This window comes from Astatotilapia calliptera, chromosome 6 (genome assembly GCF_964374335.1).
Source record: "Astatotilapia calliptera chromosome 6, fAstCal68.1, whole genome shotgun sequence".
Taxonomy (NCBI): Eukaryota; Metazoa; Chordata; class Actinopteri; order Cichliformes; family Cichlidae; genus Astatotilapia; species Astatotilapia calliptera.
In genome coordinates, this window is record NC_137427.1 from 21501827 (window position 1) to 21617311 (window position 115485).

The 115485-nt window shown below is 41.0% G+C and overlaps 2 protein-coding genes and 1 long non-coding RNA gene across 5 annotated transcripts; 2 read left to right on the top strand and 1 right to left on the bottom strand.

Annotated features, from left to right (window-relative positions):
- Window positions 1–2139: 2139 nt before the first annotated feature.
- dlc1 (DLC1 Rho GTPase activating protein) lies at window positions 2140–87154 on the bottom strand. 3 transcript variants are annotated; one of them, XM_080302956.1, is made up of 18 exons: window positions 87021–87154; window positions 84173–86090; window positions 79779–79913; window positions 79530–79661; window positions 62893–62926; window positions 18211–18282; window positions 16800–16881; window positions 15655–15718; window positions 12060–13705; window positions 10650–10829; window positions 9004–9163; window positions 7967–8174; window positions 7254–7470; window positions 6739–6853; window positions 5376–5591; window positions 4204–4421; window positions 3914–4087; window positions 2140–3823 (listed from the first exon to the last, which is right to left on the bottom strand). In XM_080302956.1, the coding sequence occupies exons 2-18, from the start codon at window positions 86024–86026 to the stop codon at window positions 3724–3726; spliced, it is 5607 nt and encodes a 1868-aa protein (XP_080159082.1). In that variant the 5' UTR covers window positions 86027–86090; window positions 87021–87154; the 3' UTR covers window positions 2140–3723. The 3 variants fall into 3 exon arrangements, with proteins under 3 accessions (XP_080159082.1, XP_026026842.2, XP_026026843.2); XM_026171057.2 differs by lacking the exons at window positions 62893–62926; window positions 79530–79661; window positions 79779–79913; window positions 84173–86090; window positions 87021–87154 and adding an exon at window positions 52379–53085; XM_026171058.2 differs by lacking the exons at window positions 62893–62926; window positions 79530–79661; window positions 79779–79913; window positions 84173–86090; window positions 87021–87154 and adding an exon at window positions 24766–25133.
- On the top strand, window positions 62131–63092 carry LOC145429458 (uncharacterized). The gene is made up of 2 exons (XR_013909692.1): window positions 62131–62815; window positions 62911–63092. It is a non-coding gene; the product is annotated as an uncharacterized LOC145429458 (long non-coding RNA).
- A 9636-nt stretch (window positions 87155–96790) lies between the features above and the next one.
- On the top strand, window positions 96791–108637 carry slc44a1a (solute carrier family 44 member 1a). The gene is made up of 16 exons (XM_026171073.2): window positions 96791–97048; window positions 97304–97390; window positions 98149–98291; window positions 100243–100379; window positions 100500–100596; window positions 100798–100967; window positions 102525–102614; window positions 102721–102863; window positions 104646–104832; window positions 106030–106198; window positions 106300–106456; window positions 106568–106651; window positions 106740–106877; window positions 107054–107290; window positions 107984–108058; window positions 108191–108637. Exons 1-16 carry the CDS (start codon window positions 97025–97027, stop codon window positions 108209–108211), a joined length of 1959 nt encoding a protein of 652 aa, XP_026026858.2. The 5' UTR covers window positions 96791–97024; the 3' UTR covers window positions 108212–108637.
- Window positions 108638–115485: the final 6848 nt, after the last annotated feature.

Genomic DNA, 115485 nt, shown 5'->3' on the forward strand with positions numbered 1-115485 from the left:
AACTTCTTCCTTCTTCCCCTCTTAATTAATAACTTTGTGTGATTCTCAGGATCAAAAGCTTTAAAAGCATAAAACACATAAAGAGTGATGAGTTTCTCACTTTATAATTATTTACAGTCTCCCTTAAAGAATAATTACACAAACCAGAGTCACATTTACAGACACACTGGTTCTCAGTAGTTCATAAAACTATTTAATCTATCCAGCAGAATTCTTACAGTTACCAAGACTGCTGACTTTAACATGAAGCGTCCTGAGATATTGGGAACTGGCTTTTAGAAAAACATTGTATAAAATGAACGCAGGTCTGCAGACTCAGGCCTGCTTACCCGTGTGTTTATTGTACGTTGCATCATGTTCGTACACTGATGCATACGGTGTACTCGAGTGGTTCGCAGGCTTTGAATTTCTGAAATATAAAGATAATCAAAGGAACTACAGAAACACTGTGTGACTAAACCCTCGTTCTTTTCCCTGTTGACTCTTCAAATACAGTCTTATCACGATGACATACCATTTCTGTTGACAAAACAGTGCTACAGTTGATTTGTCAGAACATTCCAGTCCACGCGGAGATATGTGACACACACTTCCTCTCAGTTTGATATGTCTGTGGGACTGATAACGCTGGGAGAAAAAATAAAAAAAGTCCGGTGTGTAACATGTGCATCATAATGTGATGCTTAAACTGTAATAAGCAGGCAGCTTGCATGGTGTCGATCGTTTGACTTGTAAAGTAAAATGGAGAAAATGTGGTCACATAACGAGCCTCGACATATTTCTATCATTCAATCTGAAGCACAAAGGTTGTCTGTGCTGGTGTTATCTGTTTCAGAGTGGAATAAAATTGCATTATTCACTTAAGGAATAAAAAGAAAAAGACTGTGCAGAGCAACAAAATGCACACTGTTCTGAGCGTAGACGTCTTGAGAAATCTGGAGGAAGAATGCACACGCTCGTATTCATTTATCAATGTGGGAAACCTTCTGTGCCTGATTCTCAAACAGCTGTGCAGGAATGCAGCCCTGGTGGTGACTCTTGGTCAGCCTTATCTGGCCCTGCGTAATCTCCCAGAGGTGTTTGGGTTCTCAGGAGAAACACGTACTCAAGAACATGCAAAAAACACAGCAGCATTTCGAGTGTGCAAGCAAATGCACGTACACACACACACACACTAGAACTAGAGGGAGGAAGAGGTCACCTGGAGGTTTATGTTATTTGAAAGATTCTGTTAAACATTATGCGACAAATTCAAAGCCAAGCACGTGTGCGCACGTCTCCGGCTACGTGTATGATCTTGTTGGAGTCTCTGGTTTGTCTCCAGTTCTGTGTTGCACTCGAGTGTAAGAAGAAGTGTTCTTGATCCAACAGGGGAAAAAAAATGCGAGTGAGGATGCCAGCGTGAAATGTAAATGCCCCGTCTTAACTGTGGGCTTTCGCAGTCAAGTTAACACTTGTTTATGCTGTCGCTCTGTACGTATATGGAAAGTACTGAGACTTGAGCCATGAGAATACACGGTTCACGGTTAAGGATCATAACAATTCTTCTGTTTGGTTTACACCAGATCCTGAACAAAACATGTACAGCACGTGCGAAGGATGTTTTCCTGCCGCACATGGACACTTCTCACTTGGCCAAGTGGATAAAAACATAGATGGGTATGTTAGCTCCCCCCTGCTCTCAGCTCTAAACCCTGGAGCCCACCCCACCCTCCCTGCTTTGCCACATGACTGCTCTCCTCATTGTAGGGTCTGCTGTGTCCAAGCCAGGACAGCTGTGGTACAACAGGCCCCATTGTCTTCTGCTATATGACACTATTATGTAACAAACAGGACAGCGGGTGAGATCACCAAGATCTACCAAGCCTCTCTGGTCCCATCATGCGTTCACTGGTGTGGAGTAAACACAGAGAGCGGGCGATGAGGGGAAGCAAAAATGGAAGTCCAGTATCAGTCTGGAGCTGAGAAGGTGTAATTACTTGGAACAAACTGTTGTGCAAACAGGCGACCGAGCAGATTATGGGGGATCTGAAGAGCAAAGCCAGAACAAAGCCACAATACTTTGGCGTGAAAGTTGGCCGTGCTGTGGCCCTCCCTGTTTCTTTACAACTACATAACTCACAGGACACACACACGCGGTTATTATTTTAATACATTTAATAGTGCACTTTGATTAACCTGTACAGAAATAATATTATTAAAAAAGATAAAACATTTTCATTTACGTAACACAAAGCTTAACATGTACAATAAAACAGTATGATACAAAACAAACATATCTGAGGTATAAATATATTGGCTTTAAATTAACTGTCATTGTCATGCATTATTATTTGGCAGAGACACAGTTAAAACACTTGCGATGCGAACAATGGCTTAGTGGATTAATCGGACACGTCAGCGCGAACAACGCACAACCTCAGATTTAAGCACGAGTGTTACGAGTGAAGGTCAGCTGATACAATGTCTTTATTTTTTGAACACAGACGAGACAGCACAGCGAAAGAAGCTCACGCAAAGATATTTTCCTTCCTTCAAATTCACACATTCAGTCTGCCCTCCTCTTTACAGTAAAACCTGTAAAATCACCACCTTTATAAAAGGACCCCTCTTTTTTTTCCCCCTCTACTTTTCCCGTCGGACTACCTTTCTGTTCTCGTCTACATCAAAGCGACTGCGAAAGCATTATATGTTTTTAAAAACTTTGATAGCATACAAGCCTAAAATCTCAAAAACTGTGCTGTGTTTTAAACAAATCTAACACTTGTGACGGTGAGGAAAAGCTCACTGTGGGGAATCTACTGTTTTCATCTTGGGTTTTTAAAAAGAATTGGTCCATTAAATCAGTTTGGTCTTGCGTTTCGGTTCGTGACATCCATAAAGTGTGCCTATGCATCTCCGACAACGCAAACAATGGCATCACACGCTCGAGAGACATTTGCCGCTTACTCAATTTGAATTCTTCTTGATGGAATTTAAGACATCTATCTGTATGTTAGTAAATGAGGCCCTTCCTTTGATCGCTCCTCTCAGTTTGGTGAGCCAGCCACCAGTACTCGTCTGTCTCTACCCTAAAACACTAAAACCCTTTGTGCTACCGGCCACCTGTCGTCTCACAACATCCTATCTATTGTCTCCGCTCAGTCTGCGCATTACCGTCTTTCTTCGCCCGTGGATTTATCAATCGGCTGACCATAATAATGTCTGCTGTGCTTTGCTGTAACAGAAAAAAAGGGGACAGAGGTAACGCAGGACATACGCCGACCTTTACTTTGAACAGACTACTTTATGTACACATTTTTCTGCTACTGGAAACCAGTATGACGAATCTGTGTTAACTGACGTATTCGCATACACGCTCTCACGCATACATTAAATCCCTCTTTTGCTTCTCAGAAGCAATAGCACCCTTTGGACAAACCATACATCCTGTATCAACATCGCCTCCTCTGGCCCAGATAAATGTTTGTCTGACATAAGTCCTCTTGGCAGCACGCTGGGAGGCCCCAAAAGAACAGTTTAAAAACATAACATCAATCTTGTTTGGACATAGGGGGGGAAAAAAAATCACAAAAAAAAGTCCTTCAATCCAGGATCCAGAGTTTGTCCTGATGTGAGGATGGAGGCTTGGACTTTGACCTCCCTGGTGGGATGGAGGTCAAAGTCCCACCCCCCCAAAAAAATTCCCCAAAACTGCCGCCGTCCAAATTGCACAGCGCTTTCTCATTTGTCCATGGGTGCAGTGAATGAGTCTCGTATCCGTGCCACCTCGGCAGCGCACAAGTGTCCATACAGTTTATTGTACCACTCTGGGAAACGACCCCTGATTAGACAAAGAAAGAGAGGAGGCTGTTAGCCTACTGCGTTGCTCTAAAACTTGATTTGTTTGTGGCTCTGGAAGTAATCCACTCACCTGCAGTCGGTTCGGGAAATGTGCGTGAGTCGGGATTTGCTCGCTCCACAGGGCTCTATGAAGTAGCGTGAAGTAAGAACATTGGCTCGGACGCCCACCGCAGACGCCCCTTCGTGGTCTACAGAGGTACACACCAGTGCGCATGCTCCCTTTGGCAGGTCCGTTACCCATGTTCTGTTAGAAACCAATAAAGACACTTTAGATTAGAAACAGCATTAAATTAGATGTAAGATGAAAGATAAAGACAAAAGCAAAATAAACACAAAGAAGAGAAAAAGACAGCGATCTACCTGAGCACGACATGGTCTCTGGTAGGATGAGGCGCCATGGAGTTCCTGACATACTGGTAGACCTCTGTCCTGTCATCGAGGGTCTCCACTACACGGCTCTCGAGCAGGTCCTCATCCCAGTGTCCCTGCTCTCGCAGCACCCGGGTCAAAACCTCTTCGGGAGTTGCGGGAACCTCCACCGTTACTTTCCACAACCGCAGTGGATACCCATCATGGACCTAGAGAAACAGATGGCGAGACCCAGTTACTTTACTTGCAGTCCATTGATTTAAAGCACTTTATGTCATTAAAATCACAGAACAAAGACAGGAAATTACAGCAGACAGGAAATGTCATGCACACAGGTTCCTGCAGTTAGTTTTAAGGGCTTGAAAAGAAGGTGACTGGACTTGTTTAAGTATTTTCAAGACATTTCACCTCTCACCCAAGAGGCTTCGTCAGTTCAGTTTCACTCACAACCTCTGGTGGTAATATCTGACACCTTTTTCACAGTCGTGTAATAATGCACACGATTAATAATCAGTCAACGAGTGAGATGTCCTCAGCAAACTTAAAGAACACCAGTTGCCTTAATCTTATGCACAACAGCTAGGCTGTGTTTCAACATATTTCACTGCGCTCTGGCCAGGTCAGCTGCTTCTTTCTGCCATCATATGATAAAAAGCACACACTCTGTGCCTTGTGACTTTAAACTGGAGAAAAAGATAACCTCATCCAGGGCCTCGCAAACTGGACACAGGAAATGTAAGCCTGGGATAATGCAGAGGCTCTGTACGGGTTTGTGTTTGTGTGTGTGTGTCTCTATGTCAAGCTGATGTCATTCTGGGATGGAGTCCAGTACTGGGATGGGAATGAGATGCCAAGGGGCCAGGCCACTTTCGCACGGATTTGTTTTTACACAGGAAACCCTAACTGCAGGTTTTCCACTCGATATTTAGAGTTAAAAGAGAGGCAGGGCAAGGACTGAGAGGAAAAGAGAGGAGAGGAAACAGAGATGGTGTGCATGTTTCAGGAGTGACAGCTTGTTTACACTCTATAGAAAGATAATAAATCTTTCCTGTGAGCTGTCTGACAATTTTATCAATGTTTCCAGGCTGAAAGTAGCCGCACAGGCTGAACAGATGACATTTAAGAGGACCTAGAGATAGATTTTTAAAAAAAGAAAGACCTACCTTCCTATATGCCAGGTCAGCATGCTCTGGCGTGGAGCAGCTGTCATATCCTTTGAACTTGTCTTTAGCCTCTTTGAGGAGAGTGTCCAGGCTATCTTGTAGGTACGCCCTGTAGCCTCCATGCGCAGCTTCTTCACCTGCAAGCTCCTCCAAGCGCTGCGGCAGCAAAGCCTGCTCCATATACGAGTTTCTGCAGCGATTCATTTCTTCTGGGATCTGTGAGAGAAGAGGAGATGGATGGTTAGAACAATTATTCATCTGCTTAGTCTGTTAGAGTTTAGGATAAAGAAATATCTTTTGGTTTGACAGACTTCTACAATTCCTACTGATGTTAGAGAAAACAAAGCACAGAAAACTTCAGAGAAAAAACTAAAAAATTAATTAAGACCCCCTTCACTAAAAATGATTGGCAGTGTGAGCTTACTGTGGGGAAAAACTATTATGTAAAACAGGTCTGATTTTAAAGATCTCAAAGCATTTCTGAATACGTGATTAACACTGAAGTCATGGTTTTTCTGGCTTTGTCATTATTACATTAATCCCATTAAACAAACTGGAAACACATCCTGTGTTTGCCTAGTGTATCCTCAATATAGTCTCCTTCATATCTTCCATTGTTAATTGCATCCTGACAGTGTTATCGTCAATCTTCCCTTTAAAAAAACCTCCATAAGCAAATGCAAATGTAATTAAAGAAATCATTTAAGGAGGTTAATTCGGTTTACTTGTGCAATGTGACCATGACAGGAAAGCAGGAAGCCTTTCCACAGCCTAATAGAATTTTAAACGACCTTAATGACCCACAGTGTGCAGCCTTTTAACATTTACTCTACCATGTCCAGAGAAGATGGCACAAGGCAAAGCACATTTCTGGCTTAATGTCAGTTTTAATTGGATCTGTAATGCTGTAGTTTTGCTGATTATTTCCTGTTGTGCTATCCATGTGGAGATGCCAAATCTCACTGACATGAATTTATGGATTTCTGACCCCTGTGATACTATGCTAGAGTTTGGGGGGCGTTTACTTGAACAGAGCTCTGGACAACATAGGTATTCAGCCCCCCGTAGCATGTTCACTTTCCATAATCCAAACTCCTCTTGAACGAATAACTGCATGAATTGGATCAATACCTTACATAACTGGGACTCTGTTTGTTGACAGGACAAACGCAGGGACACGAGGTATGCGGCAGGAAACCGGAGGTGACATTTATTCTGTCAGCAAACATACCCTCGTTACCTTAAATGGCAGTTTACTGTGAAGGTAGTAGCCAGTAACTCATTCTGCTTTTATTTTTTAAGCTAACTTTAAAAGTGAAGAGTTTGCTGCACAGGTTCTGCTACACGATTTTTAATCACTGACCCTAAAGAGTTTCCTGCACTCCTGGATCATGTGCGCCAGGCCGTGAGTGGCAGCAAGGTTTTCATTCAGGTCCCTCTGGTCTGGCTTTCCGAGTGTCTGCTTCCGGTTCATCACCCTTTGGGAAAGAAGGAAAAAGAAGAAGACATAATGAGGCTAATCAGAGCAATCACCACAAAAGAAAAGTAAAAAAAAAACTGGAGGAAACGGTTTAGCTGTATAAAGCTGATAAACCCTCACCTAGAAGTGCCAAATGTGGAACAATGCATGTGTTTTTTTATTTAGGTCTGGACGTTTATGTAACCTTTCTATTTCCTCTGTCTCTCCCCCTTCCTCTTCTCACCGGCTTTGCTCTCTTCCACACTATTCTGCCCTCGTGCTAGTTTGGAGTGACCCTTTCCTGTTTTCCAAAACTGCACAGGCATATTGTGCCCTTATGCAAGATGCTGCAACAAAAACTATTTTGATTAAAGGCATGAAACTGAACCGATTACAACGGCGCGCACTCAGACACACACCTCGGCGAGGAGCTCTCCTTCCGTCGAAGCGTGTTGAGGTGGAAAACGGATGGGGCCAGACAAACTGCTAGGTTGGTGGGAGTCATCTGATTCTCAGCCACGCTGGCCGTCACATCGCTGAGCAGACACAGCAGCGTCCGGAGTGCCTCTCGGTTCTCATCCGGCAGGAGCAGCACAGCAGCGCGAGCTGCCTGAAGGCGGAGCTCTTTAGGCATGTCTGGAGAAGAACATGGACTCCATCATCATTCCTTTTCAGTTCAATTTAGCACAAATTTATTTAGCTCCACAATAAGATTATCATATATAAAATTAAAAGCTCAAGGAGAGTCAGTCAGTACTAATATCTGTTGTCATACTACATCCTGTCATCGTTCTTTCCAGCTGTTGTTTAATTCAGGAAGTAGACCGTATCGGGCCTCCAATTACCTGCCAAAAACGAGTTATGATGGGATCTGTGTTGACCTGTTACATAAGCTATGTTACATAAGCTTATATGTATGGGTCCACTATATGCTTGACCTCTCATACATCACCTTACGCAAACGGTGTAGCGTCCACAGATGTGTGCTCATCTGTCTCATGTGTTTTTACAGCTCTATGGCTACAACATCTAAAACAAAGTATGTCAGCTGTGCAGTTGCATACGTCAAGCTGCGCGAGGAATGACGTAGACGAGCCTGGAAGAACATTTTCTGTGTTTTGTGTCTTCTTACACTGATAGATCTGCAGGAAGGTCTCTGAAAGTTTGCTGGTAAGCAAGGGCTCTGGTAAATCTCTGAAGTACTGCTTCAGCATGTCGGCAACGTCATAAGCTGACTGGCCCTCGTAGTTGACTCCTCCCCCGTCGGCGCCGCTCGCTTCATTCATCTGACGGAGGGCTTGGATACGAGATTTTACGCCCGATTTCCTGAAAAGACCCACCTGGGCGGGGAAACAAAGAAGAAAAGGGTTACGTCTCACATACCATGCAGAAACCTTTGAACTATAAAGTACCCGATCAAAGAGTATCAAAAATGACTCTCACAAACACACACACGTCTTTTATTGCGTTAGGCTGTTGCATTAGGAAAATAACATTCTTGACTTATCCACAAATCCTCAGCTTACAGTCAATATGGTTACATCACAACAGATCCTGTTGACTGTATTTACAAGGAGCTCCAACAACAGCCAGTAGGCATTCTTGTAGTGAATGCTGTGTAGGACCTCATCAATGGCCTTTTAAGGCTGTGTGAAATGGCAATGTTGGGGAGGAGAAAAGAAGAAGACTGCTGGCTTGTTCACTGAATATTTTCCATGAGCTTTCACACTTCCAAACAGAGGCACTTTGTCTGTCCTTGAAAAGAGAGCCATCATTCTCTTTTGCATGATGCCATATTAAAAGCCATTTTTCAATTTGACTGCACCTTTCCTTCCTTTATAAATGCACAGACTGTGACAGACTGGGTATAGATTAAAGCGACACAGGTGACTGAGCACACTGACTCTCCCCTGGCACACAGAAAGTGTTTACACACTGAGTGGGCATCAGACTTTTTCCAATTCCCTGCCTCATGTTATGTAACACCAAGAGAAATATGCACATGTATTTAAATTGATATTTTATGCCGTTTGAGTAGCTTAAAGAAAACAAGTTAGCTAAAATAGTACTTAAAGCTAAAGCTGAGGTGGCCATTACATGTAAACTTGCAATTCCAGTGTATAAAAAGGTTTTGCACACATCTGTGCATATTTCTGTACTATATGTTACCTGGTCGAGGCACTGATTTCGTAAGTAGCGCATGGCCTGCTGGATTCCTTGAGGCAGGGGCTGTCCCGTCCGCTGGACGATGACTTGTAGTGGCACACCAAACACATTCCTGTCTTTGTAGTCGCGCACCTTGATGCGCTTCATAAACTTCGGCACAGCCCTGCAGCATACACACAAATTTGGATCTTTAAAATGGGTCAACATTATAATGACATACCTTCATTCTCTCTTTACTAACTGAGAGCCTAGACTGTAATCAACAAAAACACATCACAGTAATCAGGGCTAACACAGACATTCCACAAACACCTATTCATACACAGAAAATTGAATCACCGCCGCGTCAGAAATGCGTCAAATGGTTTATTTTTAGTTCAGATGCAATGTAAAACTCAAACAAATCCAATTAGGCCTTTTATCACACAGCGCTTGAGCCTTTTATGTGTGTGCAAGGCGAGTGTGAAAGTGAGCGAGTGCAGAGGTCCATCTGCAGGGTTACGGGGGGCGTGGGTAAAAAGGTAAGGGAAAAATGGGGATCGTGGAAAGGAGATGTACAAACCCGCTACTTTGTACATCTCCAGTCGACGTCCGTCTCCAGATTTGTCACTCTGGGCGAGCTTGTGTGCAAGGATTTGGTTCCTAGTGAACAGCAAGTCTCCATCCACAAACCCAGAGTTGAAACATGCAACCCTGACCGTTTCACAAGAATGTGCCCGCAGATTTATGGCTGAGTATCTGTCTGCATGGGTGTGAGTGTGTTTTGCACAGAGATGTTATGCGTGACTCAGGACAAGTGCGTCTTTGTAAGTGCTGGGGTTCACAAGACTCGGAGTGCTTCTTAGAAGCACGGTTTAGAAAAAAAAAACAAGAAGAAGAAAAAAAAAGAGCATGTTATGATCCCGGGCAGAATTCTGACTATGTTGTGGGCCTCCAGTGGCCAACAATTGGACACTGTCTTTCAGTGAGCCTCGACCTGTCATAAGACTGTCATAATGCCTTCTATTCCCGTTTAAAAGAAAGCCTCGAGCAGAAAAATAACACAGAATTAATGTGATTTTTCCACTTCTAGTCATCTTTTTTCCTTAACTTTAGCTTCTTCAAAACAGCCAATTCTAGGTAGCACTTTGGCTTATAGCAATTTAGCACAATGACACTTCAGTCTACTGTAATGTGAAGAATGTTCAGTGACATTCAGCTGCTTTCATTTCAGGGAATTACATTAGCCCAGACCTTAAGCTTAGAAGTGGTACAGAAGATAGCTTGGAAGGACAGTTATTGCGTGCAGCTCTTTTCAGCCTCGAGCTCAACACCTCGCGTGTGAACTGCCATGATTGCCCCGTTGAGAAAAAGACTATGTACGCCCCTTCCCAGCAATTATGGGCCTGGGAAAAGAATGTGAAACCCAACCTCTGTGGACAGCCATCCCCACACTATACAACAACCTGCAGATGGAGAGGATTTGGAGATGGGTAGGATTGAGAGGGTTAATAGCTGGCTGAATGGGTATATTAAAGGGCATTACTTAGAGGAACAATATGGCAGTGGCAGAAGCCATTTCACATGAAGCTTTAAAAAGAAAGAAAAACACTTCTTAATGCTTTCACCCTCCATTTCCCGTCCACAAGCCTTCCCTACAGTCCACTCACCAACTGAAGCCATGTTTGTTTGTAGGAGTGTGTTTCTCCAGTAGAGCAGTGAGCTGCAGAAGGGAGAGTTTCTGCAGCAGATTCATCTGTAGCACAGACTGGCAGCTAATCTGAAGCTGGGCGGAGGCCAAGCTGGGCCGATGGGAGTTCTGGAAGCTGGGCCAGCGGAGTTTCTGTGGTCTGGAGTACATCGGAGAAGAGCAGAGCACAAATTGAGATGTGAGAAGAATACTGACGATTGAGAAAGAACAAGTTTAACCCTCGGGATCTGCCTCATGCTTTTGTTCATGCATAAACGTTGACAATAAAACCCACGGCCACACACAGTATTTGTAGTTGTTATGTGCCAAGTGATCAGTTTGGGGATTACAAGGACTTATGTACACATCAATCAAGAGATTGTCTTTGAGACTAAAAGCCCGCCGAACGTAAGTCTGCCTGTGAATTCCTGAAAGCACAGGAACGGTCCCCATGGAAACCAAGCAGCATTCCAGAGCGCTCGGTAGCATTACATAAGGAGAGAAGTCTCAGCGTGTCCCCCTGTTTATCCTATGCTGTCACTTTTTATGTAAAACTCTTTTTGTTGGTACCTCAGTGCTGCATTCAGGTTTGCTTTGTCCTTTTACAGAAGAAAGACTGGCAGCATGAGACTTTCCACTTAGTATTAAAACTAAAAGTAGCACATAAAATTTTTCTTATATAAAAATATGCATGAAATTGTATTTTTGAGAATGGCTAACAGTGTGGTCTGGGAATTATTTAGAGTCAAAGTTGCTGTTTAATCTAGAGCAGGAGTATGAAATGGACCTGAGGGCCAGAACTGGCCTGGCAAAGACTTCAATCTGGCTCACTCCATATCTTAAGAAAAAAAAAATGACAAAGGATGAACTGAAGCTCTGCCATCACGTAATGTCGCATACTGCTGTTTCTGATGTCATTTAAGAAAAAAAAAAAAAAAAGAAAATATGTGGAGGAGAGCATAAATTTTAGACTTTTAACTGTAGTTTTGGCTCCAAATAAAGATTCCCCCCACAGTTATTTATACAGCATTTCTTTATCATGTAGAAAAAGAGACATTGTGTTGAAACTGCACTTCTTTTTCTTACATCTCAGGTATTAAAAGTGTAGTTAAACTTCTTTACATTGATAAAAAAAGAGGGGTTTTACTGCTCGACCCACTTAAAATCAAAGTGGGCTGTATGTGCCCCATAGTGTAAAATGAATTAGACATCCCTGATTTAGGGACTATAGATATAAATGACCACATGTACTCTAACCTGGCATGTTTGCACCTTACTATAAAATGTAAGGATTTCAAACCTCTGATTTTTTTATTAAAATCTGGATGAACCGACCCTTCATTGATGATCTGCATTTGTAAAAAGATGGTTTTGAATTTTCTTCCCTCACCTGCTGGTTCGGGTTAGAGATGCTCCGACACCAGAGTCTCTTCTCTCCCTCATTCCTTCCTCCCCCTCGCCCAAGGGGTTTCCTGTGCTGTCTTGGTCGCTTCCGTTCTCGGCCTCCTCCAGGCGGTTCTGCAGAGGAGAGGATGGGCACGGGGAGGCCGAGTCCAGTGCTGAATCCGAGTCGCCTTCTTCCTCCTCATCTTCCTCCTCCTCCTCTTCACCAGCCGCATCCTCAGACCAGGCATTAACGAAACGCTGCAGGCCGCTGACGTGTTGAAGCACTTCCTCTAATTTGTGCTCATCCCCCTCTTCCTCCTCTCCCTCCACTCTCTCCGTGTAAGGGACGTTGTCATAAAAACTCAGACGGCTGTCGACCGAGCCCGATGAGCCACGGCGTTGACGTCTGCTGTGCCGTCCCCTGAGGATCACAGAGTTTCCATTATCATTAGTGCGTGAACTCCCATCCTGGAGGGCCTTGGGAAAGGTTCCAGGCTTATGGCCTTCTGGTAAATAGAAAAAGATCATGCCCTCCTCTTCCTCTTCTTCTTCCACTTGTCTGCTGCTGTCTTGCACGCTGTAGTTGTTCTTGCGGTTCTGCTCATCAACTGTCATCCCATTACTAGCGTGGCAGGGGATGGGTGGGGCAGATTTGGGAGCTTGCTGCTGATCTGAAGCTTGCTGGAGGAGGCTGAAAGGATCAAAACCTTCCAAATACATGCCCCCTCGCTTACTGGAGGTCGCTGCCGCACTGTGGCTGCGAGCTCGAGTCACTGGGCTCGGCGTGCTCACCGCACTCCCGCTGCTAGCTTCCGACTGGCTGCTCCCAGTACTTCCAGTACTTCCGTTGCTGGTCTGAGTGGAGTAGGATACAGAGCGATTGCGGTTAAGTGTCATAGTCTGGGTATCATTGCGATGGTGATTAAGATTCTGGTTGAGGTTGAGACTGGAGATGTCCACGCAGTTGAGCCTCCGCAGTTTGTCATCATCGAGACCCTCTTTGACGACAGGGCCGCTGATTTCTATTTTGCCTCCGCCGGTGCCCCCCTTCTTCTTTCTCTTAGAGGAGCTGCCACTGCGGAGCCGCAGACTCTCCATCCTCTTGAGAAAGCTCTTAGCTCTCGAACGTGTGCTTTTGCTGCTGCCGGATCCTCGGTCCAGACTTCCCCCTCGTCCGGCGACCCCCGTCTTTACATCAAAGGTAAACTGCCTGAGAGTCTCTAGGGGCGATGGAGGCAACCCGTCAGACAGAGAGTCCTCATTAGCACATCCTGACCCACCCGTGCCTGACGATGAACACATGCTAGCTATTGAGCTGGCACGGGTGGCATTAGGGGGCACAGCTTCGTTTACCAGAGCAGCACCGTGGGTCTTCTCTTCTCCTCTCCCTCCACTCCCACTGCTGTGGATGGAGCCGACTTCGGGCTGTTCACTGAGGTCGGTCAGCACACTCTCCGAGCTGTTGCCTTCTCGGAGGGTGAGCTTGCCCTTCTGGGATGCTTGGTCATTGGGAAAAGGGGGCTGGCAGGCATCTGTGGGCAGCGCGGAGAAAACCTCCAGCTCATCCATCCGAGACCAGCGCTTGCTGTCCCTCTGGAAGGTCCAGCGTCCACTGATGGCACAAGGCTCATCCTCATCTGAGTCCTCACTCTGAATGAATAAGGGGGCCAAGGAAGGGAGAGGGGAGAGAAAGGAATAGCAAGAAGAGACGGGGAAAAAAGAGAGGGAGGGAGAGAAACAGTTGGTGACATTATTCACTGCCACATTTTCCACTTCTTTTCCAGTATTCCTCACCTTGATCCAGGAAACTTTCTGTAGTTATGGAACTTATTTTAGAATGGATCTAATTTTAACCTACATGAAATATAATTATATACAATGGCTGTCAAAAGCTTCCATAACACAAGGCCTTTTATAAGAAGACATGTATAAATTTCAGCATGAAGCATGAGGTAATTATATTCATGGTCAGTCAGAAAACCTCAGAAAAATAAGTAGAATAAATTGGCCATTGCTGAGTCACATTTAATGTATATGAACCATTACAAAAATGCACACACCTCCCCCAGTTTGGTTAATCTGTCTCAGACCCCGAAGGGCGTTGAGGAAATTCCATTTTGACCCCATAGCTCTCAATGTAGCCGGCCAGACTGGGGTCACCCCCCGCCTACACCCACCTACACAGTCGTTATCTGATTGTGCACAGGCACTCATGGTTGGAGAGTAAAACAAGCGCCGTCACTGATATATTTTAAAATTTCTTATACAACCCACCTACAAAACTGGCGTCTATAGTATACAATCAAAGTCAAACACAGGCCTCAAATCTAAAATCTGAACTCATTAGAACACCAAAAACTTATAAATGAAGTTCCTATATAAAGGATCCTGGAGATAAGCACTTTGATTGAAAAAGGAAAAAAAAATCATCATTTTCAGAGTTCACAAAGGGCTTTATTATAGGCTTCGTTTCAAATAAAAGTGAATAAAGATTGTGATCTATCCTGGTACAAAGAGGATTCACCTAAAAAGAACAATTTAGTAATTTTGGCGACACTGCTCTATACGACCGTAGCCTGTTTCTCCAGTTACTCCGGTTGTAATGAGAGGTAACCAGCACTCACTGGTGATCATAGCTGGAACGATTTTTTACTGTCCACCCAGCAAATCATACTGATTGATACGCTGATTGCCACATCAATGAGGTCGCAGAATGAAAGCTATTCTTATAATCATCGGACAGTACGAGCAAACCACGAAGAACGGGAGACGAGGAGATGGAGATTTAAGAGAGGGAATGTAAAGACGTGACGAGATCAATGCATTCCTAAGCTGTCTGGGCGTGGGGGTGGGAGGCTGTTGTCCCGCAAGAGCGGAGGAGTCGAGGAGGCAAATAACCTCTTTGACTCCTCTGCTCTTCTCTGTTGACTCCTGAAATGAAAGGTGACACAGAAAGGGTCATCCTAATGAATACCACCACGCATAGAACAAGGATCTTCCTATGTAGCCCTTAAGGGCATTAGATTTGGTTGATTTGTAGAAAACAGAGAAATTCTTGTCACAAAGTGACAGTGTCTGTCAGTCTAGACTTTCTGCTTTAATTGAAACATGAGTGGTCTAAAAGTGGGATTTTTACATAATTATCCTAAGGAGGAAAAACACTTTCCACTAGGACGGCTTCCTTAAAAGAGACATTTAAGAGCTGGTGTTGGTGGGGGTTTAATTGGTGCGAAAAACTGCTTGAAAACATGCCTTTATAATACCTCTGAAATCATTGAAAGATGTATAAATACGAGGAAGTATTTTAGAAGAGAGAAGGTGAGCATACTTTAAATGAATGGGGGAGTTTTGGTCAAAGAAACCCCTTCATTTAGACATTAAAGCTCTCCTCCCTTCCCCTACTATCCCACAACCCATTTGGTATAGAAATGAACTCAACAGGTGCCTTCTCATTAAACGAGATGAGAGAAAATGCAGCTTTGCCCTGTGGCCAAGTGCGAACTGTGGGTTGAGGTGAGGCGGTGCAACTGTGGATAAGGAGATGTGCAAAGTGGCTTTTCACAAAGGAGGGTAGTTCAAGTGCTTGCATGTAGACTTACTCTTTTTCTTTGTGGCGAAATCTCCAGTCTCATTAAAGCGCACTTATTGAGGGTGTTCAGTCTCCTGCAAACACAAACACACGCACAACTGGTTAGATTTGAATTGCGTGGGCTTTAAATATTAAACCTCACCAACTTTCACTAGAACACAAGGATGTGTAAAGGAAGGAAAGATGAAACAAGGCAAAAAGGAACTGCGGTGCATCCAGTCTGGCTAATGAGATGCGGAGGGATAATCCCTACGTGGACAGGAAGAGAAGGAGAGAGTGCAAAGAGAATGAAATCTGCTGGAGTGCCGACGCAACCTCGGGGAGGGGACAGAAAGATTATCCCTTTAGCCACCTGGAGAAGGGGGTCCAACCTCTGAAGAGCTCTTAGAGCAGATCATGTAACAATGGAGAGATGAAGTGATGGGAACTCAAGGATAGCTGCGGATGTGGGGAAGGGATGAATGCTGCCAAAAGAGGAGACACTGAGATGATAGCTTCCAGATGTATGGAGGAACACCTGCTGTGGTTTATTACTTAAGGATCGAGTTCTGATGAAGAGGCTGAGTCCATTAAAGAACCATTAGTTCCCTCCTCATATGCTAAAAAGGACGGCAGGGGGACAAATTGAATGCAAACCCAGTCGTCTTCAATGATAATTGCAACCATTTGGATCACTTCACATATAAAATGAAGGCTCACAAAGCTCAGAGCCTTTTAAATGTTTATGTTTTAGGGAACAATTGCAGTCTAATTTTTTTTGTCCCCTACAACATAAAAAGAAAGATGCAGTGATGTAAGGAGAAAGATATGTGCCTGGGAGGATGGTACAAAAGACTCTAACGGCTAAGATAAACCCTATCAGTCCCAGATAAAGAAGAAAATAAAGGCGGAAGAAGGTAAGAACATAGTGAAACCAAACAGGGAGGGGAAGTGCACGGTTGCTTATCGTGCGATTCTTTTATCTCATCGGCAACTTTCCAAAGCATGGCTCTTTTTGAAGTCGTGTCCTCATGGTTTCATCAGAGGGAAAAGTAGTGATAGTACAAAAAAGAGAGAGAGAGAGAGAAGATGATGAGGAACAAGAAGAAAGGAACATACCATCAAAAGAAAGATAAAAGGCGTATGAAGGGTTTTAAGCATGACTTGTAATCTCACCTGCAGAGAGCCTCAATAGCATCCCGATCGAGGAAGTCGTGGTCTTTGGTGACTGAAGAAATGTCAATGGGAAACTGGGCGTCTAAAGAGAGAGAAGTGAGTCAGGTTACGTGAGGGCATCTCCCTGCCACTGATTGGATCAGTATGTTCAGATAAAACTAAAAGATACCACCCTCAGCTCCAAAGACACCCACCTACTCAAACACCCACCTTCCCCCTCTCACTCCCACCCACCCATACAGCCCTGATTAAAAGCTAAAAGAGGAAGTAGCGTCTTAGTCGACCAAACAAACACAGCTGCAGCTTTCAGACCCAGCAGGCAGGGGGGATATGCAGCACAGGGGGAGAGAACAGGGGACTGATTGAAGAATGACAATAGGTACTCCAATGTGGCTCAGAGGTCCCGCTTCCTTTTCTGCTTCTCACTCTTTCTCTCTGGTCTACCTGAATAACAAGGTCACTTGTTCGCCCAGTTGCTGGGCTGGTAAAAGCAGAGTGAGTATGCCTTGAAATTCTGTCTTGAATGCCAAGAATGACCAACTGGATATTACAAGGTTTTCTGGAATGTCGGACCAACCCAAAATGGGACTGTTGCATCCAAACCCTCAGGGGTCATGTTGATAAGAAAATGCTATCATGGGGCCAGCACCTTTAACCTGTACTGTACTGGAGCAGGCCTATCAGTCTGCCTATCTTTAGTGGGGCAATAGTCTCGACGGCACAGACAATAAAGAATCTCTTATGGAAATAAGGAAGGGAAATGTGTGTCACATATCAACAGAGTAATTCCTACTACTACTACAAATGAGTCAAGCGCAGTTTTCAGCACTTTTGTATTGCTTTTTTTTTTTTGTCTGAAAGGTCTCAACACCTGTACAGAAACTCAAATAGGAAACCTTTCACAGTTAAGTGGAAATAAGCAGTGACCTGCTGACAATGGCAGCTCGGTACTGCTGTCATCATTCTGTAATTACATAAAGGGAACTGGTATGCCCCTGGCATGCAGTAGTATAGAAGACCTACAAGGAGTGAAGAATGTTTTATGTACTTTGGTGCTTATTTATATTTCAAGGGTCATGCAAAGTACTCTTTTTCAAGCAGTTGTCATTGCAGGTGTAGCTTTAGATGGAGCAGAAAGCTATAATTATATAGGTTACACTGTATTCAAAGCATAGGCAATGTTTGCAATACAGTACAGCTCGCTGGGGCTTACATGGATTTCTTTTCGGATGTAGAGCAAAAAAAAAAAAACCCCACACACATCTCATTTGCTCTTCTGTAATGTTAGGCTGTGTGTTTAAATTTTGAAAACTAAATATAAAAATTATTCTTATTGCAAAGTGATAAAACCCAAACCCATCAGTCATGTACCAGTTTTGAGCAGGCTGCGGTGTCTCCTAGTGTTCCTTACCTTCATAAAGTTGGGCGTATTGCGGGAACCCTGCAGCTCGGAGCCACGTGCAGGCCTCTTTGGCTTCGATCTCTATGGAGAAGAACAAGTGAAACACACGTTAAGGGTTACAGAAGAACAGCATCATGTCAAAAAGCGTGTAGTAACATGAAAAGACATGAGCGTGGCTTTGGTAATAACATCACGAGTGTAAATGAAACATCATTTAATAAAGTTATCAAGTTTAAACACCAATCCAAGAAAACACTCTGGAACCCTCCAGCATGTTAGCAGCTTATCCAATGTGAACTGATTGACCTTATTAGCTATCTAACACTCCGTCACGCACGCCTCTCACATGTTTCTAGAGCTAAGAGCAACATACGTGCAAACTTCACACCATCACACTCTCAAGTGTCTTCCACTTAAGCTTCTTAGCTAGGTAATGCAGTGGAGTCACATATCTCTGACAGTAAACGTTGCCTAACCTTTTCCTCACGTGACACGAACAATGGTTGCCGTGGATCTGCATCCATGGAAAACATTTATTCTTTAAAGTATTAACATGTTACATTTTCTTTGCTTGTTGTCTAAGAGCATCTGTTTCCTCCTGTTACCATCACAAGTAAACTCTGAAGATTAGCGTGAGTATAGGAAAGGGAGTTTAACATTCAGATGTGTCATTCTGAGAGCTCGTACAGATTCTCCATAAAAGCCATTATTCCATACTTCTTAAAGGCTGACAAACAAATTCTCCCATAACTCCCTTAGAACACAAGCTGAGGTCTATAGTGTGTCACCGGTGCCACGAGGATGTCTCCCAGCTATCTGTGAAAGCTTTTTAGATGACATGTGCCAAATGGCTGCTCCAATCGCCATAAATGCTTCATTATCCCTGCAGCTACCTGTTTTTAGACAGGAGACCAAAAGAAGAGTTTTACAGTGTCCTAGTTCCTAGAATGATAGCAAGTACACACGCAGATCAACCTTGAGAGAAACAAAGCCTGAGTGACAAAATTGGTAAATGGCCTGTATTTGTATAGCGCTTTACATAGTCCCTAAGGACCCCAAAGCGCTTTACACTACATTCAGTCATTCACACACTGGTGATGGCAGCTACATTGTAGCCACAGCTGTCCTGGGGCGCACTGACAGAGGCGAGGCTGCCAGACACTGGCGCCACCGGGCCCTCTGACCACCAGTAGTGAAGTGTCTTGCCCAAGGACACAACGACGAGACTGTCGGAGCCGGGGCTCAAACCGGCAACCTTCCGATTACAAGACAAACTGCCAACGTTTGAGCCACGATCGCCCCCGAGGCACAAAGCAAGTAAAAGACTTGGAGGACAGTCAAAAGTTCTTGCTTTTACAAACTGCTACACTGGCAAGTTTAATTGGGTTACTGTGTCTGGCTGAGTGTAATTAGCTAATCATAACCACCCGTAAAGAAACTGGATTTAGTGCATTATATCTTTGGTTCGCGCATTAAGCAGTTACACCCCATTTCAAAGCTAAATCGCTCCACACGTTATATATATCTTCCCACAAGAACACAAAAAGAGAACAACCTGAAAGGCAAGAAAAGTAACGAGAAACAGAGAGGTCAAGGAAGACTACAGCTGCAAAGGGTCTGGACTAAGCGATATGCCGACATTTACATACCAACAACAAGCCTAGACGGCAGACAAACCCACTAACAACAAGGTGTGACACGACCAAGACAAGAGTCTCCCCACTGCCACTGCAGAGGCTCCAACTTCCTTTAAACAACTACCATGACACCAGCGCGCACCGCAGTGTCAAATGGCACATTAACAACTACACTCCGGCGTTATTTGTCAAACGTGCGCTATTTTTCCTTGTGGATGTGAAGCTGTATGCCTGAGAAAAAGTGTGTGTGTGTGTGTGTGTGTGTGTGTGTGTGTGTGTGTGTGTGTGTGTGTGTGTGTGTGTGTGTGTGTGTGTGTGTGTGTGTGTGTGTGTTTGTTTCAGCTGAGTATTTTTGGAGCGTAGTGAACCCAGAGGAAAGTACAAACCAAGCAATAATTATACCAGCATTCTTGAAAGCAAGCAGTGCACAGGGCCAGAGATTCCTGTGCTCGCTCGTGTTTAAATGTGTGTGCACAAGTAAGTCTGTCTGTGTGTGTTTGCATTGACTAACCTCATGTTTAAAGACAAACCACTCAAAAGACAGTAAAGCTATTGAAATGCAAATTAGACATGCAAACACATGGTTGGCCTTCCAACCCCACGCCCCCCTCCAGTCCCCAGAAAAGGAGCTACGCGAGCCAATAAGTGCCTTTTGCTGGGATGCTATGCAGTGACACACCCTACTGGGCTAGAATGTGTGTCAAATCTATTTTACAGTGAGATAATGTGAACTTAGTGTGCCGAGGAAATAAAATAAAGACAGCAGCATTCACCCCGCAGATGGATCCGACTGAATAATATTTGTCACTGAGCTACATTGTGTCCATTCATTCACAGAGTAAAAGCAAGAATATTTTTGTCTTTTGTTTGGCCACAGGAAGTGGACAGGGGCATGGGGCATCTGGCACAAACATTCTTAACAATAGAGCAGCACCCACTTGCACTAACATGCATCTGGAAGAATCAAAAGCCGGATCAACAAAGCAACAAAAGGAATTTACAAGAATATCCCAGGAACTCAGGCCATAAAAACATCATCTTTAACCAGACCTCCTAGCCATTAACATTTATGTTAGCTTCGATAGAAAAAGATTTGAGGGTGTATTTCAAATTTTTTCTTCACTCACTGTCCACCCTGGTTCCCTAGCCCTGATCAGGGAACTACCTCACTTCCCCTTCCTGCTTCCCTCACAGGAAGAAAGCTTAGCAGCGTGCAATGGCCACCGACCACTTGGCTGTGCAGCCCTGCCTTCATTTGTTCCAGACCAGATAATAGACGGGGAGGCAGCCAAGACAAACACGGGCCCCGGCGATTGTGTGTACTTACCAAACGTCCTCGTGGTTAAAGATGGCTACAAAGCCACTCTAAACAAATATTTTGCGGCACCCACTTAGAGCCTCAACATTGCAGTGAGAAAGCAGAAAAGAGAGTTTTATCACCCTGATAATGACCGCGTTATTCAGCACGCGTGTGCCAAGTCGGCTCAAGAAGGGATAACACATACAGAGTGAGTCAAAGGTTCAAAGCCAGTGGCACCACTCAAAATGCTACATGTCCTGGCAAGCTCTTTACATCCAGCTCACTTCACTTCTCATCATGTTCAGTCTAATTCCTGGAGGATTTATCTTCTTGCTTTTGAAGGAAACTTATTGTACACCACTCTATGAGAACTTTGTCACTTCGTGCCATTAATTCGGGGTGTGAATAATGATGCGATTCTCAACTGGAAAAATAATTATGCCAAACGTCTCCCATGTTTGGCTGCTTCTTTTTTTTTAAGCCAGTTGCCACATGGTAGGTTTGGCACACTGTGGCCACTACAAGTGGGACCACTGATGATTAGTGGGAAAAAATAGGCCTGAAGCCAAGTATGATTTTTGTTTGAAAACTAAACAGGACTTTGCTGCTATAATACTTTGCTCCGTTTTGAATTTCAGTGTAGGGTGTGTTGTTTTTTCAGCTTCTAAGAACAAGTCTGAGAACCACTGGCGAGGTGACGGGCGCAGAACTTGGATAATCACAAGTTCAGAACAGACAAGAACGTCTGAAAGGAATGAGGCTTTGAGGTGACTTCGTCTAGACTTTCCAACAAATAATAAATATTCTGACATAATTAGCCACATTGATTTCTGAATCTTATAACCAAAAAATGAAGACAAGTCAGCTCCACACTAATCCTGACTGATATGAACAAGCAAAAACAACTCAGTGGGACACACTCCCTCTTGCTTGGAAAGATGAAGATGATTACAGAAGAACAGCAGATAACACAACTAATAAGATCCAAGCTGATGCTAATAGAGATTTCATATGGATCACGAGAATCTTTTCTCCTGCACATTGCCCAAAGCTAATCTGGTGAGCACCCAGTCAAGCTTTACCCACTTTCCCGAAGTATCAACTTCTAAAATTATCCACCACAGCTTTTCTTTGCTTTCCTTTTCCCTGCTCTCACCTTCATCTCCTGCGCTGTCTCTACTTATTTCAACTCTGCTCGCCACTTCTCTTCTCTCCCTTCCGGTAACAGGAAATTCTCACAATTGCCGACCACAGTCCCACCCCACCTCCCACCCCCAGTGCAGGAGGCAACGGGGTCTGGCTGGCTGAGTCTGAATGCTCAGCTCCAGTGGGAGTTTGTCAGCAGCAAGCAAACAAAGGATGCTGCTCCCCCACCTATAGCAAACTGGAGGTCAAGAGTCTCTATACAGTTAACAGTGATGCTGGGGCTTTGAAGCTGGCAGACTGAGAATAATGCTTGACTAACCACTGTTGTGAATTGAGGTGGCTTATCTTGAGTCATCTGATCACTGCTGAGTTTCCAAGTGCCCACTGCATAACAACCCAAAAAGCAGTCGTCAGATCCTAATGAAGTTCATTTCAGAGTGGGCCGTTCCAAAGGGACCGCAAAGTTGGTTTATATAGGTGATGTGATAAACCAGGCCAGACTGTGTGGCTGGCTCAGATGTAATAAGCAGAGCACCAGAGCCTGAATGCTGCCTTGCTTTTGTCCTTCACATAAGCACCGACAAGGATAAGCCTGTAAAAGACTTGAAAAAAAATTGAAATCACAACACACACATGTGAGAAAACCCAAGAACAACTGGACGTTGCAGATTTTTTAGCGTGACCAATGTAAAATCCCTCCTGTGCTCCACTAGTGGAATGTAAGGATGGACATTTTTTTTTCTTTCCTGATGGGTATCATGTTTTGTGATTCCACTGTGGAGACAGCTGGTGCTCACAGAGAAGGCCTGGCTGTTGGCTAAGTGATACGGTGCCAGGAATATTACCATCTGGCTGTTCTCAAACTATATCCCACTGACACAAACAAAAAAATAATCAAGTTACTAACATGCTCCATTCCAGTTATCAACCACCAGCTGGCGCAGGCATGCAGGCACGGATCCACGAGCACATCCACACGCAAACACACGGCTGTCCCAGATGGGTCATCGCAGCGCTAACCCCAAAGACCCCCTGACGACAGATTTATGCTCACATGGAGGGCCCTAGCCCTGGATCAGGTGACCAGGCATATTCAAAGCTTCTGAGAAGCTTTCAGCAACCAGATGACAGTCTACCTGCCTGCACCCCTCCCCTCCCTCCCTCCCTCCCCTGATAGCAATCCATTAACATACAGATCCCAGGACAGCCCAGTACCTTCAGCCAAAGGAAGGTGAGAGCAACAGCGAACATATGACTTTTCTCACAGGACATGAAGAAAACAGCTGGATGTAAATCTTCCAGATAAGGTCACAGCTTCTTCCTGTTTCACAAAGAATCCAGATGAAGCATGTTTCCTTCATTTAGAACAACCCCAGTCTAAGGTGGTTTACCTCATCCCACATAGGCTTGAAAAAAGAAAAGAAAATGTGGTCTCTTTTACACTTTTGACTGGATAGTCCTTCTATTCCTAGTTTGCATAGTAGAATGATATCAGCATTATACTATTCCTGGATTAGTGGTTACTGTAGATAAAGTTCATTCATCTTGCATCATAATGGCTGGAAATGAGTATATACTGTGTGTGCGTGCGCGCCTTTGAGCACGTTCTTAATGCCTTTATGGCTCAACTGAACCTCAGCGCTCATATCTGTTCCAAACCTCAGGCAGCTGATAAGAAGCCATGTGTTGGAACAAACGTTGAAAACGGCTGGGACAAAGGAGAAGCAAACAAATCAAGCTAAGCCTGACAAAACTAAACTGAAAACAGGACTTAAACAGCCACAAAGCACCCCCTCAATATCCCCCCTCCCCTGCTTTTCGCAAAAGGTCGGCCGTCAGGCAAAAGGCAGTTAAGCAAACTGGAGGCGATAGGATGGCACTACTGTCGCGGGCTGGTACTATACCCAGGATAATCTCAAAACCAATTCAATATCAATAAGGCTACTTGAAATAGGCACATTTTGGAGAAGGTTTCATCACCACTATCGATTCTAACAGTGAAGTGTGCGCTGCTCTGCTAGAAACTTCTCTTGGCTGAGCGCGTAAAAGGGTCAGTCTTACAGTAGGTTTTTGGTTATGTGAGAAAATAGTCCCCATTTAGTATTGTGGAGGTCACCGATAAACAAACATACGAACAAAAACAAGCAAACAATCAAAGAAACAACAACAAAAACCGGACATATTCAGAGAATTGTGAACAGAGGTCGGGACTCCGTACGCGTCAGGCTGTGAGAATTTCTGACAGTCCGCAGCGCTGCGCCCCAAAGACGGTTTATCCAAAACCTCCACTCAAAACTAAACCTGCAGTAAAAGTTTTAAATCTTAAATTCCGAAAATAACCTTTAAAAAGTGCACTTTTGGGAACTCTTCACTCCCCGACGAACAGGAAACCGCTTCACTGGACGGACACGTTATTCATACAAACTGAAAACCATCACTTATCTAAACGCAGTTCGGTGGATAAGAATGAAATGAACTTACGTGTCAGTATCATTTTTAAGGTCTCAATTCCACCATAAAACCAAACTCCCGGCTGCACTCTGGCAGGGTAGACAGTTCAGTCAGATCTACTCCACCGTTAGGACGAAGTCCGCATGATAAATCCACTGTAGATAAAACGCAAACTAGAGAATCGGGTGCAAATGTTCTCCGACCGTTGGGCAAAGCGGTAACTCCATAGTCCTAACTAATCTTGCTGCGGGAAACAGAATTCCACAATATTCAAATCGTCCCAACACCACACCGGACCTTGAATGAAGCGGTTCCCAGCAGGAATGTGAATGGAGAGAGTAAAGTGTGATTCAAGCTTTAGGAATGGGCAGCTCTGCCGTGGCTCCACCCCGCCCCCCACCCCTCACTCTGCTGCTCCACACCTGATAAGGAGCTGGAGACATGCAGATGCACTCAGAACAACCTCTGCAGTTCATAATGTGCAGGGACTGGAGTTTGTTTGACGATCAGAGACACAACTTTGTGTCCAAACGCACTAACAGTTACAAACTGAGTTCCCCGCTACAAATGGCGACTTCATTCGATGATATCCGTTTCTAATTCATTTGCAAATGTATTTGCTCAGACGCAAATATATTTTACAAATGTTACATGTAGATAAACTAAAGTTATTAACCGAGTTATATATTTTTAAAGACTTGCGTACTCTTTTCAGCTGCAGGATCTCTCCCGCTTCTACCACTCCCATAAGAAGTATTTGACTTGTAGGTTGGCACCCAGTTTGCATATCATTAGAAACTAATGGAGACAACTGTGAGACTCTCTTTTGTGACGCGGGATTTAGTCTGAAAAGCGCAAGTGGTGCCTTGAAAAGAAGTGTTGCAGGTATGGTAATGGCTGTGTCCATGACGCGCCAGGCGCACGTACACCATGCTCAGGCTGACTGCAGTGACAACACATTTAAATTCCTGACCGCAGGGCACATAGGACGAGATACTGAGATAATAAGACTTACAGTTCACTCGTTTATGTTTGGTATACTTAGAAACAGCCAGTTGAGTGTTGCAGATTCTGCCACATGCTCCCATGTGTGGACTTCTCATCTTTTCCTAGATCTCGTCAACTCTGTTATTGCCATGGTAACTCACAGCGCTGAAGCGGTGCAAATAAAAAAAAAGGGAGGCGAGTCAGTGGCACGGAAATATGTCTAATCCAGAGTTCGGACTGCCAGAAGGGGGAAAGGATGATGCAGAAAATCCTGGCTCTGTGCGCAGTCTGTCGCTGGCATTTATACCAGAACCAGCTGACGATGGAGTCACAAGTGATTCAGTCAGAACAGAGCCAGCCAACTACTGAAGTGAGCATGTTAGAGGCATATTGTTTTCATTTCTGATGGGTGATGAGAATAATTTGGAATTTTTGCCTTGAGTTTTCAGTTTTAACAAGAAGCAGTTTTTTTGTTTGTTTTTATAGCCCACAGAAGATTTCTAAACATTTAGTGTATGACTCGCAAAGACTGTCTATCATACATTTAGCACTGGTAATATGTCTAAAAGTCCCCAACACAAACATATTATTTCATTATATCTGGTCTTTGCAACCCTACCTCTAAAACTATAAAAAAGCGTGTATTGCTTGTGTTCTGCACTACTACTATTTGCTAAGTACTTTAAAGGCCTATCTTGTACTTACACAAATAATCAATAAAACAAGAGCAGTCCTTTATACATCCAACAAGACCTCCTATGTATACATTGAGTCACTAGCTCCTGAATTATGTATGGATTCAGATCCATTTGTGACATTTTCCTTGAAAACATAAAGACCACATTTCACACTTTTTCCTTTTTAAATTTAGTATGTATTTGGGAGGCTATATGATATGAAAATATTAGGTAATATGTCCAAATAATTTCCTGGATCCAGATCCGAATCAGTCTATGCAATCAAACTCCACCTTTGGCAAAATGTTCATGCCAAACTGTCAGCAAGTTTTTGCGTAACCCTGTAATAAATACACACACCACACATAACCACCTTGGCAGGTATTAAGCAGAAACAATGGATTTTCTCATATGCCACATGTGTGTGATTGATGCTGCCCATAATGTTTATACAGTACTATCCCTCCAAAAACTCCTGTAAGTACTTGTTCACAAGCTCTACAAGAGAGAGTTACACCTTTTTGGTGAGTGATGGAATCCAGACATTAGTACCTTCAGAATGACTATAGCATACACTCACCTTATCAGGTACACCCATTCAACCGCTCATTAGTGCAAATATCTATAACTGTCAAGATGACCTGCTAAAGTCCAGACTGAGCATTAGACTGGGAAAGAAAGGCGATTTCAAGTGATTTTGAATGTGGCATGGTTGTTGGTGCAAGATGGGCTGGTCTGAGTATTTCAGAAACTGCTGACGTACAGGAATCTTTCTCTCTAGGGTTTAAAGAGAATGGTTGAAAAAGACAAAATATTCAGTGAGCAGAATGAAAGGAGCCAAAGTGCTTTGAGCCAACAGAAAGGCAACGGTATATAACACAATATGAGAAATCTTGAAATCTAGGTAAGAGCATTGCTGAATGCAAAACACGCCTTGAAGAGGATAGGGTATAACAGCAAAAGACCACACCAGGTGCCACTCCAGAAGACTGGAAAAATGTTGCCTGCTCTTTATTGATTCCCAATTTGTGTTTCAACATACATATAAACAACAAGAGAACATTCTACCTTGTATCAACAGTTCAGGCTGCTGGTTATAGTTTCATGGAGTGGGGAATATTTTCTTGGCACACTTTGCAGCCGTCAAATCTGCAGTAACTGTGTGATGCTATCACGTCATTATGAACCAAAATCTCAGAGGAATGTTTTCAGCACCTTGTTAGATCTATGCCACAAAGAATTAGGGCAGTCCTGAAGAGAAAAGAGGATTTATCTCTGCTGACTTTTGGGGAGATGAAAATATCACATTTTCCATGTCCATTCACCATAACTATAAAATCTATGGTGATTCACGGTAGGGCAGTTTCGAGTGTTTGGAAAGAGCACAACAAGAAGCTCTTGGCCTCGAATCTGGTCGAGGCCTTTCTGTGTGTCCTCCCCAGGTACTCCAACTTCCTTCCACAGTCCAAGGATGGCAGTTAGTAGGTTAACTGGTAATTCTAAAGTGAATGTGATTGTATATGGTTGTAAGTCTCTCTCTGTTAGTCTTGTGACAGACGTGAAACTTGTCCATGGCAACTGAGATAGATAAGCACCCCTGGTGACCTTGAATTGAATAAGTGGAAGAAAATGGATGGATGAATGGATAAAATTCACGGTGGTGGTGATCTGTATAGTTTTTTTTTCCTTAAAAGAAATGTTTTAGCAATTTCTATTTTTAAACATTCCACATCAGATTTGTAAAAACCCAAAACAATCCAAAGTAAAGCCAATCTAAGCAAAACATACGGGACGGTACAAGCAGTCATACAAAAACATAACACACTCATATAAAAGTTCCTGATCCTATCTGATTTAAAAACTGAAGCTGTTTTCACACATGATATCCGGACAATGTCGGGACAGTCAGGTCAGAACACGGTTTACAGTTGTCAAATACAGCACAAGGCTGGAGAGACTTTGCATCAGCTGCACTCTCACTGCAGGAAACAGTCCAGGTTAAGCGATAAAGCATAAGCATGCAAATTATGCAAAAAAGATCAGCGTGATCACTGATGCATGAACATCAAAATATGCAATTTTATGAGCTCATAATCTGAAGGAACATCTCTTGTGATGACTATCCTTAACTTGTTACCTGAAGGGAGGAAGAAAGCTAATTGGGATTATTAGTCTGTGTGCGAGATAGAGGAAAAAGAGAGAAAGAGAGGGGAAAATGATAGAAGAATAGAGAGAGAAAGCAAAGAAAGGGACAAAAAGATGAAGACAGATTGCCAAACAAGGCCAAATCCCTGAGCCACATAACCCGACCACCCAGAGGCTGCAACCAAACCCCTAACCCAAAGCTACACTTGCTTGAGATGGGGCAACAACCCTGCAAAAAAATGAGGGGGGTGGGGGTTAACACTCTCAAGTTGGTTTGTGGCAATAAATGCACAATAATGCAAGTTGTTGTTGATGTATGTGTGTGGTAAATTGTCAAGAGATCAGACAAGCAGACTGCCGCTGCTGCCAGTTGCTCAGGGGAAAATGAGTGTGTCTCTCTCAAGTGTCTACAATTTTCATTCATCAAAGCTCGTCAGAGTCAGGCGTTTGTTTGGCTTATGATTCAGATACAGATCAAATACACATAAGTATAATGAGGGCTTTGGACAAAAGAAAGGAAATGGGGAGATGCATCAGTGTTGCACCAGACAGACACAGCGGATTAGAGCCGGCATTATGTGTAACTACCCTTTAGCAAAGGAATTAGAAAATACAAACATTACATTTAAGGCGGGGCAGTTTTAGTGGATTATCTTGTATAACGTAGTAAATTTTAAAACATGTCCCCTAGTGGTTCATAGTGATAACTTCCATACTGAAAGAAAAATAAGACCATTTTTAAAAACAAAACAGACATCATCCAGCGTTTGTAGCTGGTTGTCTTAGGTGATGCTACTGTTGTAGGTTGTAAACTTCACAGTGTCACCTCTGACCCCGAGACACAGAGGGAGGGCCTGGAAGAGGGAAACGGGGAAAAGGAGGGTTAAAAAAATCATAAAAAATGAGTTGAGAAGAAGAAGAACGACTCAAAGCCAAATACATCAAACAGCAAAAAGCTTGAGAAAAATGAATGAAACTATTTCCCCTGCTGTAGAGACATGGGACAGCCTCGGGGTTTACACTCAGTCTTTTGCCATTCCTAACCCCGAACAGAAAGGCCAAGTGAGGGTCAGTGCAGGGAGGTGTCAGTCCAACTCACACATACACAAACACCCAAAGGCCATGTCAAAAAAGACTCACATAACAGATAACCAAACTGTGGGTTTGCAAAGGTCAATGAGGTCCACTGGAATCGGCAAAAAACTGAAGTTCTGTATTTATGACGGCACCACTTTGTCAACTTATTGTGTGCCTGTCATGTGATCTATTCATAAGCAAGGTAGAGGTAATGCATTTGCTTCTAAATTGGATCTACACAACTGTGAAGTCGAATCCTCTGATGGCAAGCGTTTGTCCTCTGCATTTCACTGATACAAAATGAGTTAAAGACTTTGAGACACAGAGAGATATAGTGCCATGAAAAAGTATTTGGCCTCTTCCTGATTTCTTTCTTTCTTTTTCTTTTTGCATATTTATCACACCTGTATGTTTCAGATCATGAAACAAATTTTAATATTAGCTCTACCTTCCTGGCCCTGTGTGAAGGAGTAATTGCCTCCTAAACTTAATAACAGGTTGTGCCGCCCTTGGCAGCAAGAACTGCAATCAAGCATTTGTAATAACTGGCAGTGAGTCTTGCTGGAATTTGGTCGTATTCATTGCAGAATTTTTATAATTCAGCTGCACTGGAGGACTTTGGAGCATGAACAGCCTGTTTAATGTCATATCAAAGCATCTCAATCTGATTTAAGTCCAGACTTTGACTAGGCCATTCCCAAACCATCATTTGGGGATTGTGGGATTTTTTCTTTGTGATTCAGAGGTGGATTTTATGGTGTCTCTCAGATCATTGTCCTGCTGAAAAGACCCAAGTGTGCTTGAGCATAAGGACATGTACAGATGGCTGAACATTCTCGTGCAGGATTTTCTGGTAGAGCACAGAATGAATGGTTCCATCAATTATGGTAAGTCATCTGGATCCTGAAGCAGCAAAGCATCCCCAGATGTTTGCACTATCACCACCAGGTTGGACTGTTGTTATGATGTTCATTTTATAAGATGCTGTGTTAGTTTTAGGCTAAATGTAACGAGATTCATACTTTCAGAAAAGTTACATTTTTGCAGTTCATTGGATGTCGTTTTGGGTTCTTTTGTGACCTCATGTGATTTTGGTAGGCTGACCACTCCTGGGAATGTTCACCACTGTATCATGTTCCATTTATGGCTCACACCATGGTTCAATAGAGTCCCCAAGCCTTTTGCAACCCTTTCCAGACTGATTGATGTCAATGACTCAATTATTTCTCTAGATCATGCTTTTTGACATCTTTTAGCCTACTTCACTTTGTCATACAGGTTATATTTCAGTGATTTCTTGTTAGTGAAACTGAACTAAGCTTTCCAAAAAATGTGGTTAATCGTTTGAAAATGACATTCTGTATTTACTTGCGTTATCTTTGTCTAATATTAAAATCAGTTTGATGATCTGAAACACGTAAGTGTGTCAAATACACAAAAAACTTAGAAATCGGGAAGGACGAAAATACTTTTTCATAGCAATGTATACAGAAGAGTTATGGCGTTTAGGTGGGGTGGATGATCTTTTCATAACAGGAATCTCCAGAAATAGCTCATCCAGAGTCTTGGGGATCAACCCAATGAGACACTGATTAGAGAAAGAGAAAGAATGAGAGAGAGAAAGGGAGAGCGAGCATATGCTTCCATACACACAATGGCCGGGAGGAAGTGTGAGGAGACAGAGGCTTGGACCAGCACTCACACAAACACACACACACAAACAAAGGAAGTGTGAAGCAGACAGTGGACCAAATGCCTTGCCAATACCTTCTCCGGGCTTTGATGGACTGACCATGATCACAATAGAGGCAGGAGCTAGTCATACACACACACTGACACAAACAATGGATCTCTGCACAGGCGACTAATACTTTGTATTTTCATCCATAGGGTGTGTTTAAAAAAATATACATACTATGGTGGATCCAGTTATCCCTTTGATTTTACTTGTACATCACAGCAGAAGGAGTGTATTTAGATTATGGAGGTACAAAAACCTAAAGCAGGAAGAATGAACTATTGAAGGAGGGCTGCTTAAGATCTGTATTGTGCAGGGATAATGGGCTTTTAAGCTCCACAGTCTTGCATGCGGTTTGTTTTGCACGTCCACTTGAGACCACGTACTTACGCACATATCGTATCGAAGGTTTTCAGAACATCTCACATTTGAGATAACAGTTTCAAGACTTTCATTTATACATCACACATTTGCACATTAAGTCACAAAGCTACAGAAGATCCAGTCTTGGCTAGCATCGATGGGTTAACTTGGGATCTGGAAAACAAGTTCAGGCCCAAATTAGAGATGTACCGATCTAAAATCTGCCAGGTTTGCGACTGGTGAAGGATTGGTCAGCCTCACGTATGCCTGATTACGAGCAGCCCTTTTTATTCATGTCCAACATGCATACAACACTGCAGGTAAATTATCACATACATACAGTAACACGCTAACATGTCCTTAGCAAGGAAGCTCTTCACTGTGATCCAGAATGATCCAGCGATGTAATGTAGTAACGATACGTACAGTTAATTTATGAAATTACTGTAAAATTATGCAAATACTTGACATTTGTTTCATTACATAATTCTGTTGCACATGCTTAGGTAAAATATGTCCGGTAAAGGTTGATGTAGAGCAACTCATTTTTTAGTTGCTTTTTTGTTCCTCTTTCCAGTAGCAGAATATTTTGTTTTCAGTTATTTAAGTGAGAGGTGATCTTGTAACTTAGATCAGTTTGGTGGAAACTGTAAAGTGTAATAGTTTCATTTATATTTATATTATATTTTATATTTTATAGATAATATTTTGCATTGGAGAAAAGCCATTTTTGTTGCATAAACTGCTGTAGTCATAGCTCTGAGAAAGAGAACTTCAGCATCGGCAGGGCAGACTTTGGAATTGGGCAAAGAAAATTGCAATAATTGCAACTCTAGTCCAAATTATTTCCAGCCTGATTTGATTTTAATTTGGGGATTTGTCATATTGAGCCCAAGATTCAGGTGCTTGTGTTAAAATACAGATCAAATAACAAAGAGGCTGAATGATGATGATGAATAAGTAGAAATTTTAAACTATACAAAATTTATAAAACTTCAATTGTAGCCCAGATCTGTTCAGATTAGCCTGACTTTTTATAAAGCTTAAAAGTGTGTGTGTGTGTGTGTGTGTGTGTGTGTGTGTGTGTGTGTGTGTGTGTGACTAGAACTATCCGAACCCTTTGAGCAGGTTTTCAGTCTATTTTTAACGTCAGAATTAAGAGAATCTTGTTCTTGTCATCACTGATGTCTTAAAGGAGTTAAATCACTGTTTTCTTGTTAAGCGCTACCATATGTGGTATCTACTCAACCTTGGCTTTCGGACAGTTGCAGAGGGTATTACTGGCGAACACTGATGTGTAAATGCAAATGCAAACTCTGTGTAATGTAGCAAATACACACGTGTACACCAAATGCACACATAAGAACTGGATATTTGCATAGATGTTCATGTAGATATTTTATTCTGCACATTGCTGCACTCTCTTGTGTGTAACGCTTCATTAAGTGTTTGCCTACAAAAAACAAAAAAACCAGTCACTTTGTACAGAGACCAGGGGTGTCAAACTCAAATACACAGTGGGCCAAAATTCAAAACGGGAACAAAGTCGTGGGCTAACAGTAATATTTATTGAAATATATTTATTCCTCCAGATATAAGAATGAATCTTTTCTTATGGACTCAAACACGTTTTGCTGAAAAACTGAATATGGAACAAGCAAAGCTTAATACTAAACAATATATATATTAGCTGTATAATACCAGCAGGCCAGCTCTAATAGTAATTTGGTATGGCTTCGCGGGCCAAATGTAATTAGGCTGCAGGCACAATTTGGCCCGCGGGCCAGAGTTTGACACCTATGCTCTAGACGCTACACCGAAACAGGCACGTACAACAACGCAGACATTTAACAATTTCAGTGATTAGCAAACCACTGTAATGTTCCGATTAACATGAAAAAGGAACACACACATGCACAGAGCTCCAGATTACCTTCCATAGTTTTCATATTAGTCATGCTTGAAGAAAGCAGATTAGTGATGGTTTGCTTTTGGGTGAGAGATGGGCGCCAGAGGAAGAGCAGATCCAAAGGTACATTTAAAGATGTTTCCAAAAACACAGATCTCTCATGGAAACAAAAAGCTGGGCGTTGAATTTGAAGGACATGTGAAAACAGTAAAAAGGTTGGAAGTCAGTGTTATAAATGTGCAATGATCGTGGAAAAAAAAGAGAGAAAGATTGAGAGAATCTAAAACAAATAATAAAATCTGTTATCACTAAGTGTTATTCCACAGTACGTGACATTTTAAATAAGAAGAAGACTTTATTCCAACTTCCAAATTTGGTAAAAAAATAACTGTGGTGGGCTTTCTGCAAACACTGGTTGATTAATGCCATTAATTTCACTGCAAAAGACTGAAAAACAATGTTTTATTACAAAGTGCCGTTGTTACTGGCCTAAAATGAATGAAACAATTTGGCTTGATTTATTTCTACAGGCTGTGGGACTGGTAAAATGGCACTTAATCACATAAAGAGTTACTGTGTGCGCAACCACAGTTTCTAAGAATTACAAGAGGTGGAGGTCTGCCTGGGAAACTGAGATGAATTCTTAGGGAGTGGTTAATGATGCCAACCATATGGCTCTGAAATGAACACATATCCGCAGCTCCTCCGTAATGCCTGGAAATCTCCAGAATTCCTATTTCAACTAAGTGACGTACAATAATTACTCTATGGATTAAGGTGTACTCTTACAGGCCAGGCTTTCCAAACTAGAAACATAGAGAGAGCAAAACAATCCAAGTGAGCTCAAGTCTTTCATCCCATATCGCTTCAAGTTTAACAAACTAAAAAAACGACATCTCCAGCTCCACATTACTTATACAGATCACAATATCATCAATGTTTTAGAACAGCGACTTGGATTTGTCATAAAATCAAAGAAAGACTTACAATAATCCTCCGAGTGCACTACAGAAGCGTAGTGACACACGTCCGTAAGAATGTACGGCCTGCTGATAGCGTCTGACATCATGATGAATTGCCCTGAATGAAGGTGGGGTTGGTATATATGCAGCACTTGGAAGAGTTGCATGCCAACTACCTTTCAGCAACAATGAATTGCAAGGCCTTGGGTGCAAAGTTTAAGTTGCAGTGAGATTGAAATAAGCCCAGCAGCTATTGTGGAAGTTTGAGTGTGACTGAGTGAAGGGCAAGGTGAGAACAGATGGACGTTTGATATGCCAGGAAGATGAAGAAATATGACATCTGGGAGAAAAAATGGCTGCATGCCTGTATATGTTTGTGTGCCTGTTTTGTTTTGTTTTGTTTGTGTGAGTGGCATGCTTTTTTTTTTTAAACATATCACCGCATCCTGCACGTGCATGTTCTTGCTGAGGCATCCAAAAGAAGCTCTAACAACTCCCCTCGTCCCCTTTCTATTTTCTTTCCTGTTTTTGACTTTTGTCTTGGAGTTCTAATTGTGTCGTGCAAAGACCGAATTCCAAAGTACCATATATCCATTCTCTCTCTGTTTCTCTCTGTATAACCTGCCTGTGAGTAACACAGGAAGTTCATGCTTTGGTTCTTCCCTGCCCTGACCTGTGACCTCCTTTGAACCCTGACCTACAGCGAGCCACGTGACAAAGCATGCAGACTCGAAGGCTGTCACGATAAACACAAACCAGGTTCAGCTGGGAGATTATCACTGATCCTGGAGCTTCTTCGGCCATAGAGCACCAAGCAGGTTTCAATTTCAGAGTGATTTCTGCCAGCTACTACTCCTGTTTCATGTGACATTGTTCAGAAAATGAGTGAAAGTGCTCCTGCAGATCAAAGACAGCTGGGATAAATGACAAACATACCATGACAAATAATATACCAGAAAAAATGGAAAGAAGTGCATGAAATCAATTTTTTCACCTTTCCGTCGTAAAAAAACAAACAAACATTGTTTTGAACTGAAAGAATTTTAAACTAGAAATTTTGGTCTCACTGGAAATCTACTTGTGAATCTACATGAAACATAATTTCTTTTTGTAATATTTTATTATACTTCAATCAAGATCACATTGATTAAAAGATGATTATTATTTGCATCTATAGTAACATGCTCCCCCCATCCCGAGAACAGAGGAGGCATCGACGGCAGTGACCTAGTCGGACACAAGGAGGAGCTATAGTGGAGGTGGGTTGCAAAGCAGCTTGCACAGAAAGCAGAAACTATAGGGTTGATACTGTAAATCAAACAGAGACCTCTATAAGATCTGTCAGTTGGATGTCTAGACGGGTATCAGCTACCCGTACCTTCCAGCAGGTTTCTCTTTTTACTAGAGACCCTGCAAACAATCTTAAGTATGGAAAAGATAAAAAACTTGCGATGCAACTGACCATTGCATTTACTTGATAAAAATGCTGCATTTACTACATCAAATGCACAGTAGTGCAATAAGTGTTAGTGTTTACTATATTCTAGAAGCTAGAAGACTTTGTCTTTTTAAATGTCTCTTTGAGTTGAAGAACTTTGCTGATGAAAATAATAACCTTCCTCCTCTGGGTAAAACCCTGTGATTATTATTATTATTATTATTATTTTTTATCTCTCATTGCTCACTACTCCATTTCTGTGGGAGTAATTTTCTTCCCTTCGGCTCTGGTCTGTCAAATCACAGCAGGAAGGTCAGCCTGTGGATATTAACTCATTCCTCATGTGACAGCCTGACCTACTAAACTAGCGATGGACATGAGATTCACAAGACAAATGTCTGGCACACACAGGAACCTAAGGAGATTCAAGTAGAAACAATTTCACGTGTGTGCCTGTGCAAACCTACACGTACATTTATTTGCATGCTTGGCATTTTTTTACGTGGTCTTGTGTAAGCGCTGACCAAAAAAAGAAGCTTTTTGATATGTTTATGAAGGGCTGTAGTTCAATTGGGGAGTCTAAATGCTTGTCTTTATGCATAGCTGACCTGATTCTAGAGCATAGGAATCTAAGGAATCTGGTAAGCTAAATACAAATAAACTGAAAGAAGTAAGTGTATGTGTATAAGGAGAAGAAAGCAGCTCTGCACTTAGGCAGTGAATGGAAACATCTTGTAAATGGACTGCGACCCAGATGCAAATAGGATAAACGGGAATCAGGGTCAAGCACTTAATCAGCCAAATAAAAATGATCACTAATAAATGTGGTCCACTATTCTTACCAATTCTATTAATGAATTCTGTTTTAAATATAGCAGACTGGAGTTACATTAGATATAAAATATAAAAGTCTAATGTAGAAGGCTCTTATTTCTCGAGAGATTCTAAAACACGTTATGTGATTAACACTAATGCCCACATTCACCTAGACTGTCTTTTTGGCCTTCACAAAGCTGGTTTATTTACTTTGGGAGCTAATGGAAAGCACTGAAACGCTTTAGGGTGGGAAAACTATGTGATGAACAGGAGCCAGAGTTTAGACCTATGACTCCCCCCTCATCCCTCTGCTCCTCATTGGTCCCTGGAGGATGATAGCTCAAGCCTTGAGTACGGAGGGGGAATAATACCATCCAGCTGGAGGCTGGCAGCAGCGACAGAGCCCTCCATATGTCCAGCAGATTGGGTTATGGCTCTCATCACTGACCTTCCCCCATTCCTCCAGTTCTTCACATGTGAAGGAAGAAACGTGAGCAGATGGAAAAATTAAAACAGAGATGCTCTGAGAAAGAACTGTTTGAATGTGAATGAACACATTTCTGGCAACTTTGTGCTGCTGGTTTTGAATCTATCAGTGAGAGAATAACAATCATATAACAATCATATCATCAATATAAGGACCCACAAATATCAGCAGATACCTGGAGGTAGATCGCTGAAACTATAAAAGAAATTGAATGTAGTGGAAACAAATATGGGGAAAAATGTTTAACTTCAAAAAGAAAAAAAAATACCTGTAAAGATGAGTGGTGACCCAGGAGGGAAAAATGTCCCAGCATTTGGCACCACATATGAAACAACAGCTCATGACCTTGCTGTAATTAACATGTAATGCACCAGCATAAACATAAATGTAGGCAACAGCGTCGGTCACTGCAGAAGTCTTAATGAGGCATTAAAAGGTAGTATTTACGTGTAAATGCTGACATCATAAAATTAGTAAATAGGGATATACCGATTGTGAAATCAATAATTTTCAAAATAACAATTTAATTCTTGCTTATTAACCTATATAGGCCAAAAAGTGCGATTTTGGATGAAAAAAAAACTAGCAATATGCTCACAATCATAATGCATAAAGCATATAAGGCGTCAGTCATGCATGCATACTTGTCACCTCCAGTTGCTAGGGAACAATGTGTCCTCCATGCATACTATGGACATCCCAGAAATCTGGTCGTGACCACAAGGGTTTTTGTGCAACAGCCTCTTTGCAATCAATTTCATCCACTAACTACAAGGAACGTCCACCAACCACCCATCAAATAAGTTGGGAAACATAATTTTTTAAATCTTGAGTGGTGGTTATATCACATCTGATGTGGCGGACAACACTGAAGCAATGTGTGAATGATGTCACACAATGCGAGAGACCCCTGAAAGAGAAATCTGGCTTTCTTGCATTAAAACTGCAAATATAAGAGTTTATTCAAAGAAAAACACATGATGCTGGCACAAGACACAAACACCTGCCATTTTCTTTTTTCACAAACAATAATGTCCTTGTGACCAGGCAACAACCACACAACAAGAAACAACAAACAACAAACAAATTCCTCTTTGCGTCTTCAGGTGTTGTGTTAACAGCTTCATTGTGCAGTATTGAGGCATGTGAAGAGAAAAGGTTTCAGGGTTACTGTGCTCTTGGTTTATTCACACATAGTTTTAAATTTGATCTTCAAAAATGACATGCTCGGGAGGCACGAGTCATGTTTCAGTGAGCGCACATTGTTAGAGCCACTCAAGTGGTTCACATGACAGCTACACTGACCCCGAGGAAAGACAGGAGAAGACAATAAAAGACCTAGCATGTTTACCATTCATTAAGTTTCAAGTGAAAGGCATTTCAGAAAGAGACAGATGGTTGTGTTAGAAAGGAATTAAATAAATACTGCAGGTCCAAAGTCACCTCCAGAAGACTCAAACAAACCCTTCCTTTCATTATATCCTCAGAGAGATTTGTTCAGAACATTATAAACCTGCTGCTTTTATAACCTCGGGATAAAAAATGACTGTGTTCTTGGAAGCACGGGGCTATTGTGTAATCTGTCAGGGCAGTTAGCCCAAGGAACACTAAGTACACAATGCTCACTGACCCTGACCTCTACCACACAAGAACCAAAGACATTAAGGTGTCAAAATGTCACTTAGCTAACACGCTAACGCTAAGCGCCCCAGTGCTTCTTTTATTAGCAGCTATAAAGAGTTAAATGAAGTTTGGCTTGGATGTGGGGAGTGACAACACTTGGCGAGTAGCCTTGTGTTCACCTATTCAGGGTGGTAAAGAGGGTTAGGATCCCTGTGAAACTGCAAGGTAAAAGGTTGCAGGCAACACTTCCTGATGAAAAGGAGGAAGAAACATTCAAAGAGACTATTTTCAGGCTCCACGGAGGTCTCCATTGAGGCGTCTAGGCAACACAACAGAAATGTAAGTTCAGCTGGAGAGACCATCTGAAGATGAGATATTTTAAACAGAATAAAAAGCAAGCACTTGCTTAAAAAACAAGAAAACACTGTAGTAACCTTTTAGCATCCAACGCAACTTGTGATCGATCACACTGTTGCCCTGATAAACCTTTTCCTTTGAGATTCTCAGAAAACAGTCTTTAAAAGACCAGAAGGAGCCTGAAGGCATCCTGTCTCAGCAGCTTATCAGAGCAGCTGATGCATTTTTATTGGCGCTGTTCATGGGTACAGACTTCTAACCAGTTCCCTGACTGATGACCAGATTGTTCTCAGATTGATCAAAATGGCATTTAGGTAATAGTTTTGTCCAAGCAAATTTAACGAAAACTAATTAGGACATGGAAAATGAAGAACATCCTTGCTCGAGGACCCAGAGTGTCTGCAAGCCATCTCCAGAGATGGGCAGTAACGCGTAACGCGTTACTGTAATCCGATTACTTTTTTCAAGTAACTAGTAAAGTAAGGGATTACAATTGCAAAAAAGGTAATTAGATTACCGTTACTTTCCCATAGGAACGCTGCGTTACTGCGTTACTAAAACCGTGATTTTTTTGCGAGAATGTCTCATGACAGTGACGTAAGCAAGTGCGACGTTCGTGACAACAGCTGTGTGCAGATCAACAGTGGATCATATATCGAGTGCGGGAGACAGTATGAGCGTGCAGCGTTTAAAGCGTGGAAGTACTGACCTTACTTTGAGTTTGATTCCATAAAAAGTGACAAAAACATTAGTGTCCGTTGTGCGTGGGAAGAAAACATCTTTTTACAGCGAAAAAAAACCCTAAACGTCCAAGCAAGCACCGAGTGCGCAACGACGTAATGGGAAATTCAGAGAGAAACTCGCGGATTCTTCCACTGACCGCTGCGGCACACCTGCACCAGGGTAAACCTCCGCCTACCCCACTCCTGCTTTACAGGTGAAAATAGAGCAAAAGGACCGCTGAGTCTTTGATTTTATTTATTTTCTGCTGTGTTTTACTTGCATCTATTTGAAAGAGTGAGTGTAAACACACAAAAAAATTATTTTATTTTATGTGCTGGAATGTGCAGAAAATAGGTTTAAATATTAAACTAATTTATTCAAGTCAGAGAATGTTGCAGATAATAAAATTTTTGCTTGATGCCTAAAGTTAAAAGATTAAAACTAATAAAACAAGTTTTAAAAAGAGACTTTTCCATTTGATTACATTTTGTATGATGGATTATGCAGAAAAAGTAGAATTGGGCTGAAAGATCTATCGCTTTATCACCTATTTGGGTTGTAAATCGTGTTTTTAAAAAGTAACTAAGTAACTAAGTAATTAATTACTTTTGAAAATAAGTAATCAGTAAAGTAACGGGATTACCTTTTGGGGGAAGTAATCAGTAATTAGTTACTGATTACTTTTTTCAAGTAACTTGACCAACACTGGCCATCTCACAGACAGAAAATAGGAGTCACTTTCCAGCTTTATGAAAATGAGTCAGAAACCAGATCTGGCATAAGTCGCAGGAGGTTTTTAAGCAGAGCGTCCTTGATTCTATTTCTAGATTTTGGAAATCCATCTGTAATTGATTTCTCTCGCTCCTCATATATCAATGATCTTCTCCCCATTTTCTATTTGGTTAAAAGCAGTATTTTAGCAAGATACCGGAAAGAAATTCAAACCACAACACTGGTACAGTACTTGAAACAAAATATGGGCCGTTCTGTGTTAGCATGGTTTCCCCGTGTCTCGGGGTACTCCGGTTTCCTCCCTTAGTCCAAAGACACGGGCATGGGCTGTACCTTTCTCTTGCACTGTAACATGATTTAAATTGCACCTTTCCTATTCCCAACAACAAAACTAGATTTAGAGAGAAAGTTTCCAATTAATGGTATACAAAGGGTCAAAAATATAAACAAGAACAACAAGATTAGCCAAAAAGCTCCCGTCGACGGCTCAGTAAATTAAAGATAGCTAACCCCCTGAGAACTGTTAGAGGGCTGAAAGCAGCAGACACACAGGAAATGAAGGCCCACTGGAGAGTAAACAAGCAACATACCATAAGATCAGGCACCCCAAGAGGTAGTTAACTCACGAGAGATGAGACTGTTTTAATGGGGCACTAAAACTTGTTTTAAGTACACATCTGGAGTAGATTCTTCCAGAATGTGGCTGTTTTACAGCTAATGACCGGTGACGAATCGTCACGCCATCATCCTCTCTCACAAGTCATTTCCAACTATGAACAGCTAAAAAGGCAGGCACTAAAACTTGGAGCTTGTGAGACACAAAGACCTTGGACATAAAGTATTAAAAAGATTCTGACAGATGTGTAGATACACCTGTCTTGTGCAACTGCAGTACAGTTCATAGTGGGATTAATGTGCATTCACTGTGCAAGTAAAAGATGCTCAAATCGTTTTAAATGCACAATCACTCATTCTTACAGCTTCTATCCAGAGTGAATGTATCCTCATGATATTATTGTTTTTTAATTTTCACTAAAGATTATTATCTTATATAAAAGATACGAAGGCCAGATAAGAAAAATCTACGGCAGCAAAAACCTTAATAAAATATGGAGAACACAATAGTTTGCTCAATCATAATTAAAATATAAATATGATGCAAAAAGGAGCTCAAATCTACGATGAGGTGTTGTGGTTTGAGTTTTTAGCGATTTTTAGTATCTGTTCTTGAGGCAGCGGTGATGAAAGACGTGTTAGTGAAAGTGTTCAGCTGCATGTCTAGTAAGTGCTGGAGAGAATAGTTTGGATCCATTAATTATCCACATCCATTCGCCACAGATGCAGCCATTTGGATGAACTCTGCACCATCTGATGGAGCGTGTGGATTCAAACAGCACCAGCAACGGTGATTAATATGAATTTGCATTCCAATTGCATGAAGTTCAAAAATTCATCCCACAGAAATGTTCCTTTGCATTAGCGTGTCCGCGATTATGCTGCTTTTCAATTACGTGCAACCCCTCTGTATTTCTTCGTTCTACTCAGTTTAATGTTCCTGTACAGCTGAAAAGTCCTTAAGCCAGCTACGGTCACACTGCATTCCAGGAAATGTGAGTGTGGCAATGTCTTGCTGCAACGCTCCATGACATCAAACTACACTCGCTGTGTTCCCTCTGGTCTTAATCATCTCACGAGGCCTTCCATATTATTGATATAGCCATTGCATAAACACCTCCTTTTATTAGAGCACAAAATCACATGACAGGCTCACTTTGTCCTCCAGTGTATATTACATTTTTATATTGCAAACACAAGCATTCTATTCTCAAGTATTTATCGAGCCATAAATTCTAGCCTCCCTTTCTAGCCATAAAATTTATGGATTAAAGAAATAACTGTGATTATTTATTTATCATTTTCTTCTGCAAAAAAGTCTCACAGGCTGTCTGCAGACGTGAAATACGCGTTTTGCTCTGATTTACTCTCTCTCCCTGGTTCTGTAATTGACAGTGCATGACTCCTCTCAGCACGACACAACCTGCTGTATTGATTAAAGCTGGGGAGGCACATATTACACGGTGACTCAAGCTAATGTGAAAAGGTCCATGTCTGCTGACAAAGCAGCACTGCCCCAAAGAGAAATCACACATTTCTGCAACTGCAGGGAGTAAAGACGTAGGAGTGGACGGGCCACAAAAGACTGTGGTATGAAATCAGCAAGTACAATTACCAAGTAAGCAGGAGTGAACCCCACAATGTGTGCAAATATTTGTGCACATTGCTTTAGAATTCCCAAATTTTTGCCAGATCAGGAGTTCTGTGAGTGTCGACTCTGCAAGCATCTATTCAGCAAACAATTTCAGAGGATACTTGAAATGGCAAAGCTTGTTGTTCCAGCTCAGTCGTGCCCAGCCATTTGAGTCTGTGAGGAAGTGTGGGAGACTCTAGGAGCAGAGCACTGGCAGTGAATGGGACCATGAGAAGTCAAGAGCACGCATAGAGTGGGCCACTTGTGATCCTGCTGACAAGTGCTAGACATCCCACTTGAGTCATGGCTAGGTCTAGAGAAACAGAAATCAAAGAAAAAGGGTGATTAGGATTCTGCTCACAAAACAGCAGACTGAAGGTGCAGCTCCTCATAACTCTGGAGCGAACCCACGCAGACACGGGGAGAACATGCAAACTCCACACAGAAAGACCCCGGCCTGATGGTGAAATTGAACTCAGGACCTTCTTGCTGTGCAAGATAAAAGGCATGGTTGACCTAACTTTTATTTCACAAGCTCAAGAGATGCTCCCATGATCAAACATTTTCTCTTTAGAACTAAAGACAGAACTGATTCAATATAGCTGGATCAATGAAACATAATGGGAGAGTCAAAAGAGCTACTGAGTAATTTCATGGCTTTAAAAAAGAAAATGAGAAAAGCCTGAAGGAAGGAGAGGGAGCACGGGAGAACAAGCAAAGTAAACAAGCTTGGCTTGAGCCTACTGGAGTTACTGGGTTTAGCAAAGCATTCCAAAGTCTTCGAAACAGGCGGCCTTGTGGGGGAGAAACAAGTGGGCTTTAAATCACTGAACAGGAACAGTGTTCATGGCCTCTAATTCAATCATAATACTAAGAGTGTTCACTCTCACACACCAGCAGTGACACTGAAGTGGCTACCAGGGCCCTATTTCAGGAAGCCGGTTTAGAAAACTCAGAGTGAAAAACAATACTCAGGGTTGAGTAACCCCGAACTGTCCAACTCGGAATATTCGGTTTCAGAAAGGCTGATAACAATTAGTTCAATCAACGCGGAGTTGCTTTAACCCCAAGTTAAAGGCGCGCACGAGGATACATAAAGCCCTGATTAGTGGAGCACAGATTAAGTGAGTCACCATGGAGACGGAGGGAAAGAAGGCGCGGTCAATGTATTTTACAGCACTTGAGGCCGAAATTCTGATGGCAGCATATGCCGATAACATGCAAATTTTGCGGAAAAAAAGTAACACAGCCTCAGCTGCAAAAGAAAGGGAGCATGCATGGCAAAACATAGAGTCAATGCGTGAGTGTTAATTTAAACATTGATCTAGGGATTTCCACCCATTTAACACGTTATTTTATTATATTTTATTTTATTTTGTATTTTATACATTTTATTTTGTGACGTGATTTGAGCGCAGGTGCAACCCAACAGGCCCCAAACGTTCCTGGCAGCAAGTAAAAATGAAATATAAAAATATAGTCCAAACAGGTAAGGTGTAATTGTATCATGGGCCATAGTGCTTGGTCTGTTTGTCCGATGTAAATCAATTGCAGTTAGAGGCTACATTAATTTCCCCTCTGTAAGCACTTATTGAAATTATCTGAGCACATTACAAGTACATATTTGCTTACTCTGTATGCTCAAATGTGACCCGTTATAGCCAACAGAAAAAAAAGCGGAGGCCCGAAAAACAGGTGGGGGTCCTCCACCACCACCACTCACAGAGGCTGAGCAGTTGGCTTCCATATTTGTGATAATGTTGGCAGCATCACATATGATCTTCACAGTGCAGAGAACACAAATTAGCATCCATTACTATAATGAAATAATTTGTTAGTTTGAAATGCTACAGGGAACTATGTACCTGTACATTGATGCTGTGGAAAGACTTCCTGTTCACATAGTCTCCTTCATTTACTGAAGGAGCAATGATTGGAATGTGAGTGCCATCTATACAGCCAATCACGCCTGGGAACCGTGAGAATAAATGTAAAATTTAAGTAGTAGTTCAAGTATCACCACATCATGAATTAAGTTTCGTTCATCCTGCTACCTGCAATTTTGTGGCATCCCTCTTTGATAAATCTTGTGGGTCTATGACCGGGGAACACCACAAACGAGTACAGGAGACGTTTCAGTGCAACTGTAACATTCCTGACTGCCCGACAGACGGTAGCCTTGGAAACGTGCTCAGCGTAACTAATATTATACAGAAAGCTCCCGTTTGCAAAAAACCGAAGTGCGATACAAATAATATGTACAGAACTGAGAGAATGTCCGTGATGTGTCACATGAGCAATATTAGGCCTGAGGATGTTATTCAAATAAATTATAGATTGTGCTGAAAAACGGTAACGTTCACACAGGAAATCATCAGGAAATGATAAAATGTCCAAACGCGCTCTAATCACTCTCTCCCGGCGGAGAGCTCTGCGGAGAATTTGGGCTTCAACATCTACTGGCTCTTCAAGGAAGGGGCATGCCATGTCTGACACTTCCTACAGTCAGGTTTCTGACAAAGAGGCGGAGAAGGTCAGGGTTAGTTGAAGTAAACCTGCTAGGGGGCAGGTTAGCTTCACGGAGTGTGTCATCATAGTAACTCACTCAGAATTAATCTAAACTCGCTTTGTGAAACCGAAAACCCAGAGTTTTCGTTAACTCAGGGTATACTTACTCAGAGTTTGCACTAAACCGGCTTCCTGAAATAGGGCCCAGTACACTAACGTATAGAACGATGGGACACAATCAGTGACAACAATTGAGCCAAGCCTAATAAACTGGGAGAGGACAAAGTGATTTACTGACATGAAGGCACAGGGGATTTTACATTAAAACATATACATGTAAATATGAAGTAATAATACGAGGGGGAGGTTAATGGATGTAGTGAGGGAGTGAATGAGGGATGGTGCAACAGAAGAGGATACAGAGGAGGCAGATGATCCACTTTGGCGACTCCAAAACTGAGTAGCTGACATAAAAGGAAGAAAGACACTTGCAGCCTCAGAAACCATCCATCCATCCATCCATCCATCCATCCATCCAGCCATCCATCCATCCATCCAGCAGCCAACCAGCAGCCATCCATCCATCCAGCCAGCCAGCCAGCCAGCCATCCAGCCAGCCAGCCAGCCAGCCAGCCAGCCATCCATCCATCCATCCATCCATCCATCCATCCATCCATCCATCCATCCATCCATCCATCCAGCAGCCATCCATCCATCCATCCATCCATCCATCCATCCATCCATCCATCCAGCCAGCCAGCCAGCCAGCCAGCCAGCCAGCCATCCATCCAGCACCCATCCATCCATCCATCCATCCATCCATCCATCCATCCATCCATCCATCCATCCATCCATCCATCCAGCAGCCATCCAGCATCCATCCATCCATCCATCCATCCATCCATCCATCCATCCATCCAGCAGCCAGCCAGCTATCCATTTTACAATTCAAGGTCTGGGGTGGCTGGAGCCTATCCTAGGTATACATACAATAGGCAAGCTAAAAAGAAGTGTCAAACTCTGATAGAGGTGATATATGCATTAAAGTAGATGGTATGAAAAACAGCACGACAATCTCAAACCTCGTCCATGAAACTCAGACAAGGTGCATTTTTTTAAAAAAAGGCAAAATATTTGGAATGCATAGACCTAGCATAAGGCTTTAGACACACATAACGCATTAAAGGTGTTACATTTTATAATCCACAGAAAGCTTGTAACACATTTTTTGAAAACTTGGTAGTACCAAGGTGGAAACTCAAACTTTTACAGCCCACTGCCCACAGAAGCTGGAGAAAAACAGACTTTTCGGCAAATTTAATTCATTTCACTTTCTCCTTTAATGAGGGAAACACACTGAACTGAAAGTGTGGTGTTTACTACACAAAACAAAAATCATGCAGCAATGGGAAAAGGTTGATTACGAGGCTGAAGGAAAATACAGTGTGTCCCTGGCATGTGTCCCATAGTCATGTCTAGTCAGGAATGACTGTAATCTTATATAGCAAACATACTTACGCTAACGCGGTAAAAGGGTCCGTGCATGCTTTTGCGTATTCCCTCAATTACTCACACACTTACACACCCACAAAAACAAACTGTTTTTATGGCTCTTTCAGGAGGTTCAAACATAGCACATATCCCTCAAGAGACACACGTGGGCTTTAATAGAACCTCTTCCACTGAGATCACAGGAAAAGAAAGTAGTGTTGGCCTACTTTTCTTCATCTTCATGAAGGATGAAAAACACGCAGAGAAGTAGACAGCGGAGTGCACTTGATAAAATAATAAAGCCGTGCTATTTATAGTCACAAATGAGCAGCTTGACCTAAATGTCACAGCAAATGCTCAAATGTGACGTCTGAAACTGGTGGGTGCCCAGAAGGAACATCACAAGCCATTCTGCAGAATGCACGAATGGACGACCACAAGACAAATCACCAGAGGAGCATCTGCTGCGGCAAATTAACGATACAAAGAAAACCTTAGTGGAGAGTTTTGTCCTGAAGCCACTTTGACATCAAGATGGGAGTAGAAAAGGTCAACTTTAGAAACAAGGACCTCTATTAGAGTTGTAGCCAGGCTCGAAACCCTAAAAGATGCACGCAGCTGTGATGTCAGCCATTGGTCTGTTGACTTCTATTTTAAAGCCTTAAGATTAGGCTCAGCATTTGCCTTTCTTTTGGAATCAAGTGATCATATTCACAAACAGGGTCAAGTGATCCAGTTCAGTGATGTCAACCAGGTGAAGTGAAGCCTAGAAGCTGAGACTGGTTGGAAAACACCTCAAAGAGGCCACACCCCTCACAAAGCAAAGTCATAAGCCTTAATACAAGCTGAACACACCTACACAGGTATACTTGTAAACATAGCTTTTCTGGGTGTTTTTGTCTTTTGTCCTCTCGTAAATGGCTTTTCAGATCACTGAAAATGGAGCTTCTGAAAAGTTCCTTGACAATTTTTTAGAAACTGTCAAAGCTGTGCAACTTAACCTCCTTTGTTGATGTCAGACTGTGAACTCCTTGATTGTCTGTAGGCTTCTGACTGGCCAAGATGAGATATGACAACCTGCACAAAACCGTCTGGTACATTTTCATTGCAAATTTGAGTAACAGAAAATGAGTATACTTATACTTAGTATAAAAACCATAACTATGTAACACATCATATGTAGATCCCATATCAAATTAACAACTTTAAAACGAGATGGGACAGTAATCATAAGCTTTTCTTTTCCAGTTTATAAAATCTGTGCATTAAACATACTTTTCTTTCTCCGGGAAATACAGAAAACTTACATTTAGCTCACATGTACATATTGTGACAAACTGCAGAGAAACAATTAGTGTGACTGGTTGGTTTGTTGAGCTATTAGAAAAGTTGCACTTGAAATGACCTGCCACTTAAAAAAAAACCTTACTCCATTCATGCTTGCTCATCTTCAGTAGAGCTAGCTAGATGCTGAAAACGCGACTATTTACACGCACAATGAACGCATCACTGACGTGAGAAGACAACGGAGATGTGCTAAAGGTGTAAACAGCCGTGGGATGTCATTATTTTCTCATGACTGATCAAATAACTGGCTATCAGTGCCAGGTTACAGCACATGGCTAAATAAACCAGTGGACAACAGTCTGCCAATCACACTTGAATACTCATTAGTTGAAGGTGCAGGAACGCTGCTCTTGATCGGCTACCATTAGCCATTTGAAACGTGCTATAGACAAGTGTTGAGAAGACAAAAAAGTACAAGCTGCAACCCAACAAATAGTTCAGAATAACAACATAAAAGCAACAGCAAGGTGAACATGGTGAACAAAGTAGTGTGTGATACAAGCTTTTTCAGTCCCAGCAGTTAAAATGGACTTTGTCGAGAAAACACACAGAGTGATTTTGTCTTGTTTATCTGCAGCTAAAACAGCCGCTAAATTTTCCATTCTTGCTGTGAATGTATGTTGTTGAAGCTAATTTGTTACACAGTTGCCTTGTCGGTTTTCATTCAAAGAGGTCTATGCTGATGTCACAGTGGTGCACCCATTCTGACTTCCTCTTTGGGCGTTCTTCAGGCGTGAAATGACTCTGTTGGGTCCCTGTAGAGCCACAATAGGTCCAGAACATCTGTGTGGTTTAACAGTAGACAGAGTCTGAGCAGACCGGAACATGTCTATGGGCACCCCACTGACCCACCCTTCAGACCCATACAAAAGCCTGGCTGCCACTTAACAATCACACATGGACAAGCAGGGGCACAAAGACGCTCCCATATTGAAACACTAGCACTTAAATGCACTAATTCCTAACAGATAATTTTCAAAGTAACATGTCATGACCTTGATGTCTCTGTTTTGGCAGTGGTGAAAAATTTTAAGTAACATTATTCTTAGCAAGTGCTGCAGAGTTATTGGTTTCCCCAGTCCTTCATCACGCCCACACCACTTTGGTCCAGATGGTTATGTGTCAGCACCTCGTCAGCTTCACGTGGCACAAAGCAGGTTTTTGTCTCTGTGTGCTTCTGGTACAAGATGGACCCACTTATATAGTTCAAAATGGATGGAGCGGTAATGCAGATTTGGAAGTGCAGTTATTTTTGGTTTGTTCATTTTGGCGTTGAATTATGGCTCCACAAAGACTCGGCACAAGCAAACACAGTCTGTGCTTTTTTATAATTAATAAAGCTGGTGAAGCTGCACACACATAACGGCTGCTGTACTCATTTAAAATTTCACTAGTTCGCAAGATCTTAACAAGGGACACTGTAGTCACGCCAAATAACTTATTTACTATGCAAAAACCCCAAACATATATGTAATATTCATGGAAAAATGTGGCTCTTTTGGATAGACTCAAATATGAAATAAAAAGTTAGGAATAGGTTACACTATATTATACGGTTACTGGGACCTTAAAAGTCAAGGCTCGGACAAGAAGTTGAATTCTTTCATGAAGATATAGATAAAAGTTAAGCTAATTTCAACACGGCAACCGATTTAAGAGGTTGCTGTGAATAACAGTGCCTTAGTCTTGTAGTAATATTAAAGAAATTGCTGAAATGCTCTAAAATAACCAACTTAATACACCTGTTGCCTCCCTTCATAAATAGATTTATTGATCAAGATCTGGTTCTTATGCAACAGTATTACCCTATGAGCATTACAGTAGAGATAAAGTAGTTAGACCTCTATGGTAGCTGTCCAAACATGGTGCAAATGTAGAGCAGAAATAAGCAATCCATGATTACATCTCAGAAATGGCACAATGTTAAAAATGAGGTTCAACACAAAATGTGAATTTTGTCTAAATACAGCCTTCAGAGAAACTTCAGGTCACATGCATTGTTTTAGTGCACAGTTAGCATATGTATAGATGACACCTTTGTTAGGCTGATAAGAATTAAATTCAGCAAGATTTGATTTAAAAAGGAAAAAAAGGAATGTCAGACTGGCGACATGCGGGTGTACTGCGTCTCTCGCCTTTGACTGAGAAAACATTCGAATGGCTTTTGTCTGCAGCCTCATTGGTTTACTATCTGCTGACTTTCATGGTTAAATTTCATACCTGTGGCCTAAATGTTGCATTCATTGCTTCTTAAAGAAACGCTGTACTGAAAAAGTAGGCAGATTTAAGTTGGTCTTGAGAATAAATAGCTTGAGGAAGCGGTGATCTTTTTGCTTACGTCTCCAGTAGACAGTGTGTACAAAGACTGGACTAGAAGCTGGGCTTTGTCAGTGGATGAACTCTGCAGTTGAGTACATCTTTCTCCTTTCAGCTGTAAACACACTTAAATATGTGATGTAAGTGTAAGGATGACAAGGGTGGGAAATGTCAACAAGGCTATTGAGTTTCAGGACGTGTGATACTGTGCAGAAGTGAGATCCTTGAGGATCATACTGTCGGTGTTTGTTAGAAAATGCACATGCGTCATCAAGGTTTACAGACCAAAATCAAGTCATTGTCATGAGTTAAAGTAAATAAATATCATCTTACCCATCTTTTGTCCTCTAGAGGTCAATTTAGATGAGAAATCATTTTACAAGGGACTAAAAAGAGTCTTGTTGAAATGCTGTCATCTCCCACAGCAAGAGAAAATGTTGGACTCACACATAAAGATTATAGAAAACTTTCATTAAAGCTTCATTAAGGGGCTGAAGACGTGTTAAGCCTGTTTGGTTCCAAACACACTAAGGCACAACTATGAATGTTTCGGTTCAGAACAACATGTTCCTGCACACTAATGTCATGAATGACATCATGCACAGTCAAAAGTTAATTACATACACATTTGCTGTTGAAAGCCTTAAAACTGAGCTTAAATCTTGAGGAAGTGACGTGTATTGAAAAAACAAAAGGGAGAAATTAGTGTCACAACAGGAGAGCTGTAATTAGATCCTGTCATAATTCTTTAGCCTACTTCTCTAGTCTTCTCTCTTTCATGTAAGATAGTGATCTATGCTGCAGTGTGAGACATATCTGGAAGTGTTTGTCGATGGATATTTATTACCTGGTGCTCTTTACTTCTACTGAGGTTAGGTCCACAGGGCACTCACCTCTGGATTGATGGGGATTTTGTGTGACCCCCTTTGAAAAGGCACATCCAACAACCGAGCTGAGTTGCAAAGAACACAGATTTTAAACATGACGCAAGGACATAATGTGGCCTTAAATAAAGATACCTTTTTCTTAAAAGCACTTTGAAAAGACCTGAACTTGTAGTGGATGTCAGCCATCTGGGGCCAGCATTCCTAAAGAGCATCTCTGTAAATGCACTCTCTGTGCTGCTGCTTTTATATGATCAGGGACTATTTGTATTATTTAAAAGCAAGCTTACCAGAGACCTGGAAGTCTATTCTAATGGACTCAGTCCTATGTGTGCATAACCAACTCATTAGTTATACATGGGCCAAACCTGGTCACTAGAGAGACAGAGTAGGTATGACAGCAACACTGCTCTCTTTAAAAAGAAAGCGTCAGCCATGTTCACGAACATCTACCAAAAACGAGAAAGCTCTAAACATGACACAAACCCGTCAAAACAATCCGAACTGCTTGTTTCCTTCTCTGAGCTTCAGTACCCCACCCATCCATTAAATCCCAGTCAGCTGTTGTTCTATTGATCTGTTTGTCAGAAATACAGCTGACTTTACAGAAGCCTGGCCATAAATCCTGCCTCCTCTCTGAGACAATGACAATGCATTTTTGTCATAATGTTGCGCATCATCTTAGAGATGATAAACTACACGTGTATGTTTTGTATCTAAACATTCATATATGCAAACCGTTAAGAGGAAAGTAACGAGAAGAAAGGATGTGCACACTGAACCAGCAACAACACGAACATGCTTTTGCCACTCACCTGCCAGACGAGCCTCTCGAGCGGGCTTGCTGAGCATATCTAGGGCTTTGGAGGTAGAGGACCTGATGTGGTCACTGAAGGACCTCTGCAGTAGCAGCAGCCTCATGGAGCGAGACATGGTGATCCACCTAAGCTTACCAATGTCAGACTCCCACTCTATCTGCACACTTATTCCTGACTAAGTTGTCTTTTGTGCATTTCCCTCTCGTCAGTTAATTGGATAATATCTATCTGGAATAGCTTAAACATCACTATCATCAGTGCTCAAATATCCAAGCGTAATCTGACTAGTTTCTGCATCTACCTGGTTTTGAGCTATCTTCTGCATTGGGCTGCTTCTCCTTCTCCTTCTGTTCTGTTCGAGTCTGGACTGTACACTCCCGTCTGCTGCAGCAGGCATCAGTGCGGTAACTGCTGGGACACATCCAGCCAGTGCTGCAATGCTCTCATATTCTATTCTGCCAGAGTGTGTGTATGTGTGTGTGTGTGTGTAGTGCTGTGTGTTAAGGTGAGTAAGTGCTTTCTGACAGAAGCTTCATCCCTCTCTGTGAATAAATGAGTGGGTCACAGTCACGACTTGCATTTTATCCTGTATGTCTCTCTATTTTTGCCTCTTAACTGTTCCACCTTCCTTCACATCCAGTCTATTTACACCTGCCCTTCCCTGTCTAGACACAAGGAGCATCAATGCCTGTTATATAATGTATTTCCAAGCCAGCATGCTTGTTCTGAAGTTCCACCTGCCCTCACCTTAAAGAAATAATACGAAATGGAAGTGACGGCAATGAAGGGGTGCAGGATAACATCTAGATCCACTCAGAGAGGACAAAATGTTAGAAGCAATTAAAGAGTGAAAAAAAGTGAGTTTAACTTGCTTTGACCACAAAAACTTCTGTCATTCCCAACAGTCAATAATCACTTTCCTAAGCCAATCCTGTGTTAAACCGTCCGACTCATAGCATGACTTACTGTAAATATATTATGGACAGACGAGAACATACAGTGAACACATACAAACACACACGTCCATAAACACAAGCTCAAGTAAATTCTATTAGTTATTGAGAAACACACATGCACTGCTGATTCTTACATAACCAAACTTAAGCTTCTGAAATGGCCAAAAACAGCATAATACAATCCGTTACTACTTGTACCACCGCGGTGTTGATCGGATAATCATGATTTGGCTTCTATTTAGCAAGTACAACTCTCTGAGATCAGCGAGGAAGCTTAAACATTGGCTGAATTTAAAAAAAGAAGCTGTAGTAACATTTCGAAAACTTTAAACTGATTTTTGTACTCTTTTATTTTTTGGTGTTGATTTGGTGTCACATTGCAAAGGTGGGGCTACACAAGCTACTTTAAGCCTTTGAAAGATAAAATCTAAATAGGAATGTGCCTTTCAGTCAAATAAAAGTTTGTTATTACATTTTAAATGGTTTTAATATTTCATGCAAATTTAATAAAATGCTGTAAAGACAAAGAAAACACAAACTTGCACGAGAGCTACGCTGTGTTTTTAATGTTAATGCTTAGTACTCTATTTTTACATTAAAAAAGGCTCATATTGTTACCTGTATGTGAAATGGTAACTTCTTTTTAATTGAATGCTTTTAGATTCACCAATTTGCATAAACTGCAATTGTAAATTCACCAATCAATAAACTAAGGGCTGTGGTTCAAAAGGTGGAGGGTCATTCACTAATTAGAAGGTTAGTAGTTTGGTACCTGGCTCCTCTACTCTCTATTTGCCCTTGGGCAAAATACTAAATCCCAAATGACCTCCTATGCATCCATTAGCATGCTTGCTAGGAAACTGGGAAATACTTGCAGTATTTGTTATGACCACCTTTATTCTTCAACCTATCTTTCTTGTAATCTTTTCAGGAACAGTTCTCCAGATTTCTTTCTTTCTGAGATCATTGTCATGCTGACAAATCGAGCTGTTGCCAATCAGATGTTTTCCAGATGGTACTGTGTTATAGATTAAAATCATAATGTGGTTTTCTGTGTTCATAATCCCATAACTTTTAAAAAGACTTGCAATAACATTGTCATCCTGGGTCTTATGACCCAGTGTTTTGAGTTTTAGTTCATTTTGATGTTTTAGTTTATGTAAGCCCTTCAGGTTCCTAAGTTCATTTGTTATCATGCTTAAGTGTTTCTAGTTCTTATTATTTTCCCCTCGTGTTTCCAACTATGGTAAATCTCCCCTGCTTTTCATGTGTTTCATGTCTGTGTCTTACATTGTGAAGTTTGGGTTGTCATGTCTACGTCTCATTATGTTTCCTGTTTTATTGTGAAGAGGTCTGGTGTTTCTGTGTTAATCGTGTTCAGTTTTACTCTTCCCCTGTGGTGTTGTTATGTTCATGTTGATCTACTGTTCCTTTCTGTTCCATGTTTCAGATCCCTATGTTCTGTCTCCCCCAGTCTGTTAAGTTCACATGTCTTGAGTTCCGTCAGTGTGTTTCCTGTTTTACTTTCACAGTCTGTTCTATGTTAATGTTTCTAGTTTTGCTTCCCTTGCCTCGTCCTGCTTAATTACTCTCAGCTGTGCTCTCCTCCTGTGGCTCATTCCCCCTCGTTATCCCTCAGTGTATTTAAGCCCCATGTTTCTCTTTGTCAGTGTTGCGTCCTCCATCATAGCTGTGTGATTTTTCCCTGTGGCTCCTTGTGCTTTAGTTTTTCCAGTTTAGTTTATTTTGTATTGTTTTTCGTGTCCCACTCCACGCCAGCAATAAAGCTGTGTTTTTTGAGTTTACCTTTTGTCTCTGTGAGTTTGCGTTTGGGTCCTACTTTTGCCTGCACACAGCCGTACTGTGACAAACATTGGCTAAAATGCAGCTCCAAACTACGACAGGCTTCGCCATGTTTTACAGATGGCTGCAGAGGCTCTGTTGTACCTCTCTCCTGACCTCACCTGTTGTTGTGATAAAGATTTGTTTCAAAGACTTGGATGTATCACTACATAAAAACTGTTGCCACTGGTTTTCAGTCCAGTTCTTGTGTCATATGTCATACCTGAGTCAAAGTTGTGCTTGAATGACTCATAAGTCAGTATTTAGTGAGATAACTGTGTTTTCCAGCTACAACAGGACATTATTTTCAGTACAAAGGCAAGCAACAAGCTAGTGATTGCAATGGAGAATTTAGCAGCTAAAGCGCAACATATTTTCTTCAGAAGATAATGAAAAGACAAGACAAACAGTGATTGTTTGACCAGAAAGAAGACTGCAGAAAAATATATTATAAGGTGATAATAATTTCATTTGCATTCAGTTTGTTATGCTGCCCCCAAATAATCATCCAACCAGAAAAAAAGTTAATATCTCACAGTTTACTGAACTTAAAAACACTCTATCGTCTTTTAGACCCAACAGTCTCATACTCGTGTGTGTGTGTGTGTGTGTGTGACTATTTGTGTTCTGCTAAACTGCATTTTGTTACATTTCACACTAAGCTCACACTTGAGAAAGATCAGCCATGCTGATTGCTCCAGCAAGTGAAGGTAATGCTTAGGCTAATTGCAGTTTCAAGATAGCATTGTGCTCATCACGGCCAGTTGACTTTATGGTCTCCCGGGGTTTGCTGAGACTCATAACGTTGGATTGTTGCATCTTAACCTTTTCACAACCTTTTAGTTCATGCTCCCACAACTGTGGACTGATGTCCTGGACAACCTAATAAATAAGGATTAGGGCGTGATAAAGAAAAGGAAACTATGGAAGTATCAGAGTTTCCGTTCCTCCTTCACACACTGGTTTGACTCACATGACATGAGTTGTTGTTTTCAGGCGAGTGCGCTTGTGTGCGTACACCAGGACACAAACAGAAACCCTCTGGGTCAGTGTGTGTGTATCACAACATATTGGTGGACTTTCCCTCTCTGTCTCCAGTATACCTGTGATAGGGGGCAATACGCAGACTGTAACCTGGATATGAGGGTAAATATGCTGAAGCAGAAAACAATGCAAGTCTCACACCTCAGGAAGGAAAGCACTGCCAAATGCCTCCTTTGTCAAACAAGTGTACAGCCTGCCAGGAGTGTGCACGAATACCAGAATCCACAGAATACAGTCTGGAGAGGGTTACATGCCAACATACTGACCCAGATATGGAGACAGGGGTGTTGTGCTTTGGGAAGACTTCAAACAGTGCATAGGAACAGTATGCCAGGGTCTTCCATCAAAATGTCTATGAAAAACAATGCGCCCATTGCAGAAAAGCCAAAGATGTGTTATGTGTGTGTGTGTGTGTGGCACAGTGTGACTGTAATTGTGTGCAAGTTCCTTTGATGTGACCACCCACTTGATTTCTTAAGCTTGATTTAGACTTCTGTGATAAACCTACATCCTAACTTACATAGTAACCGGAAACTTCTTTTGTCCCCACATTGCAAACTTCCACGGCATTCTAGTCATTGTGCTACGCGTTGACCTGACGTGTAGATACAATTTTCAGGAGGTGCTCGTCAGGTTACGCAGAACTTTGCTGCGTAGGGTTAAAATGGAGTTCCAGTTATGGCGTAGGTTATGATGTAGATGCAGAACTATACACTCCCTCACATGCTAGCTACCAGTTAATTCAAGGTATAAAAATGAAGTTTCTGAAATCACGGAAAAAAAACCCCCAGACATCTTAAGATATATAAAGGAAAAAAATCCACCGACTGAGTGAGAATCTGAGTGAACCTCAGTCTCTCTCCCTGACAACCAAACAAGGGGAATAAACCAGCCAGGGAGTGACAGAGCCTGCTGAGCCAGGACTGATTCATTAGCCTCGGGACAGCATTGGCATGCTACACCATCATCACTGGGGAGATTTACAACCTCCTGGCTATGGATGAAAATTCCTCCAGGATTATTTAAGATAAAGAATATATTTAAGAGGATATACACCTCTTTGAAAATGATAATAAAGAGAATAGGGAGTGACATATCCAGAATGGCATCAATTGGTTACTTAGTTACCTCCCAACTTATCCATGTTTCTTATTTGAAGCAAAAACCAAAAAATATTTATTTCATGTGATGAAAGCCTTTGCAAAAAATATTCTCACATCCGATGTCTAAAACTAACTTTTTGGTTTCCTGACCAAGAGACAGACAAGCCAATCCACTGGCTAAGCATCGCAGAGATCAAATTTACATACATACATTTACATAGATATTTAGGTAATAATTATGTATGCAACCTTAAAGACATGGTCATTATTTGAAACAAATTATGAACAAACAGAAGGACCTGTATAATTCATATAAATCTACTTTGCTATTAAATGTATTCAAGAATGAAACCAACTTGATGGTTTTGTTAAACATGTGATGTTTATCGACCTTCTATACACTCTCTGCAGTTACCCTGTTCCATTTACTCACCTTTGTGGTGGACAACCTCAGAGAATTACCCGCCAAATGGAAATTTTTACCCACATTACACCTGTTACCGGCCCTTCACACAGGGAGGTAGAAGGTAAGTGCCAGAAAGGTCAGAGAGTGTTTTTTAAACCACAACAGAACTTATTACCTCAACCTTAACCTAATGTCATGAGTTTCTATAAATGGTGACATTAAAAATAAAATACAACCAATATCAAAAAGGTTTCTTTATGCAAAAAGACTAAAAAAAGACAATTTTCTTTTACGTCACAACAGCAGGTAGCTCCAAATGTTTGATTTTGCTGATGTTTTTTTCCTGATGCAACCCCAAAGGGATTTGTGTCTCTGACTGGGATCAAGCCTAAACCCATTACCAAAAAACTAAAATAAAAAATCAGTGACAAATATAAATTTCTCACCATCCATGTAGAACATTTACTCGGCAGCTTCCATGATAGTCTTCTTCTTCTACATACGTTGCATGTATTGTGGGTACTGAATCAATAGCTGTTGAACAGCTATAATAAGACTGATGACGCAAGGCCTCTTTCACCTCTTCTGGCTTATTTCTATAGAACAGGGGAGACTTTTGTTGTTGTAGGTTCGGGAGTTTCAGGAGGAGTTCCTGTTGTAAATTCCCCTTCATGTGTGGTTTCCTTTTCACAGTAAAGGAGATGGATGCCCAAAGAAAGAGCTCTCAAAATTCACAGGAGGAACACTTACTGTAATACAATATGATTCAACCAGAAATCTGAAGTAGCAGAACAGTGAAAGATCAAATGCTTCCAAACTTTTTTAAAATTCCAAACTATCCCAGATATCCTTTGACATCAAGCATGAGGAAACTGGATTATGTACATTCAAAGGGAACAGTTGTGATTTGCAGTTGTAAATCTTTCCACCTCAGACTCAAAAGTTTGAAATATAAACCAACTCAGCTGCAGTATGTTACACTACAGGTCTCCATACAGGAAGTAAAGGAGAGGGTGTCAAATGGGAGGGGAGAGGAGGGGCTGGTTGGGGGGGGGTTAGGCCATCAGAGACGGATGGGGGAGGCCAGGAATGTGACCTTGCACAAACACATTGACTCCTGTACTTGGTATGAAGTGGGGAGGGCAAAAAGTGGGATAAGGCAGACTCAATTAAAGAAGAGGAACAAGCAGCAGAAAACAAACATCAGTCATGAGCTGCTGTTGACTTGGCTCCAAATACGAAGAGCTTGTTTACATCTGTCAGAGCGCTTTCTCAGATGACAGCGCTGCCGTTAAGAGGGCACGCAGCTGCAGGAAAGAGGCAATTGTCGCAAATGAGAAAAGCAAGTTGTTCAACTCTGCTAACTGTGATGTTCTCTGAATTAAGTGGGACGCTGTGTGGGAACGTGGTCTGTTGGAGCCAAAATGATCAGTCACAAGATCTGCAGAGAAAACGTGATCCTTAAGACACCATCTGTGCTCAGAGGACTGATTTACTTGTTTGCACAGATGACTAAGTCTGTCACATATTCCTCACAGATACACCATATTTCTAAGAACTTCTACTAAAGGAAAAAAAATAGAAAAATATACTTAAATTTCTTTTTCCCCCCATTTTATTAGATGAGTGGATCAGTTCTGTCTCTTTTACACAATAAGCATTCTGTCTATTTATTGAGCCTTGTTCTGCTGAAGGTGTATTCCTCTTAAAAGGGAATTTTTCCTTCCCACTGTCACCAAGTGCTTGTTCACAGGGGTCACCTGCTTGGTGTGGTGTTTTTCGCTTATTGTAAAGTGTATTACTTATAATATAATAGACCACTTTGAGGCAACTGCTGTTGTGATTTGGTGGCGTATAAGTCAAACTATTAAATATAGTTAAAACATCTTTTTAGCTGCTTCTTTCAGATTCAAATCTTCACATGAATCATATTGACATTACAGATCAGAAACTATTGACTTTATCCACACGCTGATATCTTTTCACTTGACCAGACGGCTGTGCCTTCAAAAGGGAGTTTTTTTGATGTGAGATTTTCTAATGATTCATTCTGGGTTCCCCACAATTTAACGCTCAGGTCACTTCAAATAAACAATTATCTTACCATCAGCCGTAAATACCAGTAACATCACTGTAACTGGAAAGAATAGTGACTAACAGGGAAACAGGAAAAAAAAACAGCGCCAGACAGACATGATGAGGCAAGTTATTCACAGTCGGAGCATGAAGAATCCCACTGAGGGTATCTAACCCTCCAGTTTCCTTATTCTTCTTATCGCCAACTGCTAGCCAAGACATGTAGGTCCAGGTAAAAAGCCGGGATTTGACCCTGCTATTGGTTGGATGCCCATCATTGTGTTTTATATTTGCACTGGTTTATATTTAGATCAGTTAGGCAGATCATGGTGCCTCTAAACTCAACTACAGCCAAGAAAAAAACACAGAAGACAGACCAACTTTGCTATCAGTAATCTGCAACGTGGATTTCTGACATGTTTACAACATTGCAAGTTTTCACATCAGTGAACATTCAGTTTAAGCTTGTGTGTTATTACCCTCAACAGTGTCTATTATTATCAAACTTAGTTTGGATATCAAGTTATATTGTGGATCTGGATCCCATTCAGCAAAGAACCTGGATTCGTTTCATTTTGTAGGCAGCACATATTATCTTGTTTTGGCAAGACCACTGTCACTGGTTCAAATAACAGAAGCTGTTGTTTGAATCATAAACAATTTAGCTTTTTTTGTTACTTTGTGCTCTATCTGCTACACTCTGTCTTCTCTGTCTTCAAAAATTAAAACACCATCATTTAGCTGTTAGCTATTTTCTCTTTAGCTTGCAAATTATGAAATATAGATAATCAAATAATTTAGGATATTGGTAAAAAAGATTTGTTTTCAGTAAGATAATTATCATTACTGTACTGGATACGGATTTAACCAAGTGCTATAATAAACAATTATGTTTTTCTGCTTTCACATTTCAGTTTCTGGTTATGACATGGAGGGCGATGTCTACGACATTTCTAAGTCATAAATTGGCAATAAAGGTTACTCCCAGATGATCCAATAGTACTGTAAGAAAAGCTTCACAGTAGCTAACCCTAGTTGTTAAACCTCACCCAGCCATACCAACTATGTGCTACCTTAACCTGCTCAAATAAAGAGCAGATAAAGGAGTGCTTGAAGTGTTCAGGCCTACAGCAGAAAGCATTAAAAATATTAAATCCTCCAATATAGGCTGTCTTTGCTGTTTTCCTTGTTGTGTTTTTACTCCACGAGGCAAGTCTGTCAGCTTCCTATCTTTTATCCAAGAAAAAGTTGCCTCTGAAGATAAACAGAGGCTTTTTTTGTTTAACAAAAATTGCCTCTTTGTTATAGTAATAATACATTTGTGGTAATGAATAAATAAATGAATAAATCTGAGTGTATTCTTAGTTTCAGCAGCATAACATACACATCGCATCTCTCACCTCATCATGACTGTCCTTATCCTCCAATGGTATGCGGTATGTCTTGTGTCTTTTCTTGCTATTACAGTTAACTGGTACTTTGCAGGCCCTGTAAAATCAGGCAATAACCAGCAGGACAGGAGCTGTAGCTCTGCAGAGCAACAGACACATGGTCTTTGTGCGCAGCCAAGCCATAACACTGGCTAAGGTACATCCAGTGCCACAGGCAGGTCATCAACCGTGCCATTAGGGAGCATGGACTGTGGAAACGTCTTGTTGATCACTAGTGAGCTTCTGTTGTTGCACACATAGTAAAATTAACCATGAATGAGCTGTCTTTCATAGCAGTGCAGCAGGAGCCTTCAGGGCATGGCGTGTGATGTAACACTGTCAGAAATGTGTCATTCCAAGAGGCCTTAAATGCTGGCGATACAGAGAGGGCTTTGAAGTGCCACAATGAACACTGGGCCTTGTGCACCCCCCCCCCCAAAAAAAAAAACAAAACAAAAAACCTCCCATTGTAACCCCATCCTCCCCCTCCATCCACATCCACGGGCCCTATCACACAGACGCAAAGATTGAGGTTACATAACTTGCTTACAGGGAGTCAGAGTGATTTAATTTAAGAAAAATGAAGAACAGACTTTGACCCCATTGAAGCTGCCAAAGTACTTTTTTTTCCCAAGCTTTAACTTAGAATGCAGGTAGCACTCACATATGCACAGCATGCACACACACACAGACACAAGGACATATTTGGGACATTTTCCATTCAATAGTGGTATTAATTAGAGAGAGAAAGGGACAGACAGAGTAAGCCTGAGTGAGGACTCTCATCAGGCTTTGAGACAGCAGGGGGCAATATGAAAGCCTCATCTCCTACGTCGAACCACCTCTCCGGTATTGTTTACCAGCATACTGACGACATTGGGGGGGGGGGGGGGGGGGGGGTGTTTAATGAACACTGCTCCCCTGCCGTCTGTCTGCAAGTAGGTCTGTACATCCACAGTTTCCTGTGCACTATGTGATAGAGAGTGGAGGGAGCATTCACTACAGATTTGAGTTTTTTCTTTAGATCGATTCATAATAAAGTGGCCCATTGGGAGAATTGCAATGTAATGATATAACATGTCAATAGAAATAAGTCTTTTCATCAGATTCATTCATTCAGAATAGATTATTTGTATTGCTAAATTATTCGATAAATATTGCTTAGAGAAACTTGTGTGCTGCTGTATGTATTTGATATAAGATCATTATTTCTATTTGCTTTTTTCCCCCATTTTTCTTTTTTATACAGAGTCTGGAAAGTGAGGGCAAAAGGTAAACGAGGGAAAGGTTCAAAGTTTTGGGCACAGACTCGACATCCAGTCTGGCTCTTATCTCGGAAAGGCGACAGGCTTGATGGTTTCGTAGATGAGTCTAGGATCTTATCTACACTCATATCCAGAGCCTCATAGCACCACAGTCTGTCCTTGTTCAGTCAAACACTCCACCTTCTCTCTCAGTACTTTGCAACGGATCCATCGCAAATTGTCAAGAATCTCCTCACATAAACCACTTTAGGCGCAGACCAGACACACTGAAGACAACTTTCACAACTTCTACGTGACCGAAAAATGAACAAGGTAAAAAAAAAAAAAATTATAATAAGATTCTCATCTAGGCAGGCACAAATGATAATGAAAAAACAGCAAGCACTTACCAGCTTTTTCTTTCTCAGGAACAACGGGGGTGCTCTGGGAAAAAGAGGAGAAAAAAAGATTATAGTCACGATAGCTTGGCTATGATGCATTTCCATGATACTTGATGCCACGGAGTGATTCACACAGGAAACTCGCTTGATTTTTCTTAGCACTTGTAAGCATTCCTAAATAAACCTTGACCTAGAGAGTGTAATTAAAATAAGCATTCATCCTGTGTTATTCCAGTGTTTCAGCAGCTACTTATTTCATTCCTTTACATGTTATCCCTCTTATTTGAGGAGCATCTGCAGTTTTATAAACCAGTGTTTTAACACGAGCTCAGCAAATTGTATGTATTTGCTGAACTGCTTGTTCGTGTCGGTCATCTGGCTAAAGAGAAAAGCATGCCAGTCATTGCATAAAAATAAGTGTTGATCTTCGGTATTAACCATATATGCTTCTAAGAATCTTGCCTAAATGGAGCGTATAATTACACCACATTGTTTCATGACATACCGGGTTTGAGATACCAGGAATGTGGTTGCCAAAACCCAATATGCATAATTTTATGATGTGTAAACATTTTAATAAATGGTTACAGTAGATAACAAACCTACCAAAGAATTCTGAAAAAACCACATCATTAAAAGTGTTCACACAGCACACTTTCCTGTGAGTTAATGTTGATTCAGCTCTCACGTAGGTCGTCTGGAGACACATTACTGATAAAATCACAACACATTTTGTAGCTGTAGTAGATTCTTATTATTCTAGTTGCTTAATATGACCTTTTTTGGATTTGTTGCAGGTTTTAGAAAATAATGCTGCATCAACAACCTTTCTGGGTAAAAATAGAACAGTCTGTGTGTCGTTTCAGTGGTAAAGTGCATGTGTGTCTGCACGTGCGTAGAGTGGAGCATTCAGCTGGAATGTAAAGGTCTTTCTTGGTGCTGACTTTTGACCTCAGGGTCTTTTGCTGATCTCCACACCCTGACCTGTTTAATCCAAACTCCCCTGGAAGAGATCAGACAAAGTAAGCAGGACCATTCTTACAATGCTCTCACACTGCCCAGAGAAGAATTCTGTTTTCATAAAGTCTAAACATTGTGATATTATATGCGATATGATATTTGTATTAGGATGAGTTTACAACTCAATGTTTATTTTGCCCTCAGAAATAGCTAAACAGCTTTAATGATGTTTAAGTATGCTGTTACAACTTTGACCTCTTTCATTCCATCCTTCTTTTAGAGCGATAATGCCTCAAATGGCACCAAAATTCAAATTAATCACATTGAGTGGAAGCAAAAGAAATGAATCATTCTTGTTTCACCTTCAGGTGATTAAAAAACAGCAGAAGTTAGAAAACGTCAGCCAAGAGACCAAAGGTTGTGTCCTGTCTGAGAGCTTGGTTTCACTTATCACTCACTGATTTGTTTCATTTTCACTCGCTTATTAGTTTAGGTTTAGACACCAAAATCTACTTGGACAGGTTTAGGAAACGCATGTTGAAAAATAACACTTTCCTATTGCATTTAAATGTGATGCCAAGGGTGCACCCATATGCAATGAGTTTGGAGTGAAAGACCTATCCTACTAATGCCTAAACCCACATTGTGGCACAAATACCACAGGACAGCTGGCTGGAAACATGTAGTTTGGGTTAACAGTTGAGGCAATTGCCCACACACTCACTTTGGCTGAAGAATGATCACATTCTGTTCTTCCGAGAGTCCTTACTCAGTGATACTGGCATCAGAGATTGGCATAAGGAGTCCTTTGGTGATGTGCCATAATGGACTCAAAAAAATGAAGATCCTTTAAAGAGTGACTATTTCCTTAAGGAAAAAACTCCATTCAAGAAAGAAGATATTTAGTGTTTCCCTAAAAGACCAACTTGTAACTTGTGTTTTATCCTTTCTGTACCATCCGTAAGGTTGGGAAACACGTTAACTTGTAAACATATTTCATTTCAAACATTCTGGACTAATGCTGCATTTCATTTACCTCAGAGATCGGGTTTCAGAGCTGTGAGTGATTTCACTCATGAATTGAGCAAGTTTTAGTAGCAAAGTCAGTTGTTTTACTTCCTAGCAAGGTAGAACTATTCATGCATCACAAGAAATACAGCGCAATGATGCTTTTTTGCACGTAAAAGATCTCCAGCGTGATCATGGAAAGAGCCTAGTCAGAGCTCTGCGTATGGCTTATTTATCGAGTTAGAAATACACAATAGTGGCTGTACAGTTTTAAATCTTTACTGTTTTACTACTGCATATGTTCACGAGTGCCATCATGTCTTGTTAAGTCAGTGTTGGTGGGGCTGCTCTAACTATTCGAGTTGGAAATTTGATTTGAGGGGGTGTTCCAGTTGGAAATTCTGACTAGGAATTTTGAAATTGAGCTGGAATGCACTACAATGCAATACGATGCCTCTATCATCATTTATCACATGTAATTTTTGGATGACGAGATACCGCAATAAGCTTACAGAGAACCGGCGTTACGCTAGTAACCAAATAATTTCCACTGTTTCCTGAAATTTGATGTCAACACTAAACTTTACAAATCTGATTAATACAAACTCCCGGCCTTGTAAATGTTTCTTTTTTTCTCTGTTAGTATGAGCACAATATATTTTGCCATAAAGGGAGCATTACTTTGATTATTAATCACTTTTAATTTCATTGGCATCAGGCTGAAGTACGGTCACATTCAAGAAAGAAACATGACTAGTCATTACAGAGCAAAAAATATGGCTACAGGCGATTTGCTCCTCCAGTCTCAGAGGCAGCCCCTGTATTTTATGACTGAATAACCACAGGTATGACACGGTCTGGCGAGTATGAACACAATGGCTGCTCTTATGCACGAGTTTGTTTTTGCTAACGTGTTTGCTGATTCACGCTGGATAAATGAATTATCTTGGTCCTAAATCCAGTTTTTAGAATCCAACGAGTGAATTATCTGCTCACACATAGTTTAAACTAAAATCCACACAAAATCGTAACTAGATTTTTATCTGGCGATGCATTTGTTTATGGTTGTTGAGTATGCATGTGTACGTGTTTATGTCTGCACATGTGTAACATATCATATGTGTGCTGAAACAGCAGTAAATCATTTGTCGGTCACTTTCAGACGTAACACGGGTGAAGTTTCCTCTGTGGACAAACAGCTTCACAATTTATTGCTAATTAACAGCCTAAAAAAGACACCAGGGAGAAGCTGAAGGCTCCTGTCATTAAATTATCCGGAACAAACAGAACATCAGCAGTGAGGTGATGCCAGACATACATTTATACTCAGTGCTGTTTCAGCTGTTGCACACGGGTAATATTAGCTCTGCTTTTTCAGCCACAATGTTTTGTTACAGGAAAACATTATGAATGGTATGAGACTCAGCTAAGATAACACAAGCCACCTGCTCCATTTTTGCCTTTTCATCAGCTGGATATAGGTTAGAAACAGTATTTATTATTCTTGTTTCGCCACAATATACAATTTTATTTGAAATACTACCAAAATGCCAAAATATATCCTCAAACAGCGTTTTATATTTAAACAGCACCACATTAACTCAGATTTTGTACATGTACAAGACATGTTATTCCTTTATATTGTAGCAAAAAGGTTCTTTTTAAAAAAAATCTGAATGGCTAATGTTTTGTATTTTCATCTACAACTCTGAAGGATGGAAATATGGGAGGTCTGTGTGGCTTCTCTGTTTAGGTCTAACAAGACATTTCAGTTCACCAGTGCACCCATCTTATTGTGTAAACACGACACCACGGGTTCCTTTCAGTGACCCACAAGATCACTTACACACAGTGTAAACCTCAGCTTTCACGTACTGTTGCGTTTCACTTTATGATAGCAATTACAGATAATGAATACATTTAGAAATATGTTCATATATTTATGAGAACAAGAATGTTAACGAATACACGTAAGTACCAGTGATTTCACTGCACCACACTCACATATTTTCTTAATGCTTTTCTGTTCTCCCCCACTCTGCATGCCACAGTGCAGGTTCTCCCAGTGTGGGGTCGCCCAGGCCGTGTCAAGTGTCCACTGGGGAGCTGCAGGCTGCACAGCACACAGGCATCAGCTGCCTCATTTACTGCCACTAATTTACTGGAAGTGGTTGGTGTTGGGGCACAAGGGGTACGGTATGCGTCTGCCTCACATGAGTATGTAGTGGCCTGCAAGCATGCGTGCCTGCATGATTACACACTGTAGGGTTGTTAATTAGGGTCATTACTCTAAGCAGCAGGCCGGTGAAATTGTTTTTGTCTTGGTTTGGGTTTTTTTTCTCCAACAAATCACTTTTAGTGAATACATTTCAAAAATCCAGGTATGAAACTTTTTTTGTATTTATGTATGTATTTACTTTACTAAACATTTTGGATATTTTGATTGGAATAGTATGGAGAACTTTGACACTTAATATTACTGCCTTACTCTAAAAGCTGTTCAGTTATTCTAATGTTTGTTAAGTGCTCCTGGCAAGCAGGAATCAGGTATATATTTTTAAAATATTTATCTAACTATTTGTAGTATATGTCCCCAGAACAGATGCTTGTGACACCCTTTGATATCAAAATTCTGGAAACATGATGAAAACACAACAGAATTTGTTCTTGTAGTAGGAGGAAGCAATAGTGGAGTTCACTGGGAACAGGAGAACTGAGTAAAAAACTCCAAAGATTAAACAAATATAGCATGAGAGCAGAGAAAGATGCAGTGGACACTTTTCATTGCTTTTAACACTTGTTTTCACCTCAGCTTTTTGTAATGTTAGAACTTCACCCTTCACTCTTTCTTCCTGTCCTTTGTGCTGGTGTAACAAGTGAAGTTCCCCAGTGTGGAGTTGTTGGTCAGTCATTTCTGCAACTGACTGACCAACAACAGCACAAGCAAACATGGCCCAAGGCCGGTTGTAGCACTTACTTTGTACACTCTCTCCATCTGACAACAGAGCTTTGCGAGCTGGAGCAGAGTTACATGCATGTTACCTCTGCTGGACCATCCTTGTATAATGGAAATATGGGAGGTCCTATTCACCAGGGGTCGCTACAACGGATGAATCCCGCAGGTTTGATTTGGCAGATTTTTAACACCAGACGCCATTCCCGAGGCGACCCTCTCTCACTTGAAACAGGGCACTGCACAGCTACAAGCATTTTACCTCATGTCATACTTTGCATGGTTGTGTGTGTGATAAATAAAATTTGAATTTGAACATTCACATGTTATATGAATATGTTAATTACAAACCTTCAATGTAAATAAGTGTTAAATAAATGGTCTGCTACAACAATGCTGGTGATAAAAAATTACTTTTTAATACAGGAGTTTACGTTAAAGTACATGGGTTTGGTGCTGTTACCAACTACTACATTTCTGGTATTGTGACATCAGCCCTGCTTCTGACATTCATCTGGTTTGGGACGTCGGTCCGTACTTGCCCAGATTTTCTGGTAATGAGAGGGGATTACAAAACCACTCTTAACCCTCCTGGAATGCTCGCAGACTCATTGGAGCGTTCTCAATAATATATAGCTTGTCTGATATTTAAGAGTTAGAATTTAGATGATAAAAACTGCAGTTACACTGGGACATCCACAACAGCCAATGTGAGAAAATGTACAACTAGACAAGTGAATGGGAAGAGGTATGAAAGGTAAGATGCTAAGGACATACGAACGAACAACCAGTAATAGGTGTGTTAATCAGCATCAGACACCAACCTGTCAACCTATTTTCAAGGAAAAAAAATGGCTAGATGAGTCAAATAATGTGTTACTTGTGTAACAGACTGACCACTTGAGAAAAATGAATGCTATCTTTAAAGAGGCTTTGAAGCATGGCCGATGCTTCCTCACAGATGGTCTGCTGCCTGCTGAAGAGACGTTCAAAGCCTGGGTTCAGTAACTGAAAGGTTAATTTATCTTGTACTATGGAAACATGACAGCTTATAGACAAATAAGTAAAGACTTTCAATACTCAGTCCTAGTAACAAATATTATTTTGTCTCTTAGTAATGGCCCCTCATTGTGTGTGGCATGCCTTTCTGTGTGAGTGAGGTAGTCAGAGTTGTTAAGCAAGCCACTGGCATGTGGCTCTTGCACAACAAACCCAAGCAGTCCACCAGGCCTGTTCCAACCCCACCGCCAACCTCTCATCCCCACCCCCCTCCAGCACTGCAGCTGCAGTGTGTGTATGAGTGTGTGTGTGTTTGTGTGGATGTGCGAGTGTGTGTGACCACCCATGGTTTGTGCTGGCCAAGGATTAGGGGGCTCAGGCAAACCCAAACTTTTTTCTCAGCCACTTAACGCGAATGGCTAAATCGGTGCAGATGGCTTATGCCCAGGTAAGCTTGAGTCTCCAGCACTAGATGCTTAAGGTGTGTGTCTGACAGAGGAAAGAGAAATGCATCTGACTGTGTGTGCGTGCTTTCCTAGGAACATTGGAGATGTTATCTGGAGCTCACTGTATTTTGACTGGCATTCATGTGCTCTTTTTGCCCTGCATTTACAAAGGAATTTATTCAGAGCCCAAGACTCCATGTGTGCAGGGAAACGTGGGAAACAATTTCATTTAACCTTCTCCTTTCCAGAAAAGCCCCCCTCCCACACACACAGTTATCCACCCCACACATTTTCTCCTTTCTCCCCTGCATCCCCTTCCCTCATTTTAATAGTCTCCATATGTCACACTTAGAATGTGTCAACAGGAAGTGATGCGATGACTTGGTTTAATGATCCACTGGAACATTTCTTGTAGAAAAAGTATAGTAGCGTCCAGATGTTGGATTTAACAGTGACCTCGCAAAACGAGGTGATGCTTGAAAATGTCTCTGTGACGTTTACTGTGATCTTTTAATGCAGTAAAAAGCTCAAGTAAAACCTACAGCACGAATGGGTGCACTTTCAGTCTTTAGCTGTGTGACGAGGTTAATGATTTCACCGTACAACCTGTGCACTTACTCACATTCACACACATGCACGAGACTGCCAGCTGAGACTTTGTTCCCTCGCCCAACCTTGAGTCATGAGTTATGTTCTGTACGTGCTGATGTCCACTGAAAGGGAGTAAGAGAGGGTGAGATGTGCACAAACGCAGACAGCCCCATACATCTGACTCTGTTTACACACGTAAGCCAAAGCAACGGACTTCTGGTTTCAGGCGCTGTTGTGGAAGGGTTTAGTGGTGGAGCGTAAACTGTGAACTGTTCAGTGGCCCTTGGATTCCATCACCAGACAAGACAATAACTCTTCACTTGTCCGACCAGGACCGTTTTTCTCCCAAAAGGAAAATGTTTTATTTTTCTCTCTTTGAATAATGCCATTGCTTTACCTCATATGAGTAAAGCATTAAGGAAACCACTTTATGCATCTTGAGGGACAATAATCCTTTTCATGCTTGTTGTATGACCAAGCCTAATGAGAGCAGCAGAACCAGAGCAAGCAGGTGCCAAAAAGAATCTGAGCTGAAAATGTGCAAAGTGAGAAATATGATTTTAAAAGTTTTAATTTTTACGAATAAAGAAACCGATAAGGTGCTATGAAAGCAGGCAGTCTAATGTATATGTTTTGACAAGTAGAACAAATAACCACACCTTAGGCATATGTTTGAACATGCAGAGCATATACTGATGCAGCTCTTTTCCCTCCATTTTTTGGTTCTTTCAAAACAGAATGGTTGGCACCAGATCGAGGCATACGCACAATCATATCTAAAACTAATTAATCACTCTGTAAGCCTAGTTATTGCTTTTTGGATTGTACTCTAAAGTAGCTCCACAAAGGGCAATGTGAAAAAAGTGGGATAAAAAGTTCGGAAACCACTGATTAAGCCACACAAACTAGTTTTATAATTTTAGTTTTACATCTCTACAGTGTCACTACGCTCATTAAGGCACTAAATGTGTCACCTGCTTCTTCTCACCAGGTCACATTTGTGGGTTATGGACCAGAGTTAATAGGGATAAGCTAAGATCCCAACTGCAACAACAATGCTGCCCACAGGATTAGGTGCTGACATTTTTAAGGACAAAGCTGAGAGTAGGTTAACAAGGGGGATTAGAATATCCTCTGCACAAGATTATGGTGGCCCTGTGCTGTGGCAAAAACAGCTACTCGATCGCGGGGGTCACGGTTTTGTAACATCTACTTTAGGTTTAACCATTCGCTTTTCAGGGCACTACATCCAGTCAAAGAAGGTCACTCAAGTCTCTTCTCTTGCATGACCTAACTGTAAACCCCTCACCTGTACAACTTCAAATGCCACAAGCACATCTAGCTATAAACACAAAACACCAGTGGGCTGCATTCCTTCCTTAAGATATTAAGGAAAGCTGAAGAATTGAGCAAGAGGTTCAAGTATCTCTTGACTGAGGTAATCTAACTTCAAGGCAAATACGGATGGAAAACAAAAAAATGCAAACACACGCTTGACTTAAACATCCCAATTAAAACCTCAAACCGCACGCCCCAGTGAGTGTATCTTGAATTGCACCTGGTTTTACAGTGGGTTCATGTGTGCGTCTGTGTTCCTGAGACGCTGTTTATTTGTTCTGTGATTTACTGCACTTCATTATCTGTGTATCTGTAGGGGTATTTCCAGATGCCTGCATTTTACAGTCATCCTCATGATTTAGTGTCAACAAGTACCATCATCTTGCAAATATTTGCTACACGTTCTGCAGTGTCCTCTATGAAATCGATTCACGCTTCAATTCACTGACTCAGTGCGTTCCACGATACCAATAGTGAAGCGATTTTTTAAATGTAATTATGGATGAAAAAGTATGATTCATTTAAGTAAAAAAAAAAAAAAAGCAGCGATATCCATATGGAGGCAGTAAATCGCATTGATGATTGGGCTGGTGTGATTTGGGGGCGGTGCCACGACATGTTATTATAAAAACAGAGAGTTGCCGTTGAGCTGAGTGTGTAAACACTAAGAATCATGTGATATTTGACATTCATGACACTGCTGAAACAGAGCACTCCTTCTGTTAAAGAGTTAAACACATCAAATGCGTCAGGCTCATGTATGTGGACAATACCAATATCTCTAAAATACACCATGTGTTGTGCTTTCTATTAGAGTTTCACTTGTGATTATATTAATATGATATTATGGGGTGGCTGCAGCTCAGGAGATAGAGCAGGTCATCTACTAATCGTAAGGTTGGTGGTTTGATGCCTGGCTACTCCAGTCTGCAAAATGTCCTTGGGTAAGATCCTAACCCCAAGTTGATTTGTGATGGATAGTGAACATTGGATAGAAAGCACTTATGTTTCTGTAAGAATTAATCCTTTAGTTTGTATAATATCTTTAATCAAAATTATATTTTTAATGCTAAAATATCAATCATTGCTGTTGAATTGGGGGGCGGGGCTGGACCAGCTACCATAGGGCAAGAGGCAGGGTCCACCCTGGACAGGAGGCCAGTCTCTTTCAGGACTAACACATAGAGACAGACCATTCACACTCACATTCACACCTATGGATAATTTAGAATTACCAACTAACCTAACCCCCGTAATTCCATGTCTTTGGACTGTAGGAGGAAGCCAGAGTGTTTACCCAGAGAGAACCCACGCAAACACGGGGAGAACATGCAGACTCCTCACTGAAAGGCATCTTGCCAGGACCTTCTTGCTGTGAGGCAACAGTGCTAATCGCCGTGCCACCATGCTGCCCCGTTTTACAAAAGAGCAGAAAAAAATAGTTACACACAGTTAATATATTTTGATTACAATGCCAAATTACAGTTGTTTACTTAAAAATAGAATTTTAGTGGTTGAATGTTATGCACAATTCCTTTCTTACTGAGTCCAAGGTGCTGGCTCAAATTTGGATATAAACGAGTTCAGATTGATAAATGATAAATAATGATACATTTTTATGAGTTTTAAATATGTTTTCGACAGTTGCTTTCTTGTTTTTGTGACAGGTAGTCTAATACATTTATTGAGCACTGAATCAATTCCCTTGGAGTACTTTATGCACTGCCTTTAGCCTTGATTCAACAGGAATTTCCTTATGGGGCATGAGGAGAAATTCATTTTCCACATCCTGTTCCAAACATAAGCCTTTTCTTTTTTCTTACCCTCTTTTTGGAAACCACAGCAGGTCCCTGTTTGTCTCCTTGTTACAGCTGTGCTCAGCAGAGAAGTGACCTTGAGGACAATGACACTACACAAAGCTGCTAGCATGGCCATGGCCAGAGCCACTGCTGGCAGCCCTTGACAGACTGAATGGTGACTGGTTTCATAGCTCCCTGACTCATTATGGCCTACTACAGCCTTTAAGCCAATACGTGGGTGGAATGTAGGCAAACATAATTATGCCTGTTGCCCATTGTGTCGACTATTGACCACAGACAGGAGTGGGAGAGAGTGGGAGTAAATGTAAAGATAAATAAAAGGCAGTGAAAGTAGCAAAATACTCAGACTTTTATCTGCCTGGGACGCGGAGAAGGTGTGGTCTGGATGTAGGATGTTTGGGGACTGCGAGGCTGCCAAACCGGAACATGGAGGAAGGACAGAGCAGAGATCTGCCAGTGACCTTAGCACGCAAACCACAGCACTTCTATTGTCCACCAGACAGATAAAGAGCCATGTTCATACATAACCTACTGACAGGGAGTAGAGTCTTTCCGTCATTCTGAAATAGAAATATCTCTCAATCAATCATCCCTCCCAGAAAAAAACAAAACAATCCCATGAACCCAGATATGGAAACTTTTACTTTCTAAATTCACTGGCAGTGAAACCAGAGGTAAAATTGAATACTGTTGCTATGGAGATAGAATACAGATCCAAACATACGGTCAAAGGTCACCGCTCCATGGAATGTTCACCGAAGACGGATGAGAGGTGGTGCCCGCCAGCACCTTCCCTGTCATCGTGTGCATGACATGGGAAACACCCCTGTGCTAAATTTAATGGGCAGTTATGCGATTTGTTCAGCAGCTTCTGTGTTACATGCCTTACTCATGGGAACTGTCGCTGCCCAAGGTGACTGATATGTTGTTTCCGACTAAAAAATTAAAAGGCAGGTGGATAAGGGTCAGCAGGCTCCGCCTGCCTCTGTGACTTGGCACATCCTTTGCAGCGGCAGAGCCCTAAAAATAGTCTCATAACAAATACTTCTTGCACTGCGGATGGTGCAGTAATGTCACAACAGAGTGCTTATCTACTCTAATTTTGGACAAATAAATACTCATTTTTATACTAGGATTGTATTAGTTGAAAATTATTACACCTGTTTACTGGTTTAAGATGGTCAAGCATGAATAATTTTATACTTTTTACTGTTCTAGTCCTTTATAATGTAAAATGAATGCTCTTGTGACTTTTAGAAAACAGTTGATGAAACCAACTTGTAATGTAATCAGTGCATAATCATCAAACCAAAAAACAAAAATAATCATTATTTACAGCCATGAATACAATATACATTTGAATCAGTGTACCCACTAGTCTATAAACCAAATAAAACCCACCTGTTGCAACACAATAATGCAAGCTAACCAACAGTTCAAGACACCTGCCACACTAAGCAAGTAATATAAACCTGCCAACAAAAACACTCAGAGTAAAGAATAGCAGTTCCAGCATAAGAACAAACACCTGCTGCAGCACAACATCCGCTAAGTGTTCGGCTCACATTCTATGCAAGAATAACAGCCACCTGCTGGAGGCTAACAATACCCACCGTCTAAACTTGCAAGGAGCCAAGAATGCATTCGCATGAACCCAATACCTTATCCACAGCAGCAAAGGAATGATACTGCGCATGCCAAGTGAATGTCCACTCATCACAAACAGATACAACCCCATATCACCTTTAGCGTGGTTACGTAAAGGTCGGGACAGCATGAGACAGTGCTTCAGTAGATGCGGTGTGTTTACACCCGAGTGTTGCACTGTGTTTATGGAGGTGTCATGGGGATAGTGTCAGCACAAACACCAGACACATCTTGCATAATCCAGCTGAAGAAATGGAAGGAATGTTAATGCAAAAATGATAAACACTTTACTTTTAGCACATCCTGCACAAACATACACACGCAGAAACGCATGCATGTCAGCGATGAGAGTGTCACTCTTTTTCACCACAGCTTTCCTGATGCTTTGATGTACATGTGGGAATCACAGAGAATTCAGAAAGAATTAGAACTGCAGTTAGACAGTTATTTCAAATCATACTATGCCCATATTTTACTTTCTCAGATGGTCCAGACTGTGCTCTAATTGCTTCAGCTTGGCTCCTCTCTCTTGTAAATTACAAAAGCGTGCATGGTAGCGTTTTACCTTCAGTCAGGCTGCGCTCACCCCCCGGTTTGCTAAAGAGATATGTTGTTTGCTCTGTCCTGTGTAAACTTGCAAATACCTTCCTGACTGATGTCAAGAGATGCTCACGGCAACATGTACAAATGTTGGTGAAAAAGCGATGCAGAAAAGGGCGAGAGATTTCCTAATAGGGTTATTTTTTTCCCTTTTAATTTTACAGCAGGCCTATCTGAGATTTTGGTTGTTTCAACATTTTTGTAGTGAGACAATACAAGGCTTGTTTTATGGGTATGACCTGATTGTTTGGATATGTCAATTTACTGTGTATGGGGCAACTAAAGTACAGGTACCTCCTAACTGTATATAATTCAGAGGCTTTTCAATAAATCCTATTATTCTATTGTAATGCTTAGATATTGGCGACAGTGTGTCAGAGGGGTGGTAATTAAACCTGATTACGATTTAGATGCCTTTTGTGATGATGCATTTGTACTTCTGGCAATTCAGTCAACACATGTACAATCTATAAAAGCTGTCATTAGTACAGAATAAAAGTTAATACTAGGAATTAGGATTAAGCTATTTCCTATTATAACCTGAGATTACACCCACACAAAAGAAAAATAAATCTTAGACAGTTGCCTCGTACTGCCTTTCCTGTAATCTCTATTTAGAGTTGCATGTGTGTTCATGTCTACAGGTAAGTGACAAGACTGTTGATAGTAGAAGGTTGTTTTGCAGTCTGAATTTATATTAGAGCAAACACTGGTTGCATGTCCTGGTAAGGAGTGGAAAAGTAACATCTCAAGTGCAATCTCAAAACTACCAGTTAACCAAAGTTATTATACGTAACTAAAGATAAAATAACAATTAAAACTATCCATCCATCCATCCATCCATTCATTCTCTTCCACTTATCCTTATTAGGGGCATCGAGAGGCTGGAGCACTATGCTAGCTACAATGGGCCCACCCTGGACGGGTCGCCAGAATATTGCAAGTCTAACACAGAGAGACAGGCAACCATTCACATCTATGGGCAATTTAGAATCATAAATTTACCTACCCATATTAACTTCATGTCTTTGGACTGTGGGAGGAAGCCAAAGTACTCAGAGAGAACCCACGAAAACATGAGGAGAACATGCAAACTCCACACAGAGAGGCCCTGGCCAGGTGGTGGATTCAAACTTGCAGTGAGGTGACATTGCTAACTACCGTGCCTCCATGCTGCCCCACAGTTAAAACCAGTTTTTACTAAATAAAATAAAAATAAAATGTTAGCCAAAGTTGTTAGCCAAAGAGTAAGCACTTATAATCCTTCGTTTTAAAAAATATCGTAACCAAGATTTACAAAACAGGCTTTATTTTTTATCTACTATGACTCAAAATGTGTCTAAGGCCATAAACCCAACAGGAAAGTGTTCCCAAAGGTCAAATCAGAAATCTGTTTATCTATACACTTCTTTAATACTTGAAGTCTTTTTGCAGCCACAGCCATCACCATCTGGTGGCCCTGAGATAGAATGCAGGTTTAACCCTTCTTCACTGGCTTCATTTTTCCACCCAGAAGCTTTGTTCATCTTTGATAAAGTCTACAGACCTGACAAATACCAACAACCTGTCAGTGTTAAAAAAATGAGTCTAAGCTGAACTGAAGCATTTAAAATAAATAAAAATAATCAAACAGTCTTGGCACAGATATCTGCTGGCTATATCAGAACCCCTGTCCTCTCCAGAGGCTGAACCCACCAGAAATAGCCAATAGGTTGCCAGATTGCCTTTCCTGTTTTCTTTTAGGAAAGGCCAGTGGATTTGTATTGTGTAGGTAAAAAGATTAAGTGGGTGTCACAACATTTTATGTCTGAAAGGACCCCTGCAACTATGAACTACTGAGATCCCCTTCACCAAGTCTTCATCTCTTTGGCCTCAATCAATCACTCCACAGGGCCACCACTGTAAAAGGCCTTCTATTAGGCACAGTGAAAGCTGTGTTTACCCAAGCCTAGTGAGTTACCTTGGGTTACTGTAGGAATGGAGGTTGTGGAAACTGCTGGCTACAGACATAATAAATCACACATCACTGAGGATGTTGATATGTACCCTTTAAATGAACCAAGAACTGTTCTTATGTTTTTTGACGGCAGGGAAGATAAACAGCACACAGCAATGTCAACTGTGGCATTGCAACAGATAAATCGTGAAATTAATATATATATATATTTTAAAGTAACTCAGACACTTCTGTAAGGTTACAAAGTTATACTCTATGTCATTTTAACCAGTTTTGACATAGAAAGGCTTGCTTGAATGTAGGCAATGGCTATGCAAGGCTGACAAAATCATTAAGTGAGCATGCAAGGGTTTTAGACACACGTCTCACTCGAAGCGTGTCCCCCACTGCTCCCTCTTGCCCTGGCTTTTCACCTCCCAGACCCCCCCTTCTGACCCTTTTGATGGGGTGAAGGGATCTAGATCTTTGGAACCAGCCAATTAGAGAGTTTTAACGTCTGCTTTGCTAAGCCCTGAGAGCTGAGGGACATTCCTACAATTGGAAGATTGAGTATGTGTGTCTGTGTGGTCCAGATATTACTAGTGTTGTGGGGACCTAAATCTGTTTACTCAGTAAGATTATGGACCAATTTGGAGTGGAGGTCATAGTTACATCATTCTGGTGGCAGTAAAGTAAAGGAAAACCAGTGAAAGCCCCAGAATAGGAAAACATGTCTCTTTTTTTGCTGCTGTTCATCAAAAAATATTGAATGTATTTTTCTAGTATGATATGATAGAAGTGGACCTCTGAATGGAGACAGATTGTGACACAGGTCTAGTTTCTGTGCAAGTCTTACCCAGACTAATGCAAACTAAGGTTTTGTTGCACGGCCTATAAATATTAAATGGCATGTATAGAGTAAGAGGAAAAAGTTGTACACTTGGTGTGCGTGTGTGAACTGGGAGCCTAACTGAGTGTCCAACTCAGTGATTCTCAAAGATCAGGTTGCAACACTGTTATGTGTGTGAATGTGTGTGTGAATGGGTGGATGACTGGTTGTGTAAAGCGCTTTGGGGTCCTTAGGGACTAGTAAAGCACTATACAAATACAGGCCATTTACCATGTTTTATCTATAGAGTTGCAACCAATCTCCAGCCACTTGATTGGAAAGACAGTAAGTGCACTCAGTTTGGCAACCTTTACTTTTTTTTTGCTAAATGTTAAAACCTAGAGCCTTCACGGGTGTTCACCGGATGAAGCAGGTGACCAATATACTGTTAGGCTATTCCAGAGGTCCAGGTTCAAATATGCCCGGGGACATTTACTGTGTGTCCTCCCCTCCTCTCTTTCCAAAGCTTCCTGCCCACTATCAGACCATTATCTCATCATACATCTCAGTGGAAGCAAAAAAAAAGTCTTCACACCCAAGCAAAAAGATAACCCAAGACCCTTCCTCTTTGCCAAATACTTGCATTGGGTATTTCTCCACCATGCCATTCTGTTTCACACCTGCAGAGGATGTTAACTGCATCAGGTCTTTATGTCTTGAATTACATGCCTGAGATTGGGATTCTTAGTAGCTGTCTCATCTATTCTAGCACCACTGAGTAACTTAACCACTATACCACTTTAGTCATATGATAGGCATATTTGTGTCCTTGACATTTTACAATGAAACACCCGTGTCAGCTCATGTCTTGCGAAATAGGCCTCAGGACTAAAATCTGGCATCAGGGGCCCAGTTTAGCCAGTTTTTCGGAAGTTAAGAGTAGTGCCTGATTTGTAGTGTGCTGTTGTGGCTATAGAGGCACAAGCAGGTTATCGACTTATTGCCCAAGTATCATCGAGCAGATCACCAGACTGTAAGCTGATCGAGATCAGGCGGGCGCCTTCTGTGGCAGCTCCATTACAACTGGCATGTGAACGGGTGACTCACATTGTAAAGTGATTAGTTCGAACACTTAAGCTAAACGCGAAGACTATTTCCTGTTACAGTTTTTTTTTTTGGGCATACTGTGAAAGAAAAAAACTATTTTATGTTAGAAATGTACCTTTTTATATGCAGGATATTCTTTATATTTCATTAACATTTATTTGATCTTTCACCTTGAAAAATTAGGTGTTTTATTGTCACTGCTTTTTAAGTTTAAATGTTAATGTCAGTTTATTTTTTGCTGTTTTTGTCTATTCTATTTTCTGGCTTTTTAGTCCTTTTTTAAAAATATTTTCATATTTTAACTGCCCACGTGTTTTAGTCATGTCAGTGACATTTTGCCAGAAAATGTGATCAGTCAGTTGGAATCTGGAACATTGTTTTGATTTCTATATACATTCGGGTGCTGACTTACCCCACTCTTAGGCTTTGCTCCAAGGGCTTGTGGAGATCCTGAAGACAAAGCAGCAGCAGTAGCAGCAACAACAGCAGCATGTGGATGCGTGGGTGGTTGTGACGTTGCTGAAGAGGATCCTAAATCAAACTCCTGCACAAGTAAAAAAACAAACAATATAGTTCACTGAGAACGCCGAACTGCTGCACAGTTTCAAATATAGAAAAAACTGCTGTCACATCCAGCTAGATAACTCAGTTGTGCGGGTACCGGGTGATGCCGTCGATGGAAGGTGGCTGTGCTGTCCATGGAGGAAGTAGCACTGAGGGCATTCTCAATTTCCTGATCTAGCTGGTCCAACTTCATCAGCAGCAGCACCATCGAGTCCAAGCGAGCATGCCCACGCTGAGACAGATCAGTGGAGAACAGTCAAACTCACAAAACTATTAAGACCAGCATTAAATGTGCCGAAATCAATTTGTTCCACTTCTCTAAGGAAACTTTTTTCTCCAGTGTCATCTGTGATCTCTGACCAGATGATCAGGACGAGAACAGAAACATGAAATATATATGTGAAACGTAATTAGAAATGTGACCGGAAAAGCAAAAAGTCAGTACTATACAGTAAGATCAGAACTATTCACAGAGTCGGTGACTTTGTTTTAAAGGCTTATAACTTTTAAGCATGATTTAAAGTACAAAATATATCTAATTGTTCCTTTGTTCTTTGTCCCTCTATGTTCCCCAGCAACCTTCCACTTCAGCCAATTAAAATAGCTGATTTACACATTGTGGCCATTTAATGGCTATCTCTTTTGTTTCGCCTCTGTCATTACTTTAACACTCCACTTATTTGCCCTTTAATATGCTGTGCTAATTTATCCATCTTAGGGCTGTGATAACAAGTCTCATACTGACCTCAGGTGGTTTGACTTGTGCAAGACAAGCAGACCGACATGCTACAATCCAGCATTGCATCACACTCCACCTACCACTCTGTCCTCTGCTAACCTTAAGCTCTATGTTGTTTTCATGCAATTTGAGCAGGAGTAAAACGTGTAATATCCTTTTCTTCACTGCTTAAAGCAGTATGTTTTCATTTCCCTCTGCCTGTCTTATCTTGGCACCGGGTGTGGCTCCCTGCCTGAGCTTTACCCTTGAGAAGAACCCGAGGAAATTTCATGGCTGGCCCATTACCCGCAAACAAACCTTGTTACAATCCCCGCTAACAGATGCTGTTAAACTCTTAATGAGAGTGAGCTCATGGCACACACACAGCCACTGTGACTGTATGCTTACGCAAAGCTACAAAAACTAGTGGATGTGAGGCTGGCTTTCATGCCTGGTTTGTCTCTACATGCAGTGCCTTGAAGAGGAATCTTTGGGTTATGCACTTTTTACAGATCATAAATGTGTCTGCTGAAATGGTCAGCATGGTTTAATCATAAATGTGCTAATAGAGTCAGGATACTAAAGGTAGCCTCATCCCTGCGTCTGGCTTCCAGCTCCAACCCTAATAATGTCTTATGACTGCTTCTACATTTATTTTCCAGTTAGTGCCCAATTTGGCTGTCAAAGTCAGATCCTATCGGTTTGCTGAGAGCGCAAATAGACATGCCGTGTGTGTCGGGGAAATGCGCTTCACACTGATGCATTCACTGACATTTCTAGCTCGTGGCAGCGCGCAGCTCGTGGCAGCACGCAGCTCGTGGCAGAGCGCAGCGCTACGGTCCCATCTTCTTGGCAAAGTATCACAATGAAACATTGTACCGTTGTAAAACAATGACATCTTTACGAGGCCTCGCTGAATGAACAAAAGCATCTGGCTCGGGATGGCAAAAACAACCACAAAACGGCAGAGTGAAAAACAAGTGCAAGCGTAAACTTCAGTTGCCTCGGAGGCAACGTTTTTAGGGGCATTCTGGTGGTTTGGGTGTTCTCAGAAGGTTTCTTTGCTGTCTTTCCCATGTTTGAGGTTTCTGTCACATTCCACTTAACTTCCTGTTTTTTGAGATGGGAGATGTTTCCCACACTGTTTGAACTCTTAGATCCCTCCTTCCCCTTAACTTGTTCTTTTTTCAAGACCCCTCAGTCGCCTGTCTTACAGCCAGTCTGCATCCCATTTCTCAGACCTCTGCATTGAGTGGGCTCTCTTAATTAATACAGACAAAGAGGCCAAAAAGGAAAAGAGAGAGCACTGAGGGTGATGCTGCCAAGTTGTCTGCTGACTGTTGAGCCAGTTTGGCCTTGGGGTCAGGATAAGGCCTTGTTGCTAAAACAAATAAACACAGTAACAAAGCCCAATATCAGCTTAATCTCAAGCTGTTATGCAAACCAGATGGGTTTGTTTTACAAGCTGAATCTGTAACAAAAACTTGGTCTACTGGGGGATGCAATCATTAGTCAGTACAATATCTTGTCAGAGATCATTCCAGGCTGCTTCTGTCATTATCCACTAAAGAAACTAACATAAGCTCAGTAATTCTCTTCGTGATATTGAAAACACTCTTCTCCATTTTTTATGTCCCGTGGGATAAAGCTTTACATTTTTAATTTATATTTTATCAGCATGGTCTTCTATACGGCACAATTCCTGCGCTAAACTGGACACACAAATCACGTTGCTGTCAAAGATGAGGCAAGCCATCACCATATGGTAGATGAATTGTTGGCTTCTTCCACTGGCTTAACTGCTCTTTTCAAGTTCCAAAATCCTGCTTTTTTGGTGGGGTATTTAAAGTCATCATTTCTAAGTTTGAAATTAGAGCCAGGGGAAAATGTGGCACTGGTTTTCCATGTCTCCCTGTTGGAGTATGACCTATTGTTTTTGGCAGTTGGTGGACTGACTTCAACATTAGTCATGGCTAAAAGTGGCTCCAAAGTTTCTAAAAAATTTATGTGGAAATAATGCTATGATAATCTTTAGGATTACACAACCCATAGGCTTTTCAGGAACACAGCTATAGCCAGAGTGTCAATATATGACACATAAACCACTCAGCACCAGCTGATTTTATGGTTTCTATTCTAGACTACAAGCCAAATATTTTTTTTATTGTATGCCTGCATTTTATTCTACTATTAGGAAGGGGTTGTGGTATATTATTAGGGTCATGGCAGCACACATCAATAGATTTATATACAAAACAACTGAATATGACCAAACAATAGCACAATAATCAGCACTATTTTCACATTATGTAAACTATAGCCAACAAGCTATAGTTAACCACACACTACACAGTTGCACATGGACTCCTTTTGTTTCAACAAATAATGAATGAGTTGTAATAACATAACTTATGTCATCACATGAGAAATTATAATTGCTAACAATACGGTATATTCAAAAATAGAACCCAACCGATATATCAGCCATGCCAATACCAGCTGATATTGGCTATTTGCCGATACATTCATTTCAACATTTATAACAGGTGATACATGTAAAAAGTAAAGAAGATTCAGGAGAAATACTCTTCAACCATGTTATGGGTAATAATGCAGCAAACTTTGCCCACCACTCTTAACTTCACTTATGGCAGCATGTATCTGGGGACATCACAAACACAAGAGCCAGTGGATTAGAGAAGAGTCAAGAGTGAACGAATAATCCACAACTTGTGACGGAAAAAATGTCATATTATCTTAGTAGGGACCCATCAATAACTACACACAACAGGTGTTAGGGAAATCTATTTATGCTTTGTATCTCTCAACGAATAAATATCAATTGGCATATCAGATATTTAAATCACCAAACACTGGTATGAGCCTTAAAAATCCTATATCAGTGAGTCTCTATCAGGAAATATCTGTGTGGCTCTTTGCAGTTACCTTGGCATTCTTATAAATGGTGTTACTATAAATATCTATACTTCTGATTAATGCAAAATAGGTGAATTAATATGAATATGAAACGTTCAACGAGTTTTTATAATAAAACAAACTCAGATGTGTCACTGTTTACAAGAGTGTGATCAATTTGATCTTGAATGTCACACAAGAATTTAACTTCTCACAATACGTTTCTTGTCCAAACAACATGCCTTCTTAATGGGCCCTGAGTTGAAATTAATGGGCTTCTTACTGTTATTTTAAAAGGACTGAAACTACAGCAACTTATTAGCGAATACAGTTTCAATTGTCTGATTGTTGCTTTGCTTCACTGATCCCAAATCCACGAACTGCTTCTAAGATTTTTGGTATATTTTTGCACCACATAAGCATGCTGCTAACAGTGTGAAAACAGCACAAGATACAGTATTTGCTAGAGAAAACAGTTTAAGCATTTCACCCTAGAGATTACTTTGAGCTTCCAACCCCTCTGCGTTCATGGTCTCCATGCCCTTATAGGACCTTGTTTTGCAATGAGCGGTTGAGAAAAAGTACAACATTTCACAGACCCCCCCCCCCCCCCCCCCCCCTTCCACACAGCCCCCTCACAGATCTGTAAGCATGTGAGAGTGAAGTCAGTGTTTTCCGAGACACTTGCCAGAGTGTGGGACCAAAATTATGTGTGCCCAGTAAGTGTCTGTTCATTAGAAGCATTCAGGTCGCAGAATTACAAAGACAGAACTTGCAAAACTGATCTAAACTAGTATACATGTAGTACATGTAGTAATTGTACATCCATTACACTTCTGTATCATATTTATTCTTACCTTTCTCAGCCGCACTTTGAACACGTTGTCTTCCTTCTGATCTGCATGCTCATATGTTCCATCTAAAGCCGAACTGCCGTCTTGTGTATCGTTGTATATAACTGAACGTATGTCTTCCCTTGACGCCTCCATTGTGGCTCCTGGCTGGTGGTGTTCTCTGTGACCATCTGCCACCTCAGAGGCAGGTGACTCACTGAAGTGAGGACCTGAGGCTCGGTTACCATGGAGTCCCTCGTTGACCTCTGTAGAGCATGGTGGCAGGTTTTGCGTGTGTTGTTCAACAACCTCGTGTTTATCATCCAAACAGCAGCGCTCAGCAGCTGGATTTGGGGTACTGTTAACATCATTATTCTTTTGAGCATGAAGTAGAGCGCTGTCTTTTGCCTCCACAGGGCTGATCTCTGGTATAGTGTCCAGTTTTGAACAACTATATTCTGTCTGATGAGGAATGGCGAGATCCTCACTAACAGGCACTAAACTTTGGTCAGTATTTCCCAGTGACTGACTTACAGAACCTTTCACATCCTTATCTGCACACTGTGTCGTGTTTGTCCCAATGGCATCTCCTGCATGTCCAGAATTCATTTGTTTAGATGACACGTTGCTGTCTGCCATTAAAGAGCAGCACTGATTTCTGACACTAACATCAGATGATTCAATAGGTCTGACGTGTCCTTTTTTCTCGCTGCTTTCTGCTTGTGCACTTTTCACTCTCTGGGGCCTGCTCTCCGCTAACATTTCAACATTGTGCTGCTCCAACAATGTCTGGTTGGATATTTCCCAACCATGATCCTTATCCAACGGTCCAGCACAGTCTTCATGGTCCCGCTCTTCTCCTATAGTGACTCTTGAGAGACAGCTCAGTCCTGTATTTTCATTTAGAGTTCCTAGGTCACTCAATCCATCTTGCTTGTCAGCAGAACATGCACTCCGGCTCTCAGATATTCCTTTGTCACATTCTCCATCTGCTACTAATGATTCCACAGTTTTGTTGATTAGTGCCAGTGCTTCACCACCCTCCATATTTGCTGAGCTTAGCAGAGCATTCATACCAGGCTGGTCAGAGATGACAGTCTTGCTTTCCTCAACATCTGGGAGATCGGTTTGAGGTTCCTGTTCGCCAGCAGAGCAACAGTTTACTGTGGCCCCAGTGATTTCAGGAGGTCTGCTGTAACCCTCTCTATGGCTCCCCTTTGTATCCTGATGGTTTGGAACTTTGCCAGGTTGCTCACCAGCACATTCAGACAATGGAGGCACATTGTTGGAAGAGATAGAGACGTATTGTTGGTGAGAGATATGTGTACTTTTAAAGACCCTGTCATCGCACATGCTGTGATTCTGGCAACTTTCTGTGCCCAAATCACTTTTATTATCGATAGTTTTATCACTGCTATCAGTTGCACAAGAAATATTTGCACTAGACATACCACTGTTTGAATTACAAAACTCTCCAAAATTCCCAGGGCTTGCGGTTTGGAGATCCTCTGAGTCAGAGTCAGTCTTTGGGAGTATGCCAGCACCCACCAACTCATAAGACCGATCCACTGACTCCTGTAAATCCTTTCCATTGTTTTCCATTAGTTTTAAGTGTTCCGGTTCAGTATCATCATTCATCACAGAAGCTCCCCCTTCACAAGTCTGAGCAGGGTCATCTATAGGCAGCTGGTGGCATCCCTCTGGCATAGAGGAACACCTTGCCCGTCTACCTTGTTTCGAACCCGCAGAAGCCATCCATAGCCCATCGCCTTCGACCCCATGACAGCAGACGAGATCCAGATCATCATAGCTGTACTGTAATCCTGACGGGTGAGTCACATGCTCCTCCCAGCTTCTTTTACGTATGGCAACTGGCATGATGGGCAGCCAATGCTATCCCATAAAGCTGCTTTTGATGCCAGGTTAAATAGAAGGGCCAGATCTGGTGCAACAAGAGGAGAAAAGGAGATAAGAAATAGCCAGTGTTGCAAAGTTTTCACTTTGCAGGAGCTGAACGTACAAATAATGGTTCAACTTTCAAGTAAGCAATCCAAGTGTATTAATTTAACCCAGGAAACCGATTTCTTTTGAAGTTTTTCCATATTTCAGCTTGGCAACTACAAGTAAACTACTCTGATCTCTAACAATTGTTTAATTTTTTAAGACGGAGAAAGTTTAAATCGTTGAGATTAATGTAGACATCCCTCCGATTGTTTATCTTATCACAAACAGGAAACTGTAAACAAAGCAGTTTGTCAGATTTGCACCATTTTAACAGTGAAAAAAAAAAGAGTCTGAAAAAGTGCTGGGTGTTAGTTAACAGTCTTTCTGCACCCATTCACCTACAAAAATAAGAGACTGAAGTAGATTGAAGTAAAACTGGAACAGAATCCAACACTATCACAGAACCAAATGCAAGTCTTATCACAGAATTCAAAGTAAGATATTCTGCATTACACTGCTCTGTGTTTTTTCTTCCTTTTGTGGTTGATTTCAATTTATAGATGTGAAGAAACATAGTGTAAATCATGGAAGATTTACACTACTCCGTAAATCTGCTATGTGTCGAGACAGACAAATAAAATATTTTGATTAAAGAGAACCATTCTGTACTATGTAAATAACACAATTCAAAACAACATAGCATAGCCACCTTAAGTAGTCTGTCACAAAGAATCTGATTTTTTTTAAGTGTATTGAAAGTATTTTAAAAATGGAAGACCTGCTTGAAGAGTTTCTTTTCCCAAATATTCATTTTAAGTCATAAGGATGGTGGTTCTAACTGCCATTTGCACCCTTTGGCACAAACATGTACCAGATTTGGTTATATGTAAAATAAGGGAAAGATCCAAAAAGCAGTCGCTCCTCTTACTTGCACTCCAACGAACAGCTGACAGCCGAACTCCACATTCTACAGTGGAGGAACACTGATGTTTACTTCTCATAAATACTCCAGTGATGACACATTGTTTAGCAACATAATCTGAAAGCTTTTGTGGAAATCCAGAAGTGGAATATATAATCCAAACCAAAGATTGCAGATCAATTAGTTCCTGAAATGCAGTTTGCCAAGAGATGTTACTCAAGCTGACTTTTCATTCATCCATCAAAAGAAATCTGTCCACGTTTGGGAAATTTTACTTCACTCTTTCCAAGCAAGAAGTCCTTACTTTAAGCTATACGAGCCTTTTTCTAGACTCGAGTCAGTATCTTCGCAGTAAAACTGTTGGACAGGCAGTGAAGCCCCCAGAGGAAGGCAGAAAGCCGGGAAGCAGTGAAAAGTCCATGGACAACTTCCATCTTGATCACATTATGGTTTTTGCTGACGCTGAACGCTCAAGAGTCGGGGTGGTGTAAGAGGGGCTGGGTTTTCTTTTCTCCCGGCCCTCCCTTCTCTCCTCCGCTCTATCCTTTTTTCTCATCAGGTCCCCTCCCCGCTGGTTTTGACAGTGAGTCTGAGTCACATCTCAGGAGCCCCATCCCCCGTCTCACAGCTCTCGAAGCACACCATACACTCCACCCTCCTCTACTGTACACTCACTACTCGCTATTTCAGAAATATTGCTTCTCTTTTCAGGAGACATTTTCTTCATTCTTCTTTAGCTCCCTATTTCACCGAGCTGGGAAGGAGGAGTTGGCTTTGATTAGTAACAGACAGGCTGCTTCGTAAGACTTCGGGCTGCGAGCCAACTGAGATTGCTCTAATGTTTTGGCAGTCATATCTGCAGCAAATTTGTCATCTTGTAACTACAAGTATTCTTAGATAAAAATACTGGCACTCGTGAAAAAAATACAAGGCAAGATATCTTTATAGTTAATCTGGTTGGGGAGAGGTATTTAAAAATACACTAAAATGGTAAATCATATTTCAGCATTAAAACATACTTTATAATAATGGAGACGGCTTTAAAAGTGCTACGAACCTGACAATTTTCTTTTCAAGGAGATTAAGTGGGAAGAAAAAAAAATATTTAGGACCAAAATACCAGCAATTCATTTCCTAATATAGTAATTTCTCTGTGAAGCAATTTGCAGAAAGAAAGGGCAAAGCTGGCAATGACTGCTCTTCATATCACAAAGACCAACTGACATAATTTGTTTTTAAACCCATAGTGAAATTAGGATCATAGCACAAGCTGAATATTTCATTTGGAAAGCCCGGACCAGTTGAAAACCTCAAAACGTAAGTAATCTCCTAATTTCACTAAAAGTTCAGCTATGATCAGATTTATAATGAGTGTTTTTTGTGTTGGGTTTTTTTTTTTTTTGTTTCAGTTGGATCAGCTGCATACCAACAGGGACAGTCCAAGCACAAGAGAAAACTGGAATGAAGCCCCCTCCAACTATCTCTCTAACCCCAGCCTCTAACCTCTGGGTCATCCAGATGTGAGTTGAAGCTTTGGATGAGTCTTTTCTTAGGGGCTGCACTGGGAAACTGTGCACTACCATAAATGTTGCCTCTCCGGGGACACAGATGGTCGAACTCAAGGGCAAGCCATCCAAGTACAACAAGACTCTGCTGTTGCATGTCACATGATGCACTCTGCACTCTTACACCAAGTGCCATGTAATGAAATGCAGATTTTTTTTTCGGTTACAGAAGCTTCCATGTGGATACAGTTGGTGTTTGAAGTGCGGAGCCCGACACAGAGCATGACTCAGGCTATCCACTCATTATCTCCTGCGGACGTCCAATGCTGCTCTATAATTTAAAAGGCTATGCCTTCCCCTGCCAATCACACCATCTTGCTTGTCCTCAGGGCAACTGGTGTACGTCACAATCTGATACACCAGTGATACTGTGAAAACACATATTTAGGCAACAACATGTGCAAGAGAAGATGCCCATCAGCAATGTTTCTGTGTGTGCAGTTGTGTGTGAACTGGAAGAGCAGTGAAGCACTAAATGTGGGAGGTTAAAGCAAAATGTAGCTTTGATGTGAGTACAGATCTACAACTACTGTGGAAGTTCAGGGAGGGACTAAATACAAGAATGTGAACATACCAACCATGACGTAACAATATGTATGCTGACCTTCAGCTAGGAAACTGTTAGGAATGTTCTCCATTCATGAAGACAAAGCTTGCCAGCATGCCACCAATTAATATTTAACACTGAACACAAAATACAAGTAGGCAGATTTAAATGATGTACTTTGCAAAACATACATGAAAATACAGTATATAAAAACATTTCTACATTTCTAACACGCTTGAAAGCCAATATTTGGTATGACGACCTTTATTCTTCAACACAGTTGTTTTAGGCAGGCTTTCTTCTAATTTCTTTGAGAAGTCTTCAGGAGTAATTCTACAGGCTTCTGTGAAAGAAGCCTCTTCCCTATCAAGATGATCCCGTACTTCTTCAATAAATTCTGGGCTCTAGTCAGGCCTGATAATGTCCTTCTATCCAGATATGCTTTTACTGCATTGGCAGTGTGTTTGGGATCATTATTGTGCTGAACAAATGAAGCCATTGCCAATCAGAAGCTTTCTAGATAATATTGCAGGTGGATCAAAATCTGACAGTGCTTTACTGTATTCACAATTCCATCAAGAACTGTAGCTTCATTTGCTGAAATACAGCCCCAGTACATGACAGAGCCTCCACTGTTTTACACCCAGGCACCCACAGCTGACAGTCTCTCCTGACAGTCTCCCCTGACCAGCTACATATATATTGACGAGAATTTGAAAAAACAAAAATTGATTAATCACTCAATAAGACCCACTGATTTTCAATCCAGTTCTTATGTGATTTAGAATACCCCAGTCTTTTCTCCCTGTTTGTCTTCCTTAAGAATGGCTTCCTGACATCCAACCTTCCACTGAGACCATTTCTGATGAAGTTTTGGCAAACAGTAGATGAATCAGCTGAAGGGCCAGATGTATCTCTCATGTCCCATGTCTGGTCTTTGCTGGAGTTTTTCCAGTGACTTTTAGATGCTGTTCATCTGCTGCAGACATTTTTGTTTCTTTTTAGGTCTCCCTCTCCCTCCAAGCACTCTGAAATTGGATGATTCTTTTTTGTATCATTGTGTAGATATTTGGTCATAAATCACAAAGCCAGTTTAGCATTCAACTACATAAATAGAGACAATATTATGACACAAATCTATGACAATACCAGGACAGATCATTTGTTTTTAACTGATCTTTAGCAGGAAGCACAAAAAGGATATGAGATATTTCAGGGTTTTTTAATTGGACTTTCTTCATTTATATGGGCACAGCGGATTTATCCAAAGGATTCTGCAATATTTCAGTCTGGCTTTACCAACAGATCTGCCATCCATTAAGTCATGCCATAAGTCGTGTTTTTTATGGGAACATGTATTTGCCTTAGGAGTCACTGTTGCAAGTCAAACTCAAAGTCCCACACAAGAAAGGATGAGCATGACCATTTTTATAGGCATGCAATAGTGCGGGTCACAAGTCTGGATCAGTCACATACATGGATAAGAAAGGACCATTCATGATTCACCCTATAATCCCCCACTGTTCAACCCGTCAGATTCTTAAGTGGAGCAGCGAGGGCCCAGAGGAAACAACCCCACATTCCTCACTGATATAGTTTATTATTGGAAAAATAAGTCAGTCTAAATCATGTGCATTGAAGAACAGTGTTTGCCCATGTAGGAAAATCTAGGTGACGTTTGCAGAGAAGAAAAATACTGTCCCGCCCATAACTGAGTCATTTTCAGTGCTTTCATATACAAAGACGGCTTTGAGTAGATCTTGTTGCTCTTTTTTAGGGTTTCTTTAAATAACTTTAAAAAAAAAAAACACTGTACTTGCCTGGTAGTTATGAGAAGTTGTGAAAATTGATCTTAGGTTTATTAACACTAAAAATACAACAAAACAAAGTTTCTCATCAGATGATCTAAATATAACATCTGCAAACCACACCGAGCTCTTTGCAAATCTTTCCTGTCACTTGCTATGCCCTGTGGTTAACAACTCTTTTTGTCTACAGTCATGCTAGTCTAAATAACCGTGTTTGAGGGCTGGGTGGGAACTTGAGCAGTCACAGTATTCTTGAATGAAATATCTCAATGAATATGATGCAACTTAAGAGGTTTGCCTTGATGTTTTGATTTTAAAAACTGCTTTTGTTCATTTGTTGATTTTGACTTGCTTTGTTTATGTGGGTCTAACCTCAAAGACAATGTTGTGGGAGAAACCCAGAGGCCCACTGATCACAGGTCATAGTGTGACTCCAACCGTGGGAACAGGAAGTACAAGTTATTAAGAATACAGACCATAATAGGCTAAAATAATCTAATCTTCCTAGGGAAGGGGCTCTGTGTGTAAATGATGCAACTGAAGGACATTATAACTGTGCATGATGGCAGTTATATACGGTGTGGATGTATGCAACTGTAATAGACTACATTTGTTTTTCAAATCAAATGATGGGCTTTACATTTGTATGACAACAGTGGAAACAAAATCCTCACACACTCATAAAAGTCCCACCAGTGTTCACAGTGGACCATCCGGCCTTTCTTTTTTTGGTCTCTTGCATGGTAGAGCTTGGACAGCCAGCATTGTATTGCCATTTCAGAAGTCTCATTAAGAAGGCACCCCCCCACCTTAAAGAGGTCCCAGCAGATGGCTGCCCCTTCCTGAATCTGGTCTTCCTGGATGTTTCTTCCTGTTAAAAGGGAGTTTTTCCCTTCCCACTGTCACCAAGTGCTTGCTCATAGGAGGTCTGATTATTGAAGTGTTCTCTGTATTGTTGTAGGGGTGGTGAAGAGAAAGCTGAGCGTAAAAGCGTAGCTCTCAATTTACTGTTTAGTCTACTTTCCTACCCTCACCTATGGTCACGATCTTTGGTTAGTGACCAAAAGAACGAGATCACGGATACAAGCAGTGGAAATGAGCTTTCGCCGAAGGGTGGCTAGCCTCTCCCTTAGAGACAGGGTGAAGAGTTCAGCCATCTAGGAGGGGCTCGGAGAAGAGCCGCTGCTCCTCCACATAGAAAGGAACCAGTTGAGATGGTTCAGTCATCTTACCAGGATGCCTCCTGGGCGTCTCCTGGGTGAGGTGTGTGAGGGTATGTCCCGCTGGGAGGAGGCCCCGGGGCAGGCCCAAGACACTCTGGAGAGATTATATCTCTCAGCTGGCCTGGGAACACCTTGGTGTTCCCCGGAAAGGCTGAAGGAGGTGGCTTGGGAAAGGGAGGTCTGCGCTTCTCTGCTTAGGCTGCTGCCCCAAACCTGGCACTGGATAACCAGAAGAAAATGGATGGATGGATGGTATTGTAGGACATTTACCTTATGATATAAAGCATCTTGATGACTGTTGTTGTGATTTGCTGCTATATGAATAAAATTCAATTGAATTTATCAGAATTTTTCTGAGCTGAATTGAAGTGAATTGCACAGTAACTCACTCAGTCACTCACTCAGTCACTCATTCAGTCACTCATTCAGTCATGCTGGTTATGGTGTGTTGGCTTTGTCTCACTGTGCAAAACCAGGCTGATGGAGAGCAGACACACACTCCTGTGTAAATACATAAATAAATAAATTTGACTCTGACTGTCATTCACTGCATCATTCAAAAGCAGGAACCTGCAACGTGTGCTACCGTACCATAGTGGAATATTTATTTAGCCCCAATTCTTTTAAACAACACATATTTTCAAAATATTAAATATATAATAATATATAAATACTGGAGTTATGGCACATCTGGCCAAATAGGACTACCTGGAAGGGGGATTTGAGTCTTGCATGTATTGCTATGTTTGCTATGGGTGATTGTATTCTTAAAAAGCTACAGTTATATTTAAGTTCCTAATTATAATTGTTTACAATTATTCTATAAACCTTACATTGGCAGAAACAATAAATGCTCTATCTAGCTTCAGAGTATATGTAACCACAGCGAATGCTGAATTTCTTTTTTTCTTTACTTTCACAACTCGCAGTCTTTATATAAAGCCACTTTCAGCTGCTCCCTGACTACAAATGACTACAAATGCAAACAACTTATTCAAAACAAGATAGTGACAGCATCACAAACTGGCATCTTCCATTTCCCAGAAAGTCCCCTCCTAAAAAAACAGCAAACTTTTATTGGTGACCTCATTCTGGAGAAGCAGGCATACTGTAAACAAAAACAGCAGCCAAGAAAGCCATTTCAGTTTTTTTTATTTTATGAGGGGAAGTCCTAAACTATCCAAATAAAGGACTTAAAGAAGGAATTGTAATCTCCACAGAGACCTTTATGAAACTGTTACTTCTGATTGTGACCGTATGAGAGTTACTTGACACTCCTTCTAAAAAACAGCCTTTCTCTACTAAAGCTGATGTTGTTTACAGTTAGGAATGTGAATTTCTAACATCCTGTTTAGGCAGTAACTTTTTCATCTAAGGAAGGACAAAAAATAAGATACAACTTTTTATCTTGATGCTTGATGGCCCAGGTAAAGAAATCACAGAAAGTTGATTCTGTTCACTTGTGCTCTGCGTTTTGAGTGGGAGAAACGTTTCATCACTCATCCAAGTGAGCTCTTCAGTCACTAAAGAAGACTGAAGAAGAGGCTGTAGAAGTGAATGACTGACAAAATGTTTCTCCCACTGAAAAAACAATGTCCAGATGAAAAGAACCAACTTTCTGGGATACAACTTTTTAAGTAAAGGCAGACTATTCCAGTGGTTCCTGAACCACAGCTAGTGGGTCTGCATAGCATCTATTCATCGGTTTTCTTGCACTTGTCCATCACTAGGGCGCCATTCATTCCACCTAACACAAGGCACAAAGCAGGGTATACCCTGGACAGGTCGACAACCGTTCATGCTCACAATCATACCTAAGTACAATTTAGAATTGACAATTAATACTGTAAAAGGATCCCAAAACAACTAACGAGAGAAGCCATACAAGCATGGGGTAAACATGCAAAATCCCCACAGAAAGGTTTCAGCCAGGTAGTGAATCCAAACCCAAGACGTTCTTTCAGTGAGGCAATACAGTTAGGTTCCCCCTTGTCAGAGAGGAATGGATCAGGCCCCGCGCTGCACAGCTCTGTTTTGAAGTCGGAACTTTCAGCCAGATTACCTGTCAAATTGGTGTTAGTATTATGAGGCAGCAGAGAGGTCTTGTAAATTTCTCTCCCCTTAAAAAAGTCACTGGCCCCCAAAATTTTGGATCTCAACTTTATGGATCAAAGCCTGGTAAGGTGGTGATGACAGCTGGATTTGATCGGTACACTCTGGCTCAAACACATGCCTCAGAAGCGTATAAGCGTCTGCACCTCAGCATATTGTAACACCTCTGTAGCCTTAAAGTAGCACAAAGAAAGATGAATTCTTACATATACACAAGCTTATACGGTTCTGCAAACACACGGTCATGAGGACTTGCTAAAGTTTACCAGATTTATAAAATAAAAGTAAATCTGTCTGTTCTTGAATCATATTTATTTAAACAAGATACAGACAAGTGATAGAATTACTTTACTCGTCTTGGAAGACATTTTGAAATGTAAGCAATTTATCAACGCTTAGTAAAATGCACCAACCTTGCAGGATTCCTTACACAATCCCAAACTGGACAGTGTCTGCGAAGTGAGAAACTGAATATTTATCCTGAAGTCTTGTTGTTCATGAGGAATTACTCTGCATGCTGGACCAGACCCCGTGCAGTCCAAGTTAGTGAGGTACTACACCCTCCCACCCAGAATTCTGCTGAACATATGCAGCACTGGCATTAATTCATCCAGCTGAGAACCAGAAAAAACGTGTTGTCCTTGGACACTGTTGCCACAGCAGCATCAGCAGGAAATACTTCAGACCAAGAGTCAGAAAATGAGGGGCCAGGAGTCGTTTCATCATATGATGAGCGAGACCTCTGAGCAGCTATGTTTCCGCTCCGTGTTCATTTGTGTTTCAGTTCCAAGCGAAACCTCCCTGCATCTGCACCGGTGCTCTTACATACACTTGAAACTGCTATTCGGGTGTTCTGCAGGATCTGAATTAGCTTGCTTTTATTATATGCTGATTTTTACTGAGAATGAAGATTTGCCCCTGTGTTCATATGGACTTCAGAGTTACTAAAATATCTTTATGTGTGAAATTTTACTTTGCAGGAATGTTGAATTTGTCATTTAAGAAAGACTACTCCTACTCACAGTTACTTTTCCTTACAGTCTCCCACCTAGTGTGTTTATTGCAAAATCAGAAGCAAAGCATTTCTTCATCATGATATTGTGTGCGTTCAGTCCACTTGGAAGTCGTGTCTTCAAACCTTCACATTAAGACAGGAAACCTTTTGGGTAATACATTAAACTATGTTATTGTGAACTTGGGCATATTGTAAGCTGTTTGGTTATCAGCTTACAATATGCAAAAAAGTTCAAAGAAAACAAAAATATGACTCACAAAGGGGCAGATTTTCAGGACTACAAAAGTAGTGAAACAAAACACCTCAGACTCTACTGAACTACACCTTGCCCTTACTTGGACTAAATTAGCGTGCATCTGGGATGCTAATTTAGTCCAAGGGTTAGGGTAAGAGTTTGGCTAACCCAGTACAGTGTACAGTGATTCAATCTGAGTAGTCATGAGCTAGAAGGTCTACAAACACCCTATCCTCACATTTAAGCTGAGGCCAAAATTCAAGCGCTGGAGTACTCAAACAGAAGGACTGCAGGTGTTTGCCTGTAATTAATCAGGTAAATACAAGTTGATGGTCTTAATGGGATGACCTTTGCATTTCCTCAATATGTTACATACACATGCTACTTGATTCAGAGCACAAAAGTGAGCGAATTTACCGAGCCGAGCGAGATTGTGAGGTCCATTCGCCAGCTGTACAGACACTCCCTCCCTTCCCCGTCAGAGTGAAACTGCGCACACGACGTGCAGTGGGATAAGTAAACGTTTCAAGTGCTATACAAGCTCACTCATTTTTATACAGTCAAAGAACAGCTTTATCAGTAAATCACTCATTTTTATCACCTGAACATTAACTACCTTTGGAGGCTAAATACCAACCACAGAGGTGGCACACTTACCAGACCGGAAACACACCCGCGTAAGCTTAATTTTATTCTTCATTAAGCCTCAGCACTCATTTCAAAGATATATTTTGTACCACTAGGAAGCACGCGTTATTTGCTGCTATTAAGCTACTTTCATCCACTATTAATCACGACCACAAACAGCAGTTACGTCTTTACTCCAGCAAACGGCGCCAAATTCCACACAAGCCGCTGGCTTGCAAGCCGATGTGCTGCGTTCAGGCACAATGCGACAAATATAGATATTTTTAAGGATTTTTTGTTAATAAAATACCTATTTAGCATTCGTTAGTTTTACTAGATCAATGTGTTGTGGCTAATATTTTATAAGGTCCGGGGGTCCCCAGCTTAAAGTGTTCCTGGATAAGTAGTCAGTGGTCTTTCAGAAGAGTGTGCTTGGTGGTGATTCATGTTTCATGGCTGTGAATGTTTGGTCAACGGATCAAAAAAAAAGAATAGAAATTGAAAATTCAGGCTTGGACAAGTTCAAGTGTAGTGACTCGTCTACAAAAATGTCGTGCAAAAGCTCAAAAGCGTCAAGGACACCTTTCATTGTTGCTGCATTGCTAGCTCAGTATTTGGAGTATTTACAGTAGCCCCTAAACGTCGCATACAAAAAGTTGTCTTCTTCCGTGTTTACCTGTAAGTGGAAGGGCGTAAGTGGGTGTTAGCCAAAGGAAGGAAAATCCTGCAAACAAATTCGTGAATTTGCTTCATTGAGGTGGTTAGAGTGAATTAGTGTTTAAAGAGAACTGAACATGAGCCGAAGGAGTTAAGAAATTTAATAAAGTTTAGGCACTTCAAAGTTTTTTCTGTTGAAGTTGTGTACTCGTAGTTCGACGATGGGGTGTTGCGGGAGCACAGAGGTAAGTTAAGCTAAACCTAAGGGCGCTATGGCCGCTTTTAGTTTGAAAAGCCGAACAGCAAAGCTCGTTTAAAGCTCGTGCGCAGCGTTAACGTCACTCTTTGAGCAGCAGAAGCAGCTCTTTGTTTTTGTTACTTCGTCTGGTACCAACGAAGTCGCTAGTTTGCAGATTTTTGGGAGGGCAGTGAGGCAGGTACTTCTGGGCGCTCTCCACAGAAACTGAGTTTTAGGATAACTGTTATTTATGCCTTGGCAGAGTAAACGTGAATGGAAACCGCTGGAGGAGCACAGCTGCACGGATATCCCATGGCTCATCATATTTACACTCTTTTGCATTGGCATGGTAAGTCTTTAGGTGAATGAGAGCATAGGCGTGTGGGTGATTCTGCTGATATTTTAGCCACACGCCAATGCTACCTTTGAGAAAGTTGTGATATCTCCTTGTTTTTTTTTTTATCTAAAACTATTTTATGAGGTGTTGATCACACTTCGCGGTCCTTTACGGAGCCTGCTGTGTAGCTGTGTAATTGTACTTCTCCAATACTTAACAGGTCAGCAGCAACTCATCTAAAAGCAACATCAGTAAGAAACTTAATGAGTGCAGGGTTCATTGCAGGTCTTCTGCATTAACTCATGTCCCTTCTTTGTTGTGCTGGCCAGTTAGTGAGTTAGACAGCAGTGAAGTTGCTGCCTTTCATCAAATAGCTGCTAACCTTTGCAGTAACAGCACTGCTGTATATCCAGTTTGGCAAAAACAGTTTTTGCGAGCTTGAGATTCAGTGATACGATGATGGCTTTTGAGGCTGAGGTTTGTCGTGTTGTTGAACTGTGCCGTAAGAGGGATTTTTAACATTTAATAAACACTCACTCGTATAAATTTTGTGGCTATGTTGGTCAGATCTGAATATGTAAAAAAAACTCTGTTGTAAATTTAGAACATTTTCAAAAAGTTGAATCAGCATTCTTCAATAAAAAACATAAAGTTTTGCCATCATTAGCATTTATTACAGATTAGATTAGTTTTATTTAATGTGGGCGTACCATTAATAAATTCTATACTAATCTCATGATGATATCATCTTTGATCCGTGTCACCTGCAGGCATGTATTTGTGGCTATCCTATTGCCACCGGAGGTGCCGCCAGACTTGTTTTCGGATATGACAGCTATGGCAATACCTGTGGTAAGAATAACACCAAAATTGAGGGAGTTCCTCTTAGTGGCCGGGACATGACGGAAAACAAGTGAGTCTGATTGGTTACATATGACTTTGCATGCGGCATAGGTTTAGAGTGTTTTTACACTGTACTCATCATTTTCAGCTATGCAGACCCTTTGTTGCAACAGTCTAATTCTTAAGCTCTTTGCATTCCTTGATGAATAGTGTAGTTTATTAGCATACCTTCTTTCTGTATAATTTGCCCAAAGAAAGTCTTAGTTAATGAGATTTTTTTAAAATCACGATTTGTCTTTGAAGTCTTTGATTATATTTCGCGTTTTGGGGTGTAGTTTTCCATCAGCATGCAGCATGTGGGCCACATTTTACTGAAACAATGGGTCATGCTTTATTGATGGGCTGATTGCCCATGGAGGCTTTGAATAAAAGGCGTTTCTGCTACAAAGAAGGATCTGTCTGACAGAGTAGCAAATGTCACCATCTTTCATTTTCTCACCAGACAGAGAACTCCCAACTGGCATAATAATAACCAAACATGATATACAGATGAGGACAAAATTACTAGCCTGCCTCAAGATTTTCCAAGTCGCTGTTTTTTAAACAGACCAAGGGATTTTCAACATAGCGTTTCTAAACACACTAGTTTTATTTAGAATGCATTAATGATCTGTATTTGCACAAAATAACAGTGTTGTGCCAGGAAAAAAAACCAAAATGACCACGGTCAATATTTAGTCCTCCATCTATTTATTGACGTATAGCACAAACTATTGCTGTGCAATGATGTGCTTTAACTTTATAAAGCGCAAATTTGTAAAATCAAGTTCTAAGAGAAAATCATGATTTATGAACAGTACACAACCTAACCAAGGATTTGAGCTGGCACTTGAGAAAATATGCTAAAAACAAATAAAATCAATTTAGACTGTAGAAGAAGAATTGATACTAAAGGAGCAGGAGATGGATATACAAAGTTATCACAGTTTTTCCAAGTGTAAAGAACTGGAGTGAAAAGGATCATCAAGAAATTGAGAGAGAGCCACACAGTACTGAAGAAACCTGGCAAAGGTAAGAAAACAAAAGCTTTCAAAGACTCTGGAAAGAAAACCATTGAGAGCTGTGTCTAAAGACCCCAGAACAACTGCCAAGACACTGAATGACTTGGCCAAGCTGGGAATCGTAGCCTCAAAGAAGACAATCTCCAGAACTCTGGCCTGCAAGGCTGCAGACCAAGAAAAATGTCTGCAGAAGAGACGCCTTTAAGCCAGATTGAAGCACATTAAAGACAACCCAGTGAAAGATTAAGCATACTAGAAGTGGGTCCTTTGGTCAGATGAGATGAAACTAGAGCTCTTTGGTTATAAAAACTCTCCTTATGTTTGGAGAAAGGAGAAAGAGGCATTAAACCCAAATGCTGTGGAATGCTTTCAGCACAACAACAACCCAAAACGTACGTTGCTCCTGATGAAGAACTACCTCCAGACGAAAGTGAAAGTTATGGACTAGCTGTACAAAGCTCTGACTTTAATCCCATTCCAAATCAGTGGAATGAACTGAAGTCCTACCTCCATCAAATCTGGAGGGATTGAGAGATTTGCCAAAGAAGAATGGGCTGGGATTGCTCAGGAGACGTGTGAGAGTGTCAAAAACTATGACTATGATCTGCAGGAAAGGACACACAACCGACTATTAGCATCTATTAGCATTTTGACTCTTAGTTAGTTACTTTCTTATTTAGTTAGTTTCATTTTTGTGAAATAATTGTGTTCCTATGTGTAAAGCAAAATCATTTAAAAATCTAAAATGAAAGTAGGATGTTCAAAAAAGTAGTTTAAAAATTCCTTGCTCCGTTCAACAGCTCATGGGAAATGTTTTAAAAAGGAAAATTTCATAGTGGGGCTAATATTTCTGTCCTCATCTTAACAGATAGGGTGATATTTTTTTGTCGTTTTGAAGTAAAGGGCAGGAAGTATTTGGTATCAGATGGGCAATAAATCAAATTGTTCTTCCTTTTTTAGGTTTGTTTTCTTTCTCGATCCTTGCAACATTGACTTAATAAACAGGAAGATCAAGTCCATTGCTTTGTGTGTTTCCAAGTGTCCATCTACTGAGCTGACGACATACTCTGATTTAAAGCAGTTTGCGTTGAATAATGGTGAGAAATTTCAGAAGTGCAAGTATTTTACAGAAACGATTGCTCACCAACATCCTTATAATTGTATGTTGAAGCATTTTGCCAAGTTGAACATGTGATATATTTTTTTCTTTCTGTTAGGCTCGAATCTCTGCTCCTATGATCTTACTCCTACAAGATACACAAGCTATTCATCAGAAAAATCAACCAAGTGTCCAAAGCTGCCTGTTCCACCAAGGTTATCTATCTATCTATCTAGAGATATAGTTCTTTCATTAGTTTTAAATTAATTCATTAATTCTCCTGTACTCTTATTAGCTTAAATACATTCCAGGACCAACAGAAAAATGGTTTTCCACAATTTATCATTTATTTCTTGGAGACCTAGTCATTAGAAATGAATAAAAATCTGTGTTCTGTGTCTTTTTGCTCTTTGCAGTAAATCTGTCCTGCTTTTCCGGCGTTGTATTCCTACGGATATCAGCTGCTACACTCAGTTCGCCAAAGCTTTTATGACATTTGTCAGCGACAACACTGTGTTGCAGCGTGTCATCTCTGGGGTGATGGCCAGCAAAGAGATCATCATAGGACTTTGCATTCTGGCTTTAGGTATAACTCCAGCTTGCAGTATGAGATTTGCTTTTATGATTTCTGCTGCCCCTCTTGCACAGCTCGAATTTCTCACGAGGAGTCAGTAAGAAGGAAACCATTGGAAGGGATGCTATTTTTGTCCTGAAAAAACAGGAAATGTTTGAGCGGTTACAGTCGTCGTATCCACTCAAGTTCTGCCCGCAAGCTTTAATTTAAGGTCTGCTTTAACTCATCCCCATGAGACAGAGCTGATCTCATGTCAGCTTCAGACGTCTTTCATCTCAGTTATTTGATGTGCCTCGTTCTGGGGTTTTGGTTTTCAGTGCTACAGGACAGACTTTTTCATGTGATTCAGATTCAGAGCGACTTTCTCTACAATAATAATAATAATAATAATGATTCCTGACAAATAGCCCTCAAATAGTTTTGTAACAGTTGGACAAATATTTGAAACTTACAGATTTAAAAAAAACAACAGATACAGAAGGAAAAACAGTGATTTGCAATAGTATGTAGAGTGGATGTAGCCACATTGCTAAGGCTGTGATTAACATTTGAGTCTTAAGCCTAATTTCTTTATATTTTGCTTCCAGACCTCCTTGTATTTTTTTAAGTGATCTTGAGCAGTGGTTCTCCAGGCTTTCTGGGGGGGTTTTTTTTTCAAAGCTTTTCTTTGGACATTGGCTGCTTTTTCCCACATTTTCACTCCAGCTCTTGTACCTGACCATTTTCAGTAATATTTTCTTTTTGGTGAGCTGCTTAAAACTGACCTACAAATCATTCCAGTGCAAAAGCAGCACCTAACTCAAGGGCTTTCCAGTGTTGTGTCTACACATACAAAACCAATTTTCTAACTGTAGCTTTAAAACCACTGACCTTCTGACTTGTGGATGACCCTGTCTGTCCCATGAGCCACAGGTGCACCGATCAGCTTGTTGCAGAAATACGCAATTTGTTCCTGTTTCTTTAGTTGAATCAAAGAAAAATGCCACATATAACAAAGTCTGACAGATATAAAATAGTATAGAAAGAAAAGGGAGCAAAAAGCAGCCAACATTCAAAGGAACAGCTTTGAATATCCTCTAAGAACCCTGGAGAACTATTCACTTTGGCCTGTGATGCTCCTGATAACCATGCCTCTGCTGTCTATCACAGTGCTCCTTATTCCTCTATAGCCAGTAGCTATGTTTATGTTGTTTTACATTTAGTTTAACTTTCAGTTTGGTTTGTGTTTTAAAATTATAAGTTTTCATTAGTTAGGTTAAATAGCTTTTTTAAAATTATGTCGTGTCTTTTTTCAGAAGAGATAAAATACAAAATGTTTGTTTTTGTTCAACCTAATTTTCTCATGCTTGGTTTATGGTTTATAACATGGAGGGAAAAATGTTTTTGATATGCCATGTGTCTGAACCGTGACCAGCAATATCCCAAACAACTAAAAAAAAAGTTTTTTTGTATTATAAAACTATACATGCTGCATTTCCGTGTTAGTTAGGCTGCAGATATTTAGGCATTTCTCTTGTTAACATTGTTTTCTGTACTCACGTGATGTCGTCTGTTATTTCTCTGATGCAGTTCTCTCTTTGATCATGATGGTCGTCATTCGTTACATCTCCCAATTGCTGGTGTGGATTCTCACAGTTCTGGTGATCATCGGCTCCACAGGTAACATCTTTTAATCCGACGCTCTGAGTCACAGCAACAGAACATTATAGTTTATCTGCTTTAAAAAAAAAAGAAGCAACATTTACGTGGGTATGATCTTTTACAGGTGGGACGGGCGTTCTGTGGTGGTTCTACGTAGACCACAGAAAGGCTCTCAACAGTAACACCACATCAGTGTTTGGAAAAGAAGTGGCATCGGATAATGTTAAGGCTTTGCTTTTCTATGCCATTGGTGCTACTATTTTCACGGTAGGTACACATACGTGGATGCTTTGCTATATATTTACAGTTTAAGAAATGCAGTGATTCAGAAGAATGAAATATATACAGTGGGGCAAAAAAGTATTTAGTCAGCCACCGATTGTGCAAGTTCCCCCACTTAAAATGATGACAGAGGTCAGTAATTTGCACCAGAGGTACACTTCAACTGTGAGAGACAGAATGTGAAAAAAAAATCCATGAATCCACATGGTAGGATTTGTAAAGAATTTATTCGTAAATTAGGGTGGAAAATAAGTATTTGGTCACCTCAAATAAGGAAAATCTCTGGCTCTCACAGACCTGTAACGTCTTCTGTAAGAAGCTTTTCTGTCCCCCACTCGTTACCTGTATGAATGGCACCTGTTTGAACTCATCATCTGTATAAAAGACACCTGTCCACAGCCTCAAACAGTCAGACTCCAAACTCCGCCATGGCCAAGACCAAAGAGCTTTCGAAGGACACCAGGAAAAGTATTGTAGACCTGCACCAGACTGGGAAGAGTGAATCTACAATAGGCAAGCAGCTTGGTGTGAAAAAAATCAACTGTGGGAGCAATCATCAGAAAATGGAAGACATACAAGACCACTGATAATTTCCCTCGATCTGGGGCTCCACGCAAGATCTCATCCCGTGGGGTCAAAATGATCATGAGAACGGTGAGCAAAGATCCCAGAACCACACGGGGGGACCTGGTGAATGACCTGCAGAGAGCTGGGACCAAAGTAACAAAGGTCACCATCAGTAACACACTACAACGGCAGGGAATCAAATCCCGCAGTGCCAGACGTGTTCCGCTGCTGAAGCCAGTGCATGTCCAGGCCCGTCTGAAGTTTGCCAGAGAGCACATGGATGATACAGCAGAGGATTGGGAGAATGTCATGTGGTCAGATGAAACCAAAGTAGAACTTTTTGGTATAAACTCAACTCGTCGTGTTTGGAGGAAGAAGAATACTGAGTTGCATCCCAAGAACACCATACCTACTGTGAAGCATGGGGGTGGAAACATCATGCTATGGGGCTGTTTTTCTGCCAAGGGGACAGGACGACTGATCCGTGTTAAGGACAGAATGAATGGGGCCATGTATCGTGAGATTTTGAGCCAAAACCTCCTTCCATCAGTGAGAACTTTGAAGATGAAACGAGGCTGGGTCTTCCAACATGACAATGATCCAAAACACACCACCCGGGCAACAAAGGAGTGGCTCCGTAAAAAGCATTTGAAAGTCCTGGAGTGGCCTAGCCAGTCTCCAGACCTCAACCCCATAGAAAATCTGTGGCGGGAGTTGAAAGTCCGTGTTGCTCGGCGACAGCCCCAAAACATCACTGCTCTCGAGAAGATCTGCATGGAGGAATGGGCCAAAATACCAGCTACTGTGTGTGCAAACCTGGTAAAGACCTATAGTAAACGTTTGACCTCTGTTATTGCCAACAAAGGTTATGTTACAAAGTATTGAGTTGTATTTTTGTTATTGACCAAATACTTATTTTCCACCCTGATTTACGAATAAATTCTTTACAAATCCTACCATGTGGATTCATGGATTTTTTTTCACATTCTGTCTCTCACAGTTGAAGTGTACCTCTGGTGCAAATTACTGACCTCTGTCATCATTTTAGGTGGGGGAACTTGCACAATCGGTGGCTGACTAAATACTTTTTTGCCCCACTGTACATGTAACATTGTAACATGTTTCTGCTGGTATTAGAGAGAAAAAAATCACAATTATCATCAAACTGAACACCTCCACTGAACTTGTGAAACGCTTCAGGTTGTTCTCCTGCTGGTGATGTTCTTCATGAGGAAGCGTGTGGCTCTCACCATCTCCCTGTTCCATGTGGCGGGTAAGGTGTTCATCCATCTTCCCCTGCTGGTCCTGCAGCCTTTCTGGACTTTCCTTTGCCTCATACTCTTCTGGATCTACTGGATTGGTGTGCTTCTCTTCCTCGGGACAACAGGTTAGAAGAAAGGCCTATCGGAGACCACAGTTTTAGTTTCTTTTTTATGTGTCTGTTTGTCATTATTGAGAATTCTTTGAGTTGCTGTTTGCTTCAGTTTGTGTATTGACATTGCAATGCACCAGTTTTTTTTTTCTAGCGTCAGATGAGTTCAAGCAAGCGGAATATTAATTGTCGCATTGTGACATTTTGTCTTTGTTTTGTGGCATGACTGCACTCCCACATTCGGAGTCTTGTGCAAGTCTCGTGATGTGGGAGAACGGACAAAGAAAGAACCACTTCTTCCTTCTCCTCATTCTCTTTTTCACAGCGGATTTTAAATAGTATTTAAATGAAAGGTCAGCACAAGAGCAGCAATTCAGTTGATTTCAGTTTGCACAATTTAAAAGTACACACACAAGACAAATAACATACTGTGAAGGAGTAATAAAATAATCCAGTGGCTTTATCTGAAAGTCTTTTGTACTCCTAGTAATGTCAAACTAGGAGTACAAAAGTTTTGTGAATGATCCTCAGTAAGTGTACATTAATAAAGGAGCATTAGTTGGTACACATGGGTTCATAGCTGTCCAGCAGAAATGAGACACATCTCTATGAATGATGTTTTAAAAGTGGTTACAAAGTATTTTAAATACTGCTTGTAACTTTTAAGTGGAATGTGTTTTTAATAAATCAGAGGGAAACAGTTTATAATTTAGGACTCTTAAATCTTCTAGAAAAAAAATCTAGAAAATAGATCTCTGGAAGTAAGGAATTTAGGGAAAGAATGATGTGACACTTGACAAGCAAGTAAGAACGTAGCTGTGTGGTAAAATGGTGAAGTCTTGAATTGTTTTATTTGGCAATTACCAAAATCATTGCCTATGTTTCCGTTGGGGATAATCCACCAATAGTCTCAAGCTCTTTAATCAAAATGAAATTCTTAATGCTAAAATCTAATTCCTGTGGTTTTAATTGCAGCTGCTCAGTGGCTTTGTGTCTTTTACAGTAAAGTAGGCTGTTACATGCATGACATCACTGTGTGGCTTTCATTTCTGTTGTAGTTACTAGCATTTCATATGCATATCATTGAATCAAACCTGCATCTTATTAAACTCCAGTGATTGGCTGGCAGCAAAATGAATGAAAAAACTGCAACATTCATATTAAAGCAACTGAAAGTCATGCTGGGTTTTTGTTTTTGTTTTCCCCTCATAGGAACACCAGTAAAAAACAATTCTACAGGTGTGGTTGGGTATGAAATGCAAGGGCCTCTCCAGTTCCTGGTGTGGTATCACGTCGTGGGTCTCATCTGGATCAGTGAGTTCATCCTTGCCTTCCAGCAGATGACTATTGCTGGAGCTGTGGTCACCTACTATTTCACAAGGTACAAAAGAAGTAACAGACAGCACTTTGGGTTTAATCTCACTAGATGCTTAATGCTGCATTAGCTGATTGTAAGGTTCTTCTGTATTTGTTTAACTTAAGGAACAAGTCCCAGATGCCAGCAACTCCTATCATTTCCTCTATGGCACGTACTATCCGCTACCACCTGGGTACTTTGGCCAAAGGCTCCTTCATCATCACACTTGTTAAGATCCCTCGTCTAATCCTGACATACATCCACAGTCAGCTCAAAGGAAAGGTGAGCTTTAAAAGTCATGTTTAAAGCTCTTAAATTATATTATAATACATATTCTAAAACTTTTCATCTTTGTACATGGATTGCATTTTGTTTTTGTCTGTTTTTTAATAGGAAAATGCCTGTGCCCGTTGCATGGTAAAAGCCTGTGTCTGCTGTCTGTGGTGCCTTGAGAAGTGTTTAGCATACTTGAATCAAGTAAGAAGTCACATTTTAATGAACTGTATGTTGTGTGTAGATTATCCCAAGTATTTACCGTCTGCATTTCAATGTCAAATGATTTCAGAACGCTTACACAGCCACAGCCATCAACAGCACAAGTTTTTGCACCTCAGCTCGTGAAGCTTTCCTTATCCTGGTGGAGAACGCACTCAGAGTAGCCGCCATTAACACTGTCGGCGACTTTGTCCTCTTCTTGGGAAAGGTACCAAATGTATCAAATAACTAAGTTTGAAAGCTGACGTTATCAACACATGTCAACATGTCTGTGTTTTCATAACTTGTTTGCTCTGCCCCCACGTTGCCTAGACGTACATTTTTGGTCCACTTTAATACTTGTTGAGGTGTGTTTTCTAACCAGCTGTGTGTCTTCATTCTCAGATTCTTATCGTCTCCTGCACAGCTTTTGCCGGCGTTCTGGCTCTGAACTACCAGAGGGACTACACGGTGTGGGTGCTGCCTCTTCTCATCGTCTGTGTCTTTGCCTTCCTGGTGGCCCATTGCTTCCTTTCTGTGTTTGAAAATGTGGTCGATGTCCTATTTCTGTGCTTCGCTGTGGACACAAAGTATAATGATGGCAGCCCTGGGCGAGAGTACTACATGGACAAGGCGTTAATGGTGAGATGAGGGATTGTCCTTTATCTGAGGTCCTTTTTTATTTTATTTGAGAATATGAAGTAACAGAAGACTGGAGACATTCTGTGCTCATGTCAAAATAGGCAGGAGGTTAAGGTGTATAGCAAACCTTTGCAATTGTTCTGTCTCTCTAAAATAGACAGGTAGCCAATCATGCTTATATTCACACCTACGACCAATTTAGACCCACCAGTTAAACCAACATGTTTGTCTTTGGACTGTGGGAGGAAGCCGGAGCGTCCAGAGAGAACCAAGGCATGGGGAGAACATGCAATCCACAAAATACTTTTTTTCTTTTTTAGAAAAGTTATCTTTGATTGATATTGGCAGTTCAGATACTGTTTACCCAAAACACTTAACAACCCCCCAAACAAAACTGGCCTTCTACTCCTGGACTCCATGGAAAGACATTTCTCCTGCCACTTAATCCCTCTAACCCTACATGGCGTTTTGTAAAAATTACTATATTGTTTTACTTGAATATGTGAATAAGATTAAAAACTTCTAATTACTAATATTGATTTCTTAGACATTTTCTTTTAAATTTATAACTTTTTGGCTTTGAGTCGCAGTGTTTGCTCAAATGTTTTCTCATTTGCTTTTTAACCTTGCAAGAAGATTATTTTGACCTAAGAGTTAAATCATTTTTGTATAACTCTTTGTTCCCCTTTTCAGGAATTTGTTGAAAACAGTAAAAAAATGGGTTGGAAAAAGCCAGATGATGGAGATGGTCGTGAGATGAAGCCCATGGTGAGCTGAAAATTTGTTTACAATCCTGGAACGAAAGATCCAATAAGTAAATAAGCTAACCACTGCTGTAGGTTTGGGTTTTGCATGCCAGATGATGTAAAAGTGGAGTGTTTTTGTTTGCTTTTCTTGCAGGCACGTGGGACTTCAGCTTGATACTGTGTCAAACATCTAAAACCACATCTCCAATTTTTAACTCAGAGGTTGCCAGCGTCACACTGCAGGGACATCCACCAGATAGATAACAACTGACTTTGTACAGAAGTTTTACATAGTTTTGCAGAAGATGTTTCTTAATGTTTATTTTTCAAAAAGATTGTATGAGAATGTAAAGTTTGCCTCTAATGTAACATGTTTATTTGGGTTTATGTTTTTGTTATTAATAATAGGATGGCTTTTTTTCCCTCACATATGTGGGTTTCCCTTGTGGAATTTTAAGTAATATGATGGTTTAACGTGTTTGATAAAAAACAGCTACCATTTGGATGTTTGAGTGTACCTTTTTAAACTGGTGGCTAACTATGTTACAATGCATAAACTGTTCATGATGTTTGTGACTTATTAAATTTTATACCAAAATAACACAGCAGAGTTTTATTTATCTATTTTATCTGTTTATTTATTGTTTTTTTTTTTTGTTGCCCACAACCACAGGACTAAATCAAATGTTGATCAGCTCATCAGCCACAATCACTTGCAGGCAACCTTTGTGATTGTCAGCTTAATCAGTCAGTTCAAGTGAAAAGAAGTAACAAATGAAGATGATCAATTTTAAACTTGTCCTTTAGAGGAGAGCTCATTTGTTGTGGTTGTAAATGAGTGTTATCAATAGATGGCATCATGGGAAACATTTAGGAAATAGCACTTAATAATGCTCATAGATATCGGGAGCTGTCACAGTAAGTCCAAATTCTGTACTATGGAATAGTTAGCGTCGATCCATGTTTAAAAATCGTGTCAGACTATCACATTCATTTTCCCAAATCTTGAACACTCCTGGTGTTGGCTGTTCATGTACAAGAATGTTCCAGACGGACAAAAAAAAGGTGACAAGTTCATTCAAGTGTTAAATAAAAGATTTCTTATTTGTATTCATTTTATATTTGGGCTTTAAAAGAAAACACAATTTATACAGTTTTACTCATTTACCTTCTGTTGTCAACATTTGCAGTTCCATCAATTAAAGAGTATTCTATAAAACAGTAACGAACCGCTAACAAAGGGCCAAACAATCAGCTGTAGTTTCTAACTTTCATCACCAGAGGGCAGCAAATTTCTTAAAATGATTGCATCTCAGTTGTAAATACAGTGTAAGATGCTACCATAACCCTCCTAATATAGGAAAATTACACTACTGAGACAAAATTCTTGAACTACCCCTTATTTTTTCATATTTTACAAGGAAAATGTAAATTAGGTGCAGCAGTTTATTGAAGCAATTATACAAATATACACAGAAATACAGTATATGAGGGAAAAATGGTTTGTACAGTTCTAAAAAAATTGAACATCAGTATTTGTATGACTATTCTGTAACATAGCCTTTAACTCTCAGGCAAGCTTCTTGTAATTTCATCTCATGTCTTCAGGAATAGTTCAATGGATTTTGACAAAATCCCCAACACCCCTGGCTGAAATCCAAACCATGACAGAGCCTCCACCAGGTTTTACAGATAGTACACACTCACTGTTTCACCTCTGTCCTGACTTTGTCTCTACAGACGGAATCAAACCAGTCATCAATCAAATCAAGTTTGGATTGATCACTCCATAAGACTTGTGTAATTTGGCACACCTGAGTCTTTTCTCCTTGTTTTACTTCGTAAGATCAGCTTCTTGACAGCCATGCTTCCACTGAGACCAACCAAGCAGATGGATCAACTAAAGGGTCAGATACATCTGACCTGATACATCGGGTCCTGTGTCAGGTCTTTGCTGTCAGCCCCCACTTTCTTAAGGACATGACTTTCAGGCACTGTTCGTCTGCTCTAGGTATTTGTTTTCAGGCCTGCTGCTTCTTTGGCCTCCACTTGTCCAGTTTCCTCATTTTTTTGACGACACTGCGTACCATACAGAGATATGACACGTTTTCATCACTGGTTGATGCCTTGTGTTAGGGGACCTTGTTTGCTTGAATGATTTATTGGTCAGTGTTAGGTGTCCTCAGATCCACTTAGAGAAAAAAAGATTAATATTTTGATTTCTCATAAAGTGATAAAATATTTAGTAACTTTAAATTAAACATATTTAATTTGTTACTAATCTGTAACTAATCATGTGTCACTATTTATTGTATTTTGTATTATAATTTATGTATTTCTACATGTTCATGTATCAAAATGTAGTTTAAAATGAGTAGCCAATTAGATTTTTTTTTATCCCAGATTTTTAACTTTGCAGGTAAATTATGACACTTTGTTGATTAGAAATATTTGTGATCACCATGGAAGCAGACTATCCTGCCATAAATCTGCTTATTAGTCCTCCTCCTATTGATGTATAGATTACATGTCCTCCAATTGAGTGCTGAACAGCCAAGAATCAAACCACTAAGCAGTTAGAAGTTATTGATGAGAAAGCTCTTTCTGCGCATTGCTGTCCACCTCTATAAAATGCAGGAATCCAGAGGAAAACAGCTCGATGCATGGTGGTGAGTCACACTGAAGTGATTTCTGTATAGAGCCATTCCCAGAAGCTTTTTGTTGCAGGATAGAAAAAAGCCTGGATAGATTTTCTTCTTATTATTGGTGTTTCTGGTTTGGAATTATCGAAAAATTGTCATTCTGTGCATTGATCCAAATCAGTCGCTTTTCACTTGATCTAAGAAGATAGGTTTTACTGATACGATGATATGATGACTAATATGATTTACACACATTATTTTTTGTGTTTTTCACTTATACTCACCATGAATAAAAAGGTGCTTACTGTAAAGAAACTGCAGTGCTCCCAGTATTGACTGCAGTATTGAATGCAAGAAATAATTACTTGCCTCTTGATCTTGATTCAAAACCTAAAGTGAATGGTTTATAATCATTAAGGGCAAGGCAAGGCAAGGCAAGTTTATTTGTATAGCACAATTCAACAACAAGGTGATTCAAAGTGCTTTACAGAGACATTAGAAATAAGAACAAATAAAAAGCATGATTTAAAATTGAATAAAACAAGCAAATAAACTAACTAACTAATTAACAAACAAACAAACAACAGTATATAAAATCAAAACAGATAAAATCAGAACAGTAGATAAAATCAGTAGTTAAATGTAAGTTTTGAAATTTAAGCTTAAAGTGTGGATTTGGTGCTTTATTCAAATGCAGCTGAGAACAGGTGAGTCTTCAACCTGGATTTAAATAAACTGAGTGTTTCAGCTGATCTGAGGCTTTCTGGGAGTTTGTTCCAGATATAAGGAGCATAAAAGCTGAATGCAGCTTCTCCGTGTCTGGTTCTGACTCTGGGAACTGATAAAAGACCGGATCCAGATGACCTGAGGGATCTGGATGGTTCATACTGGGTCAGGAGGTCATTGATGTATTTTGGTCCTAAACCATTCAGAGCTTTATAGGCCAGCATCAGAACTTTAAAGTCTATCCTCTGACGGACAGGCAGCCAGTGTAAGGACCTCAGAGCTGGACTGATGTGGTCCACTTTTTTGGTCTTAGTGAGGACTCGAGCAGCAGAGTTCTGAATGAGCTGTAGTTGTCTGACTGATTTTTTAGGTAGACCTGTAAAGATGCTGTTACAGTAATCAAGCCTACTAAAGATGAATGCATGGACTAGTTTTTCCAGGTCCTGTTGAGACATCAGATCTTTTATCCTTGATATATTCTTGAGGTGATAGTAAGCTGACTTTGTTATTGTCTTAATGTGTTTTTCTAAGTTTAGGTCTGCATCCATCACTACACCCAAATTTCTCGCCTGGTTTGTGGTTTTTAGATGTATAGATTAAAGTTCTCTGGTGACCTGTAATCGTTTTTCTTTGGCGCCAAAGACTATTACCTCAGTTTTGTTTTTGTTTAGCTGGAGAAAATTGTGGCACAACCAGTCATTGATTTCCTCAATGCATTTACCAAGAGCCTGTACAGGGCCTCGGTCTCCTGGTGACATTGTGATATATATTTGTGTGTCATCTGCATAGCTGTGATAGTTTATTTTGTTGTTGTTTATAATCTGTGCCAGTGGGAGCATGTAGATGTTAAACAGAAGGGGTCCCAAGATGGAACCTTGGGGAACTCCACATGTGATACTTGTCTGCTCAGATGTGAAGTTACCTATTGATACAAAGTATTTCCTGTTTTCTAAGTATGTTTTGAACCAGTTTAGTACAGTTCCTGAAAGACCTGTCCAGTTCTCCAGTCGTTTGAGTAATATGTTGTGGTCAACTGTATCAAATGCTGCACTGAGATCCAGTAAAACTAGGACTGACATTTTTCCACTGTCTGTATTCAGACATATGTCATTAAACACTTTGGTCAGAGCGGTTTCAGTGCTGTGGTTCTGTCTAAAACCTGACTGGAAGGCATCGTAGCAATTATTCTGTTTTAAGAAGTAACTGAGCTGTTGAGAAACTGCTTTTTCAATGATCTTACTTAAAAACGGGAGATTTGAGATTGGCCTGTAGTTGTTCATTTGTGTCTTGTCAAGATAAGATTAAACTTGTATTGCTCCTCTCTGATGTGGACACTGACTCAGGCACAGTATATACGTGTGTGTGTGTGTGTCTTCCAGAGTATGTGATGAACAACAGTGATTTAACCATTAAGCTGAGCTATACTGCCTCCTCAGCAGCTTGCCCTGAAAGCTCAACTCAGGTATTTCCAGTTGATCCCATTTCATATGCAAACAAAGAAGAGTACCCTACAATACCACTGTAGAAATGAACACAGAGTAGGACTATTAAAAAACATACAGAGAGCAAAAGATCATAACCATCATTGACATATCACACTTAACTACCTTATTATTTATTTGAACTTATTCATATATGTAGTTTTATGCAGGAGCGTTACATAATTGCTATGAACCAAAAGCCCTGCTTTCAGACTGCTCTCTCAGTTTCAGAGCATTTTTTCCACTCTTGGCTATGTGTGATGTCAGTGAGAGGCAATGCCTTATATGGTTGCCTAAAATAAACACTTCAAAAATAAACCTTACAAGGTAAGGCTGCGAATCATGCACTATGGAGATGAGCACAATGTCCCCTTCAAAATTAATCCCATTTGAGTTTCCAACTTGGAAAAAGATGTAACTTTAGATCCTGGAGGTGTGATTTCATTCAAGCCACTGAAAGACTGTAAAATAAAGCAAACCCTGCAAATCATTCATTTACAGTAATAAAGAGAAGTCCTTCCTTAGTCTAAGAAATTTACAGGATTTTGCAACTTGCTCAACTGATAGGTTAAAAGACCTCCACATAACCTAAAATGGTTATAAAATTGAGATATAACCAATATAACCCTGGTGGGTGATTATAATTTGCACAATAACAATAGCTCATCACAAAAAAAATGTTACAGAGTATTACTTATCCAAGAAACCTGATTTCCGAACATCAAAAGTGCTTCCTGCAATTTGAGGCTTTTCCCGTCAGCTCTCAGTCATCCTGTCTCCCCACACACAGGCAGTCCACTTTTTATTGTTGGACCTTCTCCAACCGCAGACTCTAGTGTAAGGAAGTGGACCACAGAGATGGTATCTCGCCGCATTTCTATGGTCAGCACATAAAAGCACGGAGAGTGTGTGAAAATGAACATTTGATATTTACCCAGTGACTTTCCTGTCTGGAGCTGCTGACAGGCCCTGTGCCAACACATACACACACACACGCACACTATTACCCATCGTAAGTTACTCCGGCCTGTGTACACTGAGCTGCATTGAATAAAATATGGACAATTATTCTCAGAGCACAACCAGTGAAACTAACTTTTACAGATCAATAGTTTCAAATTTCAGCTCCATTTATTCTACACACTCCTCTCTACATGTTTATTTGTTTTATGTTCTGCATGTATGCATGTGTGCATAATGTGGGTGTGATGTGACTCATGAAACATTCACCTGTTTCTCTCCTACATAATGCAGTACTGCATTGTGTGTGTCACTCTTGACAGCTGTTGGCTCTCTCTCATGTCCTGGATAAACACTTTATGGCACATGTTGTGTCCTTTTATTGTTTATGACATCATCCAAAAGTAGCTGTGCTGCTTAAAATGTGGAGAAATAATGAACTGGTGAATGAATGAATGCGGTGTGTTTTTTACCACACTTACAAGGGAGGATTAAAGCTACTGGGGGGACAAAAAACAATTTGGTTCAGGCTTTTTTTTTTTTTTCATAACTCTGAGAAAAGTCGTAGCTCGCCGTGGTCGTAGCTTACCGAGAAAAAATAATTCTGCGGCACAATTCTGAATTTAATGTCAGAATTCTGAGAAAAAAAACAAATTCTCAAAAAATCCTCGAGCATAATCTCCCCTTTAAAAACATGAACCCTCTCGATCGATCGATCGATAGATAACCATTTCCATGAAAGGGTGAACATAGTCTGCATTAATACTTAGGTAGGCGGTACGTGTCAAAGTAAAGGACCAAAGGTTCCCTTGCAGACCATTGCCCAAGGCATCACACTGCCTCTGCTGACTAGCCTTCTTCCCATAGTGCATCCTGGTACCAAGTGTTCCCCAGGTAAATTATGTTACGATGAACGTCATTCATCAGACCAGGTCACCTTCCATTGATCCGTGGTCCAGTTTTGATACTGACAAGCCCATTGTTGGTGCTTTTAGTGGTAGACACGAGTCAGCATGGGCACCCTGATCAATGTACATATATGTGTGTGTGTGTGTGTGTGTATGTGTGTGTGTGTGTGTGTGTGTGTGTGTGTGTGTGTGTGTGTGTGTGTGTGTGTGAAGCGCAGCCAGTATTTTGTAATAAATGGGTAATGAATCTCTTTTTTTTTTTGCTTTTTAATTTTGTTTTCTTTCTAGATCCTTACAACCTTGACTAAATTAACAGGAAGACCAACTCCAGTGTGTTGCGTGTTCCCTAGTGTCCATGTACTGAGCTGAAGTCATACAGTAATTTAAAAGGAGTTTTGCTCTGAATAATGATGAGGAAAAATGCAGAACAGGACATATTTTGCAGAAAAGATTGCTCAACAACTGGGTGTTTCACTTGACTTGCGCTAACGTCACACAATCTTCAGCAACACATTTCTTTTCCTAAATTTAAGAACAGAAATGGGGAAGATATGGTATGTTCTTTCAGTTTGAAACTGCCCTTGTCCAGTTTTTTCAGAATTTTTTAAAACTTTTTTTTGGTTTTGTGTTTTTTTAATCTAAGGAAAAGGTCAAAAAACCTGATGCATGATGGGGAGTCACACCAAAGTAATTTCGATATAGAGCCATTTCTTTGTCGCAGGACAGAAAATA

Excerpts from the sequence above, each read along its gene's own strand:
- dlc1 (XM_080302956.1), bottom strand. The coding sequence starts at position 86,026 with ATGCCAGTTGCCATACGTAAAAGAAGCTGGGAGGAGCATGTGACTCAC. Across the intron at positions 18,283-62,892 it reads TCCTGAGAAAGAAAAAGCTG|AGATCGAAGCCAAAGAGGCC; the intron begins GTAAGTGCTTGC and ends TCTTCTCCATAG. Across the intron at positions 5,592-6,738 it reads AGTGCAGGAAACTCTTTAGG|ATCCCAGAAGAAATGAATCG; the intron begins GTCAGTGATTAA and ends CTTCTCTCACAG.
- slc44a1a (XM_026171073.2), top strand. The coding sequence starts at position 97,025 with ATGGGGTGTTGCGGGAGCACAGAG. Across the intron at positions 107,291-107,983 it reads ACATGGACAAGGCGTTAATG|GAATTTGTTGAAAACAGTAA; the intron begins GTGAGATGAGGG and ends TCCCCTTTTCAG. Across the intron at positions 108,059-108,190 it reads GTCGTGAGATGAAGCCCATG|GCACGTGGGACTTCAGCTTG; the intron begins GTGAGCTGAAAA and ends CTTTTCTTGCAG.